The sequence below is a fragment of the Hippoglossus hippoglossus genome, chromosome 22, assembly GCF_009819705.1.
Source record: "Hippoglossus hippoglossus isolate fHipHip1 chromosome 22, fHipHip1.pri, whole genome shotgun sequence".
NCBI lineage: Eukaryota > Metazoa > Chordata > Actinopteri > Pleuronectiformes > Pleuronectidae > Hippoglossus > Hippoglossus hippoglossus.
In genome coordinates this window covers 5,176,679-5,320,857 of record NC_047172.1, presented here as the reverse complement: position 1 = coordinate 5,320,857, position 144,179 = coordinate 5,176,679, and the positions used below count along the sequence as shown (strand labels likewise).

At 42.8% G+C, this 144,179-nt stretch overlaps 3 protein-coding genes and 1 long non-coding RNA gene across 5 annotated transcripts; 1 reads left to right on the top strand and 3 right to left on the bottom strand.

Moving 5' to 3' along the window:
* Window positions 1–29,526: 29,526 nt before the first annotated feature.
* On the bottom strand, window positions 29,527–45,576 carry LOC117756459. The gene is made up of 3 exons (XR_004612811.1): window positions 44,742–45,576; window positions 31,579–31,588; window positions 29,527–29,537 (listed from the first exon to the last, which is right to left on the bottom strand). It is a non-coding gene; the product is annotated as an uncharacterized LOC117756459 (long non-coding RNA).
* Window positions 45,577–45,649: 73 nt separating this feature from the next.
* On the bottom strand, window positions 45,650–55,835 carry tmem229b (transmembrane protein 229B). The gene is made up of 2 exons (XM_034576985.1): window positions 55,596–55,835; window positions 45,650–46,474 (listed from the first exon to the last, which is right to left on the bottom strand). The coding sequence occupies exon 2, from the start codon at window positions 46,427–46,429 to the stop codon at window positions 45,854–45,856; it is 576 nt and encodes a 191-aa protein (XP_034432876.1). The 5' UTR covers window positions 46,430–46,474; window positions 55,596–55,835; the 3' UTR covers window positions 45,650–45,853.
* A 1,940-nt stretch (window positions 55,836–57,775) lies between these two features.
* On the bottom strand, window positions 57,776–100,103 carry mta1 (metastasis associated 1). Of its 2 annotated transcripts, none has more exons than XM_034576397.1 (19): window positions 99,784–100,103; window positions 86,253–86,320; window positions 83,766–83,859; window positions 74,048–74,174; window positions 71,764–71,827; window positions 71,308–71,425; window positions 69,876–69,978; window positions 68,837–68,936; window positions 68,068–68,256; window positions 65,728–65,802; window positions 65,413–65,471; window positions 65,090–65,187; window positions 64,853–64,981; window positions 63,378–63,529; window positions 62,480–62,669; window positions 62,232–62,321; window positions 61,620–61,775; window positions 59,371–59,519; window positions 57,776–58,873 (listed from the first exon to the last, which is right to left on the bottom strand). In XM_034576397.1, the coding sequence occupies exons 1-18, from the start codon at window positions 99,809–99,811 to the stop codon at window positions 59,410–59,412; spliced, it is 1,950 nt and encodes a 649-aa protein (XP_034432288.1). In that variant the 5' UTR covers window positions 99,812–100,103; the 3' UTR covers window positions 57,776–58,873; window positions 59,371–59,409. The 2 variants fall into 2 exon arrangements, with proteins under 2 accessions (XP_034432288.1, XP_034432287.1); XM_034576396.1 differs by having other exon boundaries at window positions 64,853–65,024; window positions 65,115–65,187.
* Window positions 100,104–113,929: 13,826 nt separating this feature from the next.
* On the top strand, window positions 113,930–133,440 carry crip2 (cysteine-rich protein 2). Its single transcript, XM_034576318.1, has 8 exons — window positions 113,930–114,084; window positions 124,735–124,829; window positions 128,873–128,930; window positions 129,698–129,823; window positions 130,481–130,552; window positions 130,834–130,928; window positions 131,827–131,884; window positions 132,134–133,440. Exons 1-8 carry the CDS (start codon window positions 113,940–113,942, stop codon window positions 132,199–132,201), a joined length of 717 nt encoding a protein of 238 aa, XP_034432209.1. The 5' UTR covers window positions 113,930–113,939; the 3' UTR covers window positions 132,202–133,440.
* The last annotated feature ends 10,739 nt before the right edge of the window (window positions 133,441–144,179 follow it).

The following is a 144,179-nucleotide window of genomic DNA, read 5'->3' as shown; positions in this document are numbered from 1 at the left end:
CCGAAAAATATGAAACACCCTGCTGTGTACAAGGACATCTCTGTCCCCCTTCCTCATTTCTTCTCTCCCCCGTTTGTCTCTTTGTCTTGTCTTTTCTGTCTTTACACTATATTCAAGTAGCAGCCATTGCTCATGCTACTGACACTGGAATGTGTGTTGCTTGGCATCATTTCAACTTCGGTTCAGGGAGAATATCAGGCAAAACCTTCAAGCAAATTAATGTAGGTGCGGATCTTAATTTGCACTGATTTCATGCCTGTTAGTCGTGGTTTTCATTAGCTGGAAAAATGTGCTTGGCTAGTGTTTTTTTTCCGTTTCGTGTATTCATTGGAAATATCATCTTTAAATGTTTCCACCGGAGCTGCAAAAGCATGACATTGAGCAAAACTTACATGGAAGTTTGGTGTCTTCAATAAAGCCGGTTGCATTGTCGTAGTTTAATATCTCATGTTCTGGCCTCACGATTCAACAATTGGCTTCTTTTTGTCTTTACCACAAACAATTCTGATCACAGCGTTAATTACATGAGAAATTGAGGTTTGCAAACAATCGGATAAACTAAAAGCCTTTGTAACATAAGACTCAAAGCCTTTGTTTACTACTCCCCCTTAAGTAAAAGCCCAAAACACAAATTGTGCCCTTCCAAAAATACAAAAGAGCCACATGGAATTAATTTAGGAAAAAGCTGAGTGAAATGGAAATTAATAATGGGTCTTTTCTTGCTATCCTTGTGTGACCCAGACGGGGAAAATAAGAAATTTTAAGCAAAACATAGACAACATTTAAACAACGAGAGCACCCTGAAGTCAGCTCAGGTGCGAAGTACTAAGTTCTAAGAATAGATACTCAACTCAATAAATACAGGAGGATGGTATGGGTGTGCCACATTTTACCCTGGCATGGATTCTATTGGCTGAGGTTTGCCAATCCCCAGGATCATACGAGTCCAGGCAGGGGCCGGAAGTCAAAGGGCGGATTCGGTGCTCAGATCAAGACAAGGCTCAGCATGAACTGCAATTCACTCCTCCCACAATTTACCACACAAGCCGCATATTTATTGTTTCTCTGAAGTAATGAGGTAATAACATGTTTCCGTTGGAGCTTGTGAGTATGGTTATGGAGCAGTCATGGCAATTTGGTGATTGCAGTGAATGTGAGAGCCAGCAGAAACTGTATTTGCTGATATCAAAAGGGAACTTGCATATAGAATTTACGGTTTGTAATGTATGCTTTAAAATGAAAGAGAAGCCTTTTTTTTTTACAGAACACTGTTTTTCCACTGCTTGTTGTGCGGCTCCCAAGTGGCAAAAAAAATAATCTTTATTCATAACTACCTACTTCAGAGTTTTCAGGCTGCACAACAGTGTGTGATTGCATCCATGAGCAGAGTGATGTTCTCATTCTCATGCGCAGCAACGTCGTCCACACATCTGGGAGTCATTTGCAAGCAATGTGGGCTCTGATTAATCCGGAACACAGATTTAGATTTAATAATCCAAATTGGGGGGATTACACGAGTGGAAAGACAAATGCGCCTCCTCGCCTGGCTTCACCCCATCTTTACCCCTCTGCTACCACCTTCATCATCATCATCATCATCATCCTCATCATCGTCCCCTCGCCCCCCCCTCCGCGCTGACCCTGTGACCCCTCCCCCACATCACTTACGGGTCACCAGTAAGAAGAAAGGGGGATTTAACGGCTAACTTGGCCTGCTGAAGGAGGTCGGGGTCGAGCATGTCTCAGAAGATTCCTGTCTTCAGCTGACCCCCCCCCCACCACCTTTTACCTTTCCAATGCACTCTTCTGTTCCCACTAAGCAGCAAGGAGAACCCCCCCCCTTGAATTGTGTGTTGATTATTGTGTTTGAACCAAACGTTCACTGTATGTGTACAGTTTGGGGTTCGTGTCACAGTTTTGAATATCCTGAGATCCTCTTCTCTCCTGCAGAGGGTTCAACCATTTTCATGCATGAACTCAAAATGTCCATAAAATTGGATCCGGACATTTTGCGAAGTATGTTTTTCACATAAGAAAAACGCAGCAGGAGATTGTCAGGGTCATAAGCGTTCACAACAATAAGAACATTTCCAGAACATTCAGGTAAAGGGTGGCGCCTGGGTAGATCATGCAGGAGGCAGGACATGACAAATAAATTCCACTCTGCAATCACATGGTTTTTGTTTACAGCACATCGATACACAGGCATTAGCCCTTATCACCAAAAGCTCTCAAATCTTGTTTATTTGTGTCTTCTACATGTATGACACCTCTTTTTCATCCTGAAATATTCATTTTCCTCCAGTTTTGCATTCGTCGTGTGTTAGAAACATCATCAATCGGATAATGTTTGGAATAACTGACCCGGATTTGTATGTATGTACAGCCCCTCTGGAAAATTTCAGGCAAATGACAGAACTTCAGTGCAGGTCTGAAAGCAGCTTTTAGATGAGAAGTCCACCAACAGTCCTTATTTATGTTGTTAAATGTGGGGCTACAATTAGCAATTAGCTTAGCCGAGCATAAAAACCCTTATTAAGTGATACATTATATCTTGGTTGTTTCATCTATTCAAAAACAATGGAAAGAGCCAAACTGTTCCTTCTGTTTCCAGTCTTTATGTTGGACTCTCCTGACAGTCATAACTTTGAGGACTCGACGAACACTAGTTCATTCTTCCACAAAGAGAGTTGAATAATCGGCTGTTTGTGGCCTTGATGTTTCTAGGTTAGTGATTGTTTCCAGTCTTTCAGAGTCAGTCAACAGTTAAAGTGTTGTGTTAGCCCGGTTCAACCCACAGGAGTTTCTGAACACTTGTGTAACGTGTTTTGCTGCTACAGACCAAATAAATTCATGGCAACTGAAAACAAGTTCATTGTGTCTCTCGACATCTCTACTGCACAAATGACCCGGAGAGAAAATCTGTCAAGCAGCCAAAGATTACAGCTGCGACAGATGATGAGCTAAGGAAAAAATGTTGTTCGAGAAAATTAATCCGGCAGTCTCAATAGCATGACAGGTGCTAGTGTGTGACTGATAGACAAGGTATGCTGATGTGGGTTTTTACGTATTACTGTATTTCATATTTCACACAAGAGACAAAGCTTCTGTGATGAGAACTCTCTTCTGCTTGGACTAGTGTAGACTCAATGTTATTCCCATTCTAAAAGTCTTTTTCTCAAAAACAGATGTAGGATTATTATTATTATTGTTATAATTGATCCAGGGTCAGTCCTACAATTGGCTGAAAACAGTATTTTCCAACAGTGGAGTACCTTCTGGAAAAGCAAGGGAAGCCACGTTTAACCAGTTTAAGCTAAAAGTAGAAGTAAGAAGTTCTCTGGAAGAAAGGTTGTCTGCCAGCTGTTATCATTTTTATTATCTTATTGGGCGTGGGTGTTTCCTATTGACAACGGCTGGGACAGCATTTTTTAGGTGTTTGATCATGCACATTGTGGACGATCTTTGATAGTCATAGCTAGCTAGAAACGTGTGCACGTCAAGTTACCCTTTCCACCATTCGGAGATCAGTTATGATATTTTTACACACACGAGCAGATGTGTATCGAAACTTTACTCATGTATTCCTTCCTAAGATGTAGCAGCCGCAAGTAAACAAGCAAATTACAAGTTCCTAATCACCTCGGTTAGCGTATATTGAGGAGCAGCTTCTCTCTGGTAAAAACTAACAGCAAAAGAACTGTTGGGCAACTTATAAAAACTCCACAAATCACAATTTTTCCATTTTACACGTCAGGTTTTTGAAGGAATTAAACAGACAAATGCAGCTCGACTTTTTTTTTTTTTAATACTTCTGCACTGTGCCAAAATAGCTACGTCCCCATGTTTCCAGTGTTAATGCTAAGCTAAGCTAACCTTGTTCTGTCACCCAGTTAATTTGTACCACACATACATGAGAGTGGTATTAATGTTTCATCTAACTCTCAACAAGACAGCAAATACGCATAGCTCCCAAAATGTGCCAAATTATTCCGTTAACTCCGGATACCTTCTGCAAATCAACAAGTGCTCTTTGTCAGTGCTTGCATGGCAAAGTAAGGATTTGAGCAGTGCAAGTATGTTTTGTTGTATAAGAAAAGGCTCTAAAGGATTAAAGGATCAAGCAGGAAATCACAAATGCAATCCCACCTTGTCTCTAAAGAAGCCCATATCACCCATTGAGAGGCAAAGTCATTGGAGGGTATTTGGTCTTTCCAGGACTCCTCAACTCACTGCTTCACTTCTGAAGCAGCGCTGGCGAGGCCGAGGCGGGGGTTTAGCCCCGAGGCGTGGAAAGAATTGAGAGAGGGACTTGTAGAATTATTCTAGCCTGATCAATAACGCTATTAAACACTAATGCATTCAGTGGAGGCAGACTCAATTTGATTGTGAGGCGTTATTTGAACATGGCAGGAAGCAGCAGCACAAGCACATCAAAGGGAGGCTTTGTGAGCAGAGGACCAGATTAGGGCCTCTGACGCAAAGATGGACCCGGCCAAGTGGAGACCATGAATACATGCACACACACACACACGCATGCACACACACATTAAGGAAAATGGCTTCAGCACACAAGCCAACACACTGCAAAGGCATTCAATCTAATTCGACATTTTCCGTTCGCTTACACTGGATGTCTACATGCACAGCTGCGAGGAGGCACAGGGGCACATGTGAACAAATGCTCCACAAGATGCACGTTTGTTTACATACTGGCTATCTAAAAGATGGAGAGAAGAGGCATAAATCATTCTCTGAAAGGAAATGTTTGACATTTGGGGCATTTGTTTTCTTGCTGAGAGTTAGACGAGAAGACCAATAGCGCTCATGCGGGGTATATCCTGGAACCGTTTCTTGGTTGGGAGTAGTGAGTTGATTGAATTCTCTGACTCTCAATAATGAACACAGCACATCTTGCTTGTTTTAATCAGAGCAAAAGTATTAGACAAAGCCAAGTCAACTGGTTTTAGTCTTAAGGTAAGCTAAGCTAACAATGTCCAGGCTGTAGCCTCATATTTATGGACAGATATGAGAGTGGTATCAATCTTCTGATCAAAGTTCACAAAATTACTCAATTTCCTGATTGTGTCAAACTATTCCTTCATCTTCTCCTTGTCTTTTACTTTCAAACAAGTCTTATTCTGTTTTCTAATGTCCATTTTTGATGACGGAGTATTATTACCCCGAGAGTCACTTAAGGTCATGCCAGGCACGTGTGCATGAAGTGTGCTGAAGATCACATTTGGGTCATATTTTTCAGGAAAATGGTTTGGTGGGTTTTGTCATAAAACATTATGAACAAACCTTTTGACCTTGAAGGAGTATCCTCTTGCAGCCCTTTGTTAAAGGCTGCATTTGTCTACAAGGAGCCTGTGGAGGGAAAAACTGAGCGATTTAATGTAAGTCTTTAACTTGTGCCACAGAAAAGACCATAGCTGTGTTCCAATCCAAGGTTTGCATCCTTCAAAAGACTCGTTTAGCTCTATTCACTCCAGTTCATCGAGGACTACCTCATGACTGCCCTCTAGGTGAATTGCAGCCAATTTCAGTGCAACGGCATCACTAGGATGTGGACAGACTCTCTGTAGATTGGTTCTGCTACAGAGCTCATGAATCTGAAGATAATTTGGTGAGAAATATTGAAAAACAGATATATTTAGACCATTCTCGGAAATTTTATATTTTCCCATTTTTCTTTGTTATATTTTTAGCAGCTGTACTATAACTGTGTCAGTTTGTAATCTCCGAAGCAACATTTCTCCACTCTGTTGGTGATGTCTGAAAAGCTGCCAAAGGTTATACGACCAAGGCGAATCTTCATCGTCACTTGATTTGTATCTGTACCAATGGAACTGTGTGGGGAGAAGGCTAAAAGCAAAAGAATAAAGAGATTTGGAAAGTTTAAAAAGCCCCTGGTTGTTCTCAACATAAATCCTCTGCGATAGTAAAAAGATGAAGTGAGTTATTGTTGATTTCCTTCAGCAGAGGATTAAAGATAAATATTCTGCAGAAGACGAAACAAAACTGTCCACACTCCCACGTGTCCCCCCCCCGCCCCGCCACCTCCCTCCTCCCACCTTACTCTCTACCCCCACCTCCTACTTTACAATGCCCTGCTTCCTAATAAACTTTTGTGGTGTTTGGAATCCATTAGGAGCAATATCCCACTTCTCAAAACATCCTGGCTCATTCTGGGGAGTGGAGCAAGGAGACGGAGAGCCGCGGGAGGGCAGGGCCTCAAATTTCCATTTCTATTGAAGGCAGACCGAGGGGGATTTGAAGAGGGAGAGCAGGGCTGCGGGGCCGCTGAGCGTACAGTCAGATAGTAAAGAGAAGGAATGTCAGGGATCTCAGGGGGGAAACACGCGACTAGCAGCAAATGAGCTTTATTTTCTACAATGGCATATATTCTTTCAAGCAGATGGATGCCATAATCATTTTTGTTTGTTCAGCCAAAAAAACAAAAACGAAAACACTGACATATTGCTAAATTAGAAACAGAGAAAATATATCAAATGGTATAACTTACACATAACAGAATAACATCGTTAAAAAAGGATCTCAAGATATAACAGGCTGCTTGCTGCACATGTTCTCTTGAGAATGAACTACTTGGTATAATAGCACATTTTTTCAAGTTATTGATGGTTTATTGTCTGGAACAAAGACAGAAATATCACTCAGTCAGGAACTAACTATGATAAAATCTCGCAATCAGTATAAATTAGATGTAGAAGAAGAATGGGATAGGAGAGGATCTCAGCTAGCAACAAAAACACAATAAAATGACAGTAAATTACAATTAAAGATGAGCAAAAGAAATGTTCTGTAGAAAAGGCACAGTTTTATCTAATAGCTTACGTCTTGGGAAAGTTTTGCCCTTTTAATATGAAGTGGATGTTTCAGAGTATTTAAGTCACGGACTTTTACTGACTAGCTTGTTCCAGTGGGTCACACCAACACCAAACTGTGAGGTTCTGCTGGAGTTACAACCCAAAGATCAAACTAACAGGAGCCACATGGAACAACAATATGTTCCTCAAGGAAAGCAAATGACCCATGTAGGTGTTGAACCAGTCCTTCAGTTAGCGGTCATAAATCTGTTTCGCACCGGTTTGCGGAGGAGCTTTTGTTTTTCGAGCGAAGACATTGTTGTGTTTCTTGGTAAAGGCCAATGAAAAGTGTCTGATTTCTTTCCTTGTGGTTCGATTTGGTTTTGACGGAACAAAAAGAGGAAGTAGGGAAGACTCAATGTGCTTTGAGAAGGATTTGAAATCTCATACTTGAAAGAAGTTTTACTTTCCTTTCTTCCCTTTATTTCCAGCCTGCTGCTTCCACCTTTAAATGCACAGGTATTGTCACAGGCTGCTCTTACTCATGGATTCCCACCATCAGTTCTAGTGGGTGTTATCCAGCTCCAAACAAACCTTTAATCCAATTCAGATAGCAGGCACTCAAGTGTCGCAACAATTGTTCCCACAGTGTGAAAGTAAGCCACTATCTGAACAACACAAGAGCTGCAAGACAAATGGTGTGGCGGAGTGCCAGCAGTGGGAGGTGCAGGAGCGAGGGGCCTGAGATTACAGACAAAGCAGGAGTAACAGTGCCTTCAGATAAAAAACACTGACGGGTACTTTTAACAATAGTTCTTTCCTGGCAGGGAGCCACAACAAAGCGCCTTCCTGTATTCGCGCCCTCTTGCATGCGCCCTGACTTCCTGTGGACGCTTCGACATGTGGCTCGCCGCATACATAGCGCGGACCGACCCTACGTACTGTGAACCCCTGACCCAGACGCTGCTCTCTCTCGCACACACAGCGACGATGGAAGAAGTACGAAGATCCAAAGTAGCAATAAAGTTATATTCCATTATAAGCTCATCCGCACATTAACTGCCTATGGGAACCAGTGATGTGCTTACAGATTTACCTTTTAATATTGCTTTGTAGTGCTTGTTTTTGTGACCTTGTCCAGGACATTTTTTATGTCAGTCTAGATAAATAAAGTTAAAAACACGTCCAGCATTTAAAATCCTACTTCAATAAAGTACAGAACTGATCATCAGTGAAATGTACCAAAAGTACCATTAGTAAAAGTACTCGTCCTGCAGAAGAATGTGACCCGAAGCTGATATTTTCTCATCTCAACCTTGTTGCCTAAAAATAAATTGTAATACTTTTCCTAATTACATTACAGAACATTCGGAGCACTTTCTGTTTCAGTACTTTAATGTTCACGTATGCGAATGGTGGTCGTTCAAAAACCAGAGATGGGGCTTCACATCCACAGTCCAGTATGTGCCAATGTATTGAAACAGTAGAAAATAAGTTTAATAATGCTGTTGTCACTAAACCGAACTGCATTCATAAATTAAATTGTCGCTATATAACTATAGGTAAACTCATTTTAGAATTTCATTGTCATTAACAGATTGTTTATACTGATGCATCTGTAGCATTTATTGTTGAAACTGGTTAAAGTTTAACTTTTTAATATACCATTTGGTGGGGTAGTCAAGTGGATCGCAACGTAAGGGTCAGGCCTGATGAACCTGAAGGTTTGTAAAATGAATTAATGGAGTAAGAAAGGAAGAAAAACTAAACAAATCTCAAATCGTTCTGTTTTTGGTGGAAAATATTAGATGGTTTTTACTTTTTTAGGCTTAAATGAAAACCTTATAAGAGTTAAGAAGGGAACATCTCCAAACATCTGAAACATGACAAGTACGAACACTTTTTTAGGGGATCAGAAGCCAAGATGAATAAGAACTGCTGGTTTCCTTTATAACAATGTGCATTGACATACATTTGTAAACTACCTGTAACTAAGATTGTGGAGTATCAAGTATGATAAAATGGAAATACTCTCCTGAAGCACTTGCAAAACTCTAGTGCACTGAAGTACAGTACTTGAGTAAATGTAGTTAGTTACTTCCCAGCTCTGGAAATCACACACACAGTCCCAATAGACATTTATATCATCAGAAATTTCTCTTTCCCACTCCCACTCCCTACTCGGCAGCTTCAAACCAGCACAGAGATCTCAAGGGGCAAACAACTATCTAGAGGAGAAATTACAGCTGAAACTGGATAACTGATTCATTATGTTTGTCTTTTATAAGCTCTGGCAACACATGCTCGGCTGAGGAAAAAGCACATTTCTGGATGGCACATCTCTATAGACACCAGAATGCCTGTTTCCTTCTAAATCATGACTATAAATGACGTTTGTGTGCTCCATGCTTTTATGATTTGAGGCGAGGAGGGGGCTGAGGATCATAAAAAGAAAAGAGAAAAGGAGAACACAGGGCTTGTGGGTAATTACGGCACAGAGTGGTGGGAGAGGGAGCGTTTGGGAAAGACTCCGGGGCCAGATGTGTGAGGAATGTTCTGGCTGCTGCAGCGTACAGAGAGGTGGGTGGATGGATGGTGGGTGGAGGGGAGTGAAGACCAGTCGAATTACACGGCCTGCAGATCGTTAAAGAGCTGTCAAGCCTCCAGCGCTCTACTGTGTGTTTCGCATCATCTCACTGAGCAGCACCAGCCTCACCTTTCTGCCTGACAGCAGTGGAAACTAGGCACATTTACTCCAGTATTAAACTTCAGTGCGCTCTTTAAGGAACTTGAACTTTACTTTTTAATATTTCTATTCAATAGTACTTTAAACTTTACTTCTTCTTTTAGCCGCATTAGCGGTACAGCTTTACGGATGGTGCTGAAATGTGAAATTTCTGGCTAACTACTTGATGGATTAGCGTGATATTTGATTCTCACATCCGTGTCCCCTTCAGGATGATCTGTCATCACTTTTGTGTGATGCCATCATGTGACCGATACTTTGGTTTGTTATCAAATGCCTGTTTCTCCTTCGTAGTATTTTCCATAAGCAACCAATTGCAGAGTAAACAATCTACTTCCTGTTTACACCAGCCTGCACATGCACATGTGCTTGAATGGTCATGCGATATGCTTTTTCAGGTGCGCTAGTGTAGACGGGAACTAGTACTGACTCAGAGCTAAAACACTCATATTATTATGAATGTAGTCTTGTTACCTCACTGTCTGTACTGCACTGTACAGACATTAAAAACACATGAGAAGCTTGGAAAAGACAACACTTTGTTAAAAGATTATACCACTTTTTCTCAAGACTAAAACTCTTTGATTCTTGAATATGTCGTTTGAATAAATGTCTGTGAGTCCCAAAGGAATAAAATCTCCCAGTCTTTCACAAAAACAGGAATGTAAAATAAAATTTTGTGAGGCAGAACCTTGTTTTTTCTTCTGTCTTCTCCCATTAATCATCTCACGAGCCTCTAAATTTAACTTGTGACCCTTTGGAGGGGGCCTGACCCTACAAGGAAGATGTGGACTAAACTAAACTGAACCTACCTTGGTATCGCTACATTGATGTATCAGAATTAACAATCTAATAATACCACAAATATGATTTCTGCAAAAACAATTAATTTACTTTGGATGCTTTCTGTGCATGTTCTGATAATAGATCCGTACTTTTAGTTAGGATTATGGTTTGGTACTGGATTCTTCTTCCACTGCTGCAGACAGCTAAATCACCACAGCCCAGTCCTCTGTGATCAATTTGCAGCCACAAGAAGCTGGGCATATACTCCTCCAGGCTACCCACAATGCACCTGGAGTGCACAACCTGCGTCACAGGCAGATAGTTTCTCAAAGAAGAAGAAAGAAGAAAAAACGCTCTCCATCTGTTTCTCATCATTCCCATCCATCTCTTCTCTCCCCCCCCACCCACCCTGGTCATACAGACTCCTTCTCTCCCTCTCTCGCTCTGTTTCATGCTCTGCCACACTAACTCATCCAACCCCTGCACCACCACAACCTCTGGAGCTGTGGGCATGGATAAATAGGCCACAACAGCTGGGTCTGACTCCTGACCAGGACCACCCCTCCAGACCTGACCAACCACACTCCCTTTCCCTCCCCACGACCACCACCACCACCACCACCACCACCTCTATGAGTCCAGATGTTTTAAACACAACACCGAGAGACGTTGCCCCATTACTGCCTTTGTTTACACAATGATTTATTTGGGCGTGGGTCGTTTTTTTATTCATTAAAATTTATTACCTGAGCTTTTGATGAATGAGCGTGCTTAGCCCGAGCTCGTAAAAGGTTTGTTTACAGTTGTGGAGTTTATTAAAAGAAGAAGAAAAAAAAAAAAAGGTTTAAGTTATAACAGCTCCACAAAAATCTATTTTCCATGTTCCTTCTTCAGGCCCATACACAAATATACCCCTAACGTACATAGTTCAAATAAATTCCTGATTGCGCCTTTAAGTCGAGAGCGTGTTGTTTGTTCAGCTGCCGAGGGCCTCAGAGAGAAACCCAGGGAGGCCACAGAGAATTCATACCTTCCATTCATCACAGAGCAGAGGGAAGGAGCAGGAGGGAGCAGGGTAAAAGAGCGAGCGAGGAAATGAGGAGACAAGAGTGTGTGTTTTTTTCTGCTCTGCTGAGTAAGGAGAGAGGACGAGCTCAGCTTTCTGACAGCTGGGTTGTGAAACCTCTGCTCCACTGATTGACTTCTCATGCCTCGCTCATGTGACCGTTTTGTACGAGTCGCCACGGATCCGCAAGTCGTCCGATCTAAAGTCATTTCAGTGGTTCTCATTTGTCGAAAATCTATTCGATTCACATTGCCCATTAAACAACGACTGTTTGGTTTCAAAGGAAAACAACATTTTGGGAAATACACTGATTCACCTTCTTCCTGAGAATTAGATCAATACGTACACAGCTTGAAGGGGAAGGGGGGCTTAGCTTATTTTAGCTGAGCATAATGACTGGAACCAAATGGAAGCAATGCAAAAATATCATGCCAACACGTTTCGTGCTCATTTTATAATGATGATGTCGTATCTTACTTTGAATACAAAGATAAATCCAAAAACAACATTTTGTTGTTACCTGCTATGACAATTGTTGGTGCGGTTACTTCCTGAAGTCTTCTCTTTACAGAGAGGTTGCCAGGAAACCAAAGCATAGCCAGAGCCTCTCTAGTAATTGCCTCCTAGTATCTATTTCCATATTTCAAGGAGCCCTGAGGATCTTTCTCGATAATTTACACACCAGTATTTGTGAAAATTCAATGTTTTGATTGTTTTGGAAGTGGATCTGTAGAATAGCGTAAAGCCATTGGCAGTGCACTCGATAGAGCTACTAGTGGCCAAAAAACTCGAGATCTTATCAACATTATTTTTAGAGTGTTGATCGTCTCATCCAACTCTCAGACAGAAAGTTAAAAGAGGATCAGCTGCTGTTTTGAATCAAAGTTGTGTCATTCAACATGCACACAGTTCTGAGACTGTCTGATTCAGTTATTGATAGTAATTAAAGACAGATTAAGAATTAAGTAAAATGAGATAATGTTTAAAAAGAAAACATTTCCCATTTTGTTCAAATACACAAATTTGAGAAGCAACTATTTTGTCACTGTGTATTCATGGATTCATTGACTCATCTTTTCACCAAAGCTTAAACAAAACATTCTCAGCCTCTTTTGACAAATTGCAACAGAACTGACATGACCTGTGAGGCCTGACTAACGTCTGGCGATGGAGTCATACTAATGTGAAGACATACACGAACCATCTGGGTGCTTCTGGAAACAGGCAGTTGTCTTGACAGTCGTTTCTCACTGCTGTTATTCTCACTACGTAGTTATAGTACGAGCAGTATTTGTTGAAAGCAGAACCGAGGAGAACATGCAAGTTGCTATGGGGCTCACAAAAACACACGATAAAATGAACTGAAAATGAAAACAAGTGGAGTTGACTAAACCCCGGTGGTGCGTTCATGTTCAGCCTCGACTTGAGTATATCTGGACTGTCGCCATGATTCAAACTGCGGCACATCTCTACTCCGCTCCCACTTCCCCAGTCACGTCCGAGGCCACAGCGGATCCTTGCTTCATCCTGTTGTTACTCACTAAAGTTGCACCACTGCTGCTAAACAACTGTCTCATCAGCACTTCTGACTTCCTCAAAAGCTTTGAGTCTGAAAAAAACATGGCTGGATGGCTGACTTCAGATCAGGAAGAACACACACTGCGGTCAAGGAATAATCTCAACCACGTGAACCACGCTGTGCCCAGAACAGCTGTGAGACCTGCTGATTCAACAGAATACTAAGGCTGTGGAGGGATTTTTTTTTTTTTCAACCATTTGACCATGTTTGAGTTAAATATTTTGACATAATCACATTTGCTATCATACCAGAGCCTGCCGGAGCCGAGTCGAGGCTGGGGCGAGGGAACTGGGACAGGAAAAATAAGGAAAGGGCGGGAAAAAGAACCACACGAAGAGGTTGTTTTGAGAGCCCCAATCGTTTATTACCCTCGATTTTCAGGGGCTGAAATTTCAGCCTCGCTGTGAGGAGAAACTCGAAACGGTGGTCCAGCTGTCCACAGCCTGCCAAAGCTGAGAAAACCTCCACCGCACACGTTCTCCCAGAGCCACTCTCCCACCCTTTCCCGCCCGTCTCATCTCTCCCAGCCAGGTAATCAATGGGAAACACACACCCAAACACAACACGGCTGCTAGAGGGATCAGCTTGAGCTGTTGCGACATGTAGGCCCCACAAACAAATCTGTCACTTGGCCGGGGGACCATGTTTGCAGCTGTATGTTTTATGTTGCTTTGCTTGTTCTCACGCTGTAGCTGCAAAAACACAAATAAGAGGTCAAATAATTTCAGACGTTAGTTTCGTTTTGAGCCTTTCCCAGAGCAGGAACTTAATGATTCGTAACTTTATGTGCAGCCACTGCGACGGATTCTGACTTTGTTTCCAATGTACTCCCCCCCCCCCCCCCCCCCCCCACCGCGTGCTTCAGGGACGAGCTAACTGAAGTTCGGCTCTGCTCAGGAGGAGGTACTAAATCGCACTTACAGGTTCTCTCGCAAATACAGCACTTTATAATGTAGGACATGTTTAAGACACGGAGGAGGCTGCTGTTATAAGGCAGTTGTCTTATCTGTTGATTGAGTGCATAGTGTTGGGGAGAACTTCAACATTTTACTACATTTCGCACTAACTTTCGGTAGCAGTGGTATTTTCCAGCCCCATTAAACACAACATCCGTATATTTTGTTCTTATTTCTCCTACGTGACTCTGAACCCAGCAAATATTTGTTGATTTAGTTTGATAAATCTCTTGTTAGAGGAAGTCCACCTCATGTATCGCTACATATGACGATAAGAAACTGATAAATGACGAGATTACGTGTCTTTATCAGTTGAGGGAGATCTTCTGCTGCTTGAGGGAAAAACCAACTGAATTATATGCAAAAACAAAAACCTTGCCAGTAAGCAGACGACAAGGCTGTTTTCCTCAGATTATGAAAGGTCATGAAGGGACATTGATGCGAGATTAGTGGCATGGTTGTCCCAGCGTTGCCACATGTTTATTGTCTATCAACGGATTCTTTGTCCACATTATGAGAAGCTCCAGGTTACAGGTCATTTATGGCTGAAAGCTAGAAAACTACTATCCCAGAAGATTTCTTTTCCTCTCCATATCTACCGCAAAGGGAAGGAAGGCCACTCCGACCGCACAGTGACTCATTATCGAAGCCTCTGTCACACACAGGGAATTAGTATAACCTTGGACAACGGACAATGAGGAGTTGTCTGAACCGCTGCTCTTATCAGTCTCCTCTGGCAGCGTGTGTCTGTATCTGGGACACTTATCAACAGGCCTTCTCGAGCAGAACTCTCCCACAGCCTCCGACAACTCTTCTCAGCTCAGAGACCAGAAACGATATGTAACCAAGGCAACGTGGTGTCAGAGAAATGACTTTGTTCACGGTACGGTCGATCATATCATCACCTCACTCGCTTTTTTGTACCTTTACTTAGTCTCTTTTCCAGTATTTTTTACATAAAATTAACTTAAACCTACACCTGTATGAGATTTAGTCATGATTTTTCCCTCATACATACACATGGTATTTTTGTCTGACTGAGAACAGCCTGTACTTTCCCTCAAACTAAACATTACGGAGGTGCTGGACACATGTGCAACTTGCTGAAGTTTAACCTGCACTCACTGATTTTTTGGCCACTGAAGAGCGGCACGGCATCGTTTGAACTCAACACTGACACGTTATTAGCTTAAAAGGTTGGATCTGCACATCCAGGGGACAGGGAGCCACATCATTACTTACAGGGCGTGATGTTTGTGTTTATTTTGATTCCCTGAGTGAAACTTCGAGTTCTTTGCTGCTAAATGCTCCTGTATGTAGTCGGTAACTGGGCAGACTGGTGCTGGGCAGGTAGTGTACTGTGGGATTATCAATGAAAAGAACAACAAAAAAGATAACAGGGATCAGAATGAACTAAAATATCGAAGTTGCAGGTTGTAAAAACCAAAACAATGGGGTAAAATTCTCTGTAGCGCCGAAGGGAATTGCAGAGTTGAGTGGGTGATGGTTACACACTCATGTCAAGGTTTTTCACCATTTATGGCAGCAATATGCGTTTTATTTTGACGGGGTGGTTCTGCCCATGTTTTTTTAAATAAATCTGAGGAGCTCGACTCAGTCTGTCCCTTGGCTCATAAAAACTCCCCCCAGCAGAGCATGAGAAACACAACGTGTTGGAAAACATTGAAAATTCACGTACAGTATAGGTAACTGGTAAAACTGGAGGAGTCTGGTGAGGCGGCGGGGGGGGGGGACTTAAATTTCAAGAATGCAGAGCTCAGCGTCTGTTGTGGGAGATGATGATTGTAGGTGATTGGAGGGCATACGGAGCATGTGACTATAAAATGACTTCCATGCCTGCCCGGACTACAGCGAGGCTCCATTTGACAACAACATATCGAGAGATGTGGCCATTCGATGGGAGAAGCTGACGGAAACATGGACCTGAAGAAATGGAGGCTTGAAAATGTTTCATGAGGAAGGAAATGTGTTCAAAGTCTTTGTCGAAACTCTCAAGTACACAATTTTGCATTTTCCATTTTATTACATATACCTCAGCAGTACAATGAAATCCAATACAACTGTTCTGCCAAAAAAATTTCTCCTATGGTGCCAATGACGTTCAGTTTGTGTTCAGTGTCCTTGAGGTGTTAATTCAATTATATTTTTATACTGAAGTCATAGTTATTGAGTTGTACTGGACTGCATTATATTCACATATGTGTGTAATGTTTAGTCCCCTCGGGTATGTAAATACGGGGAAGAAAAATAATTAGAAACACCTTTTAATATATTGCAATAACAACATATAACTGAATTTACACAATATTTCCGATAATGTTACTAAAATCTTTATGACCCTCATAAAGATGGATGTTATGGCCCAGCAGTTGTTCTGGCATCAGATTGTACAGTAATAAAGTGGCGCCCAGTTGTGTTGAACCTCAAAAACACAACTATTAATATCAAAACTGCTGCATTTAATCAGGCATTTAATCTCAAAATCTTTGGTTTGATATCAAGTACCCAGTGACTCCTGGAGACTTTTGTAAAAGCGCTAACCTGCTGCTTGTTTTATGTGGCGTGCCGTAACACAGCTGTGTTGTTCAGCTCGAGAGGGCGAGCTGCTTGGATCTTGTGGTGATGGAAGACGTCAGTTACGTTGGCAGCGAGCGATCGACCGGTGCCAGAGCAGAGCGAGAGGGTACGGCAGGCGGAGGAACGGGGTTCATGGGCCAGCAGATGTTTCAGCTTTTGGGTTTTGGCTAGAAAAGGGCAATTAAGAGCTGCTCTTAATGAGGCTGGCAGCCACCCCATAAACTGTCTGGTTCAGTGAAAGAGTTGCTCATTAGACGGAGCTGCCCAGGAAAACACCCACCTCCCCCACACCACCCCCCCAACTCCCACCAACGTCTCCATCCCAAACTGGAACAGGAAGTGATGGATCAGACATTTGAAAAATCGTATGCTAGCATCGGACAGAGTCACTTTATGTTACGTCTGGGTTTGCTGACATTGGATCTTGTGTATGCGGATGAATGATTTTCCTCATGTGTTGATGTTTGTTGTGCGCCAGGCCGAGTGTGGTAATGATGCACTTTTTCCATGAGGTAGCTGGAAGTGTACCTCCTGCATAAAACCCCACAGCAGCCGGCTGAACATTACTGATGAGAATGAGGCCATTAAATAACCAAACGACCAAAATAGACCCCGCTACAATCCCAGAGAGAGATCTTGTTTTCCCACCCTCAATTTATGTGCTTCATAAATTTTTAATTCAACTAACAAAGAACAAGAAGCAGTGTAGGGACTTGTGGAGCTGGCTTACAGCACTTCTGTTGCCTATAGCACAAATACAGACGAGGACTTACTCTCCTCTAGAGGTGAACTCACTTGATCTATGGTCACCGCCACGCTTCCAAATCAAGCACAGGGACTCCAGTGGTGGAGAGCACATTATTTCAATTGCTACTGACACCAAAGCACCTTATGTAACAGATTTTAATCCACTACATTTGTTTTACACGATATAGTTTGCCAATTAAGATTTTAAATACAAATCAAACGAAAAAGTTTAGAAAATATGAGGTGCTGTACTACGTTGATATATCGATACGCATATTTTGGTTACTTCATTAGTATGAATACCTTCCAGGAGACACAATAAAAATATGTGGTGTTCATGTGCCTTTTGTAAACGTATTAATCTGTCAACGGATGAAGTAATCATGGAAATAATGATCTAACAATACAACTATCTCAGAGTCTACAGAGGGGAATTAGTTCTTTTATTTCAGTAAAGTAGTTGGATACTTCCTGCACTCTCACATTATCTGGTGTGGCCTGTCCTCTCGAACCTGTCTGGCATCAGGAGCGGCAACTTGGCACAACGCTCCCTACTAAGTCCTGACTAAAACTAGGTCATTGGCAAAAATTCTCACTGGACACGCGCAGTGGAAAGAAAATAAACGGGGAGATGAATGGAGCTCGACTGGAGGTGGACGGGCTTCCTGCGGGGGCCACCGAGGGATACTGAGAGGGAGGTTAAGATAATGAAAAGTTGTGATAGTATATTGCAGTTTATGTTTTTTACGATAGAGAAAATCCTGCTTCTTATAACTAAGACTTTCTTTCATTGTTCCATTTTTGCGGGATGTGGCAATCCAAGTATCCTCAATGATTTTTATTGCATCGTATAAATAATGCAGTAATTCCGCCTCCCTTATCTCTTTCATAATACCCCCCCTCCCCCCTTTATTTAGCTCTTGTAAACAGGTCCCGGATAACGATTGCATCTGACAGCAATTAAGCTTCAGAGGACTTTATAAACAAGTCAGTCACAACACTTATGAGCTATTGTTCACTTCACACTGAAGCCTTAAACAAGTTTGCAGCACACATGTTGTTGCCATCATCACTGAGACGAGGCTTCTAGAAATATCTGGTCGACCAGCCATGCAGGAAGTGAGAAGAAAAGGGCTCAGATGAGAGACAGGAAATCAGGTGACTGTAGGGTTTGTTTCTCTCTCTCTCACAAAGCTATAATAGAAACAGATTCTGGATCAGAAATAGCTCATAAGCGCCAATCAAAATGGAACAAAAATGCTCACACCTGAAAGAGACATATTTCCCTCAGTGAAAATCAACCTCAGGTTTTCAGTCGGCAGTGCACGGCGTTATGGAATCGATCCCTGCCCCCACATCCTCCCCTCGCCGAGAGCCTGAAGCGTATGTCTGCCAGATGTCCAGAGCAAAGAGTGGGGTGGTATGAAAAAGCCGAAGACTGCCAGAGGTATCTTATATCGGAGGAATTATTATCCTAATGATATAACATAACACATGCCGTCAGTCCCTCCAGGAGTAACAACCCCCAATCTATATTAGAGCCACGTCCCTTTCATTTAGCTGACCTTTTGGAAAAGCAGGAGGAGGAAGGTGACAAGGATTTTCCCTTTTCCTGCGGCGACTTCAGTCTGAAAGTATAATAAGGTCAAATCTTTAGTGTGTTTTTTGTATACACAAAGTATTACTTTCATTAAGTTTAATGGATGGATAGATAGATGGATGGAGCCAATGCGCGGGTCCTTCTCGGGCCAATCTATCCCAAGATTCATTGCATGCCAAAGACAAAGCTAACATCCTAGCTGTGCAGGTTGTGGCCCCTGAATTGTGACACAGCTTATCTCTCTCTCAACTCACAAAAGGGAAGTAGGATGCTCCTCCACTGGACGACCAAAAATCGACTTACAGATTCCTGTAAGTGGCAAAGATTTGTTGTAGTACAGCAAAGCAAAAAAAAGGAGACACTAAATTGGGCGGTTTCGGTTCAGGAGTTAGGGCAGGTCATCCTCTAACCAGAAAAAGTTGGTGGTTTTGATCCCTGGCTCCTCCTGTCCACATGCAAAAGAGTTGTTATGCCAAAAAAATGTAAAAAGGAAAAGTGCTATATAGTGTAATACATGTGAATGGGTGAACGTGACTTGTACTTTAAAGCACTTTGAATGTTTGACATGGCTAGAAAAGTGATATATAAATACTAAATGCTCCATAAAGCTGAGGGGAACTGCAGTCAGGTGATGAACTTAGAGCTTCATCACCATGAGGCACCACTTTCAATTCAAGCTGCTCTATCTTCCCTACCCCCCCCCCCCCCCCCCCCCCCCCCAATCTTAAGATGTGGATGAAAGTAAAAGCAAAGTTTTGCAAAAAATGATGATTGTGGTCTTGTGTTATTTGAACTGTAATAACCAGAGATGTTTCCTGTGCAGACTGGAATAAAAAAGATTTCTCCCCAGACTAAGAACGATAGTGAAAGTTAACTTGTGGCAGTGAAGCTGTTTGTCTGATAATCCACGAATAAATCAATGTGTTTGGGAAAGAGAAAGAGCTCTCATCATTCCTTCGTGTAGCCATAGATGCCAGGAATCTGCTCTTGAGTAAGTTCTTGTAAACTATAAATGATGAGAAACTCGATCCAGTGACTTAACTGGAGCTGTACCATGTCGCACACATGTATACAGACCTTGCTAGATGGATATCTACCCCCAGCCCCTAGAGCATTTCAGTGAATAGATGAGGAGGAGGGTAGACAGTACCTGACATTTACTTAGTACCGCAGGATAGACAGGCCATTGTCTTTGCTGAAATGAGAAACTCTGCCACAGAAGGGCGAACGACGGAGAAAGAGGGCGGTGTCAGACAACCTGATATCAATCTAATGAAATAATAGCTAGCTCTGATGTGGATATCTGGGATATCTACACTTTATACCCCATTGTCAAAGTTGTTCACGGCCTTGGGAAGGAGATAGACACAAAGAGGGCCGACTGCTGTAGACACACTCACTTTCACTGCCTCTAAAAGAGATGACGCGTCAAAAAAGTTAAAAAAAACAATCCCCTGAACCTGAAACTTCGGTAGCTGTGACCACAGACAGCGATTTCAAAGCTCTTATTTAGAGAGCACTGATGAACTTTACGAGCCTGAAGGCCACTCCGGCTGCAAATTGTTTTTGCTGATCATCTGTTGATAACTAATAAAGAGGTGAAGAGCCAGTGGGAGCACAGAGGCGAGAGAGAGGGACAAATAGCACATATGGCAGGCAGAGACAAACATATAAGCTAAAGCCCAAGCCAACAGCACAAGCTGTCTCCTGATCCGTCCCCTCAGTGTCAACAGCCTGGATTGCTTTTCCCGCGTCAGTGCAGTCGGCCAGACCAACAGGCTTCCATAAAAACAGCACGAATCACTCGGCATCCATCAGAGAAAAAGAGGAAGGGAAAGAAGAAGTAGAAAGACTGGTGAAAGGAAGTGAGACTGAGGCCAACGAAACATCTGCTCTAGATCCTTTTTAGTGGAGTCCGTCCCCTTTTCGCAGAGTTTTGTTTGTCCATGAGTCAAGAACACAAACACCCAACAACCACACACACGCACACAAAGAGATGTTCAGAGATATGTGCACACACAGAGAGGGGGAGAAGTTAATAAGTCAATAGCACACAGCTCCATATCTTATTGGGCCTTGTCTTAGCGCCTCGTCCGGGAGAATAATAATCGGGACCGATGCAAATCAATGTTATCTTTTCACTTGTGAGGGTGGATGGAGCGAGCCAAAGAGCCAAAAAGAACAAAGGAACAAAAAGGAGGAGAGAAAAAAGGAGGGAAGAGGAGAATGAAAAGCCCCCTTCTGACTCACAGTGACCCACATACATTTGCCCAGCTTTTCTGGGGCTCGCTCTCTCTTGGCAACCAGCAGCCTCTGTGAAAGAATCCCAGCGTTCAGCCAAAGGCAAAGCCCATGTGAGGGGAGGATGGCGGAGAGAGACGGAGAGAGAGAGAGAGGGAGAGAGGGAGGTCTGGTGTCTGCTTGGACACCAGACCCCTCCTCCTCCTCCTCCTCCTCCTCCCAAAGGCCCGTTGCCCCTGGCGACTGGTGTTTAATGGATTCCTCCAGATCCAACAGGCCGAACACACACAGAATGCAGTAGTGGAAGAAGAGATCAGATCCACTGCTTAAATAAAAGTACAACACAAAGACAGTGTAGAAACACTGCATTACTACTAGTTCAAGACTTTGCTGTTTAAAAGCTTTAGAGATTGTTGATTGATGCATTAAGAAGGAAAAATAAAAAGTTTTATATTATATATTTTTTATATACAGATTTATATTCAGCTTCAACCACAACATAAAAAGTGTAACTATGGCGACGGGTGAGTGGTTCCCCTGCACTCAGAATACAGTGTTAACTCCATTATATTTACTTTACTAGTTTTTACATAGTTCATTTTAATCTATAGGTATAGAGAATGGATGGATGAATGAATGGATATATATATATATATATATATATATATTTTTTTTTTTCCTTTCTTTTACTTACAGCCTTATAATTTACTCATCCTCACTCTGATAACATAACCCTTGCTTTTCATATTTTATTTTTTATGGCCCCCTCTCTTGCTAATTAATTTTATACGTTTCTACATAATAATTACATATATCTACTTAAAAAGATTATTTTATCAAGGTCCTACTGAGAGAGAAAAGAGATGAAACTGGATTAATTTGTGTTGTTTTCTTGGTCCAGAGCAGCAGCTGCAATCAGGGAACAAACTGAAAGGGATCAGTAAAGGTTTTAATAGGCCGTTTGATTGGGGCATCCAGACTTGCAGCCTAATGATGGATGAAAGCATAGCCTTCTAAGCGACAGTGACATAATCAAAGAACTGTAGGTCAGCTAGTGACAGCTGAGTGGCTTGACCGAGCCGGAGAAAGAGCCCTTTCAGCTCCAACGCTCGCGGACGCCGATCCAAGTTCATTAGCAGTCAGATTGGCTACAGGGCCTGCTGCAGGCTTCTCCGAGCTACACGACACACACACACAGACACACACACACACACACACACACACACACACACACACACACACACACATGCATGTATCAGCATGCACAGACACGCTGACCATCACATAACAAGCAGCTTTTTCTTCCTGAGGTGAATCAGTTTTTGTTCTTAATGGTCCAAGGCTGTGATTTTTCTCCCCTTCGCTCGCCTTTTAATGCCTCTGGCAATGTTCTTTTTATCTATAAACAATAAAAGATTGGGGCTAAAACAGTTTTCTCTGGTTTGGCCCCTTCACTACTAATCATCTATACACTCTCCCCTCTTTTCCTGCCATTAAGCCACGATGGAGCCAAACCCGCAGCCCAGCCAAAGAACCTGATAGTCGTGGAACCCGTGGAGCTCTCCCCCCCACCTTGGAATGCATTTCTGCTGCGCTGCACTTTTCACCATCCACCCGGGAATGGATGCAACCCCCCCAAAAAAAATCCACCCGCACCCACCCACCCACCCACAGACACAAACACACCACCGCTTGCTTTTGAGCCATTGCCCTCCAAACCTCTTCAGGCCTGTGTTACGGAGCCTACACAAACAGACTGACACCCAGTGGTGAAAAGTAACGACGTATATTTACTCAAGTACAATTCCGTTGTACCGTAGTTTATTTAGATACTTATTCTCTCATAATACATTGAGAGGAAAACGTTCTTCTCAACTACATTTATCTGACGGATTCAGTTACCTAGCAGATACATATTTTACATAACTGGTCATTTTTCCAACAAAGACATTTCAACAAATTTCTACTCTAAACTTCTCAGTTGGCTTTGTTTATAAGACGAATCCAATATTTTGGAAAAAGCAAAGATTAGAGTAAAGTCCAAAGAATGATTACAAATGTTTGTAGCAGAACCTTTGTTTTATATTCTTTCCTTTCCTATTAATCATCTCACAACCACCTAACTGCTTCACTTCAAACATTTACATCTTCAAGACACAGCGTCATATTGTTGATTATATTTCCAAACCTAATGGATCGAATCATATTCATTTGTATTTTCGTCAAAAATAGAGCAAACAATGATTTCATCTCTAAAGCTCTCAAAAGGTTTTATTTAAATAAATCATAGAAGCTACTTTCAGAGAAAACAATCTTCAAGTTTTGGAAAAACCTCCAAATTTGTGCAGAGCATTGCTGATTTGTTTTTGTTATCATTACTTGTACTATCCAAATATCATCATCAGATTCATCATGACCCGACGGGAGGCTGAGCAGGACCTGACCCCTGTGTTGGCAGCCACTGGACTAAACTAACAAACTTATATAAAGAAAGAAAACTACTTAAAAACCTATTAATATCTTAATATGGCAGTATATTAGCCACAGGGGACATGTTCTGCAGAATGAGTATTTTTACTTTTTATATTTGAAGTATTTCTACTTGTCATGAAGTGTTTTCAGATTCTTGCATTGACAGTAAATAAACTGAGTACTTATTCCAGTGCAGCTGACAGAATATCTCAAGGTTTTATAGCACAGAGTCAACATGTGTTCAGTCTCTCTCTTTCTCTCTCTCTCTCTCTCTCTCTCTCTGTCTCTCTCTCTGATTCACACACACAAACACAGCCACACTCACACCCTCCTCCTCATAAATGACCACAACAGAACAGAGATAAATTCCTCCCCAATCACACTTTTCAGCTTCTCTGCACCACATGGAAGAAAGACACAGTCCAGACATCTCCTCCTCTTTCCGATCTCTTCAGCATGTGAGCTTGAGTTTCACATCCACACACATGTGAACGCACACACACACACACACTTCACTTCACCTACAGCCCACGCTCGCTCCCACCACACGCAGCATGTCCTCTCCCGCGCATCTTTTCAACCCACTCGTTTTGATTTATCCCGCCCACGTATATGCTGCGCTCGACTCACTCCTTCCACCCTAGAAACACGTCGACCTCTCACCTCTCGTGAGTGGGCCTTCAGCCTGTACAGTAATTTGGTTAGCGGTGGAGAACTCGGAGGTGTTTGCAGTGAAAATAACTCAGTTGCTTTGAGATCGGGGCTCCGGCTGAGCAGGGAGTGAAGTCTGAGAAGGATCAGAGAAAAACACGGGGAGAGGAGGAAAAGCAAAGATAGACAGGAAAACAGAGGAGAAAGAGAAGGAAACACAGTAGATAAGCAGAGGGTGACCTTTACTCTGACAGTGAAGCCCCCACTCCTCACCAGTTCCTGTGGGAACTATTCTACTGCCCCCTGGTGGTGTAAACTACAATCAAAACACAGTGACATCATGTACAGTATACACACACACAAATCTTTTCCCTCTATATAGTAACACCTTGCCCTCCTTCGCAGCTCATTCACTCTCTCTGTGATGACTCAAATTATACACCGCACTCCCTCTGTAATTACATAGACCCTAATGTGTATACTCCACATAAAGAGACAACTCCACTACGCTCAGGTTGGTGTCAGAGGAGCTGCATGTGTGACGACAGGTTTCCACACCCTGCCACTCAATACTCTTCACATGTACTCGCCTGCAGTGCAGCAGATTATTTCATAAAGGCATCAAGTGGGTTGTGACCTGATTATAGATGTAATGAAAGTGGAGGCAGAGCAAACGGACACCCAATCTACCTGAGACTGTTCCCCCTCCCTGGGGGCTGCCATTGTGCCATGGGTGTGTGTGTGTGTGTGTGTGTGTGTGTGTGTGTGTGTGTGTGTGTGTGTGTGTGTGTGTGTGTGTGTGTGTGTGTGTGTGTGTGTGTGTGTGTGTGTGTGTGTGTGTGTGTGTGTGTGTGTGTGCATTGAACAGTCATTTGAGTGTGCGTGTTGGATGAGTACATTAAAGTTCATTTTAACTTAAAGAGTTTCAAACAAATTACCAAAAGTTTTTATATTCTTCAAAAACTTTTCCCGAAAAATATTACAGATTTTTAAGATAATATATTCAGTACATTGACAAACACTTAAAGCTTTTCGAGTGTAAATGGTTTTGGTCAGAATATTTTTTTTTTTTACAAGATTTCACTTATACCTGTGATTTACTTGCGGCACAAACCAGTTTTCCTAAGGTCCTTTGTTTGAATAAGTCTCCTTCCCTGTCTCCTTCCCTGTCTCCTTCCCGACACTATACAGGCAACAGAGTAAGATTGATGATGTAAGTACAAACTCTTCATACCTCAGTGACATGTTGGACCCACAAAATGTGATGATGTGATAATGATAATGTGGATCCAGGAGAACTTTGAGAAAACTTTGAGGTGACACGAAACCATTGGACCTGACCCACAAAGCCTCCTTCTCTCCCACCAGCAGAAAGTCCACGTTACACTAATGAAAGCTGATAAAGTCTGATAAATCAATTCTGAGAAGTTTTAAGATGGCTATGGTAAAAACATAACTAGCTGGCTTTCCCCCTCAGGTCAGACTCTCCAGTATCTAACTTGGAATCAGAAGTTATCACACTATTTTTCATCCACTCAACTGTTTTCTAGGTCTGTAATGACCACCGCAGCCTTACTGGGCCTCCAGCATGACTATATACACTTTGACATAACCCACAAAACCCTGAAACATGATGCGTGTGCTTTTTTGTCCCTGTTCATTTGTGTCTAAATGTACATTGTGTACATGTGCCAGTACTGGCAATTTGTAGAATGAGTACAAGTGTGTGTGTGTGTGGGTGTGTGGGTGTGTGTGTGTGTTTCTTCACTCCTTTTCCTATGGGCCCATAAGCACCGTGGGCTCTTTTCCTCGGCCTGCAGTTGAGCAGGTTATGGGCTCTGGCTGCAGTATAGCGGGAACATAATGGTCTCATTGACTCAATCACAAGCTCTGACCTGCCAGCTTTGTGAGCAAGCTGCAGAGTGAGCATTGTTGTAAAAAGTCCTTTAAAACCACTATTAAGCCATATGAGGTGTGTGTGTGGGTGTGGATGTGAGGTGGTGAGAGATTTGTACAGGAGGGAGGTTGTTTTTACACCTTTTCTGTGAACAAACATTGGAAAGGATCTCAGACTTTGTGGTGGAGTATTTCACTTGTGTAAAAACGAGACAAAGGAGCATTTCTGCTCACAAGCTGAATGGAAAAAGAAATCAGGAATCACACCTTTTATTCCATTTCTCCCAGCGTGGCTGCTTTCTTGCTGTTAACTCACCAACAATTTAGAAAATCACGTGAGTTTATGTGTGCGTGCGAAATATAAACACCTGACAAGCAAATATATACTTATTACCGGTTTGTTTATCACCTCGTTCAATCAGGGAGTAAGGTGTGGTTTAAGATAATTATAATTAATAACGGAAAAAGATCAATTACGTGTACTCAACTACGCCTTTATGTAGCCACAATATCCACATCTAAATAATTATCAGGGTGCACCACATCCATCTTCACAGGACCTGATGAACCGAGAGCAGATAACTCACTGGTTCTATCCAATGCTTGGCATCATACGATGTTTTTAATTAAGAATTTCAGAAGATCTTCCCACGGTTTGCACTTGCATGAGAAGAACTAATCAGTGAGTAGTCTCTCCTCTGAATGCAGGAGGTATCAGGTGAATGTTAGAACTCTGTTCTCGTGTCAATAGCTGTTTTTAGACATGAACTCCAGAAAATATCCAGAAAATTGGGTCCAGACATTTTCTAGAGTTTGCCATTCACATGAAGAACACAGCAGGAGATCATCAACACACTTATCTGTATTTATACTGTTTATCTGATGAATGAATGTCGCAATGAGGGATAAGTAACTATATCACAATAATAACTTTCCACTAGTTGTAAAAAAAACGTCTTTGTATTATCTTACACAGCTTTTTCCATCTGTAAGATCTGAAAGACCAGCTGCTTCACCAGTAGGCGAAACAACATGCCAACCCCAACACCGCCACTTACCTTCTTCTTTCCCAGTGCACCGAAACCTGGCACAACTGTTGCACACAATGAAAAGTCACCTGGCAAGGTAATAATGGACTGGCCATTAACTCACATCTAATTATATTTCCTCTGTTTACCTGGCAATGCCTGTATCAACACAAATTAATAAGTGTCTCTTAATGCTTTTTGTTTTAGTTTACATGAAGTTTATATATTTTTTACTTGTGTACTGTAGACTATCTTATACTTTACATAAGTTTTTTGGTGTCAAATCTCTTCCATTTGAAACTGGACTTCCTGGATTATATTTCATCATCTGACTGGTTCTTCAAATGACACTCCCCACCGATTGAGTTTCTTGAAAATAAGAAATGTATGCAGAGTTATTTTCTGTAATCAACACCCACTAATGGCTCAATAAGTTCCGGGGAATTACGTCCAGGAGATGCCACAGAACACAGGCAGTGTTCTGCTGCAGGTGCTGAACAATGTCTGCCGCTTCTAAGTTGACTGTCTGCACACTGTCTCAGGGCATTGATACTAATAGCACTAATATATGTACTGCTAGTGTGTTTGTGTATGTGTGTATGTGTGTGTCAGGAGGAAGACGTGTAAGATGACATGACAGCCTTCGCCAGACGACCCACATTATGACTCAAACATACAGCCACAACAAAACAATAGTGACAGACACAAAGCTCAGAGTATCACAGACCTTTCCCGAGCCTTCTGGGTAAATAATCTCTGACTCATATCATCAGACACTCATAAAGCGCTGAGTGTGTCACGTAGTTAATATGAGTGAGATAATGGGATCATTTGCTGTTCTTCCTCGAAGTGCAATTGCTGTGTGTGGCAGGAGGGGTTTCCAGATATGAGTTGGTGGGAACTAAAGAACAAAGTCAGCGAGAAACATTTCACATTTCACATTTCCTGCTTTTTCTTCTTTTAGCACGACACTTGTCTTTATAGCTGTAGTGACCTAGTTTCTGACTTTCTGGTTTTAATTCTGCAATTAATTCATTAACTGTTTAAAATCATTATAAATAATTTACTAACGTTTGTAATTGCCGATTACTTCCAAGTCTTCCCATGGCCTTTGAGTAATTACTGCATTAACATGTGTAACATAAGTGGTTTATTAAACTTTATACATATTCAACATTTCTTTTTAAGTAAACAAACCAGTGTGTCTGTGGAGAGACCAAAACATGGTAACCTAGATGAGCTGCGAGCCAAAATGTGCTTAAATAAATCTGCAGAGTGGGTAAAGGAGCGATTGAGACCATAAATTCCTTAAGAAAATGTTCACTGATGTTGTAAATCAAGTGAGAAGTGGGTCATTTCAGTGGAAACAAACCAGCTGAGTCACCATCTACTGGTCTTTCAAGAGAATACAAGTTCCATGCACTTCTGCATTGGAGTCCACATCCATCTTTATACATATTGTCTGTGATTTTCTTATACCTTGCCCTGCTGCTTCCTTCTGCTCCTGGAGGAACCTTTTCCCCAGAGAACACACAGCACTATGAAGGTCATGACCATGCACAATCCTGAGGCCTTCCTTCCACTCACCAACCTCACTAAACTGTCATCCCGCCCCAGCACATGTATACGTGACACACACACCCCCACACTGACACAGACAGGTGCAGCTTCGCTCTCAAGACCCAAACAATCAGGTTAGTTGTGTCACAGCCGTCTTCCCTCCTTCCCCCTTCTCTGCCTTATCTCCTCAAACGGGCACTTTACCTTTTTATCTGAGTCTTTAACGACCCTCAACATTTCACATCTGCCCCGACAAACTCCTATAAACATTATCAAAAGCTTTCCCTATCAAAGCCAATCGCTTGCCGTTGGTCTGAATAAACAACAGCGCAATAAGACTTTGGTCTAAATGATTAACAATGAAGTGGGGTTAAAGTACTCCAAACTTCAGTACCAGGAAAATGCAGAGGGAGGTTCCTTTAGCCCACTAATCTATAACTAACATTAACCCGATCTTCGCTGTGAGAGAGGGTGTGTGTGCGTGTGCGTGTGCGTGTGCGTGTGTGTGCGTGTGTGTGTGTGTGCGTGTGTGTGTGTGTGTGAAATATGAAACGGAAGAAAAGAAATCCTTGATCTTATCTTTCAAGTGAGCAGGTTGATCTCGAGTCGAATAATTCTTGGTCGAGTGTAAATTGATCTCTGAAGTGTTTATCGACTTCATCAGCGAGCACATGTGAATTCCTTGTGAAGATATCGAGACTTTGGAATTAACTTACAGAGGCTCTCAATTGTCCCCAATGACGAGGCCACACACTCGGAGCACGCCGCACACTAAACACTGGAATCTGGGGGTCCAGATGGGCTGCGGGACGCTCAGATGGGCCACATTCCTGAGAAAACTTGAACCTGGCGGGACATATTTTCAGACACGGGTGGTCTGCCCGTGTAATGTGCGACGGGCAGAGGCACCAACTGTCGGCAAGCCGCGACGACCAGACATCAAAGGTGTCAGGCATCCGGGGGAAAGTGACCCGCGGTCCGGTTTGGCTCAGTCTGTCACCCTCAGCAGCCCCCGGCCCGCCGAGATCACAGCCGCTCTGTCGCACATCGTCCCAGAGGACCGGTACTCGTGCACTCACATTCCCAACATCCCATATCCCCAGACAAGGTCACACGGTGGCACCTGCTGGATAAGTGAGGGTTACACTCACCCTCACTGCGGAGTATGAACCCCTGACCCGATGGCCCTGTGACCTTTGTAGTATCAATCTGGCCCAGTCCTGCAACAGTTGCAACACATTGTCCTCCAAGGCCTAAATATTATGAACATAAAGGAATAAATCAACGTTTCGTAGAATGTACACCTCAACAGTCTCCTTAATTTAAATCAGGCTACACCAAATTGTACTCCCTCAAAGATTCAGAGATATCAGTCGTCTAAAAATGCTGGATTTCTTACATCCAAGATTTATGACCATGGAAATTGGTTAAATATATTAAAAAAATGCTTTATCTCGCAATCTTAAAAAAAGTGATCCTGTATCCGTCCCTTTTTTTTTTAACAAAATACACTGGGATCCCTTTTGGCCTATTTCCTATCCTAACACCAAGGTTCGTGGAAATCTCTTTATTTGTTTTTGCTAATCTCGCTGACAAGCAAACCAACCAACCAACAAGCAAACAGACAGGGGCGAAAACATAACATCCTTGTTGGAGGTAATACCAGGTTAAACTGTCGATCTTGAAGCTAATAAGGGACCTGTCCGGGCTGAGTGAAGATGGATTTATAGTGTTACATTAAAGGGTTACAACTATAATATTGCTCTGTTATGAGTTTTAAAAAAAAACATATTCGGTCATTTCCTCAACATGTTTATTTAGGAGCCAAAAAAAGTGAAGAACATGAAGGATTAATCAATTTGGGATCGTAGTCATTGCTTTTGAATTTCGCTGGAAGTTTATTTTTGCACTGAGGTTCCACTGATCTTTTTTTTAATTTCCTTCGATCAAAAATCTGTGGTTGACACGAGAACCCGATTCCCTGCAATCAGCATTCCCACTTGGCCCTGCTGCTCTCACAGTCATTGTCTAGACCTGGTAATCTTGGCTCCATGTGAGCCTGACCAAGTTGTTTTCCAGGGGAAATTAAAGAATGAGGTCAGTGATGAACTCACAGACAATGCGACAGACCTGCTTACTCATCCAACCCTTGGACAGCCATTCAAAGAACTGCCTCCGCTGAGAGACGAAATCCTGCAGTTCCAGTTTGTGCAACCCATTTTCCAGCTCTGTCACTTGACAAAGTCTATGTGTGCTGTTGGTCTGTGTGTACATACCTGCCGACTTGTGTGATTGACATGTCAGAACAGCCAGAGCAAACATAAAAGGAGCCTTGTGAGTGCTAATGAAAGGTTTGAGGGTGTGTGTTTACAGATGATATCAGTCACTAACGTAACACGTGTTGACTAACAGAGGTCAGGAGCAGCTCAGCAGAGACAAAGAGGCAGCCCTCAGGTAGTGCTGCCACTGTTACATCACAATGGCTGTGAACCCGTTGTACTGTCTGGCCACATGGCTCACAGCCAATCAGTGAGCTGAACGGAGGGAAGGGCCTGCCAAGATGATAGATGAGGATTAAAGACTATTAAGAACATAGTTTTTTTTTTAAACGAGGTAAAACTAACAGGTCAGATCATGCCTCTGCTATTTCTGTCTGCTGTGAACTATGAGCCGAGGTTTGTGTCACTAGGCAAGTTTTGTTTTCTTATGTTTAGGCGGTCGATGATTTACTGGCAGCAGCAGCAGTGAAGAGTGGCATTGTTTTACTCTAACAATGTTATCCTTAATATTTAATATAACTATTTATTATAAAGATGGACAACATGACAGCTCCCCAAAAGTGAAACCGAAATTCCTCCATTGCCACCTGGTGGCTGACTGCAGTATTAGTCAAACCCCGCCCCGTACATGTTAGCAGACGGGACATGGACCACGCTAAAAAGTCAAAGTGTTGTAATTGATGAAAAATGGTTTCTGTCTTAGGTTCATCGGTTTCTATGGTAAATTTGTTTTTAACAAATGGACGAAACATCATGATTGACTGGTGAGACCGACTTGCAATTGGTTGAGCGTGTGACTCCAAATTACGTCACCAGCACAAGATGGCAGCACCTGTATCTGGAAAAATGTAACGCTGCTTTCAGACATCTACAACAATTCTCTGGATTTTATGTCTGAAAACGGCTGAAGTGTCAAGTTTAATTTCAATCAACTTCTCCGTAGACCAGACCATCTCATTGGTTCAGCCGCCGCAGTCTACGAGGCTCACAGAGACCCTGCCCCCCCAAATGAGGGGACCTCTGAATTGGGACACAGCTTGTGTGTTATTCTAACACTGAGAGGTTGTTTACAACCTTCACCTCTTCACACCTGTCCAATCACCATTAAAGCTGCTATGATCGTCAGATTGATGGTTTCTAAACATTTTCGCACACTGTATTTCTACCATGTATTTCCATAGTAGTTGTGCACTGTTGTTTGTTCATGTTTCCCACTTTAAATACACATAATGTATCTACAGTAAAGGGAGTGAGAGAGCTGTGCATATTATAAGATTTGTCTTAACCCTGAACACTCCCTATTGCGAAGACACCTGAGCTATGACCCCGGCCGTTTGTCATAATTACACCTGACGGTGGAAACTTCCCCCTCAAACCAGGTCCTATCAAGCCACTAGTGCTGCAGTCACCTGCAAGCAATCACTCATCTCCCTTCTCCGATTGCATGAAACCCACACTTTTACACACGGCGTACCCAACCTCGCGTCCACAGAGGGGCCATTCTACCGCCAGACGTTGGCGTGCAAAGCTGCAGCGGGGCACTATTTTTATAATGACAAGAGAGATTTGTAGGGAGGTGGAGGATTGTTGTGGAGAGTAGACATGATGTAAAATAACTTAACTGCTTCATAAAGTTCGGAGCTCCCACGAGCACAGTCATTCGACACAAACCACACTGAGCTCTGCACCGTCGTCAGCCATGAGTGAACCAAACAGTTGCTGTTTATGTTGCTGCCAAATTAGTTTTTTGTTAAGTAACCCTTTACTTGGTGGGGGGGGGGGGGACACACCCGACCATGTATGATTCACCCTCAAGTTGTGGCTGTTTTAACATTTTACTTTAACCCTTCTATCTAATATTATCAGGCACACAACACTTGTAATATCGCCTCAATTATAAGTAATAATACATTATTAAACAATGAAGCTAGGAAGTAATTGTGATTAATTAAATTTCAAATGGAAGCTCAGTCAGTGGTGTTAATGAATGACGTATAAAACAGTTTAGCATGGATATAATCACATTAAATAATACTTTGAGAAATAAAAGTTGTTATTATTGTTATGACAAAAATACATAATATGTAACAACTAGACCTATGTTATATATTTTGTGAACTTACTTTATCCAAAATGTTTCCAACAATGTTCCAACCCAGAGAAATCCCAATGTTATTGCAGGTAATGGGAGGTTTTGGTCACCTTTTCATTGCATAATATCCACAATGAAATCTCACCAACATAACGTCCGTGGATAAAATGTTATTTCTTTATTATACAGTTCAAAAACACTGTAAAGGCTCTTCAGTTGTACTGGTTGATACCTGTAGGGAGGTAATTACACAACACGTTATACCCCACAGCGTTACAGGATGCCTTCCAAACAAAGTTGTCTTTGTCTGAGATGAACATTTAGACTGACAGCTCAGTACTGGCCTGAAGCCAGCTACAGTAGAACCTCCCCCTCCTCATCTTCATTGTGAGAAACGAGGAAGGCCCAGGCAGGAGCTCGCAGGTGCCTCTCTGCAGATTACAGTTTAACGTTGCTCCTTGGAAATATCAGCTGTCAGTCCACACATCATAGTAGCTCTATAAATAAACACTGACTGTGCCTGACTTGTGCTCTCAGCTCCACCAGCATGAGGGGGCGAGGGGAGTCTGGGTGGTGGAGGAGTAGACGGGGGGGCTACACCACAGAATTGACCCGGGCCGGAAATCACACTGTTTTCCTTGACTCTCAAATGTGGGCTTTTCTGAACAGAGCAAATGGTTGAAAAAACAAAGGCCATGAATGCCCGGCATGTTTCAGAATCAGACGTCATTCTGCAGAACACCTGCACAAACAGAAGTGGGACCTGAAGAGCAGCTCACATGCACACGGCTACAAGCCCCTTGGCAGTTCACATCGCAGACCCTATCAGGTTGGGGCTAATGCACGTTTGCATATAAAACTGAAGTTTCCACACTAGGCGAAAAAAAAAAGTCAAAGAAGCGGTTGAAACGGCTGAAAGCAGCAGCGCTCGCCCACCGAGATAAAGGTGTTCGCTGAAACGGCAGGAGTGGGGTTGTTGAAGATGTTGATTTAAAGTCTAAAGAAATAAAACACACTCACATGTTCCTACTCAGAGGTCGGTCTCACATCAACGCACTCGGGTAAAAGCACCAAAATCAAAACAAAGAGTAATGAAGGTAAAAGGACAGAAGTATTATTAAGTCTACTAATATGCTAAATGAGCATTTCATTAGCCTTTTGCTGCAGTTAATTGATTACAAGTTGATATGATAATATTTGCATGATGTTTTAAAAGCTGGTCATGTGAAAAGTAATATGAAAAATAACTCAGAATTCACGTTTCACACTTCCCGTTATCTCAAGACTCCACCAGCTCGTTGTATCTTCTCATCCAATCACAACCTGACATGCTCTCCCCGAGCCAATCACCTGAAAGCTGTCAAAGTTATTTAAAATCTCTCTCGCTCTCCTGATATTAAGTACTGTGATCACTGAATAACCCACCTCCACCCCTGTGCCACCTCAACTGAGTGAGACCTCCGACCTTCATCCTCCATTCTTTATCACCACCAGTGTCTCTGCGCCTGGAGGAAGTCTCCTTCATATCCGCACAGCACCTAAGTCATAGGACTGTATCACACTGTGGGTTTAAGCATCAAAGTCTATTTCTTTCTAATTCTTTATTGTTAATCTGTAAGTCTCTCCTGATTTAGCTATAGCTGTCAGATAAGTAGTAGTAGACATATAAAACAGGAGAAGTTGAAAATATCCAGGTTAACGTACCAAGTCAAATAGTATGTAGCCTAATACTTTTTTTATTTTACTGAAAGGAATATTTGGACTTTGCAGGTATTCTTCTGACAATAAAGTATGTTTAAATAGTAGTTTTCCTACTTTCAGCTTAGTAAGGGATCTGAGTATTGCCTCCACCCCCACTCAGTAGGAGTACTGTACTTAGTTGCCATCTCCCTCTGACCTAATGTCTCCACAGCTGAAGAAACGCAGCTGGAAGTTTGAAAAGTCCCATTAGGTGTTACCCCACCTGAGGAAAAATAAAGGCCACGGCTGCTCAGAGTGGTCGGTGCCGAGGCAAGAAGCCAATAAGAGCAAACATAGACACACACAGACACACACAGACACACACACACACACACACCCACACACCCACACACCCACACACCCACAGCCAGTCACTCAACTTAATGGCATCCTGGAGTTCCTCAAGAGGCCTGTGTCAGATTCGGCCACCACCACCACCACTGCCGGCGGCTTGGAAGCTCCACATGGAAAACACAAACACTTCCCTTTACAGGCAAGTCATTCTCCCACAGTCGGAAAACATGACGGTCAGATGATGGGAGGCTTATGCAACAGGAAGCCCCCGCAGCGCTGCTTGTAGGGGAGTGAGCAGCACTGTCAGATTTTTATCATTGCTTGTTGGAGTCATGAAATTTTGTTTGAGCAGACGTATACGTTAGCGATTGCACCCCCCCCCCCCTCCCCCCCTGCAGCTGTCATTGGCCTAAACAGACAGGTGATGGGACAGTGTTACCGTTAAAAAACAGTTAAGTCATAACTCGGAGACGACGGTTTGGTTGTAAGGTTCCCTCGAATAACAAGACCGAGTTTGTTTTACATTTGCATTTAAGACCAAAATATGTGACAAGGGTTCGAATTTCTTCCTTTAACTGCTGTTTATATTTAGATGTATAAAAACCCTCAGGGGTATATTTCTAAAAGCTATACGTAGGATCACATCGCATCCAAAAGGACCAGGGTGGGTATTTAAAGCTTTTCCGGGTTCGTTACCATGTTGAGATGTTGAGAAGATACAGTAGTTATAAGCCATGTTCATCTCTGGTATGAACATCTGTCCTGAGTGATCCAAACACAAGTGGACAGATCTAAGTAGTGAACACATCCAAGAGACATCGAGGACGCATTAGAGATCCGATCAGTGACTAGTAAGGACGCTGTGACACATGTGGCCACATTTTTCCAGAACACAAATGTGTCCGGGCCCCACATATGAAGGGCCGCCTACTCAGTCCTACTACTGTTTCATAATGAACAAAAAATGTTTCCCACAATATAAACACTGAACAACACAAATTAATGATCTATTTTTTTGTTTTTCAAATGACTAAATCTCATTTAGTAGAACTGCGTACGGGGCATTGATCAGCCTGTCCTGGCACCGCTCTCTCGCCACAGTGTTATCAACAGTTGTCGTTGTCCTTGACTGACCTGTTCAATGTCTGTCCGATGTTTGTGCAATGGCTCTGATCGATCTTACATTTTCTCTGTTTTGAAATGACTTGCTTTTCTCTCCAGAGTAGAAATCCTGAGCTATCTAATGGTCTCTGGGCAACAAGAAGCACATGTCTCTGGTCTAAAACTTTAGCTCACTTGTAGAGTGGGTGGGTTCAAATCATGTAAATACCAGAAAATAAAAGCTGAAATTCTGTCTTTTATCGTTTAATCTGATACCCATTTGTTTTCAGTACACAACAATACTACACACAATAATTACTTTAAACTAAAATTACAATTTTTTTTTTATAAATTATGAAAATAGTTATACTTAGTAGCTTACTTCAGCTCTACAGCTGATGTAAGCTATTCTCCCACAATGCATTGCAGCTGGGAAGAATATGTCAATACTTTAATAAGGTTTATTTTGTCAAATGATTTAATGTCTAAACTCACAACCCCAAATAGTTGTGTTAAAAGTTAAAAGTTTACTTTACACCCTGTTCCACAGAGGATTAAATGGTACAAACTACATAAAGAGACTTTGGTAGGAAGCATCACCAGCCTCTTCCTGCAGCCTTGGTGGTCAGATGAGACACTAAGGTCATGTTTATGGGGAGAAACAGTGGGAATAAAATGTGTAGTTCAGAAGGAGCCAAAGAGAACCAGCCTCTGCATTTGGATCCCATCAAAACCAAACTATGATGACGTTAGAATGTGCTAAGTGCAAGGATTCCCACTTCAAAGTAGGGAACGAGGGCCGGCCTGGCCTCTAGTACAGTGTGGCGTCTGTTTGAAGCTTAGTGGACCATGTTAAGACACAAAGCAGACTGGGGTCCTTAGGCCTGCTGGACTAAAGAGAAGCTGGCATTGACTACGTTGGACAAATAAGACACTCTGATCAGTGCCCAAGAGCTTGCATCTGAAAAGACCAAATGGAATGGAGGCTGGCCTTGAGATTAAGCAGGGGTGACACATGCATATTAAAGACACACATGTACACACACTGCAGTCCTCTGAAGCAGAGGACGAATGGATGTTGAATGGGCCCAAAGCCCAAGTCAAGCTCCTCCTGCAGCTGTGCCACTGGACCACAGGAGGTGCAGCAGCACATTAATTTTAATAACTGCTCTTATTTTCTCTCCTGCCAACAACTGTTAACATAAATCACACTCTGCCGTATACCTGGAGAGAAGAGCTCTGCCCGAGAATAGTGCTCGGACAGAGAAACACAAGAGGGGGACAGGAGGACAAGGTGGTAGGTCCACAAAACATTCAAGGTGTAGCCATACTGCAGTGTGTGTTTTCACCAAACTCAAGCCTGATGCAGTTAATGCCAGCTGCACAGAGTTTGTGTTTCCCTGTCATGCATGGTTATTGCTTGTTTTCCCCGAATACTATTAAAATACATTGGAAGCATATTAGATTAAGTCTGTGTTTGTGTCCGAACCCAACACAGTTATTGTTTGCTGCACTGAGTTTGTTTCCATGTCCCTCACAAGCATGTTTATTGCTTGTTTTCCCCGATTGCAGTGTAAATAAAGCAGCGAAGCCAACTGACTGTAGTACTGCTATATATTGCAATATGTGTCATATTGTTTTGTATTGCAATGTGTTGTGATATATTGTGATATATCGTATTGTGGTATGTATCGTATCTTGAGGTCGAGGCCAATACACAGCCCTCACTGAATATCAGTCCAAAAAGTTTGTCGGTACCCGGCCCAGCAGGACCGAAGCTTGGGTCGGTATCCACTCTCTAATGTGTATTACTTGTAAACTCAAGTGAAGTAAACATAAGTACAGCGCTGGCTGCTTTCCACTGAAGCAAAGAAAGTACAACATGTATCATCATGTGCCTGAGATCCAGGATGTCATGAACTGATTATTTACAGTGCAAACAATGTGAGTTTGAATATAGAAAAGTGTGGCACAGAAAAGGGGCTGGGCTGTGGAACATTTCCTCTTCTTGGCAGTTTCTCCATTGGCCTCAAGCAGAGATCTACGCTTGAATGCTGCCCTGGTTATGAAAGCACTTTTCACCACTTACTCATTGCGCCAATTGTGTAACCTGCAACGTGTTAAGGCTTTGCAGCTCTGAAGTTGTTAACATTGTAGATCCCTCCACTATCCCGTCTAACTCCTCTTGAATCCATTTGCCTTCATATCCAGTCACACCTCAATCAAGGGTTTGGTAAGAACACTTTATCTTCAGGAGTTAACTGTGCAGATTTACACCACATTAGCAGCAGCAGTCATAGCTCCACCTAGACACACTTCTATGTCAAACAAGATTTGTCTACAATTAAACACATGTAAAGCAGCGTGGGAAAGTGCCGTTCCTTTCTTGTTATGCAAAGCCTTGCAGGAGATAAGCTGTGACCGTTGACAAAACGGCAGGTTTCTAAGGTGCTACAGCTGGCCACAGGTTCAAACTGTCAACATCAAATATGCACCAACCTGCCGCCTGCCTGTTGTGTCTTTACACAGGGAGCCCTGCCGGATGTGAAGCGTAATTTCAATAACTGGCGGGCTGAGAGACAAGAGTGAGGACCACACTCCTTAACCTGGACTGTTTTCATGCAGGATCTGCTCATAGCACTCTAGGGCCCATCTCCAGGGCCCAAAGTGTCTCATTTCACATGAGGTGAGGAGCTGTGTTTTAAAAGTTACCTCGCAGAATACACCTGGGAAAGATGCAAGACTCTCCGACTTTGGAAAAAATCTACGAATCAGCTGTAAGTCCAGAAATGCAGAGGGCCTCATAAAAAGTGGCTTATTCGATGGTTTGTTAGAGGAAAATCTGCAGGTACTGAATCACTGCCTGACATGTTTTCCTGTGCTGTAAAAGTTATGGTGCGATACAGTAGGTGTGTCACATTAAGGACTTACCAGCAGACGGAGGATCCTGCAGGGACGGGGTCTTCTGTGGTCTCTTATTCTCAGCTGTCACTGTCAAATCAAGGCATTAAATACACAGAGATATTAATAAAAGAAATAACAAGTAAATAAAGATCAGAATGAGACACCTGCATTTAAAAATAATAATATAGAACCCCTCAAGACATTTTACCTGTGTTTACTTACTACTACTCGGAATAACAACATATGTTTGATATGGTTTTTCCACAAAAAACTTGAAGTATTTGGTTATGGGCATTTTAAAGTAAAATCACATCCACTCCTCCCTCATTGAAAAATGCACAATCTATAATCATGCAATTATTCCCTAATTTGAAGAGTTTAATGTCTGGACACCAGGTTTCTCCTATTTTCTCCTAAACTTTAAGTTGCACACAGATAAAACTTTATTCCTCCTGTAAATCAGCGTGAAAACATCTTTTGTGTTCATATGTGAAATACTTTAATAGTCCAATATTAAATCTTAACATCATTGAGTTTATGTTCAGTTTTTGTTGAGACTTTGTTACACAATACATAGAAGGAAGTGAACAGAATAAAGCTGCTTTCAGACATGCACTGAACTCCAGAGATTCTCCACACTTTCTCTGGAGGAGGTGCATGTGTGAACGCAAATGTCCGAGTGAGAGCCTCCGGATTATCTGACAACTTTCTCCACCTGGCCCCCTAGTATAAAGTCTGCAGAAAGTCGGGGGGGATGTGTGAACACAGCAGTGGAAACCCCCGCTAGATTCACCGTGAGCACTTCTCAACACACTTCTCAAACACAATTTCAACAAACACTGAAACCTTCATGAAAGGAAGGATTATTCTATAAGACTGCAAAAGTTTAAACTTGGGGTTTCTAATAAATTGACAACTGAGTTGGTGCTGCTCAGTTTGATGTGTAAATCTGGCATGAATGTCTGCGGTACATCAGGCTAATAAGAGAACCAACTTCAACAAACCATTCCAGAGGATTTGTTTGGCCTAAGCAGAGCAGTGTGAAGACCTACAGTATAGTAAGGTCAAGAGGTGGAAGAGCGTTTGATCAATGAGCCGTTCTCCCTCTGCTGCTGGTCCAAGAGGGCCTGACTGCCAAGCAGCCGACACAGGGGGAAAAAGTGACTAAAAAAGTGCATTCGAGTTTTCCAGCAGGATCTAAGCAAAAGACCCGGCCTCTGTCCAAAAGCTGTGAAGGCATGAATGTGTTTTTCGGCAAACGCCTGATGCATTCGCTCATTCACACGTCAAACAAGTTTCCCTTCAATGGAGGGCTCTTTCTTCGCTGGCCCCGATTCAGTGGAAATGCAAATGCTAGAGTCTTGCCCTGATTGGACGGAACTGTTCATTTTGTCGATGTACCATGACGCTGTCACCTGTCCCAGCGCTTTCCAAAGCCAACCCAACATTCAGCTTTCCAACGCACATAAAAACACAGTATGGCCCCCGCACACCTTCACTCGGTTAGTTTACTGACTGAAGTGTCACAATATTAATGTGAAAAGTAATTCTGCTAATAAAATGACACATGATAAACAATAATATTAGAGTAAACATCTTTCATTCTGAATAAAAACACATTATTCAGGTGGTGTACACATGTGGGACATTGTGGAATCTGGTCATTTTCTCAAATCATCTATTTCTTTGCATATGGCAGGTTTGGGAATAATAAAGTTTTTAGTTGCCGGCTGCAACCAATGATTATTTTCATAAAAGATTGACGTGCCTATTGTTTTGCGTTGTTGATTTACTGATTAAAAGTTTAGTAGTAAATTAAACAAATACTGAAAAATCGTTTTGAAATAGCTTCATTGTCTTGTTTTGGGCAACAAATGAAAATCAAAGCTTATGTTGATGTTTTTGTGTTTTTGTTATTTCTATGAGTTTATGAGAAAGAGTGTGAAGTGCAGTTAAAAAACACATGAATACGTTGCAGACAAATAAAAACCTGGCCTGTCTTATTGTTTCCCTGTTTTACGCGCATAAAAAAATAATCATGTGCTCTGGGTTAGCTTTAATATAACCTGCTCCCTCCATCCCTTGAACCAGGTGCAAGTTTATGACTTTTGTCCATTTATACTTCCTGTCGAGCAGACTGACACAGAGAACAAAGAAGTCACACAAGAACAGCCATGAAACCTAATCTCTGCGCACAGTACAGTACCCACACATGCGTGAACACAAAACAGTGTCACATGTACAAGGCCCTTCAATCTGCCTCGGGGGGGAGGACACTTGTCATCTGTAACCGCACTGATTACAGGTTGTGAATCTCCGTATTTGGAGTGTGAGCGACTGATTGGAGGAGACGTGGCGTTGTGTCAAATGAAGCAGGTTCATGCCACAGAATGCGAGGCGGCCCACACCCTCACACAGGCAGGTAGGCATTGCTTTAGTGTCTGAGCCCCAAGGGACTCGCAGCAGATTAAAGGATTTGCCAAGACATGTTAATGACCCACATTCCCAGTACCTGGCTCAAGGTGTGGCAGCAACATGGGGAGGAGATGGCTTTTTTGGCCTGAGGCCTCCGTTAACAGCTATAACAAATCTGTCATCGCAGCATTACTTACATACATAAATATCTAATTAACTTATTTTTTTTATTAAGCCTAACTGCCAGCCTCGTAAATCTATGACGGGTTAAATACAAAGAACTCTTCATGTGGACTGAAACACGTTGGTTCGTATTAAAACCTCACAACGGTCCAGAACGTGAAAGATATATTCTAAGCCAATCTATGTCTCGCTGTTTGGAAAGTCCAGTCATAAAAACAGCTTCCTCCACCATTTAATCTTTAGGAGCAGACTGATGACTCAGGGTCCACCTGTGTCCTCAGCTGAACACAGCTGCTGGGGGGGGGTTTCTGGTGGAAAAGAGCCCTCATGCGGCCAAATTAATGTACTGCAGCTTTGGGACAGGAGTTGAAGTAGATTTTGTCTCTTATTAAATGTCAATAAATGGGACTGAGGAAAGATCCAAGCAATAACTATGTCCACAGCCCATGAGGTATTGGAGTATGTATTAATATATTACAGATGAAGAAGAGACAGTCGGTGGAGCTGTTTCGGTCTCGATGCTTTCATTAGGTTTTATTCCATTCATATTTTTCTATATTTTTTTTATTTCCGTACACTTAAGTATTGTATGTTACTTATTATTACTTACTGATGCTTATTTTGGACTCTCGCTGCTACATATTTCAAATGTCCCTATTGTGGGACTAATAAAGGATTATTATCTTATCTCATCTTATCTTTAAGGTTAAGTCAAATATCTGTACACTTTGTAAATGTGGCTGTAAACTCTCAGTCATTCTGTTAAATAAAAGAATAATTTGAATATCACAGCAGCTTTGTCAAGTATTACATTTATAAATATTAACATCACTCCACCAAGTCTGCCCCAATTAGCCCCAGCAAGCTAGTTAGCTAAGCTAGCTAGCCCCAATTAGCCCCAGCAAGCTAGTTAGCTCAGCTAGCTAGCCCCAACTAGCCTCACCAAGCTAGCTGGTTAAGCTATATTTTTACTAAGTTGGAGTTTCTCTTTGGTGTTTCAACAAACAAAAAGGTCGTTTTAAAGAACTTACCGCTGTTCTGAGGCTGTTGTCGTGTTCCCCAGACTCTCTTCTTACCACCTGGTTACACATATTTAGTCCACTTCATAATAACAAAGATGTTTTAACTCTTTTTCCAAGTTGTGACTCTGTTTTCCAGGTAACCAGCAGGCCGCCATCTTTGTTTTGATTCATTAACAGAGGAGCATCCTGGGAAACAGACAAATCTTAAAAATCTAATAATAATAATAATATTGTTATTATTTCTATTAATATTTTGTTAAACCAATTGTTAGGAAACCATGAATAGGTTATATTGTATTCTATTGTATTATATTGTATTATATTATATTCTATTATATATTTAGTGTTTAGTGTTCAGTTAGTCATGAAGCAATTATTTATTTCCATGGGCAAACCTGCCTTTTACTGTGCAGCTTTTTGGGAACATCCAACATCCAACAAATGTCTTTATTTATGTATCTATTTTTTGTATAATCTTTTAATTTCATCTTTTTGTGCATGTTATTTGAAGACCCTATGTTGACACCACCATTTGGACGTATTAAGGATTCGATCTATTTATCTATGCACATGAGGAAATCACACAGAAATGAACACACGGATTGTTATGATCAAATAAATACATTTAATCCCAAATTCTGATAAATCATACATGGACATAATCAAAGTGAGTGATATGCAGTACAGTGGTTTCACTAAGAACCTGTACATTCTTATTTAAAAAGTCATTCATTAGAACCATTACAGTACATGGGGATAATAACTACTTGGGTAAAGTCAGAGTTTGGAGGAGAAATTGAAAACATTCGGGACATGCAGCCTCACAGTAAAAATACCAGAGATTCAGTTCAGTTTTAGCATATTACTCAACATGCACATACACATTCAGACGTGTGTCTCCGTACGACACATCACACACACTCTCACTTAACACTCCTCCACTCACATATTGCAGAGAACAAACACACTTCATTTTGCATGTTGTTGTGATTTGTCTCATCAAAGCAGTAGAATTGGACAAAGATATTTGCTGCATATCAGTAGATTTCTGAAGAGGATAAAGATGAAAACGCCTTGAGCTGCTGTTGTGTTGTTTGTTGGGTCAGAAAACCTCTATTGCTTTTAAGCCTGTTTGGTCATGAATGAAAACAAACTACAAACGTGACAGGCACCAAGACAAAAAAAAAATGTCCTCATCCTAATAGTGATTCTTGATCTTCATATGTTTGTGTTCATTCTCATTCCTTCCAAACTGATAGGTCCTTCCAGTTGCAGTCTACGAATTGTCCACTGGGTGGCAGCACTTCATCTGTGATAGCTAACACGTCCATCCTGTGGGTTTCCAGGGAGGCAGAGGAGGGAAACACTGCCGCACTGATGAAGGTCACACAACACATTAAACTGTTTATCTATGTGTGGTCATCTGCTTGAAGCACCATATATATCTGACAAGTAGGACATTAGTGCTGTTAAGATAATGCTCCTGGTTAAACAGTTGCTCTTAAGGATTATATGCAACTTAACCCCTGCAGCCTTTCACACACAGAGTCAAAGTCCAGACAAATACCACAAAGGTCAATTCTCACTGAGGAAACCAAATCTATTGTCGCTTCACATGCACGTAGGGAAAGAAACAAGCAGTAAATTGAAGTTACTTGTTATATCAGGCGATATGTAAAGGGTTCTTCATTAAATAATCACATTTACTGTAAGTTTGCTCCATAAACTTGAAAAACAAAAGACCGGACAACCAAAAATATTTTGAGAAAATGCTCTCATGGACAAACTGAGCCTTGTGAATGTGAAGTATGGTCCTGAAATTGTATTTTCAGCAGATCTCGGTCATTTAGCTGCAACTATTGCTGTCGTATTCGAAGTGTAACAGGACATTCAGCAGTGAGGAGAGAGTTTCCTCTCACAGCATGATAAACAAAACGAAATCAGAAGGTCACTCAGGTGAATTATCTGATTTCAAAGGAATGAATGGTTGAATTGAGAAATGAAGCTTACACGACCCTGTTAGATCTGAGACAACATCACTGTGGATGAATTAGACGCAGACAGTGAGTCAATAAAAAGCTTTGTGAAAAAAGTTAATCAGCCAGAGGTTTGGTGATTAATACCGATGATCCTGACTCATCAACAACCTGCTGTTGTAATGAATGGACTGTGTTTTATTTGGTGAGCCTTAAGATGCAGAGAAGCTGCCGTGGATTGACCTGTTCATCAGAGTTTGGTTTTTTTCTCAAGGACATTTCAACACGTTACCAGGAGGAGCGTCGACCATGTAACTAGTCGAGCAGCTCCACCTCCTCCTATCATACACACCCACACAGCAGACTCACCTCTGAGACGTGCAGTGCGACTGCTGAATGAGTAGAAATGTAATATATTATATTGGAAGACAACTTTTGTTCATGCATTTTTATCCAGGCATTGTGGGTGTTCACTAACTGCAGAAAACATTCATAAGCCGACACATTGCTTCAGGGCGGACTTCATGTTCTTTGAGAGCTTTTTGCAGCTACATTACTACAGTACTTTGAATAATACTAAAGAACAGTATGTACATTTTTAAAAAGGTTGTGTTACTACCGCAGCTACTTTTCTTTCTGCTTTCAGATTGACTGATGTGCCCTTGAAACACGAGTATATGTTGGTCTTGTTCCTTTGTTTCCGCCTCACGACGATAACTCAAATCTTCTGCTAGTTTTTAATCCACAGCTGTTTGCAGTCTATGGGACAGGAAAAAAAACGAAAAAGTGTCGTCCTGGTAGTTGAAGACCCGGATGTCCTGAAGGTCAACCCCACGTGGAGACGGGTGCGTTATGAGATGCAGCAAACACAGCAGCATGGCGTTATTGTGCCTCTGTTGACAGTAGTGAGTGATTTGGGCGTTTTGAGCCCCAGTTACAGGTTTCTTTGTTTTTTTGGCTCGTCTGATACACCTCTGCACACCAGCCCAGTCTACAGAGCTGTTTGTGTTGTCCCCATAGAGTTAGTGAGGAGGACTGCTTGTCAATGTGGCTGAGGAGGGCAGGAGAGACAGTGTCCTTCCTTCTGTTTAGTCCACTTTAAGGTAACCGTTAGCACTATCTCCCATCCCTCTGCTCCTCTCTCTCCTCCCAGCTCCCAGAGTTCCTCCTGCATCCGACCCCTGGTCCGACCAGCCATCCTTGGGCCCCTCATGGAAGCGCAGTCGCAGCGTTTTGCGGATGACCAAGCGCTCCACGATGAAGGAGGCGCAGAACCAGGGCACGGCGTACTCGGCCGTGATCAACCCCATGAAGTTGTAGCGGAACTCGGAGTAGTCCCAGGGGCAGGCGTTGAACTGGCGCAGCAGCAGCCCCGTGCCAAACTCCCACAGGTACGTCCATAAGGTGTAGATGATGCAGCGCAGCAGCACGGGGCAGCGGCCGCGCAGCGTCAGGTACATGCGCTCCACGATGAGGATGCAGGTGCCGTAGATGAAGAGCGCCCACACGCTGGTCACGCCGGGGAATTTCCAGTTGCAGTTCACCACAAACTCCCAGGCGGCGGTGAACATGACCTCACAGAAGTAGCCGTGGATGGCGTAGAGGTACCAGCGTGACAGCGCTGTCAGGGGCACGGGAGCCTCCGGGGTTTCCATGGTGACCATCCTTCCTCCTCTTAGCCTTTCTGACTGTGGTAATGAGATGCAGGTCTGAGGGTGAAGAAGAGAAACAAAGAAATGTGTAAGAAAGTGATATTTATGAGCCCATACATGTATAAGTGGATGTACAAGTACAATACGGTCATAAATTATAGGATATTTAAATAAGTCACATAAAGGAATGTTTAATTTGCATTTTATCAGTTCCTGAAAAAAGTTGTTGGATCAACTTAAAAAAATAACTCAATGGTTATTATTGAATTTAATTATTAGAATTAATGAAGTTTGTTCAAATTAAAGTTATATCAACATCTGTCTTAATAAAAATTCAATGTTTCAGATTCAGAAAAAATGACTCTATTCTCACTTGACTTATAAAGTCACTTTATAGGAGTTTATTGTCTCAATCTCCAGCTTCTTCAATACAGCATGATATTCATGTTGTAACCTATTTTCCCATTGAGAGTCATATAGACAACAAAGCTCTGCATGCATTGGGACATGGATACCATGTAATTGACAGCTACTACCGTCCAATGGGTTCAGGTTGCAGGTGGAGGTGGGTGTTCAGTGTCCTCGAGGAGCTGCCAGGTTAAAAAAACCAAGATGGCGCTGAACAAAAACTCAAACTCTTCAAAACATCAATTCACTAACCAATGGGTGACTTCACAGCTGACCGCCACAAACTGTTTTGTCAAATCAACCAGGAATAAAATCTTAAAGATTAAAACGTGAATCAGAAATGTAGCCGAGCCAAAGTTCAAATAAGGACAAGGTGATGAAACAGTCGCCTGACATCACAAAGATGAAACCAGACACTGCAGGGCTACAGAGAACTTACAGCCTCCCCTCAGTCGCTGCTATTTACTGACTGGCTGAGGGGGGTTCTTATGTAAGGTATAGCTGTATCATCTGACTGCCTACATCATGTGCTCTTATTCCAAATCCTGCACATAGTCTTTGGTGTCAGGTGTGAGGAGGCCCACGCAGGCTTGGATCCTTCCTCTACTCCATCACACGGCAGATCCGATAAAAAACACTGAAGGCAAACAGCATCAAACCGAGGGGTTCAAGGAGCACAAAGCCGAGGAGGCCACTGAGTGTATATCATCTACGAGGTAATGCCTCCAGAGGAAACAGCAAGCGTCGTACAATGGATCATAACCGCTTTGTAAAATACAAGCTCAGAGTGAGGTTAGGAGCACAAAAGCTCGTCTGAAGAACAAAAGCAGATTTTTTTTTGTCTTCAAAAGGTTGGCGGTGGCCCAGAGTGGGCCCATGGGGATTAGCACATTTCTCCCAAACAAGGAACAAGGGTTTCATGTGAGGAACTGGGCCAAGGCGAGGGACCAGCTGACCTCTCGGAACCCTCACACCACCTTTTCACCGCCCGCCTGGGAAACGCTCCCACTCTCCCTCTCATCTACACAGCTCGTCTGGTTCAAACAGGGTTTTCCAAAAGATCGTAGACATATTGTTTTACCTTTTTTTAAACAGAACTAGACACAAAAAAATAGTTCACTACAACATACCATCGAAGATAAGCTCCCTAATATAATTAAACAGACTAACCTTACTTTTCCCTGTGAACTTTATTTTGAAAAACATGGATGTTTAAAGGAAGAGTGACTACTTTTACAAATGTATACAGGTTGACTGCAGCCTTGTTTTGTTTCTTACCTTCCATTAATAGTAGAGTTACACAGAGAAAATGCAACTGAAGTTCTATGCTTATGTTCAGTGTGATATGTAAACTAATTGGTCAATAATCATAAGTCACTCAGTCTAGCTCTGTGCCGAAAGGCCAATTAAGATGTAGAGCATGAGTTCAAATAATGATAAAGAAAATTAAAGTGCACTGTCCAGCTTTATGTATGAAAATGTATGCCTTTCACAAGAATCCAGTGATATTGGTCAACTTAGCTTAGCATTAAGACTGGCAACAGGGGGAAGCAGCTAGCCTAGCTCTGCTGGTTGCTAACCTCTGAAGTTCACAAATTCACGAGATTTAGTTCCTCTGTCTCGGAGGTTATGTTTTCGCCTGTGTTTGTTTATTAGTTCGCAGGATTACGCAAAAACAACTCAAACAACTTTCAGATCTAGTGGAGAGGTGGAGCATGATGTCAGGAAGAACCCATTCAATTGAGTTTAGGGGACTGATATTATTGAGTGTGTGCAATTTGGTCCAAATCCAAATGAAAATCTCTGTCCAGTGACTTTAAACGTGGCTTCATGAGGGGACTGTTGGGCTTCGGTGGAGATAGGTGCTCTCTGAGTGACATTCTACTTTTATATTGTAAGCAAAATTACAAAAGGGACTTTAGGACGTCACAAAAAATGGCAACTTGCCATTTTCCCGCTCCATGTGTGGTAGAGATTAAACCGACCAGATGTGATGTGTTGATCTGTGACCCTTCAAGGTGACGGGCGGAGTTTAATACCATCAGACAGAGCCCGGCCAGATGTTTACCCCGGTCTACTGTCTTTATGCTAAGCTAAGCTAATGGGCTGCTCGGTATAGGCTTGTATTCACAGTTCAAACATTAAAGCATTAAAGCACTGAGCTGATCCTTCTCTCTCATTTTCTCCTCTCATCTCAGGATCACATGCCTTCACCCCCCCCCCTCCCCACTACACTTCCTCTCCCTCTTTCACAATTCACTTCCCCCCCTTCTCTCTTTCCATTCGCCTGTTTCTCCGCCGCCTGCACAGGCACCATTTGTTCAGCGCTCACATGCCCACTAAGCCGCTAATGATAAAAAAAAAATTTGGAATGCCACGTTCGGCTGAGTAACAGCGAACCTCCTGCCAAATACGGCCTTTATATCTAAATATATATCAGGTTAAGGTGGGAGAGGAGATCTGAGGAGATGCTGCTGATCAGGACTCGTCACTCCATGTTTCATTAAATCTTAATGTGTTTCTGTCTGGCTGATGCTTCTGCCTCTTCGCTGATACACATGTGTGGCGATGAGCTATTTCAGGAGAGGTTAAACCAGGTTCACATGAAATTCTAGAGGCTTTAAATAGTGAGAAATAATTTCTCACTGCACGTGCTGACAAAGTGTGGGAGATTTCTCCGTCGCCCACTCGCCTATATTGTTTTGTGTGAGTAATTTTTGTTTGGACAAATGTTGAATATTCATAAATCAGCTTCCAAGACATAGAGATTGTCATGGGCCCTGTTCACACCTGGTATTAATATCTGTTGAGATCTGATTCCAAGTGGACAGCTCTGAGTCCACGTGTTCACACCTGCCGTTGAAATGTGTCTCCTGTGACAACTTGTGATTGGATCTCACTTCCTTGCTCCATCTGCAAATAAACACGTACGTCATTTCTGTTCGTACAAACCGAATTATGATATTTTAAGCTGCGTAGAAACAGAGAGGCCGGATGTCAACTGTAAATAAGTTGGACGACGTCGAGCCAAACCGTTCCAAAAATATATTAAAAATTTTAAAAAAGAACTGCAACGATAAAAAGAAATGTCATCCGTGTTCATTCCTTCAAATCAAAAATGGCGCCTAGTCTGCTTGAAATGCGATGCTACCAAGCTGACCAATCACAGCCCTTGCAGTCTGCGTCAGCGTAGGGCTCAGCGTAGCTTCGACGCAGAAGCATGAATTGTCCTTTAAAACCCCAGGACACCCCCACATACCCTGTCTGTGTGGCATATCTATTGACTTGTCGCCTCAGCATGACACAGTTCACACACAGGGCACTATTTGATTCTACAGCTGTTGTTGTTGTTGAAGGATATCGGCCACCGACCCGCCACCCCGGCGCCTCTTTCATTGGCCCAATGTATTGATCTGCGAGGCGTCTGCCAGCCTGTCGCTGTGGCAGCCCGCTGCACCATTACCCTCTATTGAACCCTGCTGCGGGACATCCCAGTGTGAGGGTGAACAGAAGGGCAGATGTGATAAGAGCTGGCTGCTTTTTAAACCTCATCACGACCAATGGGAGACACAATGGTTTGTCTGAGGACACGTGAGGGAAGACACCAGCTCAGTGTGTGTGTTTTTAAAAGGGACACAACAAAAGAGATGACAGAGAAAGGGAGAGTGCGATAACACTCTCTGCTGGAAACAAGGCGGACAGGTCCGACAATGAGACACTCCCGTGTCAGCAGGTAAACAAAGGCAAGCATGAGGAAACCACAGGGATGAGACTCGGCCAAGGTCGACTTAAAGAGGAATAAAAACAAAACCTTCACTGTGCCGTCATCACGCCGACAGCTGGGAACTCTGACAACCAGATTTGATCAGAAACACAACACACTGCTGACCTCGCGTCACTGAATAATCCGTCCTCATGTACCAACGCCGCTCTCTGGCTTTGGCTGTGGCACTGATCCCAGGCCTGTGCAGACTTTTGGAAGGTCACTCTGCGAGGCTGCGGCGAAGCATATAGAAACCAGCAGTATCCAATGCAGCTAAGTGCTTGTGACCAAGGTGACCTGACCCCTGTTTCATCCCCGCTGATGAAAACAGCAGCAAGAGAGAAACGTGACCTTGCAGTTTTATCTATCGTCATGAAAAAAACACGGGAGCAAAACTGCTGAGTATCAGACAGGATTTAGCATTTTTGAGATTTATAAATATGAGCATGTGCAGCTTTTCTTTCTTTTTCTGACATCATGGACAATCTTTGTGGTTGGGCTGTTAATATACGACAAAACAAGGAATAAGAAGATGTATCCCTCAAAACCTATTACATTTTGGTGTTGATCTGAATCCGGGGGTTGGATCCAGGAATTCTTTTCACTGTATTTAACGCTGCATTTCAGTCAAGGTGTTGTAGTAGTTAGTCGACAAAACAAGCAAACTGAAGACATCACTGCCGTCGTCACAGTTAGTTGAGAAAACAACTGGCGAATTGATCGTTGGAGCCATAATTGGAAACTTCAACCAGGAGTGTGTCCAGGGACGTTGGGGCCTTGAATCAAACTGAAAAATCAACATTGTTGTTGTCATGGACTAATGCAATCAGCTGTCCTCTGGGGCCCCCTCTCAGCTCGGGGGCCCCAGGGGGTTGCTTGGCGTACCCTGTTGTAACGCCCCTGGTCACAACATGCTGGACGACAGGACTGTTGCTGCTTACGTCCACAGTAATGTATCCCTGAGCAAAACAGATGGAGCAAGTGATGGAGTGATGGGAGGTGGTTATCAGGAGGGGGGGGGGGGGGGGGGGGGGGGGGGGGGGGGGGTGGGGGGGGTCGTATATAAGATGGATCGAGGACGAGGGTTGGGGGTGTCATGGAGAACCTCTGGAGGAAGCACAAAATAAACTGACCCCAATCAACTGAAGAGGCAGATCAATGAATCCTGAACCAGCAAACTGTCTCTCACTCTGAGCAGCGTCACATGTCCTCGTCCACACGGAGCAAGTCTGAGGACAAACGGGGGTTTTAATGATCTTTAGGGCTGCAGGGTCAGCTGGAAGTCAACTGTGGTGTAACGTGCTGAAAAGAATTGATCAAATAATGGTTTAAGTCCTTTTTTTTTTCAGGTTGGAAAAATCATTCAAAGCCATTCTTTGATTTCCTGCTTCTCTAATGAAGTAAATTGAACGTCTTTGAGTGGCAGATTATTGGTGCTTTTATCTTTCATTGATTTGAATTTGTTTTAGCCGTTTTTCCCACTGGCCTGGGGCATTAGCATTAGCATCACTGTGGCCCGTGGGATTAGGAACTGTGTCGAGCGAGAGAGAATCACAACAACCAATGATATTAAGTTAGAGTCTTGGAAGAAGAGCAGAACTCAGGACAGGAGCTTCCCCCAAATTTAGAAGCTGCATAATTAATCGATGATCTAAAAACTAAATATTTTTGTGCCAAATGGTTTCAGACAGACTTTCGAAGGGAGTGGATTTACCGTCGCTCCTCTCAGGATAATGTTTAAGGAAAACGTTCCAGCTCCATTAGCGATATGGCAGCTCTGAGAGTGATTTGCAGGGATATATATAAGATCATTTCATTTCCATAAAAGCTTTCTGAGCTTGTGCTGGGTTTCAAACCAGCATCCCTCCCTAAATCCTGAGATTCCCACAGAGACGCATTAAGTATCTGATCATCACAAACGTCTGATGGAGCGATACAGACGCCATGAGGGCTGAGACTAAAAGGCCAGACGCAGCACAGCCGATAGAGGCTCATATAACTTTACAGTAAGCATCCTTTCGATATGCGCAAGGTGAAAGCCTGAACAGCACAGGCTGAGTGGTGGGGGGGAGGAGGGAGGAGGAGGGAGGGAGTGAGGAGGGGGAGGGAGGGGGAGGAAGGAGGGGGAGGGGGAGGAGAGAGCTCTGCATTCTGAACGGCTCAGATCTTAGAGATTCAACTCACTGACTGTGTAGAAATAAAACCTGAGGTTCAGAACTCTTTGTCTCTGACTCAGTAAAAAAGATGCAAGTGTGACACTTTGAACACGACCTTTAAAAAAAATTCTATTTCTATTCAAAATACTGCATCAGCATCAGGATAATAACGTTATTAAACACATCAAATATCAGCCTGACAAAAACAAGCATTAGAAAAACATTACAGCAAGATAACTAATCAATTAACATCAATATTCTGATAATTAAACATTTAAATCTCCTAAAATATGACTATACAACAAAGAGGAACACAAAGATAAAACTGGTATTGATATTGGTTTGGTGCTCGATATTTGCCGATATCCAGAAGTGTGATTGTGCATCTCAAACTCTTTTTTAGTGTAAATGACTTTCTAGTTATGTTGGGATTCGAACATTGGGGGGGTGTCTCCTGATCGTCTTGTACGTCCACTTCCCCTCCGTCGTTCACTCTGAATCACACAATAAACATCTCTGAAATCACCTTTACACACACTGACCTTTACAGTTCTAACTTCTCTGAAAGTATCAACCCTTTTCTCTCACCCCTTCTCTTCTCTTCTCTTCTCCCCCCCCCCCCCCCCCCCCCCCCTCCCCCCCCCCCCCCCCCCCCCCCCCCTCCCACTCATTCCAGCTCTTGAGCTCTCTGCAGTTTAATGAGAGACCCTACATGGGAGCTAAGCCCTCTGTCCTGAATAGCATGTGGGCCATGCCCCGTGGATTAGAAGTCTTGGAGCAGCTACAGAGGAAAAGCAGGAGATTTAGTGGCCGTCGCGATGCCGGGGAGAGAAATGCCTCTAATGGAGGGATGGAGGGATGGAGGGATGCATGTTAATCGGTGCAGAGAAAGACACTTTAAAATCAATCGCTGACAATGCATAATTGATGCTGGATGCAGAATGTTTAAGGCCCCAAGGAAAAAACAAAAGGAGGTTTGAAGCTTACTTTTAATAAAGTAAAAACTTACCTAAAGTAAAATAAAATAAATATTGTCACATCACATGACTTAATCAGCTGATTTACAAAGCAATTCTTAATCATACAACACTTTCAAAATCAAATTTCCTCGAATATTTTAGAAACTAAAAGATACTACGTAACACGTTTAAAAAACATTGTTGTAACTCTCGATATTAATTGGATTAAGACAAATGGTCTGAATATGACGCTGCCATGTAAACAGCAACAAGACGTGTGGAGTATTCAGACCTTAGTCACATTGTGTAGACATGTAAACGTCTTGATCACATTATAACCTCATATGGGAGTTTTCACAGTATTTTGACTGCTCGACAACTATGATTTGTGAATCTAGTTTTCCCAACGTCTTCAGTGTGTCTGTATGTGCACGAGAATCTTAGTCTAGCGATGTCACTCTTCTCTTTATTCAGAACTAATCGTAAATACCTTTGACTCAAATAGAACCAACGACTCTGTCTGTTCACACCTGGAATTAGCTGAACTGAGGTCAAATGGCAGCTTCAAATACTCTGGATAATTTCTAGATTAGCCAAAGTAGCGTCAATAAAATTGGGGTCTTCGTGCTGCAAATTCAATTGAATCGAGAACACTCACCAATTTATCAACGGCTAATATTTTTTCATTCAGTGTGACAGTGTGACACCTGAGCTGTAAATTTACACAACAGCAAACCACACGAGGACTTCAGAGGAGGGTGAATGATTTGTAAAGAGACTGTGTTGTGTGTGAAGAGCTGAAGGAAGCATCGTGGGAACATCATGAACGAAAGTATAGACCCAGTTCCAACACAACATACTCTATATTATAATCTGGATTATGGTCGTCCACACTCTGGACCAGGTCCTTGTGCTCTGACTGTTGTTCTGACCTGTGTTTCTGTCCTTGCTGCATGTGAAGGCTGCAGCGTGGGTTATAAATAGGCCCAAATAATGTCAATACAGCAGGGCAATGTAAGTCTGTGTGTGTGTGTGTGGGGGGGGGGGGGTTATAGGCTACCAGGCAGCAGCAGGGATTATCTCACCCCAGATCAAAGTGAACTCCAGCCCTTATATGGAATAAATCAATGAGGGATTTTGGAAACACCTCCTCCAGATCCCTGTTCAGACCCTTTCTCCTGCAGAGTGCATGAAGGGATGTGACCCTGCAGAACAGGTGCAGTGATGAATCAGCTCTGTGGTGAAAATTTCTGCTGGATGTAATTACACTGAAAGTCTAAAGTCATCTTATTCTGTCCCCTGGAGACCTCAGGCCGGTCAGTGCCCTGCAGGCCCCGGCTGCAGCATCACGCCTGAGCAGTGCGGTACCCCCCCTCTTAAATAATAATCAACCCCCTCCACCATTCATTGTAAACGTGGGATACATGAAAACACTTTAAAATCAAACCTCATGAAGCATCAGTGAAGCCCACAAGTCTCCATTCGAGGGTTTACATCGCAAGTTATCCATATTTTAACAAGTGGAATTGGACAAAAACCGCGCCGAATTAGAAACCAGACGTCCAGGATTCAAATAAAATCTTCAGATATTATTTTGCATGACTTAAAATTGATTACATTTTACGACCGAATTTAAAATAAACGTTTTTGCAGTTAGTTGCCGATCTGCAGGCAAACGCTCGTTGAGGAAAGAAAAGCGCCAATTTCCCATTAAACGCTGCTTGAATTTAAAATAAAAACAAAAACACAACATGAAGTTACAGAGAATAACTTCACACACACACACACACACACACGTTGTTGTTGCATGTTGTTATGAACATGCCTCTGACATGTTGGACACATGTCGCGCTGCAGACATGAATCATCCACACTGCAGGTTGTTTTATTACCTTCAGTCCGGAGGCTCTGCGGCGTCTCCCTCAGCTCACAGGCCGGACGATCGGGCTCCTGTCCCGGGCAGAGGCTGCTCTGGATGAGCCGGTGGTGGTGGTGCAGTCAGCAGCCGGTGTGTGTGTGTGATGGTCCCCGGCTTCTCCTCCTCCTCCTCCTCCTCCTCCTCCGGTCCTGTGTGTGAGAGCTGTCGGATGGAGAGTGACCATGTTACTGCAGCAGCAGCAGCTCAGACTCCTGTTAACTGTTTCTTCACCACAAACCAGGGTCCTGCAGGAGGAGGGGGAGGGGGGGAGGGGGGGAGGGGGTCTCCTCAGTGATCAGGGTCCTGCAGGAGGGGGGGTGGTGTCCTCAGAGACCCGGGTCCTGTAGGAGGGGGGGTGGTGTCCTCATAGACCAGGGTCCTGCAGGAGGAGGGGTGGTGTCCTCATAGACCAGGGTCCTGCAGGGGGGGGGGGGTTGTCATCTCAGTGATCAGGGTCCTGCAGGAGGAGGGAGGGAGGGGTCTCATGCAGGAGGAGGGGTGGTGTCTTCAGAGACCAGGGTCCCGCAGGAGGGGGGATGGGGGGGGTGGTCTCCTCACAGGTCAGGGTCCTGCAGGAGGGGGGATGGGGGGGTGGTCTCCTCACAGGTCAGGGTCCTGCAGGAGGGGGGATGGGGGGGTGGTCTCCTCACAGGTCAGGGTCCTGCAGGAGGGGGGGGGGGTCCTTAGTCTGCCTGAGAAACATCAGCTCAGATTCAACAGGACTGAGACATGAGGCCAAATACCAAGATGTGATGTGGGCATAGTTTTACATCCTGATAACGATAATAATAATAATAATAATAATAATAATACTAGTACTACTACTAACATCAATATAGAGTATATTACATATAATGGATTGATGGATGGGTGGATGAATGAATTGTGGGATGAATGGATGGTTGGATGGATGTATTTATTAACTCATGAAGACAAACCTCAGTGCTGCCCTCTACAGGTTGTGGATCCTTATCGTTCAGGTTCTATATTTACTTCTGAGGTGAAACACAAACATGTGTCATCTTTATCTCGTCCAAACTTTGGTCGCTCTCTCTCTCTCCCTCGTCTGCAGTGACCTCGTTTATTCTGCGTTTCCAGTCAGTTGAATATTTCAGGAGTTTGAACCTTCACTCGTATCCAGTGACACTCAGACGACACCTGCACCAGCGACCTTGTGTCTTTGAGGAAGTTTAGTTGTGTAAAAATAAAACCTTAGACATTAATGTCGTACACTTCAATGACATCACTATATCAAAGACGCGTCATGAGTCATCACTTTGATTTTTCAAGTTCTAATGTCCCACGTTTTATTTCACCTTTCACGTTTGATTGTATTTATTCATTCGGTGCTTTGATTCTCATGAATTTATTTAGCGTTAGATTTGAAATGATCCTTTTTTAAAACATAAATTCCACATTTGTTTTCAAGGAGCCACATTAAAATGAAGTATTTTGACATTTTTAAACTTTACTTCAGGAGTCAAAACGAGTAAAATAAGCATCAAGTAATGACATAATGGAACTTACTGATATAAAAACAAGTACTTTCCTCATGATACATGTTTATGAATATGATGTTTGAGCGTCTGATGTGAAGGCTGCGTTTAGAAATATCATTTATCTTGAAACTTTTTTCAAGACCAGGAAGCATAATAAGAAAATAAGTTTTACTGAGTCTGAATAAACTCCTGAGACAAAGATTGTTCATCCATAGATGTTTGATAACCGTGAGACAGGAAACCAAACTGGCCTTGAAGATATAAAGTATAAATATGAATATTTAGAAGAAAGTCGAAGGATGAGTTCCGCTTCACAAATATGAATATATTAAAGTAATGAAAACCTATTAATTCGCTTTATGAACTAGATTGTCGACTACAGGACTTTGAATTTTGTTCATGACCAAAACTTTTTCACACCCTTTTATCAATTGCTGGAATTAATGTGAGATGCACCAATCAACTAATTCTAATGCACTAATTGGAAGTCGCCTTGGATAAAAGCATCAGCTAAATGATATGTAATTAATTTGTGCTGAGGTGTTTTATTTTCATTTATGTAGAGCACTTTGTAACCATTTAAAAAACATGTTAAATATTAAACTCAACATCTAAATGTATAAAGATGATAAATCAGAAATCAGAAGCAGGTGTGTTGCTGGCATATTGTTGTATTTTCTCATAAAAACTGACGGATCCACTGTGACTGGTTGAAACTGACGAGTGTTTCACTACAATATAAACACATGAAACTACGAAGGCGAAAGGGAAACAAAAAAATCCTGGAAGCGCCCGTTGGTTCAGATCCACTCCAGAATTTAATGGATTCTTCCTCGGGCCAAGTCCCACGACCCGTACGCAGGAAAAAAAAAAATCTGTTCAGTAGTTTTCCTGTGATCCTGCTGACTAACAAACAGACGCTGATGAAAACGTGCGCTCTTTGGCGAAAGGTAATAAAAAATATCAGTCATTTTTTCATAAACCCTGTTTTTCGTTCCCGGAGTGCGAAGCCTGAAAAAAAGAAACCGCACCTCAGAGCACAGACGTCAGAAGAAGAGGGAAAATCAATTGTCTTTTTTAATTACAGTATTGAAGCATAGATGCATTACTTGTGAAAAAGGTAGAAAAAACAGCAAGTCTTTCTCAATAAGTTAAACCTCTCTGGCCGAAGATCAGGGCCGGCTCACAAAACCTAAGATTTCCCGTAAAGCGTTCGAATTCATCGAAAACCAAAAAGACGAGGAGTTAACGTGTGTCACTGAAATCAAAGTGCGTCTCCTCGTTGAATTGAAATTGTTAAAGAAAAACAAAAAAAACAAAACAACAAAACAGACACAGAGAAGATGCAAGTGGCTTATGTTACAGTCCTTCCACCCGTTTCCACAGGGTTTAGCAAGCATTTTTTATGAAACTTTAAAAGTTCCTTCGTTTGATCGACAAACAATAAGCTGAGTTATAGTTGGTAAAAAAAAAAGAAAAAAAGAAAAACTTATAATAACAATAACAATAATTACAATGACAGTAATAACAAGAGATGTGAGTAATAAACACAGTCCTGTACAGTCAGTCCTCGGATTGACCACAGCCACACTGATCGATTATGGATTGATCGCTCGTCAGCCGCCTCGCGGACTCGTACTGGCTGAAGAAGTGTGGCCCACGCTGTCGTCCGTCTCCTCTCAGCTTCGTCTTCACTCAGCCGCCATCGACTTCACTGGAAAACACATGTTCCATCTCATCCCCCCCCCCGCCTCTGCAGAGACAGAGACACACAGGAAACGGATTAACACGAGTTCTCCTGAACACAATTATACTAACATACAATCACAAGATTCAAGACGTTTCAATGTCACACCGGTTATAAAACTGTAATCATATAAAAACCTCCATAGTTGATAAGTAAAAGAAATACAAATAATTATAAGAACATAAATATACAGTTATAGAAGAAAATGTGCATTTACCAAATAAATAAACGATAACAAAGTAAGGATATTCATAACTAAGACGTAATAAGAAGAAATACATGTAATAGTGTGTGATATGTAATATTAAAGGCGGAATACTGTAAACACAAGTATTGATAAGTAAATAATAATCAATCAATGATAAAACTACACGTCTTCTTGAAAGTATCAGAAGACAATCGCTCTCTATTGGGTAATAATCAAACATTTTACAGTCTGGAGAATAAATATATATATATATATATATATATATAATGAACTTATTCCTGTTTGTTGTCGTTACCTGACTGAGGTTTGCAGTAGAGGTTGTTCCACGGAGCGTTCAGTCCAGTTCGTGGATCTCGTCCTGCATCGAGACCGAAGGTCGCGCCACCTCGTTCATCCGCTTGGCCATGATGTCCCACTGAGGAGCCAGGACTTTAGATTTAGAGCCTGAGGAGGAAGAGGAGGAAGAGGAGGGAAACACACATCTTCAGTCCAAACACAGTCCACTCACTGCTGCTGCCACAAATATCAATGATAAAATCTTCTGCCCCCTAGTGGCTCCATTAAATACCTTTTTATTACTTTGATTTAATTTACTTTCACTCTCACTTTAAGTTATTTGAAAAATCCTGAAGTTCTTCAAATATTTGGCAAAACTCTCATCAGGTCACTTCTTTCTACATTTGACACAGTATAGAATCTCCTCAACCCACAGCAGGTTGTACTTGTTAAACACCAGTTAAGTATAAAACATTCAGCAAATCATCTCGTTTGACATCTACTGGATTAAAAGCAACATTTCTCCTCTGAGGTCTCTGTGTAAACTGCTGAGTTCTGCTTTTTCACTTTGACTTTGCAAATAAGTTTCTGAAGCCGGACCGATGTGGATCTTTGGAGGCCGATACCGTCACTGATAGAAGGGAGGAAAATATGTTCTGATACCGATATCTCTTCTAAAATTATAGCAAAACAGTGACTGAATCCCCCAAAGCAACTTGAGCAAGTTCGAACTCAACTCACCTGCATTAAATAAACAAGACACAACCGCCTGGTCCAACTTAAACAACACAAATAATCCAAGATCTGGATGATTAACACTTAAAATAAACACCTGTCAAAACCTTTTCACCTCCACTCAAACGAACATACACCAATGATGACGTTGATAAGTTTGTGCTACAAAAAAAAAAATGTAAATCCCCAATTCTCATTTCAAATCTGGAATCTCCTGCTGGTGTGTTGTTCCAGCCTCGGCCTGAGGTGGACTCACAGACCGGTGGAGACGCTCTCCCTCAGGATATACTTACTGAGCCCTCCTCCTCCTCCTCCTCTTCCTCCTCTCTGCAGTTACCATGACAACATAGACTGTAGCCTCCAGCTAAAGCAGCAAGGCCGATCCGATCCCCCTCTCGCTCGCTCTCGCTCCCTCTCTCTCTCGCTCTCTCTCCCTGGCATACTCTCCCTCTCTTGATCTCTCAGTCTGTCTCTTCCCCTCTCTCGTTTCACAGGGGAGAGGGAAAGTGGGACGTAACCCAAAAAAATAAAAACAAATCAGAGAACCACACAAACTCTTAACCCTTCGGCGGTGGAACTCGTACGAGTGTTGCAGCCACGGAGCTCGGATGAGCCTGAACACTTCGATATTCTAATTACAGAATATGCAGCAGAGGCATTAAAGCTCCAACACTCATGCTTAATGCAATATCATTTAGTTTGTGTTAATACAATTCAAATAACTTAAAGTAGGGTGAAATGATTAAAACATGAAAATACATTAAAATCAGTTTAAAAGCTGATGATTTATTATATTTCACTAACTAAAATGTCACTGAGTCGAGTACAAACCTCTTATCCCCTTTTAAACCACATTTTACTAGATCATAAATATCGATCCCCTAAATATTTTGATTTCTTTCATTAAGATTCATGAATTATTCTCTGAGAAAACAATGAAAATGTTGAGAAAAAGTCTTATTTCGCGATGTTAAAGAAAATAAAATACAACATCCAGGATTTTCCCCCTGATCAGTATCTGCACCTAAATGTATTGGGTTCTTCGCTGACCCATATCACATCCGTCTAGCAAGTTCCATGGAAATCCATCCAGCGACTTGCTAACAAACAAACTAAAGGATGCAGATGTTGGTTATGTTTTCACTTCAACACATTAAACAGATTTCCACGACATTTGGTGGAAAGATGGAATTAAAGCATGACATGTTGCTGCAGATCCAGGAATTCTTCATCACATTGTGAAATAGGTTTTTAACATGTTCACCAATCTCCTAGGGACCAATACAAGAGACGTAATGAAAGAAATCGGGCATATTTATGGGCCTGATATTTTTAGGTCTGTGCGGTTTGGTGCGGATCCAAATAGAAAATCCTGATCTATTGAATACAAATGTGGTTTCATTTTTAATCATGTTCTTTCGGGCCTTGGAGTGCTCCTTCAACAGAGACTTGAATATCACGACTTGAAACTGAGAAAACAAAAAGCGATAAGACAATGTTCCGTGTGTTTACTCCCGTCTCCGCGTCACTCACCATCCATTCCGTTGTGCTGTTCATAGGAGCGTTTGCCCAGGATGGTGGGGGAGCCGTTGTTGAGGATGGGGGAGGATTTTATGGGCGTCAGGCTGGCTGAAGAGATGGACGCCCCACGGATTGGAGGGTCGGGCTTGACCGGACAGGGATGTGCTTCTGAAACGTGAAGAGGGATGGAGGGAGAGAATGAGAGAAGAGAGGAGAAGAGGCGGGAAAACAGGTTGTTAAGCAGAGAGGACGACAAAGAGCGACGGAGGAAAACAAAAAGAGAATTAAATCAACATAAGTGACTCATTAATTTCAGCTGCTGACCTGGAACAAGAGGCCAGACCCGTGCTGTTATTGCACCGAGGCTCGTTTCAGCCAATATGGAACATGCCAGCTGCAATTTACTAAATTAGACGGTTTCCTCTGATCTTCACGTGTTTTACTTATAAAAACACAAACGCCATATTTGCGACCATGCATCTGAGAATCTTTTGTAAATCAATTCAAAATAAAAAGATTTCAAGATTTTTACCCCGACGTATTTTTAAAGGTGCTAAAAACAAAGTCAATGAAACTAAGTTTTACACATTGTTTGTCTGGTTTAAGTGACCTGCTTCTTCTTACCTAAATATCGAACCACAGACTCCAGAGGTTTACGTTCCACTGGTTTCAGTGGTGAAGGCTTTTTCGGCCCTTCTGGCACCCGCAGGGCACCTGTAGGAAACCATGGGAAAGAAAAGAGCCAATAAAAACTTAATGAATGACACAGTGAAGGAGTGGGGAACAAGAGAAACTGTCCGAAAACGTCATTCTCTTTCATATAACTGTTCAAACAGGCAGCGTGTGCGTGACATAGTCATGAAGAGTCTCACATTCGGCCTTGATGGCTGCTGTGTTGACGGGGAGGTAGGGGTGCCTGGCCAGGAAGCGTGGTCGTATGAGATCCTGGCAGAGGCGGCGAGTCATCCGCGTCACCGTGGTGGTCTGCAGGAAAAACGCCTGTCGCGTCTTCACTGCAAACTTGGGGCTGCCGCCGTGGCGCATGGGGAGGCCATGGGGGTTCTGGAGGTGCAGACGACACAAGGTCACACGCATTAACAGCGTATTGTGCACTACTTTTCACAATGCATTGTGGGAAACAATGAGTCCACTATATAGGGTATAAAAACATTTCACAATAAACATTCGGACACCACTGCAAAATGGCAAACTCTGTGGACTATGTAGTGATTAGCAGGGGATTTTGGAGCCTTGGATTTACGAATACTGACAAAATGGAGCTGACTGGAAATATATGAATCAGTTGTCCTCAGTCTTCTCTTGTAACTTGGCAGAAAGGAACCTAATCAGCTACTTTGATAATAAATAATTAGTTCAAGTGAGTTTTCTGAACAAAGACACCAACTATTTGCTGCTTTGAAGTTCTCCCAAGTCAAGATTTGATGTTTTTCTTTGTTAAATATGAAAATAGTTCAAGTTAAAAAGTTAAATATCTACTTTCAGAAGTCACCTTGGGCTTGTAAAGACAAAATAACGATTAATAATCTAAACATTAAGTCTTTATGTCCTGAACATACTAATTTAATTGAGAAGATGAGAGTGAAGAGAAAGAGGGATTTTCTGTGGAGGATGAACTTTTCCTCTCGGGGAAGGTTAAGACTTTAAGTAAAGAACAGTGAGGCTGCTCTTTGTGCTTTACAGAATAAGTCCACGGTCAGTGAAGGCTTCACAGTAGTGTGTGTTTCTGTGTGTTAGTATGCGAGTGTGTACCATGATGGTGCGGGCGGGTCCGGGCCTCTCTCCCTCCAGCCTCGTGGGCATCTTCAGTCCTCCGTACTTCTTCCAGTAGGTCCAGCACGTCGCGCACAGGCGACACTGCATGTTGGGAGGTCCCCACGAGTACCACTGATAGGAGCTGCTGGCTACACACACAAACACACACAGAAGACAGTGAGTGCAGAGCGACACACAGACTCGTCGTGATTCATGATCCACGTGTAATCACGAAGGCGATCTCCTGTGCATGCAGGCGGGCACACAACCTTTAATCATTCATCACTGAATTAAGTACAGCCACTGAAATAACTCAAACAATACGTGGCTGCGGGGCATGTGACGCTGCTCTTTGCTCTGCATTTTATAATCCAATTAAAAATGTGTTCCACATGCAGACAGAGTTCATCTGAGCTCTTCACACAAGTTAGTGCGGAGACGCGTCGAGCTCAACGTCCATTTTTAAGATTTATTTAAGAGCATGAGGCCGGATGATCGATTCAGAGTTTAGTCCATTTTGTTGCTGATATATTTCATTGACGAACCAGTAAAAAGGACACTGAAATGTTTATGGAACAACAAATGCTCATAGTCCTAATGGTCTATTGCTGTTTGAGTCCCGTCCTTACAATGAATGAGGTAAACAAACCTTTAACAGCATCACATTAATACACGTTTCTCTCTGTTTCAGCGTTCGCGTATGATTTTCTCATGCAAATAATACTTTTCTCAAATGGTTTCCAGAGTGGATGAATATGGTTTAGTAGCTCCATAATGTAGTGAGGACATTGGAAACTGAACCAATCTCTGAAATAAGCTCGCCTGTTATCAGGTGGGAGACTGAGATCACAAACTCAAGTGGCGCCTAATGCTCTCTGTGACTCATCATCTTAGACGTCAATACAGTCGATGGTTTTTAATGTTATTGTTTTGTCTGATGAATTTAAAAAGGACTGTGTGTTACTGTGTGCACACAGAACACACAGTGAATTTCAGAGGCAGCACAACGGCAGACAATATGAACAGGATGCAGTTAGGAGTGAATCTATCCAGGATGTAGCCAGATCCACTTAATGCCGGAGATACACTTGTTTACATATTTGCTGTGTACTACGCATGTTGCCAGAGTATTCCACTAGAGGGCATACCACAGAACTCTGTGTAGAACTTCTGGATTTGCGATCGGGTTGCATACTGCCCCTACTGTTCATGTCCGTATTGCATCTCATTGACGTGTAGCGTTTATTTCTGAGGATGTGCACAACCGACGTACCAAAGTGACGCAGGATACGTGAGGCAGCCGTGATGCGAACAGAAAGTTACAAGCAAGTTTATCTCTGACACACTCACATACGCACAGTCAGTGTTAACCAGTCCGTTCTTAAACTGAAGTCGCGTCAATACTAGAAAACTTCTCAAGAAAATACAAAGACAGCAGCAAATGTTGTGCCATGAAACACATGTGTACTCACTGTAGCAGCTTTCACAGGCTCTGCCCAGGCCGGGGGTCTGGACCGAGCCTGGTAGTCCTGGGACCCCTGGAAGTCCTGGGACCCCTGGAGGTCCTGGGACACCTGGAGGTCCTGGGACCCCTGCAAGTCCTGGGACCCCTGCAAGTCCTGGGACCCCTGCAAGTCCTGGGACCCCTGCAAGTCCTGGGACCCCTGCAAGTCCGGGAACCCCTGCGAGTCCTGGAACCCCTGCAAGTCCTGGAACCCCTGCAAGTCCTGGGACCCCTGGAGCTGCCGCTCCGTTCACCAGAGGTGGTTTTATGTTGTTGCTCAGCTGGTTGGGGTTTGGCTTGTTACTGTCGGGGCACAGAAGCAGAGACGGGGTCAGCCTCCAGCCACACTCACTCATACTGTACCGAGAGCTGTCGTGAATGTTAACAGAGAGAAAGACGCGTCTGCTCTGACAACATCAGCGCACGTCCAACTTTGAAATCACAGAAATGTTGCTAAGATCGACTCTAAACTTTAAACACATGACCTCTGAAGAACATAATTAAACACAGTACTCAGAAACCACTCACTAGTTCGGGATGTAGACCTGCTTCAACTTGCTTTCTGCCTCGGCTGCTTTTAATCGTTTCTGGAGCAGAGACAAAAGAGGGGGAGGAGGGAGAGAGGAAACGTTATCAGGCCGTGACTTAAGGACACAATTAAACTATATGTTGATCTTTGACCAATTCTTAAATATGAATAAACGTGTGTCTAAATTAGTTCAGGCTTTTAAACATTTACTGGGCTGTAAGGAAAGTAAATGTATCATGAAAAAATAGATCCTGATATAAATGACATCAAGAAGGATATTTTCATAGCCTTTAGTGTATGATTGATGTTTTTACCTGCTGTACATATCTGTCTGTGGTCTTCCACATGTAGTAATACTCAATAATACTCGTCAGGGACTTCCAGGGCAACTACAGACGGAGGAGAAGGAGGAAAATGATCATTATTTCAGTGAAAGAACAAAACGTTATTTCAGTGTAGGTTGATGTGTTTCAATCTGGATGAAGTGAGTGAGCATGAAATGTTTTCAACAGGGCCTCGACTGTCAAGAGCTTCAGCTTCAACATTTCCAAGGCAGCTGGTGAGTTGTCGACGTCACTGTGACCGTCCTGAAACCTTCAAAAAGCCTCTTTCATAAGCAAACTGTGTGAACTTTACAGGATTTAGCACAACTGTTTGAAGCTTTCTACTAAGAGTTTTTTAATTTTTTCAAGGAGAAATGGATGTTAACACACAAATAAACTACTGAATTAAAATGAAACAACTAGAGTAACACTTGGTTGAGGTAAATATCTTAGCTACACAGTGGCAGTTGTTGCAGCTCATGTTAAAGAACAGCAACTGAATAAAAATGACCCCTTTAAGATGCAGTTTGTCTATAAGCAGGACGGATAGATACAGAATTCCTTTGTCCCAACTGCCGTATGCCTTTAAATAATTTATTGTGATTTTAATTTATTGAAACACTGCAATTTGTTGTGTTTATATTTATATGTTTTAACGTTATTTCAAGTCTTTTATAATATATTTAGTGTCCATCTCCTACATTCAGCCTGAGGTTTGTGTGGCTGTAGTTTGCGTGATTACTGCTATAGAAATATCCTTGACATATGATTTTTCTTTCATAAAGATCTCTGCATTACTTCTTGAGAAATTCACAAAAAATGTGTCTAAGAAGGTGAAAAATTTAAATCCTGAATCCGGCCATTGATTGAATTCAATTTTTTTATGATGTATATTTAATATTTTCTGCGTAATCCTGCAACGGCAATGAAAACACAAAGTGTTATCCACACAAAACTTAAATTAATACACCAGACTTAGATTAACTATGAACTGAAGATGAAAGTAAACACAATCAAAGACAAGTACATTTGAAGAAACAAGGAATGACGTCTTGAAAAGAATCATTAGATCTAAGTGAACTAGGTAAATATTAGAGTTATTAAAGAGCTGTGTCTTTATAAACAAACGTCTCTTTGTATTAAACCCACTGAAGTCGTTATGTAAACGTCCCTGTATGAAGTTTGGGAGGACGAGGAGCTGTCAAGTCGTGGCCCCACCCATAATGGTGGTGTGGTCCTGTTGTTAGACAGAAGGCCCGAGTGGAAACGAGAGCGAGTGAGCGGCAGGGACGGCAGCCGGCCACCAGGTGGAGGAGTGAGGCACCCGTTGAGAGCTGAAGCAGGCAGCTCCACAAAGGGCAGCAGCACCATTCTCCTCAAGCTGAGAGCGCAGAGGACGAAGAGGAGCTACAGCAGGACGAAGAGGAGCTACAGCAGGACGAAGAGGAGCTACAGCAGGAAGAAGCTTTCTCGCTGCTGCCGTTTGAGTCACGATCACACTTTATATGTGCTCGAGATGCGTTTAGTGATAAACGGTGATTGTTCTTAGCATTTTCCCTCTCCGGTACGAGTTGGCTGCAGCTTTGGTTCACCAGCTTACGATTGTGCTTCAACGTTGTATCAAAGCTAATCAGCTAAATGAAGTCCAAATGTCTGAGGCAGGATTTCAGCTCTCGTTCTGTGGTTTCTGCAATAAATAACGGGCGAGTGCACTGAATACTTACTGTGCACGTCTCTAGATGAGATTTGGGCATCCACACACACACACACGCATGCTTCCTGATGAGCAGCATTCATACCACGCTCAATATGTCTTCAGTGCATGACTACGCTTTATGATTTGTTTAAGTGCAAATGCCTTTGGAAAAGTCTCAATAACCACCAAACAGACATGGTTAAAAAAATAAAGCCTTGGCATCTCTAGACATTTGGGACAATATTCTTCTTATTCGCTTTTTCTAGAAATCGATATGACTTATGTCCGTTTCCAAAGCTGGATATAATATATCTCCATTCATTTTCAATAGTGTTTATCCTTTAAGGGAGGTGCTGGAGCCAATCCCAGCAGACATTGGGCGAGAGGCGGGGTTCAACCTGGAGAGATCACCAGGGTTTCAACACAGAGACACACACCTCCACACCGGTGGTCAATTTAGAGTCTCCAATTAAACTTGAGACAGTTATATATCTATAAATAATTTCATTTGATTAAATTAAAATGTTGTAGTCATAAATGTAAACGTAATGTTAAAAAAATACGAGAAATGCGAGAAACCAAATTAGCACATATGATAGAATCTCTCGATCATTTCTTAAAAGCTTGCTACTCACAAAATCCTGCTGGATATCGGTGAAATCTTTGCCGTATTTCTCTAGCGCCTCCTCGAACAGGTTGGCCTCAGACGCGCTCCACTCCTCCATTTCGTCCCTGCAGAGGACGGGCCCACCCTGAGGCACCAGCGCTGCGATCGCTCGGGTCATGTCGTAGCTCGTGGCGTGGAGTGTGTCCATGGCATGAAACTAAACACAAAGTAGAAATACTGGGCATGTTAGTCTCAGTGCTGTCTCTAATGTTATGGACCAATTAAATCATAAAGTTCTGCGATATTCTGCTGACTTCTGGGAATGACATTTTTGTTTGCTCGATCCATGGTGTTTATTTGTAGCCCCTTTGGGTTCAGTTTGTGTGTGTGTGTGTGTGTGTGTGTAGCTAGGAGGCCTCTCATCTATGTTTTATATATGAGGATAAGATCTAGGGCAGAATAGACCCACACAAGGCTTCTGGGGCCAAGTGCTTGTTAAGGATAACCAGACACAGGCCTCAACAATCATTAACACACACACACACACACACACACACACACACACACACACACACACACACACACACACACACACACACACACACACACACACACACACACACACACACACACACACACACACACACACACACACACACACACACACACACACACTTTTCCTATGGTTAACTGCCCTGCTTCTCGCCCTCTGTGGTGTGATGCCGCTTGAACCTGAGGCCATTTTCATGTGTGCACACGTGTGTGTGTGTGTGTGTGTGTGTGTGTGTGTATCTCACCAAGGTGATGTCTCTGGAGGCTGCAGCAGCGCTCATGTGAAGGCTCGGCTGTCGCACAGAACTACTGCAGTCCAACGCTCTGGCAAATGTGCCGACTGACCTATGGGGCACGAACATGACATTAAAGATAAAGGAAGAGCTGGGAAACAAACTTTGGGTTTTACTTCCTCCATGGAGATTTGGTGTTTCATGTAGTTTTATAAAAAGGTCACACACTGAACTACTCATACCCCCCAAAACAATTTTGCAAGACAAATCTGCAAAATTCTCAAATCCGGTGCTTCCTGATAAAATATTCAGTAATGGAGCATTTCTGAGATAAAACCTCCAGTCAGTTAGCACGAGCACAAAACTGCAAAGCAAAACACATTGGACTCTTAAACAGGACAAACAAAAAGGAGAAAGGGGAGGAGCAAATATCAGGAAAAGTTAGAGAGATTTAGTTGAATACACATAATTACTCTATTGCTGAGAATTAGGTGAGAAGATCAGTAGCACTTTTGTGACTTAAATATGAAGCAGGAGGAAGAAGACGAGTTAGCTTAGCTTAGCATGAAGAGTGGAAACATGGGACACAGCTCACTCACTCACAATATAACAGTTTGTCTGACGTTTTAAGGAAACATCAGTTTCTCTCCTGCACATGTTCCTGTTTACTTTGGATTCATACATGTCTGTGAATAAGCAGGAAAGTGTGTGTTTGTACATTCGAATGTCTTTGTGTAAATATCATGTCTTTGATAATTAACTATTTGCAATGGGCAGGAAAGTAAAGACATTTTATCGAGATAAGTTTGATCTGTAAAAACAAAACAGGAAGTTTTACAGGAGAAGACTGTTTCCTCTTTGTTGTTGCTGTTGCAGAGTCAGGCTAACGGTTTCCCTCTGTTTCCAGTCTTTGTGCTAAGCTAAGCTAACCATCTCCTGGATGAAGCTTCATATTTACCACACCGACATGACAGTGGTGTCAATCTTCAACAACTAACTCTTGGCAAATGAGAAAATATCCCACACGTTTTACGGTTCTGTGTCGACTTACCGAGCAACAACTAAGAACTGGTCGATCTGTTTCTCTGTCAGTAAGCTGTTTGGGTCCCAGGTCTTCTCCTCTAGTTTCTCCAGCTCTCTGCCGTCGCCCTCATCTACATGAACCCAGAAAAACACACAGATGCAGACAATTACTTTGCTTCATCTGTCCCACGTATAATCAACATGATAGAGTTAATTATCTTTCAAAAAATTACCCCCCTGTGTAAAGCTTCAATGAGAAAATGCACGGCCTGTCTGCCTGCAACTAACTAACCAAGCTGCCTTAGCTTCTAACACGTAAAAATAAAAATCATTAACATACATTTAATTACAGAGCTTTACAGGTTTATTCCTCCTGCTCAGAATAAAACGTGGGAAACCACCAAAACCTAAATCTGGCAGAACAGTACACAGTCACATTTGTGCATCACAAAATGTCTGGGAAATATCGTTAAAAATATGGACTAATAATGAAAATAAGAATTATTGGACAAATTGTAAAGTCACCTGACATTAACGCAAAGTCTGGTGATGTGTCACATTTCTCTTATTATCAACAAATCCCAATGCAAAAACAATACATTTAAAGAATCGATCGCTTTAACAAGTTTTCTCTGTGCAGTAAAAGTCTGATATCAATAATCCTCTATGCCACAAATCTGTCCATGGTTACACTGGGCTGACGTGTTCCTACTATACGATCAACCTGGGCACTGGAGTTTATTTTGACTATCACGCACAGCTGCCCACTTTGAGCCATGTTGCAGTGCCAAGCTGTTTCTGAGATAAAAGTACATATGTGAGACCTGTTTTTACAGAGTTACAGCTTCAGTCAGAACAAATTGATTCCAGACATCGGGAACAGGATAGAGACATGTCGTCCATATCCTATTAAATAATCTGATCAGAATTGTATGTAAAATAGTTGCAGCCTTAAGATTGTGTGTCATGTGTTCAGTTCCACACAGTTTTCTACAGGTCACACTATAATTAGCTGCCTCATCCTCCTTATATTCTCTGGGTGGCTGTAAAATCATCAGCTATGCAGAACATAGACAGTGATCTATTATTTTAAATGCTCTGATTATGTGTAATCACGCTGCCACACTGTGGTTGCCATGGAAACTCAGGTTTTTTTTGGGTAACTTGTTAAAAAAAAAAAAGAAAAACTGAAGTAACCACTTGCTCGGGGCAGAAGAAGCTGAGGCAAAGTTCACAAGTGTTCATAAAGTGTTCCTGAGACTTGAGCAGTTACAAAAAACGGGAAAAGTGAAATAGTCTCTTATGGCTGAAGCCGCCCTGTTAATGCTGAGAAACTGCTTTAAAAGAAAATTAAATCTCACCGCAGGGTAAAAAAGTCCCCTGCAGGAAGACGTGGACCAAGTAAACTTCCCAGAAGAAGAAGAAAAAGTCAATTAAAACGAGGTTTAAGCTCAGTGTACCGTCTTTCAGGAGGTCGGTGATGTCGGCCTGGTACTTGTTCCCAACGCGGATCTCGCCCTTATCAGCCAGCAGAGTCTTTTGCTGAGGGTCATACACCAGCGAGTAGAAGAAGGCATCCTGGGAAATACAGATGGCAGGAAGGCGTGAGGATGCAATGAAAGGAACAGGACGCGAGAAGGGAAAACGGGAGAGGCGAAAGAGGAGTGTATCTGTCTGTCGGTGTGTGTGTGTGTGTGTGTGTGTGTGTGTGTGTGTGTGTGTGTGTGTGTGTGTGTGTGTGTGTGTGTGTGTGTGTTTCCCCTCCGCGAGTCTCTCATCTCCTCATTACCGTGTGAACAGAACATTCTGGGTCAACACGCTGAATAATTCATCTCGAAACAAGAATCTCTAAACTCATAACTCTTCACGCACCTAATCACAGTTTAGGACGCGGCATCATGCTGCCGTGCACGTACCTCTCTGTCCAGGTAGGACTTCAGGGCTTCAGTCTCATTCAGCAGAGTCACACAGCACTTCCCCCTGGAGCAGAGGGAAAAGAAGGGAGGGGTAAAGAGTGACATGAGGAAGATAAAGAAGGAGAGGACGAAGAGAGAGGGAATATTTCAGGTGAAACACAGACAAATTGAAGTCTGTGGGATAACTGGTGACATCAGTGCAGGGTGAAAAGCTGGACCAGACTGGTACCAGCTAGACAAACTGTGTAAGATCAAACTTTGATGAGAATTTATCTAAAATTCTGCAACAATGATTTTTAATTTGGCTCCAGTTGGCATGGCCCATTTTTTTTGGACAAATCGTGATCCAGCCCTGTCCCTTCACTGCGTCTGTCTGCATTCACATTATTTACCTCTCCAGCATGAGGCAAAGACAATTTGGCAGAGTCCTGCACTCGTGTTGTGTAACCTCGCCGCACACTCGTGTTCAGTTTGAAAACTTCATCGAGCTCGAATTGGCACTAAACAAACGTCTCAGACTATTTTTACCTGAGCAGATGTCAGTTCCCTCTTCCTCCGACTCTACAGAAATGTCAAGTAATAATGTGGTGATGATTAAGTGGGATTGCCTGGAGTTGACTAATGAGCAAAGGTAGTTCTCTATGTCGAAATGGCTTTCTGTTGACATTTAATGCTCCACGCCAGGTATGAGTGGACCACTTTGTGCCCGAGTTTGTTGAAACCAAATGAAAGCCGGTGCCTGTAAGACGGTTGATTCAAACCGCGGTTGAAGGACTGAACAAATAAACTATTGTCATTATTCATTTGATGTTTTCACAGCAACGGGTCTAACAGGTAGAAACAAGCTTTGTGAAAGAGTAGGCGGGTTAAACGGTGTGTTTACTGTTTGACTCAATTATAATTAATTTTATTTGTATAGCAACAAATCATAACACGCATTTATCTCAAGGCACTTTACATGGTAAGGTCGAGGCTTGACAAAACAAACCCAAAACTTTTCTGGGTTTGTTAGGTGATGTAAACATAACAAAAACAGAATAAACAATGCAGAAAAGATGTGTAACTGTATTTTAATCAAATTCTTTCAAGTTCTATTTATTTGTTTAGTTTTTTTATAATAAAGTTTACGGATAAACTGTAAAATATCAGGCCTCGATTACATTTATTTGTCATAAGGTTTTGATAAGATCCCAGGAATCACTGTCAAAACATATATTGATCGATATATCTGTATTGGGTAATTTTTACTCCTTAATATAGGTATTTACTGTGCACTTTATTAGGTACACCTGTGAGGTCTAATGGAATCCAATGCAGCTAATCTGCCAGTTCACCTTAATGCCTATAAAGTCCAGTTTCCATGTTGTATTAATGTTGTATTGTAACTCATGTGTTTGAGATTAACTAGGGGACAGCTGTGTAATTTCACTGTGCCAAATACACACATATTTGAAGTGATGTAAATTATGTGTGATCAAACTTAATCTTAATACTAAAAGACGCAGCTGATTAGAACATGACTCCAGCTAAATAATGAGTATATTACTGTGCGTTAGTGTGTGTGTGTGTGTGTGTGTGTGTGTGTGTGTGTGTGTGTGTGTGTGTGTGTGTGTGTGTGTGTGTGTGTGTGTGTGTGTGTGTGACAGTGTGAGCCTTGCAGGCTGTCGGGGCTCAACATCGTGGTGACAGCCACCATCACTCCAACCCTTATCTCCAGAGTGGAAATAATTATTCATGGGGCTGCCCTGATGGCCGAATGGTTAAGTGGAATACCACATAACCAAAACATCCACAAACTCAAATCCAGCCACGCACCTTTGTTGCTCGTCATATCTGTCTCTCTTGTCCTGTTTCCTGTCTGTCCCTATTCTCTCTGCTACTACACGTGATGAAAAGAACAAATTTCAAAGAAAAGAGCCTGTGAAAATAATCAGGAAGTCTTGGACCAGTGACAAAAAAAATATATGATTGTATTTGTTTATAACATTTTCAAGTGCAGTAATAGATTTTACTTTGGTTTGATCTATTCGATAATTTTTTTGAAAATTGCATTAATTTCTTTTCTGTTTTGAGGTAATTGGGAATTTCGACAGTAGCTCAAAAGAAGAGTTGAGCCATTATTCACAGCCCGAGATCTGTTCTGCTGTCAAAACCGTGCACGGAGCAAATCAAAATGTCTTTGTAGAAAGATGTGCACAAAAACAAAGAAAAAAAAAAAACTGAAATAGACAACTACAGCCCATCATTTAGTGGTTTAGGACCAGTGAGGTGTGCTGTGGTGTACCTGATGTGTGTGGCAGGTAGAGACTCCAGTTGGCGGGACAAGAACAGCTCTCTGTGTCTGAGCTGGTGTTTCTGTTTCTCAGGGAGGTCGGACATCTCTGGATTCTCCATCTCCTCCTCCAGCTCCCCTGGGTGCAAACAGAGGTGGGGGGGGCAAAGGTCAAACGTACGTAGATCAGATGAGGCGGAACGTTTGCGTCCACGGGGAAATGTATAGGCTGCATCCACACTCACACACACACGCACTTGATGAGCCAGAACCATGAAGCCCCGGGGAGAAGGAGACTTGTGTAACCAGTACAAACGCAGGTATTTTTACATAAAGTCTCACCGATTCCGTCCACATGATTCATGCAGCATGAATCCCTTTACACCGGGCTCAGGTTCTCTCTTAAGTCAGTGTTTCAACCCTGATCACAGAATTATTTAGATTCACACTCCTCTCTGTCCCCCGAGGATTCTCCAACATTTCAGTGCTTTTCAGGAGTGTTTTCAATATATTATTATTTAGGTGGTTCTGGATTTGCGAGTAAGAAACTTACTGAATTAACCCGAAAGGGATGTAATTTAGAGCCGAAACGATCGGGCTGGGTGATATGGTCAAAAAACAACAACAACCAATAGTAGATTTTTCTATTAGACGCTCTCCACCTCTGTAACACCTGTGTCTTTAAACCACGTACGCCCAGTTTGTAACGCAGGCCTCGTGCTACAGTGATAACATCACTGTTACGTCCTCGGACTTGACAAAGAGCCTGGAGAAGCACAGAAGACGTGAAACGATTGTTTTCACGGGCCGAGGAGTACCCCACCTGACTAGTAAACTGACCCGTGTGTGTAAAACTGCTTGCGTTTTCTTTTAAGCTTGTGTTGTTGATTGAGCCATTATTACCCCAGTCAGTTCCTGGAGGTACGGCACTGCAGATTTTTCCTTTTAATCCAACGTTTAACCTTGAGGGCTGCCGGCCCCCTGGATTAGAAGGAAAATCTTGGAGGATCACCGTGCCACTCGCAAAGATTATGTTGAGAAAAAAGTAAGAAACAATGGTTCTGAGTGAAAAACAGTCCAAGTATGAATGGACAGAGCGACGGCTGAAGGGCCTCTCCGCCCATAGGAGTGGGTCATGTGCCTAAGTCACTCTACACAAACAGATTTAGCTGCTGCAGCTCGTAGGCTGCATCTCCACATGCTCGTCTGTGGATAAGAAAGAAATTAAGGTGGGAGACAGGGGGAGAGAAGGTGACATAGACAGGGAGACAGATAAACAGAGAGACAGATAAAATAGGCAAGAAGAGAAAAGAAGGGGGAGAAAGTGTGACAAAAGTGATAAAGAGCAAGGGAGCATGAGATGAAGACAGAGACGTAAAGGCAGCGAGTGGGAGAGGGGGAGAGGAGGAAGGGGAGTGATAGAGAAATCAGCGGGGAGAGAGCGAGAGACAAAGACGGGCGCAGAGAGAGAGAGAGAGAGAAAGGGGTAAAGAGAGTAAAAAGGACAATGAGAACAGAAGTTAAACGGGCAGAGGGAGAAAGAGAGAGAGAGAGGGGGAGAGAAAGCAGTCGGTACGTGCTCCAATTCATTTGGAGTTTCATTAGAGGAAGCGAGACAGAAAGAGGGAGACGGGGAGCAGAACAAAAGCAATCAAGGGATTTTCAGGAGAAGAGATGTGTGGCCAAAATCAATAAGTACTCCTTCACTCCCTCACTCTGCCCAGCTCTCAGCACCCAGCACACACGCTACCAATGCCCAAAGAAAGCACACGCACAGCATGGGCCTCGCTCCAGCTTCTGCCACATAAAAGCAACAAAATATAGACTGAGCTTATTAACACGAGGAAAACAAGATTAAAGAGAATGCGAGTTGTAGGAAGGTGAGCGAGGAGACAACATGTGTGTGAACATCGACCACGTGAGTTAGAGAGACATTACATTTAATATGCATGTGTGTTAGAGTGCGGACACCCGACCCGAGCCCGTTGAGACCCGCCGGTCGGACAGAAATGTTGGTTTTGATCACGTTGGCTGGGCTGTCAACTTGTTTTTTTACACAGCATGAGCCTGCAACCGGGGAAAATATCGGGGGTTGGGTTTGGACCAAAAAAAATCCTGAATGCCTGAATGAATGTCGGGTTCAGGTCGGGCTCGGTTCTCTCTGGCTCGGAAAGGCCAACTCTCTAATATGGAGTATTATCAAAACATATGTTACATGGATACTTCTACCGCTTTCTTGTCGTGTATGTATTTATGTTCTACCTTTACATTTCAAGACGTTAACTTACACTTTTGTTCCAGTTGTAAAGAAATATAACAACATTCAGCAAAACTTTAACAAATTCAAGCTGCACAAACCCGAGTATATAGATGATTAGCTAAACATGTTTTTACTTTGAAGGAGAAAAGGCTGTGCGACGCACGCACGCACGCACGCACGCACGCACGCACGCACGCACGCACGCGTCTTCAAACCAAGATTGTGTATATTTTTCACAGCAGTTTGATTGAAATGAAAAAGGACAGAAAATGAACTCCATGAAAAATGAATGACGGCAACACAAAAGTTATGCAGGAGAAAAAGAAGAAGAAGAAGAACTGCCTCAGAATATTAACGACTTTCAGAGTTGTTCTCGGTGACAACGTGACTGAATCCAGGACTTTTCATATAGATATTTAGGGAATTAAAAAAGTCTGATAATCATATAGCTGATCTTTTCTAAATGAAGAACATGACCTAACCAGTCTTTTACACAGATTCAATGAAGCACAATTCTATGAGGACTTCAGAATTCTAAGTTGTACTTTGACCAAGACTCATTCAGCTCCCGTTGGCTCAGGGTGTGAAGTGCTGCCCAATTTTGCGACAAATCAGCAATTCTTTTCCATGTAAATTACTCTGCTAATTATCTTAGTATAATCTGGCAATTTCCTTTCATTTCAAGCTTTCATTTGAAAGTTACAGTAGAGGGGTCACACCAGGGACTCGCTGATCTAATCAATACGTTCTGCACCCCAACCATTCTTTTACTTCCTTTAGTCTTTAATTCAGGTCTATGAAATGTCAAGGCGGTGTTAAAACTTCCCATTCAATCTTCCCACAGCCGGCGGTGGTTTTCCCGTGTGATGTAGCACCTCTGCTTGTTAAACCTGAAGCTTAACAAGCCTAATATTTCATAAAACTGTAATGAGCTGCACCTTTTTTTTTCCTTCCTTCAGGCAATGCAGGTTTGTCTCCACTACACAGAACTGCAGGAAGCTGGTCATCAGCTCAATAGTCAGAGCAAGTCCTCAAAACAAACACTGGGGTAAGGAGCTCTGGCATGAAACTAAACAAATGGAGGCTTAGGAGATGAAGGGATTTAGTCTAACTTCTAGAAAAGACCTTATTAAAGAAGCAAAGAGATGAAAGACACGTGAAGGCAGAAAGGAATCAGAGTAAGTGTTCTCTCTCTTTGGAAGAAATTAGTTTTTAGGCTAAAATAACATGCTCTGTTAAAAAAGTGACAACACTGTGGCGGAGAACTTGAATACCTGCTGATCCCAACCATTATTCTTCTCAACGTTATTTAAACAAGTTAATTTTGTGGTTTAAAACAAATAAATAACAAGGGTCTTGTAGCCTGCCTCCTCCATGGATCAGACATGGATCAGACATGGATCAGACATGGAGCAAAAAGTCAAAGTATAGAGGTTTTGTCATTTTAGGTCATTTATCACACAGATGTATGTTTAGTGCAAATTTTTCTGTGTAAGTTCGGCTTTTATTCTATTTTAATGCTATGAAAACGGAGTAAAACATCATGAGACTGACTCGTGATTGGTCGAACAAGCCCATCGAAGGACAGCATCCACTGATCTCTACTGAGCAGACTCTGGCTCAAAAGTCACTACATGGCAACGTTCACATCCAGGATATTTTGGCTTCATTTCTGGATAGTGGGAGTAAGTGTCATCCATCTTTATAAACAATCTATGGAGGAGAAGATGGGACAAGGGGGAAGATGGCTCACCAAGGGGAGGAACGTTAAATCTCCTGTGTCCTCTCATAGGAAATTGGCTCAGTTCCTCTTTCCTTACCACTGACCCAGAAATCAGCCTTTTTCCCAAATGAACAAGCAATCCCCAAATAACTGATCTTTAGTCTGAAATCTGTCCCCAGTGGAAGCCCATGGGACACACACAGGATTATGTAGTGGCCCATCAGCAGACAGGCCCTTCCACCTGGCCCCTGGCTGTGAGTCCTTGAGTAACAAGTCAACTCCCCAGCCTCAGTCCTCCTCCTCCTCTGAGCCAATCTCCTGGCAGTGCACCCACACCATACTCTCTACAAATTGCCTCTCCATCTCACCTGTCCCTGCCAATTATCAATTATTGATGAATGGGTCGCCTTACTGGGCCAGGAGAGAGAGAGAGGGGGGGGATCGTTGGGGAGGGAAAGCAGCAGAGAGAGGAGGCCTGAGGGCGAGAAGAGGAGGTAAGGAGAGCGCAGCGGACCGTTTTTTTACCATAACAAACTGACTACACCTCTATAATCCAGAGAGTGAGTCTGTGGAGGAGGAGGAGGGACTGGGGACTGACGCTGGCGGCTATAAATATGAAGTTTTGCCTTTAAAAAGCTGTGGTCTGAAAGAAAATACTCATAATTAAAACTTAATTAAAAGAGAAATCGATAAATACAAAATCAATACTGGGATGTGAGTTTTGTTATTATGGCATTCCTTAAATATTGTATTAGCCTGTTCTTAAAGGCTGCATTACACGTACAGAAATTACCCATAGTCATAACTGAAACATCACCACAGCATAAATAATGAGAGAACAGTTTTATCAGTATTGCTCAGCTCTAACGACTGTATCAAATAAGGTGTTGTAAGATCTGTAAGCTGGATGAAGTGTTGGCCCAGTCAAGGACAAGTTCTGAAAGTTTTGTTATTTTAATGTCACACAACTGCATCGTGAACATTGTTCTTCATTCTCAGCACATTCCGAATGAGAGCAAGAACAAGAGGAGCTCGGTCAGGAGAAAACAAAAAACAGGGACAAGACGGGACAATGTGCTGCTGTAGTGATGATCATTTCGTGTGCATACGGCTACAATGGCACCTCAAGTCCGGTCTGCGTTCAGTTGTGTTGTCCTGGAGGTGGAAGTGCAGAGATACACAGGTTGTTCATTTCTCAGAGAGTCGATATAACGTTACACAAAAAGGTCAAACCTTGAAAGAGTATTGTAAAAAGTCGAAAGACGTTGTTTGAGCACCTAAAACTGAGAAGTTTGTTCATGCTGCTGACCCCATGTTGGTTTATAAACTCTGGAGCTGCATTGTCGTCTGCACGGGCAGAAAACAGATGCGTGGGAATGATGACCCAATCACCCGCATTCACTTCCTGATTGGTTCTCATCAGCAATGAAAGAAAACATTGCTAACATTTACTGTCAGTAACAGTTCGGTCCTTACTTGCTTGTTCGTAGTATTTTCTGTAAATAAACAACCAGAGTGGACATCTGCTTCCTGTTAAATGGGCCGACAGATTTTAAGCGAATGGTCAGATGATGTGCGTTTTCAGGTGTGTCAGTATAAGCGAGGATTACTCCTGATACACAGCTCAAAAGCAAGAGCATAAGGATCATTTTCTTTTTAAAATACGGTTAAAAGATCCTATTATTATGTCACTGATATATTTAACGTACTGTATAATCAAAACTGTGTCAGGAAGTAGAGGAGAGATCCTCGTAGTGGACAACTGTGTGTAATCACAAGTTTGAGAGTAGACAGGTTGCTAAAGTGCACGTGAACATGCAAGATGCTGTTACTACCTGTAACCTGGTTTTCTAAATTACACATCTTCGTAGTCAGAAGACATGAAAGCAACAACAGTTGAGGTTACAAGCAAAAAGGTGAAAACTTTTGATTAAACCTAATGAATGAGCACATTGTGTGTACAGTGGTAAAAAAAAGGCATTTTAGCATCATTGTCCCTTTTCCTCCCTGACAAACAGTAAACTTGATTGGATTTTTATGAAGCTAAAACTAATAAGATCATTTAGATACGTAACATTGATTAACTACAGCATGAAATCTCCATGAGCTCAGTAACGGGGACAACAACTCGATGAGAAGCGACACAAGGCGAAGCTGCCGCGGTTCATAAAGCTCCGCAGCCTGGGAAGAAAATGAGAAAATCTATTCTATCACTGTGGAAACTAGTCCCACTATTACATATCATGACTCCCGTCAACCACACAGAGTGATTGTGTTACTAAAACGGTACAACATGGCACATTGAGGGGTTTTTTTTCCATGTAGGGACTCCTGGTACTCACTTATAGAACAGTCATATGAAAAACAAGTGGACACACGATCCACTTTGGCACCCACGCCAAACGGTGGCTGTGATAAACAGTCGACTACCGGCTTGTCTCAAAGGGATTCTACCGATTCTACTTGTGCGCATCAGTTCACCGACGCTATTGTTTATGGGAGCTAGGAGCCACATCTCAAAAATAGGATAAGGTCTGAGTCATGGCAAATTCAAATGTCTGAAGGGAGGGGCCGGCGAGGTAAAATGCCAAGTCCGCCACGGAAGCTGACCACTCAGGAGGCTGCTTTCGCTCACAGGGGAGGGGCTAATGGCGGAGTTTGGAGGCCCCGTTGAGGGAGTATTCAGGATCCCTGCAAGCAAAAATATTTTATCAATGACTCACAGCAGACACACGAGGACACACAGACTCGTACAGGCACACACACAGACACACACGACTCGCACACAAACGGCTGCCATTCTCCACTGATCCATAACGAAACTGAATTAAATGTACCCCTTCAGTAATTCCTGTGGCAGGACCCAAAGCTAAAATCTAAAGTTCATCATGCATACGAACACACACACACACACACACACACACACACACACACACACACACACACACACACACACACACACACACACACACACACACACACACACACACACACACACACACACACACACACACACACACACACACACACACACACACACAGGCTGCAGCTACAGAAACGCAGACAGGATACAGCCCACACCCATGCGGTGCGCAGCCATTCCTGCCATGCATTTTATACATATTGCAAATGTCTGGAAGCCCCTCACCAAACTGCAGCTGGCAGAGCACAGCCGAATCTGAGGGGCCGGCATAGGAGCAACCAACACAAACATTTCTCCAGGTTCAAAAAACAATGCCCTGCCACGTCTGTCAGTTTGCCAGGAGGATCATAACACCGCTGGGTTTGAGCTCGGCTGCATTCAAATATCAATGTTTACTTGCCATGCAACAAGAAACCAGACACATTCAAATGTGTTTCCTCCTCAAATCGTGGTCGATATTGGGGCTTTAAAAAAACTCAGCGGAGAACCACATCAGCAGAACAACCAAAACTGCAGTAAAAAAACAAAACAAAAAAAGATGTGTTCAGATAAAGCAGCGTGTGTATGAACGCACACAAACACCAGTCAAAAATAATCACAGACTTTCTTAAAAAGGGGACACACACACACTGGGAAACTGATGCTGTGTGGTCCAAGAGAACAAACAATCCTGTGCTGCCACGGATACACCCCCCAGGCCATCTCCGTACACGCACGCACGCACACGCACACACACACACACACACACACACACACACACTGAGCTGGCCACACCCAGTCAAAGTCTAGTGGCTGCTTTTGCCTGAACGACGACAGCGTCTCTACTTTTAGAATGACAGCTCGGGTGCAATACGTCAGGATGTAACACTATTAACCAATTTCTATGATTGATGTAATTAGGCTTATTTGATTTCCTCTGCTTTTAAGTTTGTCTGTATGGTTTAAGTTTAACCGTGTCGTCAAGTCGTGGTTGTGCTCCCGACGGCCTGTGCACAGGTAGCAGGCGCACGATTAACCACAGTTCAAACCTGCCCTTTAAGCCGACATAACCATAAACTGTCTGCAAGTGTTGTTGATATTACTCATGCTGCACCACATCGCAGACGGAGACAGAGACATGCAGGTCATCTCAGACCAGATGTGGACCAGACACAGTCCGCTCGGTCGTGTTATTGCGTACTCGAATTCGTGCGTTTTTACGCAACAGCTTTGGCCCTTTTTCCTCTGGCACCTGCGGCCCTTTTTCAACACTCACCGGGTGACCGAGTAGAGCCGTCACAGAAGGTGACACGTTCACTGGACCATGGGGCGAGTTACAGAAGGCTCCACTGTGCTACGGATGAAGTTTGCATTCGACAAGTTGTGCAACTTTCTAAAACCAACAACCTGACATTCACACCCACGGTACACAGAGTCTGGACGGTTGAGCAGCTGGAGTTCACTACGCTACCTGAGCGACCTTATGTGTGTGCAACTCAGGTACAAGGTCATAAATGCCCATCAGGAGAGACTCTCTGAAAGTAACCACCATTGTTCCCATTTGTACTATTAACTGTGACGTCCCCTGCTCTATGATGACACCAACATTCAAAACCAACTCAAAATGTGGCCATTCAGAACAGATATTAACACTTTTGAGTTTGGACGAGATGCTTTCACCTTTAATCCCACTACAATATTTATTTATGGCAGTTCTGCAAGCGTTTCAGTTTAAAAGTGATCATTTCATGTCCAAAAATATCTGTATTGAAAAATGATAGTAACAAAGTAAAAGTACGACTATAAATGATGTTTAGTGGGTGATGGTATTTTCTAACTAACATTATACTTAGGATGGAGCACGGTGTTGACAAGTGAGAAGAAATTCTACAGGTAAATTCTTCAAGTCTTCCTTAAACACATCCTAACCCTAAATACAAATACATGTTTGAATCCACGTTAACATCTGGCTTGTGTCTTGTCTGGCTGGATGACCAAGCTACTTCTACAAAAGGTCAGATGAGGAGAATAGAGCTCTGTGCCAAAACAGGAAACTTCTTGTCATGTTTAAAAAAAAACAAAAAAAAACGAAATGTTATACAGTGTGAATAAATCACATTACTCCCTGCTTCTTTACTCTTTGAATCCAGGCACTCTGGGTCAGTGCCCTGAAGGCATCGTTTCAACTGACCACCGGGGAGGCCGTCAGAAGTCTCTTTATGCACTTTGGTAACCTGCAAGTCTTCCATCATTCACCATTTTCAACTGAGCTTCTTTCTTTCCATTCATTCATTTTTAAATCCATTGTTTCACTGTCTTTCTCCCTGAAAAACCTTGTGGAACCTGGAACGTTAAAAAGGGCCGCACAATGCAGCTTGAGCCCATTCAATGTGTTCCAGCTGTTCCAGACGCTGCGGGGCTCGCTCCAAGCTCTAAAGAGCAGCACCGCATTCAGGTGCACGCCACACAGCCACACTTCAACGAGGAGCAGCTCACACGCAGGTGTCGTCATATTGAAACATCCAGCAAATCGAACGCTGCCTGGAATCAGACCTATCAGAGGAGGCTGCAGTCTGGAGTGTTTCTCTCAGCTCGGTAACAGCACACAAACTATTTAAATTTGTATGACCCCCTCGATAAGAATCTGGTTTGCAAATGTAGCCCCATAACAAAAAGGGCTTGGGCTTTCGGGTTCAGAGGAATCTTCTCAGGATTTGGATGTGAAGACAGTACAACTCTGCAGAGAACAACTGCAGAGGTCTGCCAAAATGAAATGGTTTTCAGTCCTGGCTGGTGTGCTCTTCATGCCGGATGTTTGCTGGATGGGTTATGGTTGGTCACTCACTTGCATGTTTGTCTGCCAGGGCGATGAGTGTGCCGGAGATGTCCCTGCGCCGGTAAAAACACACCACTTTGGCCTCCACGTTCCCATTGGCTGTCTGCAAACCAGAGACAATCGGCGTTACCACGGCAACAAGTGGTGCCGCACACAGAGCACCCACACACACACACAAAAACACATTAATGAGGCTAGTTTTTTTTAAGTTTGGCTAAAAAACGCAGTGTGAGACTACAGAAGTGTTCTCCAAAATTACAATAAGTGTTGCAGTTGTCAGGACAGGGAAGGAGTGTTTGGGGGTGGGGGTGGGTTTCTGTGCAGTCCGGAGATTCATTTCTCCCCAGTAACATTACATTGGTATTTTGATGCAACACTGTTTTTAAATTAGGAGCTGCATGAAAACGTCTTATTGAATAGTGGGAAACAACAAGGGAAACAACCGCTCTGAGGAGAACAGCTTCAAGTTTGTAACCCGATTTGTAGCTTTTACATCTTTTTAAACTGCACACACATCGAGGAACATTGAATATAAGAGTATAGATTACAATATTGATGTGTTACACATCATTGGCAGTCATATGATGATGCTGATGATACTTTTATTGTCAGAACGCATCTGAAATTTGTTTTGCGTCACATAGCAGCTCCATTTACAACATCGCAGGTAAGAAAAATATCCGCAGCCTAGTACAAGCAGAGCATATTGGATTAGAAACTCTCATAAATAGAAGGATGACGGAGGACAAGCAAAGTGGAGACAGTCTGCAGACATTTATATCAGACTTACTGCTCTGCCAATTATAAAATAATTAAAATCCAATTTCCCGAAAAGTCAACATTTGAAAAAAAAAAAAAAAAAGAAGCTTCGGCATAAAAAAAAAGGATTTGCTGATTTATGATATTTTTGTTTTTTAGAGCAAACGAACACTTTTCTTTACAAATGAAATGTGAAGGCTTTTCTTTTCTTGCCTGTAATACACATTGACATTTTTAGGCATAATACAGAGAGAGCTGCCATAAATTTGAAGATGTTACATGAAGCATAAACGTTCAAGGTCAGACTGTGAACATGAAAACAAACTATTTTAATAACCAAGTAACGGTAATATTATCTGAATCTGCCTTCCCAAATAAGAGCTTTTTACACTTCCCTTTGTCTTATATGATACTAAACTTTGTTGGTCCAACAAAATAATCAATCTGACACCATCATGTTGCCTTGTATTTTGTATTATTGTCTTCTATGTTCTGGACTGAAAGAGAAATCAAGGTAATAATCAGCAGTTTAATCTATTTTAAAAGAATCGTTTGCTGGGTCATTTGTGTTTCTTTCATTTTTAAACATCCTTAAATTCACGGCACTAAATACAAGACAGTGATTTCTGTTACTGGTAGTAAGTTCAGAGTATTTAACATTGCATACGCAGACTATTATGTAAAAGCCAGTTCCATCCAAACTCTTTCAATAGTTCCGAGCAGTTGGTGGTTGTCAAGATTTTTTTCCCTTTCACACTGTTCTTTACTTTCTAGACATTTATCTCCAACCTCGTGGAGGAGAAACCCACGGATCCCCGAGGAGCAGAGAGACTGACAGTGACAGACAGAACAGAGGGCTCACTCGGAGCTCTGTGTCAATCACATTAAACAGCCTCCATATTATCCAGCACAGGCCCGGGACACACAGGCACCTGTAACTAGTCTACAGAGACACAACTCGTTTTCTGCTCCTCCGACTGAACAATGTACGAGACTGAAGGCTGGGATTTACCCGTCGACAGCAACATTATGTGATAATACAACTGAGTACTTACTGCCTCCAGAGCCATAAAGATGTATTTTATTTGAACCGTACATTTCATATACTTAAAATCGTATATTATCGATGTATTTTAATTTCTACAATTGTCATTATTGTATTGAGCATATGAACAATTCTCAATGCTGACGTATTATGTTGATTTCATCTAATAAAATGTTTTGTTTCTTATAAAAATAGTACTTTTAATGAAGTAAATAATCATACCAGTGCCTCACAAAACATTATTCGAAATATATACTTTTTTTATACTTTTAATTTCTGGAGTAACTGATTTATTGTTTACTCTCATATCTGACTAAGAAGAGCATCTGAAACCAAAACTACTACAACGATAAAATAGCTGCCTATTGATTAACAGATAAGTGTTTTAGGTCTATATTGGATTAAATTCAGAAATATTTGTAAAGTGTTCAAACCATTTATTTCCATATATTTTTTAAACAAAATCTGTTTTCTTCTATAATATAACTTGCAAAGTGAGAAATGTAATGACACTGGGCTTCATATGAAAATGTAACAACTGAAAAAGAATAGGACAATTAAACAGTGTTTATATTTTCTCTTCATGTGAACAGAAAGGGAGAATGTTTATTGAAGAAAACCAAAAGGTGTAAGAATATATACTAACAAGAATGAGACAGATTTCATCTGTTCAACCTGAGACACACACTCACCTTGTTCAACTCCTCTATCCTCCTGATCAGCAGTGGGTTACTGGACGAGTTCTCAAAATAAACATAATCTGCAGAGGAACAGCAAGAAGGAGTTAGAGAGAGAGAGAGAGAGAGAGAGAGAGAGAGAGAGAGAGAGAGAGAGAGAGAGAGAGATAAAACAAACGTCAGTCACAGTTGCAGATATTTCAAGCATTCAGGGTAATTTTCACTGGGACCACTTGATTAATTTGTTACGTGGAAATGCAGAAATTTTGAAAACTCGACAAGTCGGTGTATCGATAAAAGATAAATGTGACTGAGTGCAGCAGAATCAGCGGATAAATAATGACATGACTTAAATGTCACAAAAGGAGAGGAAACGTGGAAACTGATAGAAAGAAATCAGCCATTTGTGGACCAATGAGTTCACTGTAAATTTATTTGAATTAATACAGGAAACATGCAGTTTACCCTTTGTCACCAAGCATTCATGACATTGACAATTTCACGGTTTTCGTTTATTTGACGCACTTTTAATCTCGTTATATTTTCCTCAACCCCCAAGAGCATTAATCCCACCTACTGTGTACCTCAACAACCAACAGTCACGTGACAGTAGCATAAGGAACTGCACAAACATAAACATTTTCCTTTGCAGATTTATGGGGAAATTTGGTTTGTGATGCATTTTGATGGAAACCCATCGTATGAATGGCTTAATCAATCCACTGAGACATCTTCAACATATTGAACTACGTCAAGATTCAGTTGTAGTTGGGAGGTCTGACTGACACACACACACACACACACACACACACACACACACACACACACACACACACACACACACACACACACACACACACACACACACACACACACACACACACACACACACACACACACACACACACACACTTCCTCAGCCATCATGCTTTCTTTGTCTTATTCCTCTGTTCATCCAACCCCCCCATGTGTGTTGTTAGCATGCACGGTGTGTTTGCATGTGTGTGGGTGTATATGGGCGAATGCACAAGCTTTAGCGCGCATGTGTGGCTTTACTATGCGTGTCTGCATGTGTGTGTGCGTGTGGCTCCTGGCGCTGCTCCAGGCCCATTGGAGGATTAGCTCTCACCAGGATATCCCCACAGGCCCCGGTCTTGGTAGGGTGCCTGGTCTTAGCCCTGCATGTGTCTTGGCTGAGTGCTGTCAGATTATACCCCACACTTGGTCGGCTGCCTGGAGCCGGAGCTATCCTCCCTTCACCCCGAACATCCCCCCCTCCCCATCCCCGACGCGCCTTCAGGCCCCACATCCTTCTTGACCAAAAGCATTGTCCAAAATTCCACCAGCATAACCGCGACCCACACCAACTCGTGTTTTTATTTCCTGCAAATGCTGCGTCCAACACTAACTGGTTTGGGCTTTCAGCCTTCGTGTTAGAACACCCAGGACCTGCACTTACATCCGAATCTATCACGCATTTCTATTACTGGCAGAGTTGAAAGGAAAAAGTTCACCTACTGACACTTTATTAAGCATCTGTCTGTCGACCCCTCTTTATGCAGAGATAGCTCCAGGATATAGATCCAGCTACATCAGGGAATAATAATAATATATTAAACTTAGAGTAAATTTATAAATCTAATTTGACAGCTATTTTGATATTTGTGAAATGCCAAACATTCAAGCACTTTAATGTTTTTAAACTGTGCACAAAGCTGTTGTAGTCAAGTCTGGTATCTATCTCTCTTTTGGATGAAACTAACCCTTTTTAGCCGTTTGTTTGCACGTTTGCTTTTTTAGTAAGATTACGCAAAAACAGCTGAACCGATTTTATTGAACCTTGGTTAACTGTTGCCATGGACCCGAACGAATGAGTGGATCCAGCAAATTCTTTTCACTGCTCTTAACATTGCGAGAGAGGCTGTTATTCAACATTTTGGGATAGAAATGATGCAGAGATCTTGATCAAACTGCTGAGTCTGTGCAATTTGGTGCATCATGATTGAATTTGTGTTGGGCCTTGGCAGAGATATGGGCTCTTCTGAGTGCTGTTCTAGTTTTCAGTGTGATTCAATGGGCAGATCATTTTTTTATTGGTTAATTAAGAACTTGTTTTGACTGTAAAATGAGGCCTAATGCGACACCTTGAAACGTCCTGTCTGAACGATATTCAATTTGCAAACAGTAAAAACACCAAAACAACTAATAAACCCAGAAAATGTTTGGCATCATCCTTGAAAACTGAAACAACTGATTTATTAATAAAAGTAATTTTCTATCCCATAAAATTGATTTACGTTTGTTTCAGCTGAATCTAATTCAGTGTCAGTAATTTTAATTATGTAGGAATATTTTAGTTTGAACCACATCACCTGTATATAACCATAATTCTACATGAAATGATAAATCAATTAACAAAACCTTGAGGCAGATAAGTAACACAAAACCAATGAATAGAATTATGTATTACTACTATTATATTTAATAATTATAATATTATTTTTATCTCGCCCATTATGATTCGACAGTGATTATGATTTCTAAAAATAAGACTTATATCTCCACCACCTTCTGCATGAAAGAACAAACGTATATTGGAGAAAAAGAAAAAGTTATGACTAAATGTGATCGTCTGCAGTAGGCAGGAAAAAATATTCACGGCCTTGGAAAATGACATTCAAGACTTTTAAATACCTTCTAATGCCTTCAGAAGTAAATTCACTGGTTTTACGACTTTCCCTGACCTGCAGGTGCCCTGCTGACTGTCCCAGTATGACGGTAACTCAATTAAATATTTTACACGCACTGAATGATCAAGTGTATAAAGATGTTGAGAACTTAACATTTCCTCTTGTGGTTTAACCAGAGCAGCAGCAGCAGCAGCAGTTTATAAAAGCATGTAGAGTTTAATTTCTATGACAGCTTCTTCTGGCGACCGCAGAAACACGTTCACTGCTCGAGCTTCGCCATGAGACGGGGAGAGATGGTCGCATCCCGCCCATCTACTCTTCACCCTGTACCAGCTTGTTACTAGACTCCGCTGCTTCTGTGACATCGTCGTCCCGCTGCTTGAATATCAAACAGGCCAACTTGAAATGGAGCGGCGCAAGAGACAGAAAATGAAGACAAGATATTTGACTTGCTCGTGTTCTGGGGAGACGGCAGCCCGGAGGTGAGGGGTCAGACAAACGGGTTTAGAACCAGTTGGGATTGTCAGACTGGATATTGAAATAAATGTGCAGGAAAAAGTTATTCATACTCTTGAAGTGGGTTGAGGGCATCTTAAGCTACAACCTGGATTAGAGCTAATCAATTAGTTGTTGAAACGATTAGTAAATCACCAGATGAGTAATCTGCAATTTTCTTTAGGTTTATCTTAAAAGAGACACAAAGCAAGGATGTAATTTAGCAGCCTAATGATCCAATAAATCTATGATTATGAGATAACCATTAAATTCACTTCTCAAGCAAGAATAACAACTTCTGATGATTCCGGCTTTTTTGTGAGGATTCGCTGATTCTCTTCACAGTAAATTATAATTAATTGAGCACCTTTTCCTTTCTTTAGTAAATTTTTTTTACAGTTATTCAAATAATCAATATATTTAACTGATAATGAAAATAAAACCATTATTTGCAGACGTGAACTGAACTTAAAGTGTCTCAAAGCAAAAGATAAAGTAAATCTCACCTATGAATAAAGGCTGCAAGTAACAATTAAAACTTTATATGGTTCATCCGTCAATCTATTTTTATATTCATTAATTAATCTATTCCAAACATACAATTTGATACTAATTATATGTAAAATAGGGAGGAGAGATCAGATGGTTAAGTATCAATTATTTCTTATGACTTCTATTCAGGTCACAGCAGATGAGCTGCACAGACCATAATGAGGAATATGTCAACAAACAAACAAGAAGTGTAGCATGAACAAAACCTATTATTTACATAGAAAAAAATAAATGTTCACTGGGATTAACATGGAAATTAATCTGTAGCAATTCACTGACCTAAAATAATTTTTCCTGTAATTACTGTCAAATTATGTGGTTCTTTCCATGAAGGTTTTAATAAATTAATAGGAGATAGCAGGACAGTAAAATAAAGCATTACGAAGATGTCTGTCAATTGAACCAATTATTTACCCTGTAGTATTTGACAGGTTCCTGAGTTTATGTTCATATCTTCCTGCAGTTTCTTTTTTCTGGCAAACTGTTCAAAATCCAAATGATTGAATATAGATTTATACGAAAACAAATGAGGAAATCTGTATATTTGAAAAAACTAAAGCTCAGCGGGACACTATCGACTGGACCTGGGACACTGAGATCTTCTTTTCAAATATTCCCTGTCGATATTAAGATTTTTATAAAAATGTCAACGTTCAAAAGACCCCTGATCAAAAAAACAGGAACGGGTCTCATGACAAACCACAGAGAGACATGATGACATTCTGCCAGTTCTGAGGGACCCGTCACTCAAGAGCCAAAATGCATCGCGACCATTTCAAACTGAAGCAGAACCACATGTCAAACACTCGCACCCGCTTCCACACATACAGACACGTTTTGGGGGGGTTAGTGACGCCACGTCTCTCCGTACATTTAAAGTAAATGTGGGATATAGGACACAGAAGGCCGTCTTCGTTTTTTCCTGGCTCCGGAACCTATGTTACCAGGAATGGAATCGCTTTTAAGTTCAAGTTGTGTCCCCTCCAGCGAGAAAACCGGGGGAAGAAAGCGGTTAAGTGACAGTCAAGAGTGCGATGGGACTGCGTGTTGGAGTTTCCACCATGTGAGGAGCTGAGACCTGGTAGAGAGCGAGCTGGAGAGGAACTCAAAATGAGAGCACCAGAAAGAGAGAGAGAGGAGAGAGAGGAGAGGGCCTGTAGGCACTGAGCAGCGTCACTCCGTCTCTCCATTTCCCATCAGCCCTCCCGCCACCTCGATCCGCGTATAACCCCCCCATCCACCCTCATGCTCTCCATCCCCCGCTCCCCGCGTCAGCCAATCCGCTGGCTCCGGGACCTGTGACGTCACAGTGCAGTCGAATTTAGTGCGAGCCAATCAAGGCATGTTACCGAGCCCCAAAAGAGAGAGTCTGCTGGGCTGATTCAAACCAGGCCAGAGAGAGAGAGAGAGAGAGAGAGAGAGAGAGAGAGAGAGAGAGAGAGAGAGAGAGAAAACATGAGATAACTGATGGAGTCTGGGTACAGACAGAGAGAGAGAGACCGGAGGCTGTCACGCGCACAGATACGCGCACAACTTCACAGAGACGTAAACGGACAAACGAGGAAGACACTTCAATTAAGAGGAAACATCAGAAATGAAACTATACAAAAGGTGCACTAATTAAAATTCGAAATGGAGGACTAATTGGAACCAGAAAATCAATCTGCGACTATTTTTTATAAAGGATTAATTGTTGGGGTCTAATGTTCCAAACATTTGCCAGTTAAAGCTTTTCAAATGTGATAATCTGCAGCTTTTGTCTGTCGTAGACCATAAACTGAGTCTGTTTGGGTTTCGGAGGGTTGGCAAACTAAAACCAGCAATTTGAATACATCATCTCGGGCTGAGGGAAATTACAGCCGGCACTTCTGACCAACTTCTGACATTTTATGGACCAAATGATGAATCAAGGAAATAAACAGTGGTTGCAGCCCTTCTGGCCCAATACACACAAATAGCCTACTAATGGGTTCACATCTCAACTACTTAGCCCGTCAATAAAACAGACCCGATTCAGACATTGTGTTCTACGTGAACTAACTTCAGGATAATCTAAGTTGTCGTATAATTCAAACCCTGGTCTGAAGGATTCACGTTGGTTTAATATATTAAATGTTGTCAGAACTGATATAACTGATACTGGTCGAGATGATAAATTAAACCAAATGATTTTTTCATCTATTCTCAAAGGTCTGCTTTTTGTGCAATGTTAGAATTATTCGAAATGCTGAAAACTATTCATTGGAAACTTTGAGTTATACACAATGAATTACAGCTGCAGATATTTGGTTTTATGGATTCTGCCGTTCATACATTAATATATAATTAACAAGCAATTATTTTGAAAATCAATTCATCAGATTTTCTCCATTTAATATATTTGCAAACTGAACATTTTTCATTTTCCAACATCTTGAACTTGAAAAATAGCACTTGATTATGAAAATGATTGTTGCTTTTCAGCTCTGCAGTATATCCCTCTGCTGCAGAATCGTCAGACTATTTGCCAACGCTTGGTGATCACCTGAGAGAACCAACTGTTCCTCCTGCTGGCTTCAGTGAAACTGCTTTCCCCCCCCCCCCTTGCTGCCATGCAATATGTATAATGCCACAAGCGAAGTCTCATGGCTGTACACCCAGTGCTTGAGACAGGTAGCATCCCCAGCAACCCTCATCTCTGTGAATTATGCTTTTTACAACAAAAACACCAAACCTTCCGAATACTTCAGTGCTTAGTGTAATCTCAACACAAACATTTCTACAGGTACCATACAGGAACTGCAAAAATTAAGTCTCAAATCTGAATTTCCAGTGCCAATTTTATGCGCTTGACAATTTTCATCACAGACACAGTTAATTTGGGATTCAGAAATTACTGAGGCTCCTTACGCAGCCTTAGTAAGTACAGGGGTGGTGTCTATAAACAGTATAATGAGAAGGGCTGAGAAGCTACAGAAAAGAAGGGAGACAGAGAGGCAGGAAACGGAGAACGTGAACATCTGCCCACGTACGTCCACGCGCACAGACCCACTCCACAGCCGACACCCCAATTCAAGGCTCGCACACGGGTAAACCTGATAAAAGATCGTCGCGTTCAACCCGTTAGAGAAGCGTCACGTTCGACCTGAGTGAGAAAGGGTTCTTGAGGGGCGTGTCTGTCATTGTGAGCGGCAACCGTGGAAAGAGATGATGACTCAGGAGGTTTCTATGGCAATGGCAGGTGATTTCATCTTCTGAATCAATCTTGCACCTCTTTTTTCACACTTTGATATAACTTACTTTCCCTGATCAAACCTCGACACAGCTGCTCACCTCTGCTCAGAATGAGACATAAGCGTTTATCTATTCATCGATTCCTCTCGTCTTTCCTGCATGAAGCCAGTGAACGTCTACTTCACAGACTAATGTCTTTTTACGTAATGCTCTGCACACTCTCTTCTGACCTGAGAGATAATCTTCATTCAACACATAAAGTACTCATTTTTTTATATATCAATTTGTTCTGCTTAATGATGTTTAAGCAGAGATTGACTTGATTTCATTTAAACTTGTTTAAACTTGGATTAAGCAGCAAATTTAAGTAAGATTTACACAACCCTCTCAAACAACCATTTCAGCATTTTGGACAAACATCTTAAATTCCAAATAACAGTGGTCCTGCTAAGACGCCACTAGGCAGCTAGAGCTCGCAGCAAAGCCTGTTTATTGCTATGAATAAACTGTACGTGCACTGTGCAGTTAGGCATCAATGGAAATGTGACGATAGGTGTGAACGCAAATCCGCCGGGCCACCTAGAATAATGTCCGTAGAAATCCAGGAGAAGTCGATGTGTGAACACAGCAGATGACACTTGTAACACGCGACGGCTGCAAAAATGTATACAAAAATAAAGATAACAAATATCTCCCGGTGAAAAAGCGGTGACACACACATATAGAAGACACCGACGAAGATGCCCAGAGAGTTTGTGGTAATAAGAGTAGCCCCCGGCGTCTGTGTGTTGAGAACAAAATCACGTGAACTACGCAGCGGAGTTAATACGTCGCATCTGCTGCAGCCGGCTGCTCCACCTCTCGCCTGAATAATGCAGAGGATTTGTTGCTGTTGTGAAAGCATCTGTGCAGAGAACCTCCCGCTGCCTTGTGCATGTGTGAAAGGTGAACTCTGGGTAAACTCCGTAGACAATTCTCCGTATTTTACGCGGAGGTCATGTCTGAAAACAGCCCGCGTCTCTAATAGCCGTCATGTATCTGTTAAAGTGACCGTCCCTGTGTTTGTCAGGATGACAGCGAAACAAGCCTCAGATCTTCACTCTGCCGCGAGTGTGCACCCACCAGATCTGTGACAGAAGCAACTGCCAGCGTGGGCAATTAACACCAGGCACCAGCCAAACAAAGTGTGGGCGCTGTCAAAGTTTGTAAGTTAGTCAGTTTGTAGATTAGTAAACACCGCAACACCTTTGAGCAGGTTCTGAATCATCACGGGCAGCGAGGAGAAAATCCTCGGCACTCACCAGCCAAAAGAAATGTGGGCGCTGACACCAAAGTTAGTCACTTTTTAAGTTAGTAAACACCACAAGACGTAAAGCACATTTTGCGTATGAGCTTTCACTGGCCAGCAGCCTTGGAACAGAATGAATTTTAAAAGTTAGGTGCAACGATTTTCACTTTAGTCTTAAAACATGCTCCCTATAATCATTTCTGCTGTATATAGTGGTTATTAGGAGATGGGGAGCATCTTTAAACAATGTGAACGCAAATCCGTCTTGGGCCACATTTGAAGGACGTCCTACTCAGCTGACGTCCTCTTGCCCGCTGCAGTTTCACTAAGAATCAAACGTATCTTTTCTCTTCTCCTTGATTTGTTTGTAACCAACGCCACAATATCAACACTGATCACCACATAATGATCGATACTTTAAATTAGTAAAATCTTTATTCACAACGCAGCTGCACGAGATTCAATCAGCGCTTCTCTCACTGCTCTCTCTCTTGCGCGGACACCGACACACACAAAGTGACATCGCACACACTTGTGTTCTCAGACAGTGTAAAAACAACGTTCGAGAGCAGAAATGATGTCTGATTTATTTGCATATGTGATCGGATCAAAAGAACCACATGTTAATACCAGGTGTTTATGGGGCCTTTGAGATCAGACCACTCAGACGTGGTCTGGGACGCATGTGGACACATTCTTCAAACTGTGTGAATCTGTGTCCTGGGCCACACTGAAGAACCGCCTCCTCAGCTTACGCGCTCTGACCTGCTTCAGTTTCACTACGAAATGAAAATATTTGTACTCTTCTCAGTGTTTCCCATACATTGATTTATTTGTGGCCACCACCACAATATAAACACCGACCGCCACATATCGATTTTCTTTATTTTCAAATGGGTAAAATCTTATTTCATAGTAGAGCTGCATTCAGGGCACTGAACTGCAACAACTCTCCTGGCTCTGCTCTCTTACTTTCTCCTTCTCTCCCACCAACACACACACACACACACACACACACACACACACACATAGAAACATCATTTTCATATCATTTCAGATCTGCTCATAAGTGGCAACTAAAGGACAAAGCAGAGAAGTTATGAACTTTGACCGGTCCACACATGTTAATACCAGGTCTGAACAGGATCTAAGTTAGATCTGGTAGCCTCCATAAGGTTGGGCAAGTTCAAAGTTGTGATCTAGGTTTGATCCTGATGGCAAAAATAATGGATTAATCCTGGAAGGCTGTAGATGAAGCACTTTTCTCCTTCTGAAAGTAACACTGGTGCTTGTATATCAAAGACTACAACCCTACCTGCCATAACTTTAGCTGCAGCAAAGCACGAGTGCTACATTATACAAAATGCATGCACGCTTGCTGTAGTAGATTATGGTAATGTCAGTTCTGTATTTCTCCTGTTGACCTAATCATTGTGACAAAAGATGAAATAACCACAATGATGACGCTCCAGTTTGTAAAGACTTGCCTCACAGTACTATAAACAGCTGTGCACTATTTTGGCATCAGAGAAGCTGTAGAATCCACAGATCTGTGGCTCAAACTGGACTTTGTGGATCCTATTTCACGTCTCAGTGGTACATCAAGCACCACGCCCCCAACAGCACGGCCCCCTGTGTTGTTTTAACCCCAAACGCCAGCTAAAGCCTGATATTACCTTCAGATACACGCAGGAACACATCTTTGCACAAACGATGACTGTGGATTTTGTTTTTATATCATTTTCAGTAATAGTGCATGGGGATGAGATCTTCTAATGACCAGTGTGAACATTAGGAGTAATTGCACCACACAAAACCTGCTTCAATGCTCATAAGGGCACCAAGCTGTTGTTTTAGCACATGTTCCAACATTGAGAACATATCCTTTCAAGTGTTCAAATCCAGATCTTAACAAAACTATTTCTTTTCTCATTGTCTCATGAGAGTCATTTCTCCCTGAGCAATAAATCTGCAGCGAGTCCTAGTGACTCTTTGCAGGTTCAGACTTTTAAACTTCTGTAGCCTGCGCTCGTTTCTCGTCCCTTTCCACCTTTAAGATGATAAGACTCATGGTTCAGCTTCTACTTTCCCATGAGTGGGGTAAAGTACACGGAAGAAGTGCTGCAGGCACCGGAAGAATGGCTTGTGGCCTGCACGGTAAAAACAAAGACATCAAGGCCTACAAAGCCGGCTTTTGTCCAGGGTTCATTCACAAGGGAAGTCATTGCTTTTCCAAGATGATCCTGCATTGTCTTGCAAAGTGGCGGCCATCTTTCCAAGGGCTCTGCTTTGTTTTGACGTGAGCTGAACTGGTCTCAGGAGAAGATTCCCTCAATTGTGAGACTGATTTTTGGCCGTAATTCTGTGTGTTTTTTATATTAATTACGACTGTGGAGCAGCAATTTAACACTATGTTTACTGAGTCATGTGATTTTTGTGTTTTCAGATTAGTTTCAGTTAACGAACAAGTAGGCCTAAATTGTAATGTTTCAATTTTGCCTTCCAAAGGCGAACAATGACTTGTATGTGTGATTTTTATCAAAAAGAACAATGTTCTGCTGTTAATGTGAATTGTTTAATTCATTTTGATTAAATTAACTTTCATTTGAAACTGCAGAGCGCTGCGGCACGGGGAGCAAAACACACCATCCTGAAGCTACAATTAGCATAAATCACTCGTTGTTACTATTCTGCAAGCAAATAACCTTTCTAGAGAGAAGACAAACAAGCTCGGCTGGTTGGTGGCGCGCTGTGAAAGGCTGACAGAGTGAGGAGACGGAACAAATTCACCAACATTTGGCTGGTGAAGTGTTAAGTTTGTGCCCTGCTCTGGACGTAATCCTGTTCTCACTCAGGTAGGCCTTGTTTCATTTGATTGAATAAGAGGACAGTGACGTAGACTACAGGCTATTTTTGCTGCAGGTACCAGGAGACACTGTTTTGTCAGTCGTTGTATATAAATACATCTTCAAAATGTAATGAATCGCTCATGTTTTGCTTCCCTCTCTCTTGGACATGCATACACTTGGATACAGTTAAACATGACTAAAAAATAAACAAGGCTTCCCATTCGTTACAGGAAGAAGTAGAAAAGCACTGACTTGAGCGCATTCAATCAAGCTTCACCAAAATGCACCTTTATATCCATCAAGATCCACGTATTACTCCCTGGAAGATGCCAAGAAACAACCTATCTTGCAATAAAGAGGTCTGGATCCATCCCTCTGCCCAGATCCAAGCCTAAATTGAATAGGTTCTTTAATAGAAATTTGTTCAGTAGTTTGTGTGCAATTCTGCTGAAAAACCAACCAACAAGCAACCAGACAAATAGGTCAGGGCCTAAAACATAACCTTTTAGCAGAGGTAACAGCAAACTACAATGATATAAAAACATACTTGAATGAAAGAATGCAGTTGATGGAAAAGGAGACTGACCAGCTCACACAGGCTACACCTGTAATCTACAGTCCTACAACACTTTTTGGTAAATTTATAAGCTCCTTTTTAAGGAAAATGAGCAGAAAATTGGGTCCAGACAATTTTTGGAGTTTGCCTTCTATATATAAAGAACGTAGCAGGATGTGTTCTGGGTCAGATGCATTCAAAGCATAGAGCATGCGGGAGGCAGGACATGACATAAACTCCGCTGCACGTTTTTCTTTACAGCACATTGATGTTGGGCCTCATCACAAAAAGCTCTTGAATCTCATCTTTGTTGGAAATCTTCTACGTGTACGGCGCCGCCTTCTCATCCGGAGGTATTTTTGTATTCTATATGGTTCCTTTTCAGTTTTGCATTCGTCACATGAAAGAAAACATCATACAACACCCTGTCACATGCTCTCACTCGGACATATTCCAGACATTTACTAGGGGACTGGCAGGTCAAGTTCTGGAAAACCGCTTTCAGACATGCACCGAACTCCGAAGCTCCCACGTATTTTCTCCGGAGAAGGTGCACTGCGAGCGAGCGGAGGGGTTGATGACACTTCCAACGCGCGACAGACGCAAACAAAATAGACAATAACTAAACAAATATCTTCTTGTGAAAAAGAGGTGTCTCACACGTAGAAGACGCCGGTCAAGATGTCAGGAGAGTTTGTGGCGATAAGGGCCGACACCGGCGTCTGTGTGTTAAGAAAAATCACGTTATCTCTGCAGCGGAGTTACTACGTCACATCCTTCCTTTGCCGGCTCCACCTCTCGCCCGAATAACGCGTGAGGATTTGTTGCTGTTGTGAACGCGTCTGCGCAGAAAACCTCCCGAAAAGGTGAACTCTGGGGAAACTCCGTAGCCAATTGTCCGGATTTTACCCGCAGGTCACGTCTGAAAACGACCACACACGCCCAGCGAATCGCCCGGAGTTCAACGCGCATCGGAAATCAGCTGCCGTGGAACATTACGGCAATTTCCTCACGTTGAGGTAAAATCCTGCAGCACTGATGAGTTTATTTTCTCCCCTGCTCCACCCACCCCTGCATAAAATAAAAAATAAAAAAACACTAACCACTACTATGTTTAAGCTGCGTTGAATCACAGCACCATAAGCAGAAAATGAGTGGGAGGGGGAAACTGGAATCTTAATTAGGTATTAACTGGAGTTGCCTGAATAAAAAAAAGCAGCAGAAACCCTGGTTAAAGATGTGTGGGAAAAAATCATCTTTAATTATGTTCTGGCTTCATTTTTATTCCCCATCTCGGCTCCTGGAGGTAAAAAAAAGTCACCTTTAACTTTTTTAGGGGGGGGGGGGGTGGGGGGTTTGTTCTCTCCCTGCAGAAGCATCAGTTCCTCCCCGCCAGTCTTCAGGGAGTCTGCAGGTTCGAGTGGATGTTATTGTGTAAAGAGAGACGCCGAAACTTTTCTCAGTGAGTCTCCAGCTCAACTTAGCACGTATAGAAACACAACGCACGTCAGGTTCGGCTGCATCCACGCACCGGAGGAGTTGTTTTGGGGGGTTTGGGCTAAGTTACAACAATAAAAGCCCGAGAGAGAGAGAGCGAGAGAGAGAGAAAGAAACGAGGCGAGAGGAGACCGCTGCTCTTCATCGCCATCCTCCTCTTCTTCGCCATCATCATCAGTGAGGCTGGGGGGGGGAGGAGGAGGAGGAGGAGGTTGGGGGGGGGGGGGGGGGGGGGGGAATAAACGAAGGGAAGGAAAAAGACGGAGCACGCTCTGTAAACACATTTTTAAAAAAACACCCGCGGCGAATCATAGCGAGTCCGCCATAAAACAAACCCACCGCACGTCCGCGGCCGGTGAAACGTTGTCCACCACCAACCCCCCAACCAACCCCGCCGCCTGCTTACCTCCAACCCGGTACATGTTCGCTGCCATGGCTGCCCCCGGGTCCCCGGCTTCCTCTCCAGGTAGAGGGGTGGCTCTGCTCGCTCTCTGGCCGCCGGAGCTCTGCTCGCACCGCCGCCGCTGCGTGTTGGAAAATGGAGGATCGATCGATACGGAGCGGCCGACCGAGCTTAAAGAGACAGTGCACCCCGGAGCTGTGGCGGCACGATTCAAACCCGGCGAGGGAGCTCGAGCTGCGACCGTTAGCTACAAGCCCGACGACGCCATTGTTTTTTTCCCCTGCCGCTAGCTGGTCCCGGTCCAACTGCAAGTGTGTGACGGTATCATGAAACTACGGAAGCCCAGTAGGGCCAAGTAGATCAGAAGGATTTTGTTTTTAAGTGTTGCATATTTATATAAAAAAAACTAATTTGGAAAACCGAGGATAGACTTGAAATGTCAATCAATCAATCAATAAATCAATCAATCAATAAATCAATTTGTATTTCTATAGATTGGCAATACCTCAATTAATTTGTCATTGCTGCTCCTTTCATCTCTATCAGACAGTTTTCTTATGTATAAATACTTTAAACATTGACACACCTTTCCATTAAGTTATAAACTCTCTCCTCTAATCATTGTTGGAAGCGTTGATGAAGGATGTCGCCCTTGAGCACTATGGGCTAAATGATTGATTGATTTTCACAAATCACAATTTGCCTCATCGGGCTTAACAAGGTGCGGCATCCTCTGTTCTTAACCCTCAACAGGAGTCAGGAAAAACGACCAAAAAAAAACGTTGAAACCTCAGAGAGAGCCACACGTGAGGGATCCCTCTCCAAGGACGGACAAAAATGCAATAGATGCTGCATATAACTGAGAACATCAACAAAATAACAATATTTACAACGATGATTAGAAGAAACAGTTTGTAACATAATGGAAAGGTGTGTCAATGTTTGAAGTATTTATACATAAGAAAACTGTCTGATGGAGATGAATGGAGCAGCAATGACAATTGAAATTGAGGAGTTATTGTCAGTAATTATAGAATGCGTGAGTAGGTTTATTGTATATCAATCAGTCTGGTTGTAATCATAGTCCACCATTAGGATCCACCCCCACCATGATCCACCATCAAGATCCTTGATCAGCTGCCACCATGATCTTGATCGACCACCATGTAATTTGTACTTTCATAAATACTAATCGTTATTTCTGAAACTAATACTTTACCGTCGACATCAGTGTTGACAAATCAAGGCTGAATTAAAGTAAAACAGGGCAACTGCCCAGGGACCTACTTCATATATCATATGTATAATTTGATTGATTGCAAATTTGCTTTGAAGTTTGAACCACTGAATAACAATATCAACCATGACCTGTCCTCCAACTTATAAGCTTGTCTCACTGAAAAATGTTTTAGAACATGAACCTTTTGAATTTATATTGTGCTCATGTTGTAAAATGTTTGTATTATGCTTTAATTTCTTCACTTTGTCAAGGAACTAATACACATGAATCAAACCTCTACTTACACTTTTAATGTATTTCTTTACAAAACGATTGATTGCTAAGTCTAACAAATGTAAAAAAATTAAGAAATTATTATCATACCTAAATATCCTCTGTTGTCAAAAGGCCCAAATGTGGAAACCATCGCAAACATTCTTATTAGAAACTGGTTTCAGTCAATTTATACTTGGATTTAGGAGCATTCACCTTTTAAAAATGATAAAGCTGTAACTTGTCCTCTAACAAAACTCAGGAGAGCGCCTGAAGCCTGGAAAAAACACATTTCTTACCTTTTTGCACAAGATAATAACTTAGGTGGACAAGCCTCAGTGATAATACATAAAAATCAATTTACCTGGAACTTCTTGAGCTAGGAAATGAAGCATCCCTGTCTCATTGCAGCACACATCAATGCTTGGAGCCTAAATCCCTCAGTTCAGTGGTGTAAATTGATGTCAGTGGACTGGATCTATGGGCAGGGCCCCATGGGCTTGGTTGCAAAGAGGAGTAAGCTCAGTTGAACTTAATTAATGTATGCAAGAATGGTCTCTCACCATGGAGACAGTAACCAGATAAATGTTAAAGATTACCTCATGTAAGAGCATCTAGTCCGATTTTTAGGGTGTTTATGCAGTGCAGTATTTAATTTGTACAAAATCTGTGTATGCTGGCTTTAGGAGGCTAATATTTGCTTTTAGACTAGATACAATGTAAAGTTGTATATTTCTGTTCCCGGTTTTAAACGATAAAAGATTATTATTGAACCAAATCAGTGATGCAGATATAGGAATGCAGATAAATTCATTTGTTTATTGTTTGGTAGTATTCATATTTACATATGACATTGAATGCACCAACATTATCTTCAGTGTGCAGTGCATGGAGGAAATGCACCGTAACTGATCATATAATATCACAGGATTCATAGGATTCTTGCAGCATAACAGGAGGGTTTAAGACAATGTGGCTTATTACGGCAACCTACGTAGTTGTTGTATGAACCCCCGTACATGTGGGCAGGATTTAGTTTTGTTTGGCATAATCCACCATTAAAAAAAAAAAGGGACATTTTGCAGTGCAACAAAAAGCAGCAGCACAATTTCCCCTCCAACAAATACAGCTATTCTCCCTGGTTATTGTAAGATTATATTTTGAGAAGGCTAATCATAATTAAGAGTGCATTCGCTTCTGAAAATAAGAAAGAATCACAAAAGTACAGCTTTTAATCCGAGTCTGCTCAGCAGACGGCGTTGAGATAATTGAGATGTAGTATAAAAAGAGAGGTTCTAAATGGCGTCATCTTCCAGTGGTAGCTGTTTGATTAGCTCAGTTTTCATTGTGGAAACGAGAGCGCTGTAGAGCCTCGGTGCTGCAGGAATGCTGTGGTGAAGGCTACATCTGATCTATACCATATGGAAGCCTCAATTATGTGGCCTAACACAGGGGACTACAGTCTGCAGTCACGTGACCGCTGTAAGCCAATCGTGTGTACTTACAGTGTGCACTGCTGCTCAAGTGTGCAGTGTTGTCTCAGTGTTGGAACGGTGCAGCATCCGAGGGATCCTGTATTGTGTCTCAGGGCTCTTTTCTTAAAAAGAATGAGACAGATAGAGAGAGAGAGTGTTTGTGTGTGTGTGTGTGTGTGTGTGTGTGTGTGTGTGTGTGTGTGTGTGTGTGTGTGTGCACAACCTTTCTGTTATGTAGACTAACATACAGTGAATTTCAACATTTCTCCAATGATAACATGCACGATATTGTGATTCGTATTGAAATAACAGTATTAACCAATGGATTTTATATATATTTGCTCACTGCTATGCAAATAAAGTGCATTTCTTAAAAATACGGCCATTATCCAACTGAATTCTTTCTGTTGAGAACATAGAGCAATTTATTTCATATGCTTACCATGCTAGTTAACATTTCTTTTCCTGAGATACTGTACCATAAAAATGTACAGTATATCACAGAAAGTCCCAGTGCAATTTCCATGTCATGGATCATATGTCAGCTGTCACACGTGCACTCTCTTTTAGCTGTTGTAGAGTTCCCCAGTAACCTGTGCCAATATATAATGTGGTCTTGATTAAAGGAAAAAAAAAAAGGTGGTCAACAGTGCAGCCTTGTATTTGGGAACTGTGACGACTTTCATTGGGCAGTTTGTTTATTTGGCTGCCGGCCGCTGTGCAGATGTTCTTATTGAATCCACTTGCTCCTCTGCCAGATGTTGCTCCAGTCAGGACGGCAGGCAGGCAGGCAGGACTCGGCACAGCGCAGGTGTTCTCCCCAATGAATCCCAGTCTGTGGAGATGGATCGGTTTTAAGTGTCTGCAGAAACTCCCCACAGTTTGGCTGCAGCTCTGCAGGATGACCTCTGATGGCCTTTTCTTTCAGTCCCCTACTTTTCTCCTCCTCCTCTTTCTTTCCTCCACTCCTCCGTGGAGCAGATGCACAGCAGAGGCAAAGACACAAAGGAAATCAATTCGGACTGTTTCCTGGCAGAAAACATCTCGTATCTTTGATTGTGCTTCCTCATTTGTTCTCTCACTGGGGGGAAGACACTAAGGGAGGCACAGCAAGGGACTTCTGTAAGAGCGCGCTCTCTCTCTCTTTCTCTCTCCTCTGCACCAAACACTCAAACTGTGCATGGGTGTATTTCTGTATCAACAATGGATAAACACAGCTTTTACCCAATTATCCTGATTAACAAACAACACCTAACACTCCTGCAGGGCTGATGCTGAAACGTTGAAAAATGCTACGTCCCGCAGAGTCACATGAGGTTTGTGATGCACCAGTGTCTTTAAGCCATAAAACCGCTGCTTAACTCGTGCTGTACTTATAAAACATGGTGAATATTACTCATACACATGCTGCTAAGTGCAAACCAACTATATTTCAAAGAGATCACAGAATTTTTTTGAATGCACAAACAAAAAAGTGCTCAAACGTCCTTCACCACCATTGCTGTTTCACATTAGAAAATATCGAAAGATGCTGTCACGCAAGTATAATTCTTCTGATTGTCTGATTTCATTGAATACAAGTCCCAGATGTGATAGCTCTCTGTTGCAGACTTCACTGGTGACGTGACATTTTCTTCACTGCTCTGAAAGTTTTGGCACAAGGCAGCTCTGACTCTTTTAATTGGGATTCTCTGCTGTCGGGGATCTGTCAGACAAGATTTCACATCATCTAAAAATATCAGTAAGTGAAGAGATGCAGTCCCTCTGTGGGAAACATGCAGAGGACATGCACAGGTTGTAATTGCATAGATCTGACAACAGGGGGAGCTATTGTCCTGCTTTTGACAAAGTGAGCAGTGGCTACAAAGAGATTTAAGACAACGCACAGTGTGATGTATTATAAAACATAGTTTTTTAGCTTATGTTAATTAAAACACACAAGTAAAATCCACAAATCATTTCCCAACCAAACCAAATACCAAATATAAACATAAAGGTTTAGGATGCAGTTACCTCAGTCTACCAGAAGGGGACATCACTCACACAGCCTTTTCTATTGTCCTCGGTTGCTCCATGACAAAAGCATCATGCAGTGGGGGAGAAAGAAGGCCACTGATGCAGACATGTGGAATTGACACTTCAGTGAGAGTTAATGAATTCTGGGAACACGCCAGAGTGTAAAACACGAGCATAGCATACATCCAACTATGTCATTGTGTCCCCACCACTGTCGTAGAGAGAAGGCTGGTTTACAGTGTGAGATGCTTCTGGGAGATGTCTTTCAGTCGGTCATCTGTTCCTGCAGACATGGAAACTCTCAGCTTTAATTTGAAAGCCTCTCAAGAAACCCTGGACCAAATCCAAAGGGGCTTACCCACATTGCACTTGTGGGTTATTGATACCATGACCTTCATATAAAAAAAAAAAAAAGGAAAGACTTTACAACTGAGGAGATCAGAATGTGTCTGATATGGATGCAGACAGAAGAATATGAAGTCCCTCCATGCAGGTCCCAGGCCCCACCTTGCGAGGGAATCCTGCAGCTGATCGTCTACCCTCCACCACAGGATCATGTGCCGCCAGTCGAGAGCAACACACCTCTTTTGGTTAAAACAGCTGGTGACCCTCCAAATGTGCCTGCATCTTCAGAGAGGGGCTCTGGCAGTTGGTGAGAGGACGGCGTCGTGTGGGGGCGAAACCCTCAGCAGCCAGACACGAAAAGGGGAATGGCAAATGGCTTCATAAAGTCACGTACTGAATTTCCTTCTCTTTCCAGTAGGAATGTTTGTAATTTCGTTGGTCGACACCATCGAGCCTGAGCTGCACCAGCTGATGCCGAGAGCAAATATTCAGCAGCTTGTGACACATGTTTTTTATGTCTCTCACCAACGTGCATGAAATGGAACACATGTCGGTTCCACATCCAGCGAGCCCATTAGAGAAAGTGCACCCATTGGATTGCAGAATGAAGGATGCTTCTTATGTCGTTTATCAATGGGGTTTTTCATCATGTGAAAATGTTTTTTATTTTTGTCTTTTATTCTAGAATTGCTTTTTTTCGCTCTATGAGCTGATATTTCACCAGGTTCCTGAAGCTTTTACCTATTTCTCCCAAAGGTTGCTGCAGTCAATGTCATCTGACTTTTGGCGAGAGGTGGGGGGGGACACCCTGGACAAGTCGCCAGCCTATCACAGGTCCAACTACGGTCAAATTGCAGTCTCCAATTAACCTAACCTTCATCTGCATGTCTTTGGACTCAGGATTTTGTAACGTAAGGAAATCCACGCAGACACAGGGGGAAGATGCAAACTCCACGCAGAAAGGCCACAGCCAAACCAAGATTCAAAGGAGGATTGTCTTGCTGTGAGACAATCATGCTAACCACTGCAACATGCCGCCCTAAAATAAATACACAAGATAAAATTAGATTTAAGGGTAGGTCTCAAGTCATCACGGTAGTTCACATTATTAGTCAGACAAAGAATCAGAGATACAGTTCTGCTTCTGCTTAATCCCCACTCTTGCTTCTTCATTTGAGATCTTTACAGGCATTCTTTCCTGAGGCCTACATTGTGAAAGGCGTTGTCCATTAAACATCCATCATAGGGCTGACATATTGAGGCAATCAAGCATCCACACTCATTCCCACCTACAGGCAGTTTCAAACCATCAGTCCTGCGTGTCTCTGGACTGTGGGAGGAAGCTGGAGTAGTGAAAACCCACACAGGCAGGAGAAGAACAGAAAGGCTTCAAACCGACGGCTTCAAACGTATAGGAACCGTCTTGCTGTAAGGCGACAGTGCGATTCAAATGGATCAATAACCCTTTGATGCACTTTATGTGATGAGAGCATATGCCTGGGATATTGTCACATCCTGTACTCCCATTATTGACGGACATAAAAAACGATTTCTCACATGCTTGATGATACCTTTCATCACAACAGCGCTGCCTGTTGCTTCACATTGAGTGATGATCAATAAGAAAACAGAGCCGTCACCCGCCTCTTCTCTCCTGCAGAAAGCAGGGGGAGGGTAAAAACAAAACACCTGAACCAGGACGGGACCCTGGTGGAGCGAGCTTTGTTTTCCACTGCGGCACCACCCATATCGAGAGGCTTCTAATTATACACCACAAGAGCTCAACTCAGAGGACACAGCAGGTTTTCTTCACATCAAGTGGAAAAAACATGTTTTATAGCGGGTTTGACTTGGACCGAAGCTGCGTCGGGCAGTAACGTGTAAAAGGTCCCAGGCTGCGTGGACGAAACAGACACACGCTTTGTTTAATGCTGAGTGAAAGAGTTTCCAGTGCTGAGGGTTTTTTTGTTAAATTTATTTATAGGCACGGCTCCGTCACAGTGACTGATGTGTGGACTGACTTGGATGGAAGCACCTGACAGATAAGAGGAGAAGAGGGTCCATGTATCAGTGAGGACGCAGCAGGAAGACAAAACATTACATTTATTATAGTTTCAATTTCATGCAGGAAACAGTTAAACAAATTAAAACTTTTGGTTCATACAGAAAAACAACAGAACAATTAGATTTTCTTTTTTTTGTTTTGTTTGCCAGATTGAATTGAATTATTGAATGAATGGATGATACGCAGACCGAGGGTGTTTATAATCTCAAATACTTCTGACTTGAAGTGTTTGTAATAACTTGGAAGAGCTAATCTTGGAAGAATAATGACATTGAGTAATTCATTAAGGATTTTGTTGAAAAAAAGCCGGCATATTTAGGGAACTGATATCTAGGACTGTGAGCAATTTGGTGCTGCTTTATCAAATTGAAGGGGACCATTTTTTAGATGTCTTATGTGCATCTCTGGAAACACTTGAAAACACCACATGACATAAAAACAATAAAATGCAGAAATTAAATTGCCTTCAATCTTCTCATGTAACTTTTAGCAATAGAGTGAATAAAACTGCCTCTGTCTGGACATGCACACCACATGAGTGATAGCTGACCAGTTGTCAATCTGAGGCCGTGTTGACTGATGCTGATCAATAGTTGCTCGCACAGCGCAATCACCTCTGATACATCTGCTGAGTAAGATGGAGTCTTTAGAACGTATTGATCATTGATCGGTGACACTTTAACGACATGCTGCCGCACAAACAGAAAAGACTTCATTAGTCAGACAAAAAAACTCAACACACCCGGGGAGTGAGATTTAACAAAGCCCAAGAATTTAAAAAGCAAATTTTTTTACTGTCATCTTAAATATTGGCTTAAATAGCTTAGTAACAGAGGTTTAGTTGTCTTCAAGATCATCTTCAAGTTAATATTTTGTCTGCTAATCATCCTCCCACTGATGATATTAGAATTAAAAGCTACTACAAACAGGAGGACAAGCAGTTTCTTTGTTTTCACAGACGAACACGAGAAAAACTCTCTGAAATGACAGGGAGCTCGGTGGAAGGGAGGATCACAGGACGAGTAGATAGCGAGATCAAAACGTCCCAAAACTCCTGCCAGCTGCCTCTACCACACCCCCCCCTCCACAGGGGGCCAACAAGGATGCCACCCCCCCCCAAAAAAACAAGAAACAACTCACTCCATGCTGTAAACAAACACATGGCAGAAAATGAAATGATTAATTGAATATATACAGTACGCAACCAGACAAAAATAGGCTGCTTAGATTAGACAAGGGTGCAGCGAAAGGGCATACAGTGGAACCATGGGCCAAGTAAAACAATACACCCACATCACTAAAAATGGCATTCAGTGGATTCTGAACCTCGTTTCAGTCCCAGTGGGGGAGAAATACTTCAAAATTGACTGTCCATGGCTAAAGAAAACACAGGAGCTCTCTGCTAACTGCATTTAAAGAAATACTGCATGGGAGCCACAGAGCAGATGTTAAAGCCAGCCCAGGGTTACGTCTGTGATGAAGAGATCACTGAGGCTGGATGTGATGTGAAGACCTGAGGAGGGTCCTAAACAAACAGGAGCCTAATTTAGTCAGAGAGTTGATGAATATCTGGATAAATCGTTTCACAACAGCTTCCTGTGAAATTGGATTTAATGAATCACTTTGAGGCGTTCAAGCACTTCAAAAACATTGGATTTCTCACCCGCAAAAGAGGGCTAAAGAAAACACTGCATGATATTAAAAGGCTATGGAGGAATTTAATAAAAGGTGCTAAGTATATTTAGTCATAATTTGCACATGAAATCATGAGTTATGGATAAAAATGTGTTTCGGTGAGGTCACAGTGACTTTGACCCTTGAAAACGAAAATCTGATCAGTTCATCTTGAGTCTGAGTGAACATTTGCCAAATTTGTAGGAAGTCCATGAATGTTTAACCTCCTCGAGTCACAGTGAGCGAGACATTCCCCTGAAGCATTCCTGAGATGTTGCATTCATGAGAGCTGGATCGACAGAACCGGAAAACATATAGATGTATAGATATGTATGTTTCTTATAATGGTATATGTATATGAATATATAATTTATATGTATACAATATGAGGGCTTTTGTTTATACAGTATAATGCTTTCTGGGGGTCTGGGTCCCCCACTATGCCTCCGTGTAACACCTCTGAAACACTAAATAAACTCAGAAGAATCGGCAGTGTGCAGAGATATTGGTTTACATTTTATCTACATTATTTTATTGTGATTATTACTTTTTGTACACATCCACCTCACACAAGCATCTTGTACTGCACAGCAATTAGACCAACAAGTTATAAATAAGTACACAAGTGATACAGGATCAATGAGCACAGGGTTTATCATTTATCAGGCACCCAGAAAGAGGACAGACAATCCTGTCTCTCAGTCTTATCAACAAGATACAGTATCTGTCCATTAAAATCTCAGTGACCACTCCGTCTGTCCGTCACCCGACCTGTAGCTTATCATCTGAGAACGTTATAATCTCAGCCCTGTCTCCAAGCAGAGCTAAACATAGGCTACTGTGTCTATTATAATCACCACTCTGGAGTGTGTGCGCCATGGGAACATTTCAATAATTAATTCTGCCTTTTTTTTTCTCTCTCTCTCTCTCTCTCTCTTAGTCAAAGACACGCACATGCTCAGCCAGCAGATCACGTGTCGTCCATATATGAACACTGTGTTCTTACACATTCAGAAATTCCACAGCTGTCTGCGTGAGGCCTTCAAAATGATGTGCTTGTACGCCCTAAATAGAGGCCTCACTACCCTCCAATCAGACCTAAATCATCTGCTTGCCTCTCTGCTGCACTTGTGCCCGTTCTCTGAAAGAAGCAGCCTGCTGCTGTGGTCCCGGGCTGGGCTCGGGCTGGTCGCTATGTGGGCTCCTCACAGAAAACCACGTGTCACGTGGCTTTTGTGTGGATTATTGCATCTGTGAAGCCTGAATGTGGGAGTGTGTGTAATGGGGGGTGGGAGGGACAGGGGGCAACAGAAGAAGCTGAAGGCAGAGAAACTGGGTTGTCACTGTTCGGGGCCAAAAGCAGCTTTGGTACCAGTTTGGCCTCGAGGCTGCAGGGCTTATGTAATGTGTGCTGGGGTTGAGTTCAGGACAGGTGTGCAGCTGGAATCCATAAACACCTCTGATACCTGGGCACCGCTCGGGCCTGGTGATCCTGCATAGAGCAAGAGGTTGAACACAGTCAGTGAAGGATTCCACATATTAACATGCCCAGTGTGGACCAGTTCACCGAGGAGGGTTTCACTTGTGTCTGTGGGTTTGATTGTTGGCAGAATTATGCAAAAACTACAAACCCAATTTCCACCAGACTAAGTGGAGGGATGGAGCCTGGGCCTGGGAAGAACCCATCAAATTCTGATGTGGCTGTGATGGGTATTTTTCAAAATATTCATAAATTTCTCATGAAATAATGTACAGATCTATATTTAAAAATCGTCCATATACAGTTGGCTGATATATGTTGATCATATAACTTGGTGCAGATCCATATATTCAAATGTATTTAAATTATTTGTTCACTAAATGTTTGTTGAATTTAAAGTGGCTAGAATGATGCTGTTTTAGAAAAACAGGATGATACTTCAAAGCAACCACACTTGTCAATATTTTAAAGGGTATTTCTGCATTTTACTATTATGCTTTCATGAAGCTGAGTCACTTGCAGGAGACAGATCGAAGTTATCTTGATCCTCTCACTAGTGTCTTTCAATAAACCCTTAATACCCACAAATATCAAGGCCCCCAGGTCCAAACACAATGTTTCTGTAATAAATCTGAGGCTGAACTCAAGATGTTTTCTCAGACCTTTCATAAGATGACATTATAAATCTTTTTAGTGTAAACTGATCTTCATTTGTGAATCTGGTGACGTGTCCCTTTAAAGAATCTTTTCTGATAAAGAAAAGATCACATTGTCATGTACTCGCTCCGTCCTTGTTTGTTTTATCATAAGTCTACAAAAGTAACTGTGCCAACATGCTTTCAGACCCATGAGACCAACTCAGCCTTCTCCCTCTCCCCCCCGATTTCTGTCTATTCCTGTCTTTCCCCCCCGAGGAGTTGGATGCTTGATCTGCTCTGGAGAAACCGCGAAGTTCTGAACCAAACACCAGATCAGAAACACGTTCAAAGTAAAACTAGTGGCCTGGATACGTCCACTTCAGTTTCCATGGGATTTCTCACACTCCTTGTGAACGTGAAATCTCGTTGCCCCATAGAACAAACCTGTCAGCGGCATCTCTCCCCTCACTTATAATTCACTTTTGCTCCAAATATTTCTCACCTTGAAAAGATGGATATTAAGTTATTAAACTCTGTTTTTCAAGGGAAGGTTTGCTGGTTGTACCTTCTATTTTTCATCATCACATGTTTCATGTGTCAGAGAGTGGGACCAGTACTCCCATTCTTTCATCTTTATCACAGATATTCACTGAGCGCAGTGCCTCTCCAGTTTTCGAGCTCCTGCCTCCTCTTTGTCTCCGTTTGGCTTGGTAATATCTTTGACCTCCTCTTCTCTCAGCAGGTCTGACTGTGATTGTGTGCAGCAGCTGAACTGGCAATAAACCTGCAACCACAGCAAACAACTGAAGGTGAACGGTAATGAACTCATGTCCTCTGTGAGGCAGAGACTCTGCATGCTGGGTGAGACATCTCTTTGGTACAGCTGAGGCTGGATTACCAACAATGCAAAGCAGGTAACCGTCCAGTAGGACCGCCCCCCCCCCCCCCCCCCAAAAAATTGGTATTCTTGTCACAGTACAATATAATTATTTTTGAGAACCCCCCTTAAATTCTATATTGGCTATGTACAGGAGACTGCAATGACAATATGGTCGGAAACCCTCTAACAAGGCCCCATCTTTTTTGTTTGGTTTGATGCAGGACCCCCCCCCCCCCCCAGGTCCCTTTTGCCTAGTGCCCCCATAATACCGTGAAACACTCCTGTTTGTTTGTCAGATAGATTGTGCAAAAACTACACAGTGGATGTCCGTGAAACTTGTCGGAAAGATGGGACTTCGGCAAAGAAAGACAAAGGTCAAAGATCCCATTTTTTTTTTACTTTCTTCTTCCAGAAAAAAATGCTAAGAATAATTCATGGATCTTGATGAAAAAAACAAGGTATATTTAGGGGACTGATATCTTTGATAAATTTAATAGGACCCTAATAAGTACATTTTGCTCCGGGCTCCCAAAAGTGGTCAATCTGACCATGACTGTAACTGACAGGCTTCCCCAGAATCTGCCCATTGCACAGTTTCTCTACCCTGAACTGGCTGTTAAATCTCCTGCTGACCGTTAAGACTGGTTTCTTTTTAAAAACAATGAACTCAGAGATAAGGTGGAATCGGTTGCACACATGCTGACGGCTGCTAATCAGCCGGTGTGCAGATGTGGGAAATATCCGAGCGCCTGTTCCTGGACCAGGACCTGCACAGTGTCACACCAGGCGAACAGACCAGACAGCACTGACGTGTGAAAGAGATGAACTCAGCCACTGCAGTCACGAGACGCCCCAGTGGAACGAGACGCTGCTGAAAGAACTGATAATGTCCAGTCAATGAGCGTTTCAATTAGTCATCTCAAGTGAATGCAACTGGACTGTGAGAAATTCAGAAGCTGTTTCTCCCTCAGCCGGGCCTAATCTGTCATGGGGCCAACAACCCTTCTCCGGGGAAAGCTGATCCACCCGAGCCACGTTTCAGCGTCTTCCTTTGCCCAACGAATTCCTACGAGTCACTCACTGTGAAAGGGAGCATTGTGGTTCAACCAAACACTGCCTACTCCTCCTGTGGAAAAGGGGAAAGCAGGGAAATGGGTGTGCACGTGCCCCTGTGGACCAGCCACTGGGCCACAAGCTTTCCCGCCTGGTCTAGGCTGAATATGAAATGTAAAGGCAGGCCAGAGGGAGAGGAAATGCTGCCTTCACGGCCGCTTGTAAAACTTACAACTCGCAATACAGCAGTGGAGATTCTCAAGGCCACACTACGTACACTGTGTTATCTGACTATGTCTAAAGGCTAGAGTGTTCAGAAGGTAGTGGGACTGACAAGACTCAAAGTCCTGTGGTTATGTGCAAAACTCTCAAATGTATTAAAGGGTGTAAAAGTATAAATTTGTGGACATTGTATATTTTCAAAAGTATTAATTATGTTGTGCTCGGTTGTACGTGTGAAAAGTGATGGAAATAAGTGTGTGGAGAATGAGAATGGAAGAAGTGTAGAAGTGAGTCAGTCTCAACTGTTCATCATGAAGTTTTAACCCATTTTACAGCATCAAATAATTAATTAAACCAACCTCACAACTAACCTCTGTAAGTAACATAAGGAACATGTTAAAATGTAATTTTAAAAGAAAAGGAAATTAAAACATATGCTGCAAAAAGTCACCAGACAAGCAAATGTTTCCAGGGGACCCAAACAAGTTATTGGAGTCTGCTACTCATCAGTGGTGATGGAACTTCACAAAGCATTGAGCCACAGCCAGGTTTATCATCTTTTTGGTGTCCCCTGGAAACATTTGCTTGTGTTGTGACTTTTTGCAGTGTACGTGTTGTCAAATTGAAGATGTTTTCTTAATTTGCACGAGTTTTCTTCATTTGCAGCAGCGCATTAATCTCTGTAGAACAGCGAGTGAATATTGAACGAGTGGGTGATTTCAGACGCTGAAATTTCCCCACTGCCCTTGAAGGAGACACGGTGGGGGCGCGGAGGCAGGGGGGCGGAGCTATGCTAATGAGCGGCCGTTGCGTGAATAGATGCTGCGGGAGCGGAGCGGGGTCACTCGCTGCGGGAGAGAGGAGACAGAGGACGAGACAACACGCAGACTCACGTTCACTCGACACGCAAAACACCCCAACATGGCGTCAAAGTGTCCCAAGTGCGACAAGACGGTGTATTTCGGTGAGTAATGGCCGCGGTGTTTTGGTGAAATCACTTTTACTCGTGATGCTCATTAGCTTCAGACACACTTCAACTCTCCATCGATATTTTAGTGCAACTTGTTTTTTTACATGTGTTTCTGTGATGTTCCGGCTCTTACACTCTAAATGCTGTGAGTAAAGGTTCAAATTAGAGCTGCAGCAGGTAGTGTTCATTCATTGAAAAATAATATTCAAGTGCACAACTAAGATTTATTCAGTGTGAATTTACATTGATTTAAAATTGCCACATTTTCAAATGAAGTTCTGAATGTAAACATGCACTTTGGCTGTTTAATGAACAATATGAGTTGTATATTGTCTAAATATTAGAGTTGTGAAGTTCAATGTTACTTTAGAGAAATTCAAAACCCTTTCCCACATTTGTCTGAGAGTTTCTTACATAAGTAAAGTTCAACGCTCTTCTGTGGTTATTTTAGGTAAAGAGTCTCTTGTGCTGTCAATGATTCACAGAGACAAACTACGGGAGGACCAAAAGCTGCAAAGGCAAACGAATCAATATAAACAAAAGCCCCCTTCGCAAATGTTTAAACCAATTTTCACTTCTTTAAACTGTAAATTACATTTTTATTTTTTTTAATCAAGCATCACAAGAAACTGGTCCTTTCTCTTCTATCTTCACAAAAAAAAAACTGGATGCGTGATTCATGTTATCTTGACACCGATCTGTGCCGCTTTTTAATTTGTTGTGTTTGGTGAACATCCAAGCCCGGCAGTTGGCTTTGGACGGTTGCTGAGGAGAGTCCACTGCCAAGAGTGCAGAGACGCACCATATGCTGAGATTGCCCACTCTCACAGGAGCACGGCAACATCACGCTGCGTCAGTGGGACGACAACACTGTAAACACGCATCTTTTAAATCCTTGTGTGCTGAAGGTGATGAATAAAAAAAACCAAAACACCCACTTGGACGTAGAGCTTTGACTCACACCTGTAGTCACAGAGAGGAGATATGGCGTCAGAGCTCCTGTGACAGATGTTTACAGTGAGAGAGAAGTGTACACGGACGAGAGCAAGATGAAAGAGGAAGATTAAAGGAGCTTAGATTGTGATAATAAACAAAAAATTACGGCGCTGCTTTTTAATCTGCACCCTCCTCCCGTTTATTTTAGGGGGGCGACATGCTGTGGTCCCCGTTGAACCTTGAGTAATCCTCTGTTTATGTTCGGGCCCCAAAAAGAAATCCCTCCCTCTGCGCTGATCTTTTCTCCACTTCACAGCGCACATCAGAGCTGTCACAGGGGTCAAAATCAATTATGCGAGTGGATGGAAGTCCTCTTACGTAACGGGAGGGACAGCGCACATCCCAGCTGCTGCTCATCCCGCGGGTCCCCAGAGTCGCTGGCGTGGAACGATATCAGTTCTGCCCGAATAAGAATCATTTTAGTCAAATCAAATACTGATTTTATGCATTTCTGAGTATTCATGTGCGCTGCAGCCTTAAATCGCTGCAGCGGGTGAGTCACAGCTTCTCTGGGATGTATGTTGTTTTTATGTAACGTTCTGAGATCCAGCCCAGTGGAGTTATTTTGGGTCCGGGTGTGTCCTGTTGGGTGGAGAGCGCCCAGGAGCTGAATGAGAAGATGAGGAGCTGCTACTGGAAGGCTGCATGGGTGGAACCGGCCCACGTGAAATCAGGGAGGATGTAGAAGGCACGTGTTGATGACAATATTTAGGTTTCAGTCATCGTGAGGGAGGCAGGGAAGCAAGTGACGAGACATGGGAGAGGTCAGGGAGGGAGAAAAACTCCAGTCTGAGTCTGAGTGCTGCCCACTGCCCCGAAGCATCAACATGATGTCAGTGATGGATTTCAGATATCGCCGGATGAGCTCAGCAGCTCCACCTACATACATCCTCTTCCTCCTCAGCCACTGAGGAGGAAGTCTGCAGAGCTGAAGTGAGAAAACAGACTTGAACTCCCTGCGTCTGATCTTTCACCGGGACATGTGTTATTGATAAAGACAATTGTCTGTCCCATTCTGCTCACATTTTTCCTTCTTGTGTCTGTGGTTGGCTGTGTGCTTGCTATACAGAGCGCTGATTGGCCCACCCTGCAGTTACCCACCTGGTCCTCCAGCTGGTGTCGGCCAATATTGGATTTTACTCTCCTCTTCTTTACTTGTGCAAAAAAAAAAATCAAATGGCAGCGGTGAGCCACAGTCTCGGATGGAAATTCTTTTGGTTTCCTTATTTTCCGACTGTTACTTTTACGTGCTGCTGTTTTTTATAGATGCGACGGTTCAGTTTAACCACCACTAAAGGCAAATGTTGACTGTTGGTGGCGCTCTCTATGACTTTGAAGTGTCTGACTTGTTAAAATGTCCACACTGTGTCCTCCCATCTGTTGGCTGCTGTGGTGCGGATGTGCTCTTAATACACCGGGGACCATTGGCCGACTTGTGACCAGGCCCAGTGGAAATACATTGATAGTGTGAGAGAGAGAGTCCCTGAACGCCACACGGCATGGACACACTAAATCTTCCAAATCCAGACCTGAGAGCGATTCCAAACTCTTTTACATGACAAACGGGGGCAATTTATCTATTTCCAGCGAAGTGAATAAGCAGGAGAACTTATCGTGAAGTAATGGTGCTCTCTGCTGTGAGTTTCTCTTTCATTCACTGATTCCTCTCACTCTCCTTCCTCCTCATCAGTCACTTGGTGCTGCCTCGGGCCCTGAATTCCTCTTCCCCCGGTTTTATTTTTCCAGCTACAAGGACCCGGGGCAAATGGGCCGAGATGGCTTTAAACGGAGACTCTCAAAGCGCCTCATGCATTATAATGAGAAACGACATCTCTATTCACAGAGGGCTCTTTCTGTCTCGGTGCATGTTAGCCGTTCCAGTGAGGCAGAATACCGTCGCCCTCTCAGCTTCGTGATACGGAGCGGTGTAGTGTTTCCCACACACACCTCCTTTTTTTTTTTTTTTTTTATCCCTCTTTTACCCCAAACATCCACACAATACCCTTTTCTCTTCCCCCTCTTCTCTGTCAACGCTAAAGTACCCTGTTTTTCACTCGGCTGCCCAGTGGGCTGTGTGAATGTGCCTTGTCAGTTATGTAATATAATTTCTTGAGTCGTTGCCTCCTGTATGGTCTCATTGCATAACCTGCCAGCTACTGTGCACCAGTCAACGAGGGTCCTTTTTCTCTGACTTTTTTGAGGCACAAATATGATCCCCCCCTAATGGAGGCGACATTAAGCCTGGTGCTGAAAGTCAAATTGCCCCCCCCCCCCCCTTACTGCCCTAACTCAGGTGAAACCATTCCACCTCCCAGCGATATGACCTATTACACAACAGCAAAGAACAAAGCTGCTCTCTTACTCTTCATCAAAATGATTTACATCTAAAGTTTATAACTCTAAGGCTACTATATATACTACTATATATATATGTATATATATCTGTACAATATTTGTCCCGCCACAGTTTCCAGATGTTTTTTACATAGCATAAAATATCTAAAATGTAGTATTTTGTACTCTCTCTCTCAAGTTCTTAGCTGGCAGACCTCAGCTTAACCCCAAAGACTGATCAGTTCTAAAAGTTATTTCTTGGAATCAAGCATCGTCCCAACAAATATCCCTAGGTGAAAATCTTCAGCACAGGGTAACAAGGGTTCTTACTTAAAGTTTAAAACACTGCAAATTTAGATAAAGAGATTAAAATGCAAGAGAGAGAGAGTGAAGATTAACAGGTTGTAGGGTCAGGACAAGCCCTTAATGACTTGCTTGTCCTGATGATCCGCCACCCAGCGTTCATTAGTTCAGTATTAGTGTCCAGTCTTGCAGACTCGGACCATGTCTTCTTGAGTCATCTTCTTTTTATTAAAACGAAAGCGCGTGTTTTGTTTGATTTGCGCTTTAAACAGACACATTTCATCACAGTTGTTCCAAACTCTAACTTCAAAGTTACATTTCCTCTTTTGAAGGGAGCAGGTCCAGGGCACCGTGCTCCCCTGTAGAATCAGTTAATTTTATTACACCACTTTACAAGACTCTAGGGAGTCTAGGGACTTACTTTAGGGAGAGAAAGCTCTGCTACGTTTTCTTTCTCCTGTCATATGATGTCTATTCTTCCTAGGGATGATAATCCAATTTCCATAGGCTCCATCTGAAGGTGCACTTATACCAATAACAGGCCTGCTTCCTCTTTTGAAGACATGGTCCACTTCTCTGTGAGCAAGTCATGCACACTGGATCCTTTTTGAAGTCCCTGTAGCTGGGACACATTGTTTTGAGCGGTGAGAGAAGAGATGTGGTGTGGGGGCCAAGCCGGCTCAGGGGTTCAGGGAGGGCGAACAAGTCACAGCGGAGTGTGGAGTAGCGCTCTGCCTGCGGCTCCTCTGACCAGCGTAGACAGGATGCAAGTTAACTGCAGCCCATTTGCGTCAGTCGGTGAATTCACAAGGTCGGCCTCTTTCATTCTTGGGGGAGAGAAAAGGGAGACAGCCTCGGGAGGAAACCTCGCCTTGGTTGAGGCGACAGACGACCTCCAGAGCTAAGTTTTGCCACAGCGTTGCATCAGCCACAGGGAGAGACGGATCCAGAGGCATGTTTCCTAGAGGCTCTTTAGCATCGGGCTCCACCCAGCACAGTCGGCGTGAGCACCACAGGAAGCCACACGCACAAATTGACCCTGTTCAAATCAATTCTAATGTTCACATCACTGAAGGGGTCAACCTACTTTTAACACAGAGCAAGCAGAAAAACTCCCTTTTCATAAATCAAGTCTGGATGGATTATAGATCATGTGCAGTTGTTTTGAATTCATAGAGTTCCTGCACAGTAGTGTTAAAAAGATCAGTCAGTTCACAAAGATGAGGCCAAACATCTGTTTTTAGCATTTAACCAATTTAGGCTTTGTTTTCCTAATGTTTCAAATTCTCTGACATCGACTCTTAGTCTTGAAAGTAAGTAGATTTTGATTAAAAAAAAGTACAATTAGATAACTCAATAAAACAATAAAAAAAAGTTAGTGATGAATGAGTTTCAAATGAAAATTCCTTCACAGCCACTTCCCTCTGTGAGGTGGAAGTTCTCCGGCCTGACTCAATGCCTATTGTCTTTACGCTGAGGGAAAAGCACACAAATCCTGAGGGTGTTTGTGCTGCAAAGAGCAGAATAGTAAGAGGATGCAGAGGAGGAAACACAGGCTTGTTATTTCCTTTCATGCATTTCTCTGGCTACACGAACCAGGTTTTTCACTTCACGTGTTTGACTCCTGCTCTGAGTCAGTCTCACTTTGAGTCAGGTGCACAGTGTTTATTAGGACGTGTCGTTATCACACTGCTGTGACAAATGCCAAAGGAGCAAAACACCCGCTTGGACTCAGCTGTCACTGACGGATGGAGGGAATGAGAAGGAGGTGTGTGTGTGTGTGTGTGTGTGTGTGTGTGTGTGTGTGTGTGTGTGTGTGTGTGTGTGTGTGTGTGTGTGTGTGTGTGTGTGTGTGTGTGTGTGTGTGTGTGTGTGTGTGTGTGTGTGTGTGTGTGTGTGTGTGTGTGTGTGTGTGTGTGTGTGTGTATTTTGGACGGGTTTATTATGGGAAATGCAGAGCAGATGGGTCCACATTACCAGAGGGTGCAACAGAAGAGAAACCGGCCAAGCGAGATTTAGAAATATTTACAATAACAGTGATTACATCATGAACGTTACGAACAGACTTGAGCTAAAATTGGGGTCAAAAATGTTCCGAAGCTGATGATTTGATAAGTTATCATCAAACGCGAGTAATGTTCTAACCTGTACAATTTTATTAAAATTGGGGATTGAATCAACCCTCGTGCTCGGTTAAAGCGTCTTACATCTTTGTGAGCCTCTCTTAAAACGGTTAAACATCCAGAAACAGGAGCCTTCGCAGTTGTTGCTGATTTAATCTCGTTGTGGACTCGAGCTCCTGCAGTGGCAGCATTCTCGTCCCCCTTTGTCAAACGCATTAGATTTCCCCCTCGTTGCACCCTGATCAAATTATTGAGCGATAAGAGAGCGAGAGCACCCATATGAGATTTCAGAGCCCAACCCCCTGCTACACTGCATTCTGGGAGTTCAGCTGTGGGAAAGTAGCTCAGGGACTTGTACTGTTGCTCTGTTATAATTTGGAATAAGACAGAGGAAGAAGATCTTTCTGACCTGCGGGGAAACTGCAAAGGTGTGTGGGCGCCGCTGTCCTGTCACCTTCGGCGATTAAGCAGCCGTAATGAAGTCATTTGGAGAAATGGGCCGATAACGTTTCCTTCCTGACGAACTCTTGTTTAAGGTCTGTTGCTTAATGTTCTGTCCAATTACACAGTGTTTGTCGACCATTTGCTGTGGCTCTTCTCCCTTCCCAGGCCGAGGGACTCTGTCTGAGCGTAATTGGTTTCACTCTCCATAATCCGAAGTAGAAGTGCATCACGTAACAGAACAAACAAACTAAATCGAGTCACGGCCTGATGGAAGTTCCCTGATGTCCGTCCATCTTTGTTAAATCACATTATCAAATTTGTTTTCAGAGATGCTGAATCTATTTGATGTTGGATTTTTGTTTTCGGCCTTTTTCATCAGATGCCCCATGACTGCAATTCCCAAAATAAAATTACAGAAACTGATGTTATGTCATCACTTATTGTTTGTTACTTACTTTATCTTTATTTTTGAACCACAAATTGCATTAGAGCTGTGTAATGTGTAAATATGCACCATTTGAAATATGAACCATCACAATTTTCCGGTTTGTTTTTTCGTTCAGTGACACAAAAGCTCCTAAATCGCTGCCTCATGCTTTGGGGTTTCAAACGACACAACCTGCTGTATTTATGGGTTGTGGCCCATTCATTTCATGCCCGTGTAAAGCTCGTTGTAGAGCTAATGTGATGCTTTTTTTTCGTTGGGGCGTCAAGTCAGGTTTTTTTTTTGCACTTGAGCCTGTTGGATAATGTCCTGGCTGCAGATCAGCTGGTTGAGGTGGGTGGAGTGCCCCAGCTGTGGTTCTGTTTGGAGTTTACACACCAATTTCTGCATGATTATTGCTTTTCTGTTGCTGCTCTCTCGGTTCACATCTCATCACGAACTCCTACTGAAATTGATGAGGCCTCAGCTGACTCACGGTCACACAGAGGCTCTACAAAATGCCTCCTTGACTTTGATTCGTGTTCAGTAACATCAGTGAAACCAGGCGATTGTAAACACCGGGGCTAAATCGGTGAGAGGAGTCAGCAGCAGCAGGCGGCCTCACTGATTTAAAGCATATTGACGATGCTGTCAGAGAAGTCAGACGCAGAATGAAGAGCTTAGAGCAGGAATTCACAAATGAAGTTAAGCAGCTTACAGTGGTGCAGGTATCATATGGTTTCGGTGTTGACCTCTGACCAGCACTCACTTTCACTTTATCTGGTTCTTTGCCCCTGGAGCTCACTGTTCCCGCAGAAGCATCATCCATGTGTCAATCAGTTCTTCACAGGACTTGACTCCCCTTTATTCTCTGGGTTTAAAAGGCACAATGTGGCATCATTTTACAATATCATTGTACACTTAAAAAGTTTTATTTTTGACGTGTTGAAATCTCCACAAAGCCTGGATTATTCTTTTAACTCATTTTGATAACGTTTTGTGAATTTCTTTGCACGTGGCCCCATGTTTACTTAGATCTTACTTCTTATTTTGCCATCAGTTTAGATCATAGATTACCAAACTAAACAGTCATCTTCTTAATAATATTGGCATTGCTTGGTATTATTTCAGGTTCCCCACTCCTACTGTTAAACACAACAGGACATCCTGAATTATTGGAATTGGAATATTCTTCTAAATCCATCAAAGGTTTAAAGCAAAATGTAAATCCTCACAGGGGGTTTTCCAAGGCAGCTCCATTAAAACATGAGGGGAATCCTTTGTTTCATAATTCAGAATGAGGCAAATTGCAGGATGTCATGAGGGAGAACAGCTCGACTAAAAGGATTTGGCACATCCTCATCAATGTTGACGATGTAAATGTGAGTTTCCGGAGCAACGTCCCTGTGAACAGGGAGCGTGTTTGTTTACACAAATGAGTTCATTTACCCTCCCGTTGTTTGGGAGGGTAGGGGGGGGGGGTGGAGGATGATGTGGTGGCATTTCAGTCGCTCCATTTGTGCCCACACGTGAGCTATTTGGGGAAATAGAGAAATGTCTGTCTCTCAGTTCTTAGTCACTACGTCATTTTCAAATTTTCTTATTTATATTTCTGTCTCTCTCTGTAAAAATGTTAACCCAAATACATATTTTGCGGATTTAATTCAGCTGCCGGGGCTATATGAAGAATAATAAGCACAGCGTCTGGCTCAGAGCTGGGGTTATAAACATCTGGGCCAGATGCAGATCCCCTCCACCTCCCCCCACTCTACAACTCCCACAACACATAATACAGACAGACAGGCTCACCCCTCTTCCAATAACAAGTGCCCTTTAAAAACAGGGGGCTGTTAAACTGTGGACGTGGTGACTACACACACTGACACAGTCATATACTGGGGAACGAGGACGCACTGGAGGCTCTGACGTCTGTTTCCATTCATTCACTGACTTTTCAGAACTGTCTGGAGGTGTGTCTACGCTCATGAGTCGGTCAGTGACAGACACACACTCTGAATACACACCAGCAGGGATCCCGCGGTCCATCTATCAGCCTACTTTTAACAGCAGAGGTGTCAGGAGGAGGTGTATGGTTCTCCTCAGATTTAGGAGGAAATAAATTTGCAGTCACTCTCACTCGGGTTGAGCCACTGCTCTTTCCTTTCATACTGTCGTGGAACATCACCTGAAGCTGTTTAAAGGTTTGGGAAGATGTCCGACTTTGGTAGCTTATTTTACACATTTATTTTTAAATATCAAGCCTCAATAACATTTCTTTGGCTTCGTTAATGGCATCGTAGGAATTTCAAAAATAGGTATACTGGTCCATATATTGCTGTCGGCATTAGCCCCTTATTGGTTATGCTCTAGGAAAATGTTAATTCTCTGCATAGTGACATATATTGAGATTTGCAGTTGATGCTGAAGTGATTAAAAGTGTAACACCAAGCCAAGAGGAGTCGTAGCACGAGCGGCAGCATCCGTCCTCTGTCTGTGCAGATGTGTGCAGGCTCAGTACTGAGTGTAGGTCAGCAGCGTTTTGGCATCACTCAGCACCCAACACCAAGAAAAATCCATCTGTGTGTGTGTGTGGTGTTTGTCGATCCCTGTGCCAGCAGCAGTGAATTCCCTCGGCAGATAGCAACGAGCAGCACTTCACAGGTTAGAACTCCACCAGCGGAGAACACACCCACGGGATCTGTGCTGCTCTCTTTGTGCGTGTACCACCTCTGACAGCAATGATTTCTAGTTTCATTAAGCGAGTTCTTCTTAACTCTAGTGATGTCTGGTTGTATTTCTGCCTTTTCTCTGATTTAAGAGCAGATTGATTTATTACAGGCTTTTACTCTGAAGAACAATATCGTTTACAGTGATTGAACATTTTTTTCCGCAGCATCCTCCGGCCTCCTCAGCATTCCTCTGCTCCTAAGTGTTGATGAGCACCCCCCCCCACGCTTCACCCTTCACCTCGCACCCCCCATCCTATGTTGTCGGCCATTTGTCTCAGTGTTGTAATAATCAGGGAGAAGTGACGGGTGAAAGTGTTTGGAGAGTAAACACGTCTCTGCAGGGAGTCGACGGATTTCCTTCAGAGTTGCTGAGAAGCATTTTCCACATGATGGCCACAACATAATTGGTTTTAAGGTCTTATGAGATAAAGACTCATGCGAGACTGGTTCTGTGTTGTAACCAGCTGTCTCTCACATCTGACTTAGATGATTTAATTTGCTTCCTGATGCCGATGCAGGAATTTGACGTTACTTTATGGCCCATGCAGGAAAGCAGCTATAGAGCGGAAGAGAAGGAGGAAGAAATCGTCTGCATACAAGCTGTACGTGTGTGCATATGTTTGTGTAGGAAACCAACTCAAGCATCCGTCTATTTGTGCCGTGCCGTGATAAGAGAAGGTGTTTCCTCCGCTGCCTGCACGACTCCTTAGGCCCCATTGTGTGGAAACAGCAGAGATTTATTATTGGAAAGTGTATAATTAGGGTCCTATGCTTGTCTGGAGGGGCGGTCGCTGTGGTCGCCTGGAGAAAAAAGGGAACGGAAATGGGGTTGAAGGGCTGTCTGCAGGGAAAAGGGGGTTTACTGTAAACTGGGGGATGGGTGTGTGTTTGTTTGGAAGGGTAACACAAAGGATCTGGGTTAGACGTGGGCACCCCCCGCCGCTCCAGCTGGACTGGGACTCACGCCACTGTCTGTCCATCCCACGATGACATCACGACGGCATCCTGTGTGGGACACAGGCATTCCCAGTCTCCCCACCCCCACCAGAAAACAATCAGTCGGTTGGTACGATGACAGGATTTCCATCGCGGCTCAGAGATGCAGCGCACAGGCCAATCGTTATTGTGGCGATGAGGCAATGAGGGGACGTCAGTCCACTCTGAGACGACCGATTGAACGGCACATTATAACGCATACAAAGCCCCGACACAACAGAGGAAAGTACATAAACGCTGCTTTATTTGAATCTACGTGAACTCATTCTTCTGCCTCTTGTCTCTTGTCTTTCAGCTGAAAAAGTGTCATCGCTGGGGAAAGACTGGCACAAGTTGTGTCTCAAGTGCGACCGCTGCAACAAGCTCCTGACCGCCGGAGGCCACGCTGAGGTCAGTACGACACCACGAGTGAAACTGCAGTGCTGTCACACTTTCAACACATTAGACTAATTGTTCATTCTGCAACACAACTTTTTCATCATCGATAAATGTCTATTATGTTTTCAGTTTATTGATACCTGGTTTGTTGTCTTAAGTGTCATAAAATTGTGATTTATGGAATAGTGGAATAAAAAAGGACTATCTCTGGTCCTGATCCTTTGTGTTTAGAACTTTCTGACATTGTATTAGGAGTGAAATGCTAAATCAGCTGCGTATTCTCATAACAGGGTAAGAAAATACAGAATCAGATCCCTCCTGGACAAAATTACATTTATTTTTCAGACTTTTTTTAGATAACACACACCCATCCAATCTTTGAGAAGCCAGAAACCTTTTTTATAAAGTCTCACATGTCATAAAGGGTGAGAACCACTAATTTAAATGATAAGTCAAACTCTCAATTATTTATCACGTCAGCACGATGCATCAGTATCCATAGATTAAAGATATTAGAAGTCCAAAGGGGCCCAGCCTCTTGGTACTGGGCTGTGATGTGGACTCATACTAGCCTGTATAGCCGTGTGCATGCAGACTCACCTCTGTCTGACTAATGAGACGTCACTGTCATCGCCTGAGGTTGGAGGTCACTAGCTGCTCAGTCCATTCATGTTAACATGCCGTGCACTCGGCGGTGCTAACAACCGCCAGTAAATGGCTTCTGAGTTGACTCCATAGATTTTCCCAGTGTTCATTCATTCATTCTTCTTCTTCAAAATCAGTGTCGTTCAAAGGTCAACAAACTGTGTCTCTGAGTTCATTGCCTGTTATTATGAAATCTGACAAAACATTACCACCTTGTTATGTGTTGACTCTCATTGGGTTATTTCATTTCACAGACCATGTGCATTTTATACAGGAAATTGCAGAGGGTCCTTTCTCCTGCCTGGTAGCATCTGTCAATATGGTTTTTCTTTGTGGGAATTTCAACCCCCTTAGTGCTACAGGGTGAGTCGCTTTCATATCCGTTTTTCCTCTTCTCCGTTGAATAATCAAACTGCAGTATCGCGTCTGAACGCAGACTCCGCCGTCTGTAACCCTTGATCGAGCCCTGCTCGCTATCTGGCACCATCTCCTCAGGGATTTTCTTATCGTGCTCCTTTTAGTTTGTCTTCCACGAACCAGCCAATGATTCAACTCCTGTACACGAGTGAATATCACTTCTGAGTCTCCCGCCTCTTTCCTCTGTGCGGGGAGGATGTGATCTCAGCCTCTTTGTACAGAATTCCCTTGCGGAACCCAAAGGATGCTGTGTAATCTCTGCACGATTACAGTAACGTAGTCGCACAATCTCCACTGAGGCCTGCGCTCTCTCAGCACCACCGTCCTCTCTCTCACTCTCTCACTCTCTTTCCCCCGGACAGCTTCCAAATCCAATGCAGCGCCGCGCCACAAGCCGGACTTCAGTAGATAAAACTTGAGCGTCATGGAAACAGAGTGAGGCTGAGAGACATTGTATTTATAAAAAAAAAACAAAAAAACATTTACGGATGTAAAGCATCTGTGAGATTGTCTGGGGGAGTGTTGATGTCATCCGGGGTCTGGTACGCAGAAGGTTATGAACCTTTGAGCAATAATGGCTGCTTCCTCTAGAAATAGTCTGGTGGGAGGGGAGGGGGGGCTGAGGAAGTGGGGGGGGGGGGGGGGGCAGCTTTCAGAGGCTGGTGGCAGAGAGCCAGGGTGGAACAGACAAGGTGACAAGTCTCAACTGTTGACCCTAAATGATCATGACTGTATTAGTCTCGCATTACCAGACTTATCTCCACAGCGCTGTGTCAGAGGAATCGCTCTGCCTGCCCCCATTAGCTGTCTGCTTTAGGGGGAATGAAACGTTATGGCTTGTATAAGAAGACGCCACAAAAAAACACTAAAACATGTATTTCAACTTCACCAAATCTTGATCAAAATTTGCCATTTTCAGCCCAGAGGTTGTTGTTTTTTTCCCACAGCGAAGATTTTGAAAATGTTAACAGGCCGGAAGTGTAAGAGGAGGAGAATGCTGCCTAGAATTAACAGCGAGTGGCCACAGTCTTCATCTGGCGAGACAGACTACCGCTGTGCAGCACCTGTTCAGCCCAGCGCACATCCATAATAGCTTTTTTTTTACCAGTTATGGAACTGTAATGGAATCTCTGAAAAGCCGAACCTGCTCCTTAAATAACTAACATTCCAGACTTGTTGTGAGTCTGTAAATGAAGAAAGTTAAAAGTAGGATAGAAATGGTTAATGTTAGGACAAGTGAGACAATATTCATCTGCTCAGGAAGAACGTGACATGACTGAAAGCTCAAGAAAAGCTTTTAAATGGACCTTGAGGTGAGACGGTCTTGTCAGCTGCTGTTTCTAGAAATCATCTACAACATGTTCCTTGTAACTTCAAATCTTTCCTCCTTATCTTCATATTTAGACTGTTTGTTTTTATCAGCATCAGAATAATGCGCCTCACGAACTGTATGTACTCCCATGGTCAACAGGGAAACAATCACTTAAAGTGTTTTATGGAAACCTAAACACCTCATAACATCGTCTGACTGGTTATAAAACAACAAGACATCCTCTTTTTTTATTCCTTCCATGCTTAATCCTGGTGCCCACACTACCCATAATGCAACTCAGCCTATAGCGCCGATTGACCTGCTCACCCGAAGCAGAGATGAAGAGTGAGAGATGGAGGTTTTAATGAAATCACTTCTTTCTAACTTCACACCCCCATATTTTCATCTTTTAACCTTTTGTTTTGTTCTCACCTACGTAAAGTGTCAGTGTGGGCCTCTGGTCTGCGGGGGCAGTAATGAGCCGACATGAAGGCGCCTCACTAGAAAGGTGAGAGTTGTGCTCACGTGTTTCAAACTGTATTTTTGTGGGGACTTTTTCAAGAGGAACCTAAATGATGACATCTCTGAAAAACCTATTCCTAAAATAAGTTATACTCAGTAAGTCCTCTAAATAGTGAAGTGCAGAAAATACAGAAGAATATATGGAGAAGACAGATCCAGGTGTCAGGATGTGGGAAGTTTAATGCTGGGAACAGAGTGGGCTGTGCTGCAGCGATGGATAATCCATTTTTAGGGCCCGTCCGCCTCCTTTACGTTTCTCAGCCAAAGCCTCAGTGAGGCCGTGCAGCAACGCGAACCAGACTCTTCTCTTGACAATGAAGCTCTGTGTGTCCTGTCCTGAGAAAGTCATCAGTGCTCTGCCGCCAAAGCGCCACGGATCTCATAAATGTCCAACAGGGTCGTGTGAGGCTGCTTTAACAGTAGCTGGTCCCCGTCACAGTCCATGCATTATTAAAGGCGGGAGAACAATCCTTCTTACCGCTGCGCCGCCGCCTGAGGAGGAGGAGGAGGAGGAGGAGGAGGAGGAGGAGGAACTCACGTGGCCGCAGCAGAAGTGTCTCTTGTTTAGCGCCCACTTTTTCCCTTCACCACCCAGGGCCTGGCATCTCGCCCCGCTTTCTCTCATGTATGGGCATCGGGCTCTGGACCAGTGGCCACACTTGGAACTCAGCCCTGATCCCTCACCCAAGCTGGGTCGTTCCCAGTGACCGCCACATTCCCAGCATGCACCAGCAGCGGCAGGCCATCTATGTCTTAGACAGGATTTTCTTTCTCTTCCTGTACAAGTGGCACACAGTCATGTAGGCTGCACTGAAGCGTGGCGATGGCTTCATCAACACAGACCTGTTTCTTAGATACAGACGGTGTCATTATTATGTGTTGGAGCCACCGGTGACAGTGACATCATCATCAAGCAGCCGTGAGCTGGAAAAAAAAAAACTGACCCGTTTCCGTTTTTAGACACATTTTTTTCCATCCGTGTAGAAAGGGACCATAACCCAAAGATATGATGTCAGAAAAATGTGTGAAATCGGATTTTTCATGGACGTTATGGTTCAATTTTCTCATGTGCGTCATCAGGATTTTTTTCCCCCCTTTTTAATCCTTTACAAGTCTTTTGAGTGTTTTTAATCTGTGTGTCATGGTGTTTCTCCCTCAGCACGACGGAAGGCCCTACTGCCACAAACCATGCTACGCTGCTCTCTTTGGGCCCAAAGGTGAATTACATGTCTTTTTGTTCCACACATACTCCTTTTGTGTCTCATGTGTGACAGGTTAAGAAGAAGAAATATAAATAATAAATAATTACAGGTCATAAGGTTCAATTCATTCATCTAAACTAAGAAGTAAAAATATTGAAATTACAGTGCTCCAGACCTAATCAGCCAAAACACACAAAACATAGATTAAAAAACATTATTTATTCCATAATAAAGTCTGAGCAATGATTTAAAGCAGGTTAATATAATGTAAAACTTATATAATATAAACAATGCTGAAATAAATGCATAAAGAAATACATATAAATGGTATTGAATCTAAAAGATGTGTATATATAGTACCTAAAAGCTGAGATTAATATATGAATATAAAAATATATTACGAACTAGATAAATTTGTATTTATTTTTACATTTTTTGCAATTTTCAAATCACATTTATTTAGTTATAACGTTTGTCATTTATTTATTTCTGTATATAAATTCACTAGCATAACTGCTACTGATGTAAGGTACCTGCCATATCCATATTTTTGTGATTAAATAGAAATATCTTTTTATTTATGTAATTAAATATCTATCCAGGCCTTCGTTATTTCTGAAACATTTGTTGTCAGTGTTTACATATAAAACAATTTATTCACTTTAATCATTTTAGTCTCTATAAAACTGGAGTCGACCGAGTCAGTTGAAGTTTAGATTTGAAAGCATCAATACTGATTTGTTTGTTGTTGTTGTTTTCTTTCTGGACTCTGTCTGTTTTAGGTGTGAACATCGGTGGAGCCGGCTCTTACGTGTACGACGCTCCAGCCAACAACAACCCTTCTGCTGGGGACTCAGTCCCCAAAGCCGAGGAGAAGCGAGTGTTCGCACCAAAGGCTCCGTCGAAAGGTGAGTGAGAAACACGCTCGTGTTGTCATGTCGCACGTACTTTACATTGTGGCTCTTTCAGCAAGTGTTGATGTGAACAAGCTGCTCAGTCGGGGAGGTGTCCCGTGAACATTTGGGTGTTTTCAACAAGAAGGGAAGCTGCTGCTGACTCCATGATAACAACATCGATATGTGAAGTCTCCTGGGAACTGAGGGGAACTTTGTCCTTCTCATAGATTGGGATTTCCTAACACACACACACACACACACACACACACACACACACACACACACAGTCAGCAACAAGCAAATCTTACAATCTTGATCTCTGCCGTGCAGTTTTCACTTAGTGACTGTTTTCCACTCTCTTGGCTGTTGGAGTGAACCAGTCTTTGCGTTTCGGCTCCACCTGCAGGTCCCAGGACAGTACTGCATATAATCAAACAAAATAGACGGAGTGACAGAAGTGTTTTAATTTGGAAACCAGTAGATTTAAATTGGCAACAACAGTCATCTTCCCTCTTCAAATATATAAATTTCTAGTTTTTTCCTTCATATTATTAGTAAAGTGGATTTTACACCTAACTGGATAAATTACTTATCATTTATCCAACAATATTCCTCTGCTTCCTCCAGCTTCTCCAGTATTGTAATGTGTGTGTGTGTGTAATGTTTCAGGAGCTGGCGGCATCACCACTTTTTCCGGAGAGGCCAACCTGTGTCCCCGATGCAACAAGAAGGTGTATTTCGGTGAGTAGCTCCACATTCACCGTGGAAACGCCCGTGAGGAAAAGAGGTTGCAGTAATAGGTGTGAACCCGCAAAGTGGTTGCCATGGTGTCTCACATCTGTGTGTGTGTGTGTGTGTGTGTGTGTGTGTGTGTGTGTGTGTGTGTGTGTGTGTGTGTGTGTGTGTGTGTGTGTGTGTGTGTGTGTGTGTGTGTGTGTGTGTGTGTGTGTGTGTGTGTGTGTGTGTGTGTGTGTGTGTGTGTGTGTGTGTGTGTGTGTGTGTGTGTGTGTGTGTGTGAATAGCTGAGAAGGTGACATCGCTGGGCAAGGACTGGCATCGACCCTGTCTGCGCTGTGAGAGGTGCAGCAAGACTCTTTCTGCTGGCAGCCACGCAGAGGTGAGAAAAGAGGCTGTGATGAGGGGGGGGGAGAGAAAGGTAGAAAGACTGAAAAGGACAAAAGACAAAGGAAGTGCTGACAGACGTAGACTTAATGAGGTTTACCTAAACAATCCATAGACTGTACATAAAGATATGAATACGCCCCCTGGTGGCTTACTTCAGTAAAGGTAAAAAAATCCTGCCTACTCCATGTAAGTGGATGGAACATGGGTCAAAGTCAAAATATACATTGAATAGTTTGACGCTGTGAAACCGAGTAAAACGTTATGATTGACAGTTGAGACTGAATCGCGGTTAGTTGAGTAAGTGTATCGCCGGTACTTCGCTGGCTGCAGATGACATCATCAGCGCAAGATGGCGGCGTTCGTATCCTGGATAGTTTGGCTTTATTTCTGGATAATGGGAAGAAGTGGAGATTCATCGTACGTCTTTATTTACAGTCTGAGGCTCAGTCTAGTGATGCTATGTTTCATCATCAAGGTCATAGTTCAAGTAAATTATCCAGGAATCAAATAATATAAATATTCCATGAGCACAAAAACACCACAAAATATGTACAAAATAATAAAAGAACGATTGACAAAAGAAAACAAAGAAAATTAAATGAAAAGAAAACAAAGAAAAATGTGGAACATTTGTAGAAATCAGCCCCTAATTAGTTTTATTAAAATTATTGAAATCTATTATATTTAGAGGCATTTAAGTAAGAAGTCCAAATACTTCATATTGTAATACTGTCATATTATTTTCACTGTGTTCTACAATGTTACAGGTTCCTCTGTGTTCATCATGCAGCCAGTATATCAAACTCTTTTATAGCTTTTCTACATTGACTTTTATGTGACCTGTTAAAAATAAACCTGTCATTGTGTTAATGTTTTTATTTTTCCTCCAGCATGACGGCCAGCCCTACTGCCACAAACCATGCTATGCTGTTCTCTTCGGGCCCAAAGGTAACCGCTAGGGGGTGCTGTCCACCCACTAATTATCAGCTACACTTGAAACAGAATGTCGTGTGTGTGTGTGTGAGCACAAAATACATGTTCCTCAGCAGTAGTGTCATTACAACAGTGTGTGTGCAGCTTGTTGAGCTTTGAGAATAATCCTTCCAGGACTCGCAGCCTCTCCTGCTCTTGTTGTGCCTCCTCTTGCCCTCTTCTCTCAACCCCTGACACCCGCTGCTCTCCCTGTGGTTTTTCCAGGCGTGAACACTGGCGGTGTGGGCAGCTACATCTATGACAAGGAGCCCAGTGCCGTGACCCAGCCTTGAACCTTTGTCCCCCCTCAGCCTCATCCCTCTGCTCTACACAACACTGACCATCAGCCACAGTATTATTTGTAGCTTCTTCTTCTTCTCTTCCCCACCCGTGCGTTCATACCTGAGACGACCAGCCTCCCGTTCTCCCGTCTTCCCCTGTATGCCGACCCGCTTCCAGCATTCCTGGATCCCACGGTTCAAATGTTACAAATGCTGGTTAGACATGTGAAATGTATTGTATTTGCACCACATCCATCATTCCCACAGTTGACTCACTATTTCAACCAGGGTTTCTTTTTTGCCATGTTTACACATGTATACACTTAACTGTCACTACTGTAAAAAACAACAAGGTCTTACAGTTCAATTCTGCACCAAGAGAACAGTTTGAGGATGTTTTGACGTGATGTATGTTTAAAGAGACGACCAGACGGAACGTGAATCTCAGGTGTTGAAAGGTGCAGCGTGCTGACCTCCAGAGGAATTACACTCTGAAGCTGCTGCGTGCACAGGTGGTGCTCAGGAGGAGCACGTTGCCAATAAATATTAAAAAAAAGAAACTTAACAAATGCCATATTTACAGTTTGGCTGCCTGACAACATTCCTTATGTGGAAGAAGTGAGATTGTGTTTAAAACAAAAACATATTATAAAAAAAAGAGGATCTCTGAGACTGTTACAGGACTTTCAGCACGTCCTTTAGGAAATTTGCTGCGCTAATAAATAACACAAATTTTGCCCCAGCTGTTTTTTATAATGCTATTTTTTAAAGCGAGGCAGAATGGGTCAGGGGATAAACATGTATTTATTACTTTAACTCAAGTCCTTTAAATTTCCTTAGCCACTGTACTACTACCCTTTTATAGGACTGATCCTGACGGAGGTTAAATGAGGTGATGTAAGCTGTATAATTCTCTACGATCCAGATTTTTATTGTTATTTTCAAATGAATAACCCTGCTGTTGTTTTCCAAGAGCTGACGTGCTATTTGAAGTATTTTTTTTTCCCGGTTGCCATTAGCAGAAACCGTAGCTTTAGCTCGTAGTAACAGAGACGAGAAACCGCAGACAAGTCATTCTGTAAGAATGTGCACTCATAGTATTATTGTACGACTGTTACCGTGCTTGTTTGTAGCCTGTTGTGCATCGTAGGGCTTTGTAGACGCCGCAGGGCTCACTGTCTAGAACGCTGCACTTCAGCCCTGCTGCAGTCGTCTGTTCTAATCCCTCAAATAAATATTTCAGAAACTCTTCATCTGTGTTTCCACAGTTATTGTTTGACAAAGTCTGGACTCCTCTGTTTATAAACTGCAATTCAAGAAGCATGTGGTGAGCGTTTGTGGTTTTTTGTTGTTTGTTCGTTACCTTCTGCTGAGGAGGTGATGTTTTCACTGCTGTTTGTCCGTCTGTTTGCAGGATTACTGGAAAACTACAGGACTGATTTAATGGAAACTAGGTGGAGGGGTGGGGGATAGGCAGAGGAAGAACCCACTATAACTTTTTTTAACATTGCAAGATTCCTTCTTTTCCATTACTTTGTGAACTTCTCAAGAAATAATGAATAAAAACCAGTTTACATAGAGGACTGATATCTAAGAGTGTGCAGTCTGGTGCAGCTTGATTGATTTTAATGGGACTTTTGGGCCTTGGCCTTGCAGTCGATGCATCTGACAGGATTGAGAATGATTTAATAATATTGTTATCTATACAGCACTTCTCAAAACCAAGTTACAAAACGCTCATCCACAAAACTTATAACCTTAAACTTATATTCCTTATAAATTGATGAGAAACTGTCCATCCTGTGTGAGTAACCCTGAAGAATGCATGATTGAACGCAGCAGTCGTGAGTGAACGCATCTCATTCATATCTATAATTGAGCTCAGATTTAAAAACAATGACCTAACCCCGGGCCCGGAGCCACTGTGCACACGAGCATGCATAAAAAATGGTTTCTCCTCCACCGCAGAGACAAGGAGGCAAACGTTTAGCTGCTGATGTGATGAATTCTGTTTTTTCTGGTAGCGTCTGTACATACGATGAGTTTACATGTCCTCCGTTCATACAGCGGAGGGTCCGTCTGTGAGGGCAGTGCACATCAGACAGGATTGCAAAGTAAAAACAAGTAAAAGCGAAAAAATTCAAATACCAAACGGGTAACTAACGCTAAAAACTAGAATAAGGTCAAATCAGGGAAAGTGCTACAATAGAAGTACATTTTAACCTTTGAACTACGACCAACTCAGCATCAACAGAGCTACAATGAAGGTTAAGCTTCTATTTCCATAAGTTCTGGGCCTGTGTTCACTCTCAGTCTTACCTACAATATATGAGCAACTTTAAATACTGTTGAAAGCAGTTATAGAGTCTTGTTACTCGGAGGCCTCCAGTAAAACCAGAGGGAAACGATTGTGTCATTGCACTAAAGTGAATATTTAAAGCAGCAAGTCTTAAATGTCATCACAGCAGCAGAGCCAGCGCTCAGCAACTTTCCCCCTGAATGAATCACTGGGTTAAGTGGGTCACTCTCAGGTCAGACGAGTTACACACAGAGATTTATGACGCAACACAAACACATCAGGTTTCTCCGTTCAGGGTATAAAGAGCATCTTAAATAAAACATTCAGTAAATGCTTCATAAACACACTGAGGTGTGTGGAGCCATAAAGAAACCCCCCGAAGACATGTTTCCTTTTATTACAGCTGTGTTTTATGATATTGTCATTCTTTGTGTTTAGACCACAGCATCCACTCAAGGTTTACAGCTATATTAGTATGTTATAAACCTGTTGTTGGATATTAAACCTTTTAATTGGAAACGACATCGTATACTTTGAGTGGTCGACTGCTCGACTTCAAGGAGCGAAGGAAATCGGTTAAAGAGGCTTCGTCACTTTCAATGAACCTCGAGGTCAGATTTGTCCTGTAGGGGCCGGGACCTTATTGGATGGGACAACTTTTGACTTTAATGATTTTTATTATATTAGCATGTTTGTTTGTGTTTCCCTATTTTCTTTAAAACTATATAAAACCCCATTTAAATTAATTGGATCTGGATTTTTTTATTTTTTTCCTCAAGATCCGTGAATTATTCTCTTAGAAAATAACGAAAATGTTGAAAAAAATCCATTCAGGCAATGTTAAGTGAAACTTTTTCTTGGATGTGCCCACTGATCCAGATTGGCACCAACATTTTATGAGTTCTTCTTTGGGGTAATGCTCCACCCCTCTGCAACAGTTCAAAAATTGAAGTGTGGTCTATATTAGTTGAATTGCCTGCATGTTAAATAACTTTGTACATTTTCTCATTGTGCATTATTTAAGAAACTGTCTCACAAAAGCAGCGTGTGGGAATAAAGTCACTGGAAGTCTATAAATTTAACACAGTCTACACGTTCCTTGTAAATCGCGGAAAATGACGTCCTCACCTCACAAGAATTTACAGTCATATCTTTATTAGGAAGCTATTAAGACAGTATGGGACACGTCCAATAAAGTGTTATCCTTTCCTATACTCACAAGCTTTTACCACAGATGGCTTCTGAGATAATGGAACATAATATATTTAGATTGCTTTACTTCTATATTGTGGACTTCCTGTTACTTTGTGCACGTTTTTCAAACCACGTGCACGGTAGAGAGGGTAAAACTGGCGGGAGCACAGCAGAACTTGTTTTGTTTTAAGTGGAACGTGTCACTGAGTTGTCAGCCAGTGTCAGTGAGACACGGCTTCTCTGTTCTCCTTCCTGTCCAGACATGATGACTGACAGCACTGACACTTCCCACCGCTGCATGGTTTCAGTATTACATCACTTTTTTTGACGGTTTCACTCCACTACAGGTGCAGTAGCATTACTGCTCACACACACACACACACACACAGGCTGCACGGTTGCACACTGTGTCATTAATTCAGTCACAAAAATCGAAAATATGAATCACCACTTTCAATGACGCCCGATGGAGACGTCTTTGTGCCGTTGTGAAACTGTGTTTGCCTGGATACCAAACTGACGCCATTAAGTGGAGCCGCACCGGCCGCCTACATGTGAACTCGTTATTGTTCTCAGTCCGGTGACGACAGACCCACACACACCTCTGACTGACGGCGGCCTTGTGATGGAGGCGGCCGAATGAAACCATCTGTCGCAGATAAAATTAGACACACAGGACTTAACAGAGAGCACAGATCGTCCCCACCTGCAGGACGTGTGGGCCCCAGGTTTACAGAGTTCACCGCTTCAGTCAGAGCTGCTTAGCTTCTAGTTTCTATGCTGAATGCAAAAAGATCCTTTCCTGCCTTTGTCAATTTTAGATTGACTGTATAAAGGGCTTAAAATTATGATTGTTTTCATTATTGATTCTACTTCTGATTATTTCTTGGTCTATAAAATGTCAAAAATAGGGTAAAATGTGCTCCAGTTTCCCCAGAGACTGAAGTAACGTCTTCAAATGTCAAAAACTCAAAGGAAATTAAGTTTACAGTTTTAAAACACTGAGGAAAGTCACAAATATTCATGTGAGGCACAGTTTTTGTACCATTAAATGTGTATTTTAAATCAAACTGTAGCAGAACCAGCTTGTGGCTCTTTCCTGGAGGCCGGAGAGGAACGACCGCAGACCCAGTACACAATGAACTTGACAGTATAGCAGTGGAAAAGATTTGCATGTTCAAACAACAAATACAAGCAATGTGGACAATATTCAAAGGTCTGAAATTCAAATCGGGTGGAGGAGAGGGTTGTTGACAGCAGCCTGACAACACAAGCCAACGTCGACCGTCAACCAGATTTAGATCCTGATATTTTTTAATCCCGACAGGTGCAGAGATATAAACTGAATTAAGACAACAACGTTTGACTTTTGGAGCAGCACAGACACGTCTCTCAGTGACAGGGGAGATCTTAGGAAGAGAGGAAATATTCGTATTCATGCGCTGCAGGATCTCATCTCTTCTAAAAAGCAGCTGATATTTTCCCGATCAACAATTTAAAAAACAACAAAGGCATCGAGTGTGGCTCATGAAAACTCGGGGACATTCCCCGCGACTCTGTTCCCGAGCCTGAATGAATTATCGAGGCGCCTTCGTGATAATTAGATTTGAATAATCTGCCCGTGATAATATAGACTTGATAATCAAAGGGAAACTTCGTGTGGGAGTTATGATTATGATTTTTTTTCCAATAGCTCCTCGATCCAGACGAGCGTCTCATTCAGCAGTGACATCTGACGGGAGGTTCCCATGAGAGCTCGACCTGGTCTCACAGTAAAGTTCAATCAGATCCTGTGTGTTAGTGGAAGGCGTCAGGGGCTTTATCAGCACTGTCCTCCTCCTCTCCACGGTGACAATCCCACATCCTTCCAATGCCCCGATGGTTTTCCATTTCGTCTCGCTGAAAACTCCTTACTTGTCCCGTGTGGTGATTATCTAGAGCGAGTCAGTGATAGGAGAGAGGGGCAGGTGTGAGGGTTTAATAACAGAACAGCCCTTCAGCCTCCTCCTCCCTCTGCTCACAACATCCTCCCTCCGGCTGCTCAGGCCCGTTTTAAACCCACACAGCCAAATGGACCTGTATTTATAATGTAAGGAGGATATCATGCAGCATATTTAAAAACAAAGGCAGAACCCCAGAACCTCCTTGTTACCCCGACGGCCCAGACTCTCTCTCATGGTGCCCAACATGAGGAATCACTCAGGTGGGTCGTCTGCTGCTGTTTCGACATCAGACATGAAACCCTGGCGAGCTGCGACTGTCCGGGCCTGAAGCCAGGACCCTCCCTCCTGTCTCCTACACTCTGGATCCTCTGTGTTTCTCGCTCCCACTGCTCCCTCAGGACCGGCCCAACCCACAGTGAAGGGGGTTTTATCATGCTTTTGTAAAGGGAGCTCCCCTCTGCACAGATATCGGTAACAACAGGCTTGTGGCAAAGTCAGGAAGGATAAGATGTGTTTTTTGACTCAGTGACGGTTGACGAGGCCAGAACATGTCGTATAGATGAGTTAGGACACAGGAAAAAACAAAGGGCAGATAAATATGGCGAGAATATACAAACTTAAGAAAACTGCAGTTACCTCCCTGTGGTTGTTTACCTCACCTAACAGGGCAGACATAAGAGGTCACCGTGACCTTTGACCCTTGACCATTAAAATCTAATCAGACCTTTGAGGTCAAATCTGTTCAGTTCATCCATGAGTCAACGTGAATATTTGTGCCTAAATTTTAAAGGATTCGCATTCATGGGTCAAAAAAGTGGAGTCACAGTGACCTAACCTTTGACCTTCAAATTTAAATTCTTGAGTCCCCGTGGATATTTGTGCCAGATGCAATGAATGCATCATGCTCACAAGAACATGAGATCACTGTGACATTGACCTTTGGCCACCAAAATCGAATCAATTCATCTTTGAGTCCAAGTGAAAGTTTGTACTAAATTTTAAGAAATTCCCTCAAGGCGTTCCTGAGATGTCGCGTTCACAATTCAAAACGTGCTTCGTGTGGCCACAGTGAACTTGACCTTTGACCTTTGATCGTAAAATCTAATCAGTTCATCTTTGAGTTAAACTAAATATTTGCATCACATTTGAAAGAATGACATTGTTGGGATATCGGACAACCTTTACACCAGGCAGGCTGGAGTCGGTCCTGATATCAGATGGAAGCGTTTGAAGCTCTGGCTTTCGTTTCATCCCGTCTCTGCCTGAAGCTTCGTCTGTTGACCCTCCTGCTCCTTCTGCAGCATCTGATGCACAGAGAGAAGCACTGAAGCCACGTGAGCTGCCCACTCTCACTTCTGAAAATATCCGATCGGTTACACAACGCTCAGCCACACCCTTCAGACAGGAAGCAGCTGCTAAACTGATCACTTGGAACAGCGGGTTCGCCCCCATCACGCCGGTCCTGAGGCTTTTCCCCCTTTGCCACACTTTCCTGTTTTTCGGCTCATTACTGCAGGTTTCCTCCTGTGCACCATTCTGCAAATCACAATGCATACCTGCAGGATTTACAGGAGAGTTACTGAACGTCTGTGCCACAGACGAATTGTGCTAAGAATAAAAGAGAACTCGGGAATTAATATGGAAAATTCAGGGGCCTCTGTTGGCATGTTGTTAAAAGGAAAGTTGGCAGTCCATTCAGGTTCTAGACCTTTCTTTTTCTAATTCTGTAAAGCGGATTGGAAAGCCGAGGCGGTGCTGAAGCAGAGGAGGGGCAGGACAGAAAGTTCTGGTGGGATTTAGTCCAGAGATCGTAGGTGGGCTGCTGCACTCGAATCCATCAGTGAGTCATCCTTGTTCATTAAAAAGAGAAGTGGAGGGAATATCACTTCATTCATCAAGACGGAGCTCTAAAAACCCACCGTACATCTCCTCGTCCTCTGCAGCGAGCTCCAGACAGAGAAATGGGACAACTGGCCGGGGACACTGTGGAGCAGTTGGCAGCTGTGAAGCCAGATGTTTCCCCCGGGAGCTGGTGGAGACCAAAACTGAGCTAAAGGGAGAATTCGTGATTAACTAGGACTGCTCCAAATCTGTCAGTGTCGTGTTCAGAGCATGGGCTGTAAATAAAGACGGAAGACATGACGTGAAGTCAAAAGTGAAGCCAAAGCATCTCGATTGCCCCCTGGTGGCTGGCTGCAGTATACGTCATAAAGCCTGCCTCCTCCATGTTAGCAGATAGGACACAACAAGTAAAAAAAACACATCAAGTAAAGATGATTAAAATGATCTATATTTCTTTTGTAGTTTTTCAGTTTTTCAGCTAAGTTTGATCTTAATTCGTTATTTGATGCAATAATAAAAATCATAATTAACGACTCACGATTGGTCGAGCTTGTGAATGGGCGGGACCTTGCTACCCCAGCTCTATCTCCCTCTTGTTCCTAAGGGCGTCATTGGCCCAAGATGGCTGTGTTCGTATCCAGGATATTTTGGCTTCATTTCTAAGTCGTGGGAGGAAGTGGAGACGCATTGTTCATCTTTGTATGTCGCTCCATGAAATAAACAGACTGCTGTTTTGTCACTGCAGGGACCAGTTCATATATGTTTTGAATGTGTGCACATATATATATATATATGATACAATAAGACGTTAAACCGCTCATCCACAAAACTTATAACCTTAAACTTATATGTCTTATAAATTGATGAAAAACTGTCCATCCTGTGTGAGTAACCCTGAAGAATGCATGATTGAACACAGCAGTCATGAGTAAACGCATCTCATTCATATCTATAATTGAGCTCAGATTTAAAAACAATGACCTAACCCTGGGCCTGGAGCCACTGTGCACACAAGCATGCATAAGAAATGGTTTCTCCTCCACCGCAGAGACAAGGAGGCAAACGTTTAGCTGCTGATGTGATGAATTCTGGTTTTTCTGGTAGTGTCTGTGCAAACTATGAGTTTACATGTCCTCCGTTCCTACAGCGGAGGGTCCGTCTGTGAGAGCTTTTGTCTGCGTCCAGCGCCGCGCCCGCTGAGGTCACAGCAGCTTCCCTCATCGTTGAGCATCCAGAGAAATTGGCAAAGTGTCTGTGCACAATGGGCCCAGTGTGCACGCTGCCAGACCGTGATGGGAAACAAGCGCAGGAGGGGCGCTGCGAGCAGTTTGTAGTCACTTGTGGAGGAGGATGAACGATGAGAGGAATGTCAACGAGAGGAGACGATAGAGAGAGAGAGGAGAATGACAGGGAGGGACGAGATGCAGATGTTGACAAGCGCTCAAACGGGACTCAGTCACTGGAGGGGAAAGTCAAAATGAAGTTAGAGGTCGTTACGTCTGTTTGGATTCAAGTTGAAATGCTGCTTTATTCTATTTCAAAAAATGGAAAATTACGCACAGTGGCTGCAGAACAACTTTACATCACATACACACACGTCTGCTGTTTCACATTTACACGTTATATCTGTCCAACTGCAGACATGAGACAGCAAATGGAACATGAACCAGAGCAAATCTCTCCAGGATCTCAGCTCTGCACACACGTCGCCTGCAAAGACCCCAGCTGTTGCTCGCACATTATTTCACCGAATTCTTCAGTGTTCCCACATAGTGAAAAAACCCCACCACAGGGACCCTCAGGAGCCCGACACTTGGGAAAACAGTTTCTCTGCGTCTGCCTTTCATCCGCCTGGCGAGGGAATCGAGGCCTGTTTGTGTTGTGGGGAGCCGGTAACCAAGGAGACCCGGGTTTCTCAGACGAGCTGCATTCCAGGTTATTTCTAACATCTGTCACTTTCTGTATGACTTGGAGAGAGTCTTTAACGCTAAAAGAAATCTTCAAGCGGATATTAGAGTTTGAAATGATCATGACACAACTCCCGATCCGAACCTGTCTGCAGATTAAAAACCTCTCACAGAAATAACATGTTATTAGGGCTTGATTGCTCTGCGTCTGTGGTTGGACGGGCTCGGCAGCGTTGGCAGAAATGTGGCTCAAAAATCCCCCCGCCACAAGAGCTTATATTTGATTTGGTCCAAGGAGAAATTTATCAAGGAAAACCACCGGATTCTTACGCTTGCATCCAACAGGAAGGAAAGTGGTCACAGTGCACGCTGCAGTGTTTAGGAAAACGTCTCTCAGAGGGTTTGTGATGAACAAAGCTGATAAGTTCTCCCTATAATCGTCTTGGTATACATTTGCTTGTTTTATATGATGCACGAGAAGAAGCAGGATATTCACAAGGCTGCAAAGCTTTTGGGTTTCTGAAGAGTAGAATGGTAAAAACTGGAAGGAAGCTCTGAGAGCTCCGACAAGCCCAGTGTCTTCTCTCACCATGTTAAAACATCCCATCAATCATCTGTACTGTAGTGGTCCGCCATGTTCTAAGTTGTCCTGCAACAGTTAAATACTGAACCAAAAGTTTTTACACTCTGTTTATTTCTCCAGCGCTGCATTGCCCACAACGTCTTTACCATCCACACAGACGTCATCGTTTCAGCTGCAGTTGAACCCGCACCCGCAAGTGGCATGAATTCTTAACCCTAACCCTAACCCATGAATTTTTTCTCTCACTTGCAAGAACTTATCCTTCACTCTTTCGTCTGTGTGCCTGTGCGTGCACGTGCACACCTGCATAGATAGTGAATTTAGTTTCACTGTCCGCAGAGACAGTGAAACTAAATTCTAAAGTCATGAAAACTTTCTTTACAGAGAATTTATAGGGTCATGTCTTTATTTTTAGCTTCACAAAAGGGGAAATGGTTAAGGATTGGATCATGACACTGGGACTAACTCAAGACCAATGCTGTCTTCTTATGTCAAGTGTAAAAAGTAATACCTACATTTTCTTATGCTAAACTAGTGTTATTTACTTATTTCTCACTATTAAGTTGATTCAGCTCTTGTTCTTCCTAAAAGACATCAAACTATGTTCTACTGGTTTAAACTGGACTTGTGTTACTGGAGTAAACAAGACCTCTGCAGTGCACATGTGCAGCCGAGCATTACAGGAAACATCCGGCTCTGGTGTGTTGGGGTAGTTTCCAGAAATTGTTGTGCATGTTACCAGGATTACAGTTACATGACAAACACCACAGTAGGTGCACGGAGGACAAAGAAACAAATCTCTGACCGCACAATGCAAAACTGACCTCACATCTGGAAAGTCACATGCCTCCGACATTCAGCGGCTGTCAACAGATGATATTTCTGAGCCGGTGAACCAACTCTGTGGACGTACACACAAACAGACGTCCATCCGTTAGCTGCACTGTGCATCCTTTGAGGGTCTCTGATGGACTGCGGCCAATCCCGGCTACAAACAGACATGCACCCTGGATTATTAATGGCTCTCTGACTGCAGTCTGAAGTTCACTGGCATTCACAGATTCTGTCCGAAGGAAAAGGCTGATTGATTTTCCGGCATCGCCGAGGCATAACTATCATGAGGTCTGTTTTTTTTCCCATCGACTCGGTGAACTCTCCAGTTGCAGCGAGCAAACTGTGCACTGATCATTTTCCCAATAAAAGTCACTAATAGTCTAAAAGTGACTTGTGGGAAAGTTCACGATGTCGACTTTTATCCCGATCGTTGTAAACACGTCCTGTCACTGTAATGTAAACTACATTTCTGCAACATTATTAAATTCATAAGTTATAAAACTGTCTTTTTCATCATCGCAACTGCCTCAATTATTGATCGACCGTGAAGTGAGCCCGGTTAAAGTTTACAGTGCGTCACTGGTTACTATAGCGAGACTTACAAGAAACTCCCATGAATCATTAGTTCAGTGATTGATCTTAAGTGGGATTTCTGTGGCATTTACAGGATAAAAATAAACATTCAAAGCAGTTTGGTCGGTGATTGCTAACTGCAGCACTCTGGACTTAAGTTGAAGTCGACCACAGAAAAATAAAATCAAAGAGAAAACTGCAGTGTGAGGAAAATTGCCCGTTTGAGTTGGTGGATGAGGTGATCGGCCTGGATTGGTGGATTTCTGCACGAGCAATTTACAAACCTGCTGCGGAAAACCTGCTGCTACATTTACAGAAGTGTTTGTGGTTATTTCTCCGCACAGTGAAATAAACTCTCTCCAGCTGCCACCCGAACGTACGTTTTATCCACTTAATCCTGGAATAAACCTGACGACAAGCAGCAAACTTCAAAGTGTGGTCCAACCACACAAAGTTCGTTGCTATGGAAACTCTATTATTGTAACTTAGAAGGGGAAAAAGATCAGAAAAGTCATTATAATAAAATAACAAATAAATGATAATAAAATAATAACAAATCTTAAAATGATGTTTTCAGCTTTGTGGCATTTTCCTGCTAATTCCACATTGATTTTAAATTTTATCAGAAATATTAAACTTCTTTGGACCAAAACAGTGTGAAAAGTAACTATAGTAATTAAAGGTGCAGCATTGTCTTGTTTTTTTGTCTCGGTCTTGTTTTTTTAGGTCGTTGTGGCAGAACGCAAAAGAATCCATCTATTCTCGAGAGAATCTGAAGTTTAGCCTCGAACGCAGGTTTTGCTCCCACACTAGAC

Coding starts and splice junctions, on each gene's coding strand:
- tmem229b (XM_034576985.1), bottom strand. CDS start 46,429: ATGGTCACCATGGAAACCCCGGAGGCTCCCGTGCCCCTGACAGCGCTG.
- mta1 (XM_034576396.1), bottom strand. CDS start 99,811: ATGGCAGCGAACATGTACCGGGTTGGAG. Junction 68,937..69,875: donor CAGTTCTTAGTTGTTGCTCG/GTAAGTCGACAC, acceptor CGTGCCCCATAG/GTCAGTCGGCACATTTGCCA. Junction 59,520..61,619: donor ACAGCACAACGGAATGGATG/GTGAGTGACGCG, acceptor CTTCCTCCTCAG/GCTCTAAATCTAAAGTCCTG.
- crip2 (XM_034576318.1), top strand. CDS start 113,940: ATGCTGCGGGAGCGGAGCGGGGTCACTCGCTGCGGGAGAGAGGAGACA. Junction 114,085..124,734: donor CGACAAGACGGTGTATTTCG/GTGAGTAATGGC, acceptor CTTGTCTTTCAG/CTGAAAAAGTGTCATCGCTG. Junction 124,830..128,872: donor CCGCCGGAGGCCACGCTGAG/GTCAGTACGACA, acceptor TTTCTCCCTCAG/CACGACGGAAGGCCCTACTG.